We start from the raw sequence: 143,577 nt of genomic DNA, 5'->3' as shown, positions 1-143,577 counted from the left end.
ATTCAAACCCGCATCCTGATCCAAATCGTGTAAATGGTAAATGACATTGCCTGTAATTGACACTATATTCTGTTATACAAATGACACTACGTACGTATAAATGACACTATAACATTGTAAATGACATTATATATAATTGACACTATTCAAAAATATAAATGACACTTTCTGTAGTTGACACTATATGAATGTAAATGACACTATAATATTTTAAATGACATTATATAAGATTGAAAATGACACTATATTTAAAATGTTATAGTGTCATTTGTATAATCGAATAGTGTCATTTACACGATTTGCGTTATGATGCAGGTTAGGATCATGATGCGAGTCAGGGTCTGAGTGCATATCAACCCGATTATATGGTACACCAGATTGTACCCGAATTTTTGTGATGCCGTATAATGCATATTAATCAATAAATTTTAATAAGGAATTTTTATCAATTCCAATTGCGGGTTAATGAATCCCGATTGAATATAATTAATGTACTGGATGCACTGCGAACTTTGGTGCATTAATTGCTCTACCACTAGACCAACATATGCATACCCTCTATCCCATATTTTTATCGTTAAACAAAAATTCAATGTCTCACTATGTGTCTCATTATCAATTTTCTAAAACTTTAATCATTTTTTCTTCAAATTGAATTTATATTTGAAATTATTAATTTTAATTCACTAATTCATTAATTAGAGTTTATAATTATTTTATAATTTTGATTATAATTAATTGATAGGATTAATTATTACATAAATAATATATATAATTTTTTTTTCATGTTTCAATTTTTTATATTAAATGTTAATTAATTAAGATTATTATTTAATAATTATTTTTATTGTTACAATAGATACTTATAAATTAGTGAAATTGATCTTGTGAGACAGAAGATCCGAATCTCGTATCAAAAGCCATCATTCTAAGATATGGCTCTTACATCGTATTCTTCTCGGTACAAAGCACACCATATTCTTCAACAAAGTATAAATATTGAAACTGTAACAATAATAAAATAAAATAAAACAAAAGGACCTTAGAAAACTAATTAAGCAGATATTAAACCATACACCTCCAAGCATCGTTCATCATCCAAATCGTCACACTGTCACACTCGGGAACTTGCACGAGCCATGACCTGCAAAAACAACCCCCCAATTTCAAGCAATCCTTATTCAAAAATATTTTAACATATGATGTTAATTAGTACTATCAATAATAAAAGAGTGTAATTAGGCAAGCTTACTGGGATCGACAGTGGTCTGAACTGCAAGGCCATTGAAGTAACAAGAGGCACCATCACCTCTGAACTTAGCCCAATAAGAGCTGAACGCATAGCTTGCATGAGATACGATCGACACCGGCTCGTAGCATGCACCCCCCGGAGCCAGCTCTTTGCAGGTGTTGTTGCCTTGCAGGCAAGCGAACTCCACGGCTGGCGCCAACTCCATTTCCCTCGTCATCGTCGTCGCCGAAACGCACCATATCTTCCCTTTGTACGGCTGGTTGTTCACCGGCTTCGCCAAATGTCGTGCTCCGCCCTTGTCTCCGGCAGGGCACGCCCCGGACAAATCCATCTGCAACAAATTAATTTTATCACATGTTGGAGTGCGATTTCAAACTATATATACTTTATGTGGCTAAAATCATATCGTTGTATATAGGTAGAATTACCTACTTTGTTTTATGAGTTGGGGGTGACTTTGATAATTGATACACAGTTTAAAGGTGGCTAGCTAGGGTTTGTAGAACACGATACCTGGTGGATCGATAGCCCCCTGCTGTTTAGAAGCCCCCAGTGCCTCTCGGTGCCGGGCCCGGGCTTCTGATTCTCATCGTAGAGAGAGAAAATGAAGGTCGGGATCTCAACTCCCGGCCGAGCCGGCGTCCCAAGAGGTGGCTCGTACGACATCTTGGCTGCGAGATTGCAGAGGTAGGTTGCTGAATTGTAGTCGTTGGCACCGGGTTGATCGATGTCGCCTTCATGAGGCCACCCGGTCTCGGCGATCACGATCCTAACGTCGTGGAAACCGAGTTTCTCCATGGCGAAGTTGACGGAATCAAGCATTTGATCGAGAAGATTTGTGTAGATCAATCCAGTGTGTGGGTCGATGTAAGTCCTATTCCCTTCCTTGAGCAATGCGAAGTCAAGGCTCATGCTGGTCGGGCTTGCCGACCAGGGGAAGAAGGGGTACACGTCGAGGAAGAAGAAGGATCTCGTTCCGTTCAAGAATTTCACCACCGACGTCATCACCTCAGCCACGTCGGCCCGGAATTTCCCGGCCGACGGCGGGAAGCTCGACTCGAGCACGTCCATGGCCACGGGGGTCCCCACTTTGATGTTGTGGATGTTGTGTTCGTTTAGGGATTTCCTGATGTATCGCATCGCGGGCACCAGGTCCACCCACACCTGCTGGTCGTTGTGGCTGAACACCTCGTTCCCCACGAGCACGAACCTGATCTTCGTGCTCGGGTAGTAGGCTAGGACGTTTTTGTGGACCCACTCGTCCGCCTCCGACCGGTTCGAGGCGATGCGGGTGATCTGGTCGTTGGGGACCATGACCGTGACGTGGATGTTGGTGCCCGAGAGAAGCTTTAGGACTTCCGGGTCGGAGTCGTAAAGCTTGACATGTCGGACATTCATGGATTGGAGGAGCTCGATGGAGCGGTAGGGCGACGGGAGGTTGTTTCCGATCCGGCCGTAGTTTATGCCGATCTTGTCCGAGCCTAGTAATGCAGCTGAGGAAAAACATGTAAGTGTTCAAAGAATGGTTAGTATTATTATGGTCCAATGAAATTAATTACCATATGATTGAGAAAAAGAACAAGGTATTTACATGAGAGAGAAACTATATAACATAGTGAGAGAGCGAAAATAGTCGTCTTCATTGTTGATTTTCCTTCTATTGTGTGCGTTTGTGTGTCTATGAAAATGTGATGTGAGTAATATCCTACATATATAGTGGTGAAATTATGCAGAAATTGTTGAACTACCGAATTCAAGAGGAAGCTGGCCAATGGTCTTTGTGCCATGCATGATAAAAGAAAGATGAATACTTTTTGGTTGGAGAATAAGACAATAATAATCTATGATAGGAGAAGAAGATTGTGACTAGTAAATAATTGGATCATTGGGACCAGTTGATTTAGGTTAGGTTGTCATGTTTTAGGGGTTTATTTGTGAGGAAAATAAAAAAGAAAACAAGACACCAAAAAAGTGTGCTACATCATTCGCGATGAAATTCAATATCCCATAATTTTATGTGTGACATTGAATCACATTATTATTTTTATTATATAAATAAGTTTTTTATAAAAACAAAATTTATTATAATATTATATATTATATTTAATTTTTATTTCAAAAAATTAATTTCTTTTAAAAAAATTATGTCATAACTTTGAATATATCATTAGCTAATTAAAGTGAAAGTAAATTATAGCACTACAAAAATTTCGCTATATACGAAAATTTCAATGAATATGTTATCAATATATAGACTTGTTATAGCCAAACGTGTTGTCTATATCCACAAAAAGTTGCGGCCATAGACAACAAATTTTAAAACTTATTTTCTATGATCACTCTTAATTAGACAACGTGTCTTAGTTTTTTTTTTGTTTATTAATGTAATAGACAAGAGGTCCTCCTACACTTAGGGGTGTGCAGCGGGTCGGACCCGGACCGACCCGCCGGGTTTGTAGACCCAAAATTTTTAGAAAAACGGACCGACCCGGACCGAAATTTTCAAGCGGGCCGACCCGGGACCGAACCGAACCCGAGCAACGGGTCCGGTTCGGTCCGGGTCAGACCCGTCTGGGCAGGGGAACACACTGCGATGGGCGCGCGAAGTCAGGGCAGCCGGCAGCAGCCGCGCGGAGTGGCTGTGGTCGCGCGGCGAGGCGTCTGGACTCTGGGCGCGCAGGGGGGAGATCGAGAGTCGGCGTCACTGCGTCTGCGCGTCAGGCGCAGGCTCGCAGCGGTGCTGGGCGTGGTCGGTCTGGTAGGCTGGGCGATGGGGCGTCTGGACTCTGGGCGCGCAGGGGGGAGACCGGGAGTCGGCGTCACTGCGTCTGCGCGTCAGGCGCAGGCTCGCAGCGGTGCTGGGCGTGGTCGGTCCGGTAGGCGGGGCGGCGGGGCGTCTGGACTCTGGGCTCGCAGGGGGGAGACCGGGAGTCGGCATCACCGCGTCAGGCGCAGGCTCGCAGGCCGCAGCGGTGCTGGGCGTGGTCGGTCCGGTAGGGGGGGCGGCGTGGCGGCGGGTGGTTTGAATGGAGTGGATGGGTGGGCGGCGGGGGAGGTTAGGGTTAGATTGAAGAGTGACGAGTCTGAGTCAGACTTCAGTTAGTATTCTTAGGGTTAGATTCATAAGTTAGATTAATATTATATTATTATTATAAATATTAATGATTAAATATAAATATTAAATATTAAATTTTAAATAGCATGGGTCGGTTCCGGGTTCGCCGGGTTTCGATCGGGTTCGACCCGAACCGACCCGGAAAACTTTCGGTCCACAAAATAAGACCTAACCCGGACCAAACACCTATAGTGGGCCGGTTCGGTCCGGACCGAACCCGTCGGTCCGGGCGGGTTCGGCGGGTCTGAGTTGGGTTTGCACACCCCTACCTACACTGTTGTCTTATTCAACGCATCTAGCTAGACAAGTGTTTCAAAAACCTATTGTAATTACATCATTTGACCAAAACAATTATAAACTTTAATTGAATGAAATAAATCATAGTTAATAATTATATAAATTAAATCATAGAATATAAAATTGAAATTGAAAAAAAATATTAAAAAAATTGAAACCAGGACACCAAATATGGTGTAGTGGATCTCAAGTGACATAATCCATGCATATAAAAATAGTCACTATTGATGGAGCTAATTGTTAAAACAGGATCGTAACTTTTAGTGTTTTTTAAAATAAGGGCTATAAATTGCGAAATTTGAAAATGATGACTATAGATTCCATTTTTTTTTTACATTTAAACTCCTATTTCGGACCATGATAGACGCTATAGTCCTCATTTAATGTGTTAAATATGAGTGTAAATGTAAAAAATGAAAGTTATAGTCTATAATCACCATTTTCAAATTTCGTAACATATAGTCCTACATTAATTATGGGTTGATTTCATTTGGTTGAGATTCAAGTTGCACCTTCTATGTATATAATAGGAAAATTAAATTTGTTTATTGGGCATTCTAGAATTTAAATATTTTAAAATCTCTCTATTTTTTTTTTCATAAGTCACATTTTTCATCCTTCATTGATTTTTAATTAAACTTCATTTTGACTAAAGCATATATAAATACTTATGTTTAGTATCTCATCTTTTATATATTTGCAGCACCAATTTAATTTGCTCAATTGACTTTTACTTGGCCAAATAAATAGTTATATTTTTAATAAAAAATAATTTAATTTATCTAAACTTTGCCAATGTTTAAATTTATTGAATAATGTGAGTCCATATATTAAAATAATGAATTACTAAATTGCATTTTAATTTCTCATATTATTTATATTTTATTAATTCTATAATTCAATATTTATCTTGACGATATTTTAGCAAATGTAAAATCTATATAAAAATGAATTTAGAAAAATAAGATCTATATAAAATGGTGCAATTTGAATCTCATAATGATTTTCTATGACACTTTTTTAGTTCATAACATAAACGAGAGTATATATTTTATGAAATTTTTATTAAATAAATTTTGAATCCCAAATCGTTTTCTCATAAAGCTTTACAAATTGAGAATCTTAATTGAATACAGTATATTTTATAATCTTTTATCTAGATTTTAAATTACATGATAATTTTTCATTAAACTTCACATATTGAAAATCTAAATAAAATAATACAATAATTTGAATCCACATCAATTTTTGTCATTATATATCAAGATCTTCTAACATACAAAAACAAAATTGTTTGGAGACTACATGATATAATTTCAAGTATATTGCTCTGGGTGACGTGGGTGCAGAAGAAATGTGTTATTTGTGATAAAATGTCACGCCACCCCCAGCCCCACTAACCGCCGCCGAACCACCGTCTCCGTCCAACAACAGCCAACCAGCACCAGCAGCTCAGCAGCTCGCGCCGGCCATCACCATCTCCGTCGATCGCTCCTCTCCCGTCGCCGCTCCAGTCCCATCACCTCTCCAGATCCACCCCCGCTTTCCTTTGGCGATTTGGCGATCTGAGACAGACCGTTGACGTCGATTGAGGCCGGCTAAAGACGGTGAGCTCTGGACCGGCTGTCAGCGTCTGGAGCCGCCGTTTGACGTCGCCGCGGCAACGCCACCGCCAGATCTGCTCATGCTTCGCCTGAGGTCGACGGATCTAACCTCCGGCAGCCCACTTCTCGACTGCCACTGCTGCCCGGAGTGAACGCCGGTGCTGCTGCTCTGTAGTTGGCGAGGGACGGCAGATCGGCTGCTCCCGTGCAGATAGTGCGACGTGTTCACTAGTCCTGATCTAAGCATGTCATTTCTTGTTTTGCACCGCCATTAATATCACCTCAAAAGCTACCCAGCAGATCGATCGGCGCCGCTCCTCCGCCACCCAACAGATCGGCTCCAAGCAGCAGATCGGCGCCATTCCTCCGCCATCCACCAGATCGGTTATCTCACTGCAGAGCTCGGCCGAGTTCCGACGCCAACCCAAGTTCCGACGCCAATGTAAGCTATCTAGTAATGGTTGAAAGCTCTGTCGTTGTGCCGTCCTTCATCCTTTTCGTAGTCTCTTCTCTACTATGAAAATGGCGTTTTGTTTGGAGTTTGGGATTTGGATTTCACAACACTTTGAATAGAGGCAGTTTACGGATTCCTTGGATATGAATGCTTACTGGAATGGATATTTGCAATAGTGGATTACCTTGAATGTTTTACAACTGACCAGTGGCTGTCGAGTTGAATTAATTGTGGAGTAACTTGAAGTTGCTTGGTTGAGAGTTTTTTTCTATTTCTTTGACCGGAGAGCATGAGTCGTGAGGAGGTTTGGAGGGTGGTGAGGAGAAGGGGGCACGAGAGGACCAGAGCAGAAGGCAATGAGGTGTATCAACGGAGCAATAATTTTCATAGACAGCCGAAGACTTGGAGGACTGGAGCTGGTCGATCCACTGGAGAGGTTAAACCTCCTCCGAGAACACAGAGAGTCACCTTCTTCTTCAACAACATCCCCGAACATTGCAGCTTTGATTTCTTAAGAAGGAAGTTTGGTGCCGTCCGCGTTCCGACTGACATTTTCTGTCCCAATAAGAGAGATAAAAAAGGGAAGCCTTTCGGCTTTGTCCGATTCGAAGGTGTCGAGGATACAGAAGGTTTGCTTCAACAGTTGAATCAACTTTGGATTGGAAGCTACAAAATTAGAGTTTTTAAACCAAGGTTTGAGAGGGTGATAAGGGATGAAGAAAAAAAGGGGTTCGACGCCAAAAGAGATATTGGAAAGAAACCGGACTACTACTTCCATTTTTTGGATTCTGCAAAGAAGAAGCCGGGAGTTTCCTTTAAAGAAGTTCTCACTGGAGTCTCTGAAGGAGAACCCAGCACAAGAGAAAAGCTACAATTCAAAACTTCGAAGGAGGATTCAAAGTGGCTTGAAGGAACATTCACAGGTTTCATCAAAGATGATTTCTCCTGGGATGAAATCAAAGAAGAAATCAACAGCGAATGTGCCGGGAAACTGAAAGTTTCGACGATGGGGGGAAGTTTGGTGCTCATCCGAAGTATTTGCGAACTACCAACACAAGAAGTTCTCACGGAGTTAGATGAATGGAGTGACTTCTGGTTTCTTTGGAAGAGGAAATGGAACTTCGTGGATGTTCATCAGCAGCGATCTATTTGGACTAAATGGATTGGGATCCCGCTTCATGCATGGAACTCTCGTTTCTTTGATTTGGTGACGGCAAAATTTGGGCGGGTTTTGAAAATTCACGAACTCACGAAAGAAAAAGAGAAATTGGACGAAGCTTTGATCCAAATCTCTACAGGTCTCAAATCCATTGAGCAAGTAGTGGAGTGCTGCATTGATGGAGCTAGTTTCACACTTCGCATTGAAGAAATTCAGGATAACCCACTCTCGTCCTTGTTCGGAGAACTGGATTTAGACGAGTCGGAATCGGAATCGGATCCAGGATGGTCGGATGGAGTGGAATCCATGGATCAGGCTATCGCTACCATTGGAATAAGGGATGACATCGGTGTGGAAGATGGAGACGTTTCGGTTCTCCAAGAATTGAACTCTTCGATTCCTTCGCAAGACGTCTCAGTTCTCCAAGAATTGAACTCTCCGATTCCTACGCAACAAACCGTCGCAGATACGTCAGTCGAGGTTACCAATCATGAGGAGACAACGTTGGGAGGCTCGAGACTGCTTTTGAATGCGATTGCTACCGCAGTTTTAAGCCAGTCTTCTTGCAGGGCCGAGCAGGCCACTCTTTGCGAGGTACCTATTTCCTTGCCCACGGTTCCTGCTGAGAGAGAAAAGAGAGAAAAAGAACCCATTCTTTTACAAGGGGGTATTGATGATCTGGAAGATAATAGTGAGAGTCTCGACGTGAATGTTTTTGTAGAAGAAAACAACCATTCTGAGGGAGTGTCTAGGACCGAAAAGGATGATTCTTCGGGCTCCCAAGCAGGGGAAGTTAGGCTGCCTTCCAATAACAAAAGGGCTGATCACCGATGCACAAAAGGAAAAAAAGGTAAAGGGAAAAAGAAGAATAGAGCGAGGGAGAAGGAGAATTGGGGGCGTTTCATCTCTGAAATAGAACCACTAAATGGGAGAGAGGAGGAGGCCGCAGAGGAGGAAGACATTGGGGAGAGACAAAAAGGGTTGCTTTTGACAGAGGAGGGGGGAATTTCAGGTCAGAAAATCTGGGACTTTGGGAAGAAGTTAGGTCTTTCAAGTCAGACTGAAGAAGAGGTGATTGTCCGCCAAATCGAGATGCAAGGTAACTTCCTTTCCTTCAATAATGCTGGGAGTCAGATGAATTGTCCATGAATTTACTGTCATACAACATTAGGGGCTTGGGGAGTATTGCGAAACAGCGAGATGTTATGGAACTTGTAAGAGGGCATAAGATTGATATTTGTTGTTTACAAGAGACAAAAATGGAGAGTTTTAGTGATGTTTTTTGTAATTCTTGGTGGGGGTTTAATAACACAGATAAGGCAATCAGGAACTCTGACGGGAGAGCTGGGGGAATTGCGTGTTTATGGAATAGGGAGGTGTTCGAAGCATCTAGTTCTTGGGATTTACCGGGGGCCTTGGTTGTTAACGGTAGGTACAAGGAGGACGGTCTCTTGTGTTGCATTATCAATGCTTATGCGCCAACTGAATCAAAGGAAAAGAGGATTCTCTGGGATGCAATTGGTTCTATTGTTGAACAGAATGCGGATCGAAGTGTGTGTATTTTGGGAGATTTTAACGCAGTCAGGAGAAGAGAAGAGAGGGTGGGCAGCGGGGAGACGTTTCGAGCGTCGGAGGCGAGGTTTTTTCGAGGATTTTATTAGGGGGAACGATCTGAAGGAAATTCATACACAAGGTCGAAAGTACACTTGGTACAAGCCCAATGGCAAATGCAAGAGCAAGATCGATCGTTTCCTTGTTAACGAAACTTGGATGCTTACTTGGGAAGGAAGTTCTGCACGCGGTCTTCAGCGTTCGATCTCGGATCACTGCCCAATTGTTCTCACTACTAAAACGGAGGATTGGGGACCAAGACCTTTTAGGTTCCTAAATGCTTGGACGAATCACCCGGACTTTGAAGATGTTGTAAAGAAAGTGTGGACGGGGACTGACTGTCAGGGATGGAGCTTTTTCGTGGTTAAGGAGAAATTGAAGAAACTTCGCGAGGCTTTAAAAGTTTGGAACCGTACATCCTTTGGTGAGATTGATTCTAAAATTCACGAATTAAAGAAGGAGTTACAACAGAAAGATGAGCTTGACGAGCAGAATTGTTTAGGCGAAGTGGATGTTATCAGGAGAAATGAGCTCCAAGCTCTCATTTCCCTTCAGATGAAGCATAAGCAGATGACTTTACAACAGAAGGCTAAACTGAAATGGCTTAAGGAGGGAGATGTGAATTCTGGCTTCTTTCATAAGGCGATTAAAGGGAGGCGGTTGAAGAATGACATAGGCGGACTGATCTTTGATAACTCATGGATCTCCAAACCGGAAGAGGTAAAAGCTAGGGTGAGAAATCATTTTGAAACCTTTTTCAAGCGGAAAGATAGACAGATGCCTGTTATTCCCATTGACTTTGTGCGAAGGAAAATCTCTGATGAGGAGAGAAATTGGCTGATTAGAGGTTTTGAACCCGAAGAAGTTAAAGAAGCGGTCTGGAGCTGTTCTGGCGATAAGAGTCCAGGACCTGATGGCTTTAACTTTTCATTCTGGAGATCGGCTTGGCATGTGGTTAAGGAGGATTTCCTCCAGGTCTTGAAGGACTTCCACGCGAACGGTAAAATTCCTAAAGGAGGTAATGCTTCTTTCATCGTTTTAATACCGAAGAAAGAAGGGGCTGATTCGTTGAACGAATTTCGTCCAATCTCGCTCATTACCAGCTTGTATAAAATCATTGCAAAGATCTTGGCGGGGAGACTGACGAAGGTGATGGGGTCGATCATCTCTGATAATCAAAGCGCTTTCGTTAAAGGGCGGTTCATTCTCGATGGTGCGGTCATTTTGAATGAAGTTATTGTTGAGTCAAAAAAGAAGCGACGAAGCCGGATATTCTTTAAGATTGACTTTGCCAAAGCTTTCGACTCAGTTCAATGGGATTTTTTTGGATACTTTGCTGGATAGAATGAACTTCGATGGGATTTGGAGGAAATGGATTCAAGGATGTCTTCAGTCAGCCACGGCAAGTGTCCTTGTTAACGGGTCATCAACGGGAGATTTCAAAATGAAGAGAGGCTTGAGACAGGGTGACCCGATGTCTCCCTTCTTATTCCTCATTGTTGCGGAAGGGTTGAATGCGCTTGTTGAGAGAGCAGTGGAACGACAGTTATTGTTTCCTGTTAAGATTGGTAAGGATGAAGTGCCGATTACACACCTCCAGTACGCGGATGACACCATCTTTATTTTAGAGGCTGATGAGCGTAATGTGGAATCACTGAAAAGTCTGTTGCTTCTCTTTCATTTTGTCTCGGGTCTTGCTGTCAACTTCACGAAGAGCAGCCTGATGACGGTGGGAGTGAATGTGTCAGTCGAGAGGACATGGGCTTCGTTTCTCCATTGCAAGATTGGTTACTTCCCGTGTCTTTACTTGGGAACCAAAATTGGAGGCCGAAACAATGGTGTTAGCGACTGGAAGTTCTTGGTGGATAAAGTCTCAAACAAAATTGAAAGCTGGAGAAAAAGACCTCTCTCGTTGGCTGGGAGGATCACTCTTGTCAAAGCGGTGCTTCAATCTATTCCGGTATATCAACTGGCCTACGCTTTCATTCCCAAGACTGTGCTCAAGAACCTCAATTCCTTGTTCTCCAGATTTCTGTGGGGTGGAGATTCTCAGTCGAGAAGAATCACCTGGTTTAAATGGAGCTCCTTGTGTTCCAATAAGAAAACAGGAGGTCTTGGGTTTCGGGATGTGGAATTGTTTAATCATGTTCTGTTAATTAAATGGCTTTGGAGATTTTTGGTGGATGGGGGAGCTTTGTGGGCGAGAGTGATCAAATCAATCGATTTATGGGGAACTTGTCTGGGGCGAAGAGGGGGATTGCTCGATGGTGGGAAGAAGTGGGCAGTTGGGGTGGTGGGCGAAAATTGTGGAGAAAGGGGGAGGAAGCGACGATAGATGGTTCATTGATCACCTTCAACACAGTCTCGGGGATGGGATGAATACAATGTTCTGGGAGGACGTGTGGGCTGTTAACAAACCTCTCAAGTTCTCTTTCCCGAGATTGTATAACTTGTGCTCGAATAAGAAAGCCCTCGTCGGAGAGAGTGGGTTTTGGGAAGGAGAAGAGTGGGTGTGGTCGGTGAATTGGAGGAGGGATTTGAGGGAAAGAGAGAATGGACAGGTGGAGGAACTTTTGAGACTTGTTGCTGCTTTTGTCCCTTCTACAGGTTTAACTGATGGATGGAGTTGGAGGGCCACTACGGACGGTAAATTCTCAACAAAGTCGGCTTATGATTTGGTGGCGCCTTCCAGTGAGGCGCAACAAACTCAACCGGCTGAGATGGCTATGGTTTGGGAGGCTCCAACATCGCACAAAGCCAAGGTGACAGCGTGGAGATGTCTTAGAAATCGTTTGGCTACCTGTGACAACTTAAGAAGACGACAAATTCAAATTAGCTGGGAAGAGAGAGGATGCAACGCCTGCGTCGCTGGAGAGGAGACAACGGAACATCTGTTTCTTCATTGCCCGAAAGCTGCGGCGGTGTGGGACCAAATCTTCCAATGGATACACATCAAAACGGCAAATCCTAGAGGTACTCTCCATCATTACACTTCCTTCATCTCTGCTGCCAAAAAGAAGAAAGGAAGAAGATTGCTAAATGCGTTATGGGTGGGAACGGTTTGGACACTATGGGAAAAAAGAAACGAGAGTCGTTTTCAAGGAAAGATTTGGGATATTGAGAGACTTGTTTTACAGATCAAGGGTAGACTTTGGAGTTGGAATGAGGTCTATAAAGTTTTGGAGTTGAGAATCCCTTTCACCATGTGGTGCTCAAAGGGTTTCAATCTTTCCTTCTTGTTTTGATTGGCATCCCTGGTGCGCACTGTTGGTGCGCACGGCTTCTCCGACTAAGCAAACTGTCGAACAGTTGGTGCGCACGGCTTCTCCGACTATAAAAGATCGTCTACGACACAATCAGGCCGCTACTATTGGGGATCAGGCTGGCCAACTTCAGGGGACCACGACGGAGTTCAACTCTTTGGTTAAGGAAGCGGTGGATAAAGGTGTGCAAATTTCAGAGTTCCTTATCTCTCAAACTTCTTCTGCTGCTGGTAAAAGTATGGACACCGCTTCTTCACGAAAATGGGGTGATATGGTGGATGATGATTATGATCCTCAGGAGGAGGACGATAATATCTACCTTTTTCAATGAATATTCTCTCTTGGAACATTCGTGGTATGACAGACACGGCACGTAATTTGCTTCACAATTACTGTCATGTTCATCATCCTATTATTCTAGGCATTATTGAGCCTAAGACTAACTTTCTTCATATTCCGACCTCCTTCTGGAACTCTATCAATTTGACTCCTTTCCATCAAAATGATCGCGCACCTCATGCTTCCAACATCTGGATTCTCATCGCCAAAGGGGTTACCTGCTCGTTGATTATGTCCACGGAGCAGATGGTTATTTTTGACATCGTGTCTTCTAGCTATTCTTTCAGAGTGGCTATTGTTCACGGAAGTTGTAATTATATCACTCGCAGGATTCTTTGGGATGATATCTCTTCTTGTATGGTCCCTCAAATGGTGATTCTTGGGGACTTTAATGCTGTGCTTGGAGCTCATGAGCGGCGTGGACGCAGGTTTCCCAGCCGTGTTTCCTGTAGAGATTTTCAGGCTTTCATTGATCGTCATACTCTCATTCAAGCTCCCACCTCTGGGCCTTTTTTTACTTGGACGGACAGGCGTAAATTCCCTATGACTACTGAGTCTGTCCTGGACCGCACTCTTTTCTCTGAGGATTTTGCTGAGCAATGGCATTCTACTGAGAGCCGGGTTTTGCCTCGTCTTGGCTCTGACCATGCTCCTATTTTGTTTAAATGTTCCACTCCTCCTAATACCTCTGGCGCCCGTCCTTTTCGTTTCCTGAACATGTGGAGTTCTCACTCTGATTTTATTCCAATGGTTCAGCGTTCTTGGGCTCCTGTTGTTGATTCGAACTGCCCCATGGTGCGTATGATGCACAAGTTGAAACGTTTGAGGAAAGAGCTCAAAATTTGGAATAAATCCACTTTTGGGAACTTCAACACTTCGCTTGAGGAGCTCTATAATAAGCTCTCTTCTCTTCAGGCACATATCGATAATGTTGGCTATTCTGAGGCGCTGTTTGATCAAGAAGTTGAGCTTGAAGCCTCTATCTCGGTCATGCTCTCTAGGCAAGAGGACCTACTTCGTCAGAAAAGTAGAATTCGATGGCTCCAGGATGGAGATCGAAATACTAAGTTTTATCATAACATGGTGAGAATGAAGCGCGCTAGCCATACTATCAAGCATCTTGAGATTAACGACGTCCTGGTTGAATATCATAACACTTTGGCGTCTCATGTGGAAAACTTTTATAAATCTCTTTTTGCGGCGGATATCAATCCTGGGGGCGATCTTTCGTGGATTTCTAATTATATCACCTGTAGCCTCACTTTGGATCAGAAGTCGGCTTTGGTTATTTGTCCGACTGTGACGGAGATCAAAGCGGTGGTCTTTGCTATGGACAAAGATAGCGCTCCTGGCCCGGATGGCTTTGGAGGCTCTTTCTATCGTTCCGCTTGGGAAATTATTGAGCATGATTTCACTTCCGCCATCAGAAGATTCTTCACTCATCATTACCTCCCTTCGGGTCTCAATTCCAATACTCTGAGCCTTCTTCCCAAGAAAGTTAATGCCAAGGTTATCTCTGATTATCGGCCCATCGTTCTTGGTAATTTCTTTTTCAAAGTTATTGCCAAGATTCTGGCGATCCGACTGAATGCTGCTGCTGCCACCATCGTCTCCTACAATCAATTTGGCTTTATTTCGGGACGTTCTATTCATGAGTGTATCACTCTTGCCTCAGAAGGGGCGAACTGCATGGAGAGGTCTTTACACGGCAAAAACATGGCTCTTAAAGTCGACATTCATAAGGCCTTTGATACGCTTAGATGGGATTTTCTTCTATTCGTGCTTCAACAGTTTGGCTTCCCCAATATTTTCTGCTCTTGGATCAAAACTATTCTCAGCTCGGCTCGCATCTCTATTCGGTTCAATGGTGCTCTCTTTGGCTATTTTGAATGCGGTCGGGGAGTAAGACAAGGAGATCCTTTGTCTCCTATTCTTTTTGCCTTGGCGGAAGATGTTCTTAGCCGTATTTTTCTGGATGCTGGTAAACGGGGTTTAATCGCCGGCATGCGTTTCTCGAGATCTTTGAGTTTCCCTTCTCATCTGCTTTACGCTGACGATGTGCTCCTGTTCTGCCAGGCCTCCAAGCGTAATTGCATTATGATAGACTCGATTATTCAGCTCTATGCCACGGTCTCTGGTCAATATTGCAACAAGCATAAGTCTACTCTTTACTTCGGGAAAGGGGTGTCGCCTGGGCGACGTTCTCGGCTTCAACGGATTTTGGACTTCAACATTGGCTCCATCCCTTTCACATACTTGGGTGTGCCTATTTTCTCCGAGCGAGCTTCTTCTGCTAAACTTCGACCTATCTATGATCGGATTCTTGCACATTTCCCTAGGTGGCAAGGTAGTCAACTCTCTATGGCGGGCAGGCTCTGCTTAGTTTCTTCTGTTATCAACAGTGATGCGGTACATAGCATGCTTGTTTATAAATGGCCGGTGAAACTTCTGCATGCTCTTGACAGAGCTTGTAGATCGTTCATCTGGACTGGGAGTACTATGAAGAAACCCTCCTTTTCCGTGAGTTGGATCAGAGCTCGTGCTCTGAAGGAACATGGCGGCATTGGAGTCAAATCTTTCTCTGACATCAATAATAGTTTCATGTTTCGGCTGGGCTGGTATATTCTGAACATGAACAGCTTCGGCTATCGGCTGCTTCGTCAGAAATATCTCACTCAGACCATGGATTGGGCTTCCCAATGGGCGAGTTCGTCGATTTGGACTGGTGTTAGAAGGACGATTCGGGAGATTGTTTCGGATACCTTCTGCACGATTGGCAATGGAGATACAATTTATTTTTGGAGAGATAATTGGCTCGGGTATCGGCTGATCGACAAACTTCATATTCCGGAGTTCATGACTCCCTATTTCTCTCAGAAGATTTCTGACTTCTACTTTAATAATAAGTGGCACCTCACTTATAGTTTTATACAGTCCTTCCCGCGCATTGCTCTCGACATCATATCTACCCCCATTCCTGGATTGGCGGACGACAGATCCTGGATTCACTCGGGTTTCGGGAACATTACTGCTGCTTCGGCCTTTGCTCACATACGACCTCAGTTCCCTAAGGTCGACTGGGGCTCCTGGATTTGGGCCCCTTTTATCCCCGCTCGGCGATCTCTCTTTGTCTGGCGCACTATTGTTGGCAAACTCCCTACCTTTGATATGAATCGCCTCCTTGGTTTTCAGGGGCCTAACCGGTGCCCTTTATGCTCAGCAGCAGAAGAGACGATGGATCACGTTCTGTTGAACTGCTCCTTCTCGGCTTCTATTTGGGCGGATGTCTTTCGTTGGTTTTTGATTGAGCAAACTTTGCCGTTGGACGTGGGCAGCATGATTCGATTCTCTATCCTCCAGAATAACAGCAAACAAATTGGCAATTTGTGGAAAGTTGGGGTGATCTCTCTCCTCTGGAGTCTCTGGTCTCACCGCAACAACGTCATACACAAAAATTTAGCACCTTCGCGCCACTTGATTCTCAAGCAGGTCCGAGTTTTTCTTTGTGAAGCTGCCAACAATTTCGTCCTTGGCACTATGGCCAACTCGGTTTCTGATCTTCTCATTCTTAAGAATCTTTCCATCGCTGGACAACCCAAGAAGCCTTTCTCCTTTATTTACGTTTCTTGGCACCTTCCCCCGCCGTCTTGGATTAAAGTTAATACTGATGGCTCGGTCCGTGAAGGGAGGATTCATGCGGGGGGCGTCTTTAGGAATGCCTTCAATGACGTTCTTGGTTGTTATCATTTTTCAGGCGGCCACGGGGTTGCGTTTGAAGCAGAGCTTTTAGCTATTATTATTGCTATTGAATCTGCGCATCGCGCTAAATGGGAGAGAGTTTGGTTTGAGTCGGATTCTTCTTACGTGGTTCAGCTTCTTCAGTCGCTCTCTGAGACGGTTCCTTGGAGATTCAAGCCTCGGTGGCAGTTTGCTCTCTCCAAACTCCATACTTTCACGTGGCGCATTTCTCACATTTTTCGTGAGGGAAACAGATCGGCGGATTTTTTGGCTTCTCAAGCTTCGGAGGAGGGTTTTTGGCCTCATGCCATTGCTGGTTTAAATGATTTTGTCAAGGATGATGTTTCTTTTCCCTATTTTACTCGTTTCGCTTGATTTTTTGGTTTTGTTCTCTCGGTCCTGGATTGGTTGTGAGCCGGGAGGCCTAAGGGTAATGGTTCGGCCGGAATCCTTGAGACCTCCTAACTCAGCTCTGTCAACCTTGATCCTTGACGAGTACTCTTTTTCCTCAGCTGTTATGAGGTTTTAACGAGGCTCGGCCCTTAGTCTGCAGCTTTGTGCTTTCAAGGGTTTTTGGTTCTCCGTTGTTGTTTCTTTTCTTTTTAATAAAATCTTATTTCAGCAGAGTGATTGGCATCCATGGTGCCTTGCTTTTTATCTTAATAAAATTTTAATCTTACCGATCAAAAAAAAAATCAAGATCTTCTAACATAGTATATATATTATACACACACACGTACGTAAAGCAAATCATGTTGTGGCCATCAAATTTTGGTACAAACAATACTAATTGAAATTAAAAATTAATTGATAAAATTAAATTTATCAATAAAAAGTATAACTATTTATATGGGAATAAATATCCCTTTTATACTAATTTTCATTTGATTAAGTTTTGTGATAAAATCAACACGGGATTTAAAATTTTAGAAAAAAATAATATAAGTTTTCATTTAATAAAATTTCATAAAAAGTATAATAAAGATTGGAGATATTACATATTTTTTGTGCACTTTGTTCGTCTACTTTTATATAATTTTTAATCTCAAAATTACATCATTTTATATATAAAAGAAAAAATATTAAATTAATAATTGATCAAATTAAAATCCCTCAATAAAAGTAAAACGACATTCCATGAAATTATTATAGATGGGAGATATTACATTTTAGGGTTATTAGCCTGTAAATACACGAACTTTTTATATTTTCTGAAATTTAACATGACTTTTATTTTTAGCCCACAAATACACGAACTTAACATTTTTTCTGATTTTTGACATCGACATGAAAAAACTCTATTTATTGTGGAGATGGAGGCCGGAATACATGACGTGAACTACAAAATATGCACTTGAATAGAGTAATTTGATTCATTATTTGGATTATAGAGTGAATGACATGGTATACCGGCCTTTACGTTAATAGTATTTTAGAATTTTTTCTTGTAGATGTCAAAAATTAGAAAAAATGTTAAGTTCGTGTATTTGTGGGCTAAAAATAAAAGTCATGTTAAATTTCAGAAAATATAAAAAGTTCGTGTATTTACAGGCTAATAACCCTACATTTTATTTCGTGCACTTTATTTGTCCCGTTTTTATGTAATTCTTTTTATAACAAAATTACATTATTTATCTCTTATTGAAAAGAAGTCATATGAATTTTTTATCTTAAAATTACATTATTTTATCTTTTATTGTAAAAATACTAATTAGTAATTCATCACAATATTAAAATTCTCAATAAAAATATAAATATTTTTCGGCCATCGAATTTTGATGAGTTTTGATCTTTCAATTTCCAAACGAGATAATATTCAGACGTCAGAGGTGGTTTGTTAAACTCCAAACAAGATGATTCTCACAACTTAACTATAGTCTTGCAAAGTCTATACAAGATGATGCTCACAAGTTAGTTATGGTCTTTAACCTCTTGACGAGATGATGCTTAAAAGTCAAATATGATATTTCAAGTTCCAAGCGATATCATGTTAAAAGAGATATACTCCCTCCGTCCCGCCCAAGATGCTATACATATTCCTTTTCGGGCCGTCCCAACGAAGATGCTACATTTCTTGGTTTGGCAAAAATAAGGAATTTTAAATAAGTATTTCTCTATTATCTTCTCTATCATACTTTATTACTTTATTACATTCTCTTTCTTACTTTATCACTTTATTACTTTCTCTATCCTACTTTATCACTTTATTACTACAACTCCTTAAACCCCGTGCCGAAAAGTAAATGTAGCGTCTTGGCCGGGACGGAGGGAGTATCTTTTATCCAAAAATAATTAATATTTAATTCATGAAAGTGGTTGAGATTAATACCATTTCAAATATTGTACCACTAATTTAACGAGTGAAAATTTAAAATGTCCACTTCCTTATCTTTTTTTGTAAAAATGCCCTCTCTTATTATACAAAGCATTTCATGCCCTATTCTTTAAGTACCCCTTGATTTGATGGGTTTGCTTGATTTTATGTGAAAGTCTTACACATTTGACCGATTTGACAGCCATCGGTCATAAAAGTCAACGATTTGACAGCTATCGGTCAAGAGTATATGTGTCCAGCCGGTGGCTAGATCATGTGTCCGGCCGGGCGGACACATGTTTTCACTGGCCGGACACTTGATTTTATCGGTCGGACACATGTCTGACCGATAAAATCATGTGTCCGACCGGCTAGATCATGTGTCCAACCGGTGAAAACATGTGTCTGGCCGGGCGGACACATGATCTAGCCGGTCGAACACATGATTTTATCGGTCAGACATGTGTCCGACCGATAAAATCAAGTGTCCGGCCGGTGAAAACATGTGTCCGCCCGGCCGGACACATGATCTAGCCACCGGCTAGACACATATACTCTTGACCGATAGCTGTCAAATCGTTGACTTTTATGACCGATGGCTGTCAAATCGGTCAAATGTGTAAGACTTTCACAAAAAACCAAGCAAACCCATCAACATCAAAGGGTAAATTAGGCACTTCACATATTTAGGGCATAGAATGCTTTCTATGATAAGAGAGAGCATTTTTCAAAAAACACATAAGGGATAGGGCATTTTTGCCCATTAACACTAACTAATTTAATTTGATCAAATCAAATTAATTAAAAAATTAATCTATATATAGATTATTCTATATGTTATAACTATAAAAATAATGTATAGTAATTATAAATAACAACGCAGATTATTTTTTTGATTATTTTCGCGGGTTATACACTAGTTATACAAAAACTCGTAAGACTAACGTGTAGAGTTACGGTACCTATATATCCAAATGTAAAGGAAAAGAAGTTCGTAATAAATTAAATTAAAGGTTTATTAAAAATAATCCACACATTCTCTGATCCTATAATAAAAAGTGTTAATATATAAGAGTACTCACTTTTATATAGTAAAAATAAATTTTACCCACTCAAATAAAAATATAAAAAAATATCCACTTTTTGTGTTAAAGGACTAAATTACCCTTCTATATAAATGGGCAAACCCTAGTCTTCTCTCATTCTCTCATTTCTCTCTCTCTCTCTCTCTCTCTCATTCCTCCCCCCACCAGCTCTCTCTCTCTCTCTCAGAGAGACGATTGAGGCGGCGGATCGACTGGAGCACGGCGGTGGCGGCTGAGGGAGGCCATGGCGACATCGGCGTTGCCGCTGCGCGTTCCTCTCCTCATCTCCAATCTCGGCGTCTCTCTCTCTTTCTTCCTTTGTCTACACGCACCTCCGCCGCCGTTCGCCCCCTCGCCGCGGTCGAGGCTCCGGAGAAGGTCATCGATCTCGGCGGTCAGATCTCGAGCCTCACCATCGCCGCCTCGCTCTTTCTCTTCTCTCTCTCATCTTTCTCTCATCTCTAGTCGGTCTCTGATCCTTCGCGGCTGATCGCCGCCGCTTCCATCACGTTTCTTCTTCTGGTTGCCGAAGCGATTCTCCCAGGCCTTCCACTTCCGGCAAGCAATGAAAAGATATTGCAGTTTGCGTTTTTGAAGATTAGGGTTAATTTTTATTCAAAGAAATTATCACCTCTTGAGAGATTGAGATTCTAAAGGAAGAGAAATTTGAGGAAAAGATGAATTTAATTTGAATGTAATCGAAAAAATATATAAGTAACGAAGAAATTGATGAAAATCGCGTAATTTTGTACAAATGTTCTTGAATTCACAAGCAGGTTTATGAATTCACAACTGAATTATCAGTGTTGGTTGTGAATTCACAATTGAAATAGTGTTGGTTGTGAATTCAAGTTTCATTGGTTGTGAATTCACAATTTGAAATAATGTTAATTGTGAATTCAAGTTTTATTGGTTGTGAATTCACAACTTGAAATAGTGTTGGTTGTGAATTCACGCGAATTCACAACCAACATTTGTTATTCACAACCAATACTTGAATTCAGTTGTGAATTCGAGTTGAATTCACAACCAGTGAACAGTGGGTATTTGTAAAATTTTTATATGTGGTATTTTTTTAAAGTTTTTATATTTGTGGGTAAAATTTATTTTTACTATATAAAAGTGGCTATTTTCAAAATCCACTCTAACAAAAATGTATCCAATTATATCCATGATAACTAATTAAATATTAAAATTAACCCAAAAAAGAACATATTTGAAATAAACAAAATCCAAAAATAAATTCTTGATACTAAGATGTTTCAATCTTGTACTCAGTAATCTTCTTTGTTGAATTCTTATGCAAATCTCCCACCAACAAACAAAGAGAAACTAAAATAAAACTAGGGAGGAAATACGATCGTGAACCCTAATTGTACGTTTGAAATAGGACAGGAAGAAATTGGATTTGGAAATGGGTCTATGTGCCGGGCCTGACTGTGCAAGTCCTTATTCATGAAAATCACCATTTTTCAAATGAAAACGAACTAATCTTGAATTCTACAATGCCCAAATTGTTGAATGATGGATCCAGAATCTCATCAAAACAAGCAACTAACGTTAATAAAAATTGAGGGATGTAATATTATTCATCCTTAAAGCGAAAAAAAGGACCTTCTCTAGTTATCTTTTGTGTAAAATGTGAAAAAAGATAGGAGACATTTAATGATATAAATTTTTGTTATCTCTCATTTTCCCATGATAAATTTATCCATCAAGTAAAAACACATTTATAATAAATATATCCTAATTCAACTTAATCTTATTACATAACTAATACATGTGAGTTAAATATCTACAAGCTTATACAAGCTTAGGAGCCTAGTTAACAAATATATTCAATATATACTTGTTTCTAGGCGGAAGACCAGAGATTTATTCAAACAATGTTATTTGTTACAAATCGCTAAGCCAACACATGATGAACAGCAATCAACATGAATATACTTAATTTCACTTAATCATTTTTCTCTAATCATATAATTCGGTGTGGATCTTTCTTTTTATATCTTTGTCCTAAGTAATTAACAAGGGACTACATATTTTTTGCATTCATTTTCCATCTTTCTTAGGAATCACACTATCCTAATTAAAGGGGTGGATAATATAAAAACTCCTTTTATAAATTATAAATCATTTTCAATCCTTCAATTGTGAATTCTATTATGGATTTATCATTTTAGTTTATTAAATGAATTCATGGTCTTAAATTTGAATTTCATGAACAACGAAAATTTGAATTTTTTGAATTCATCATCTTTCACATTGAATTCATTATGTTTCATAGAAAATTCATTGTACTTTTATAATTTGTAGTTCCTATTATTTCAAAATATATTTGGAACCTATCCCTACCCAATTAATTTATATGCCCTACCTAAAAATATACTATATGAGTTAATCATAGAACCTTTTTTTTGTTTGAGAGAATCATAGAACCTATTTTAATAACTATACACGCGTACAAATAAGAAAATACTACTCCCTCCGTCCCGCTCCAATTGGCTCGTTTTTCTTTTTGGGACGCACTCCAATAGAATCAGTCTAAAATTAGAAATAATTAGGGACTTCTTAATTCTTATTTTATTTTTATTTTATTTTTATTTTTTAAAAATAAAAAGTTACAAAAAATAATTATAAAGTTGACAATACAATAAAATAACTATTTTTCGTAAAATAAAATTCTTTCTTAAAATAAAAAATAAAAGTGGATAATTTTTCTTAAAATAAAATCCTTACCAAAAATAATTATTTTTACTAAAATGAGATAAGGGAAGCAAAGGTAATTAACAAAAATTAGGGATGTACTCAAAATGTTAAAATTCTGTGGACCACACCATTTATCTATCAATAAGTGAGCTTCTTAATCTTAGTATCGAAAATAACTGAGCCTATTAGGCTGGGACGGGGGGAGTATTAATTAGAACATGAGTTGTAGGCTTGTAGCATGACTCGACCGAGAGGTTCGAGCTGGCCCTCAGCAAGCCCACGTACTCAGAGCATGTGCACACGTTCCATTTAAAATATATAAAATATTTGTTTTCTCAAAAAAAGAAATTGTTTTAAAAAATAATTTCAATTAAATATAGCTTGTAGAGTAGCCTATACTCTTCGATATGAGGCTCAAAGTGTATGTTTCCAAATAGTTTTAATTGTAATTTTTAATTTCTAATTTTTTTTATTTTAATTATTATAATTTTTAAGTTATATTATTCTTTTATATTTTAATTATTATATTTTAAAATTTAAATTTAATAAAAAATTTAAAACTTTGATATTTATTTTATTTAAAATTTAAAATTTTTAAAAATAAAATTAAAATCTATAGAGTCCCATTATTTAACGGCCGATTCTAAAGAAGAACTCACCTCTATAGAGTCCCAAATGACTCTCCATTGTAGATGCTTTTAGTCATTCTTATGTAGCTTATTCAATCCCCAATTCATAGTCTCCAAGTTTTCAACTATTTTTCTTGATATTCCACACTTATTAGGTAGCACTTATGATTTTTTTCTTCTTTGATATTCCATACTTATTAGGTAGCACTTTTGAATTACTTCCTCTGTCCCACGAATTTTGATGCATTTGTTTTCGGCACGAGAATTAAAAAATTGTAGATTAATGTTTTACGTGTGTAGGTAATAAAGTAGAAAAGTATGTAGGTATAAAGTGATAAAGTAGGTAATTAAGAATCCTTATTTTTTAGCTAATTGTTATTATATTTAGAAATGCATTAAGATTAATGGGACGACCCAAAAAGAAATATGCATCAAGATTCGTGGGACGGATGGAGTACTTTTTTCTTCATATTCCATACTTATTTATTAGGTAGCAGTACTTATATGAATATTTTTGTTTTGGATATTCCCTACGTATAATTAATTAGGTAGCACTTGTAGACTTGATATTCCCTATCACAAAATCTTCTGTACATCCGGGTCTACGGTACATCCGAGTCGTACTTGGCCCGGATCCTAAGCTGAATATGACCCAGCTGGACTATTCTACCCGAATGTCAAGTGTTAGTGTCATTTCGATATAGTGTTAGTGTCATTTTAATATAGTGTTACTGTGTTAGTGTCATTTTCGAAATAGTGTAATTTGTATAACAAAATAGTGTTAGTAGTGTCATTTGTAAAACAAAATAGTGTTAGTGTCATTTCAAGACCGTGTTAGTATTAGTGTCATTTCATGTTATAGTGTTAGTGTCATTTCAAGAAAAAATGGGTCATGATAGTTCAACTGGGTCAGGATCTGGATTAGGTACAACCCGAATGTAACCAGGGGGCTTAGCTCACCTGGCCACCGGGTCCTCACTTAAGTGATGAGACCCGGGTTCGATCCCCATTGAGAGCGAATTTGGTGATTGGAGAGATAAGGTGGGCTTGGTGATTTTTTGGAGTGTTTGGGTACTAACTGTTAACTTCTAACATTACTTTGTTCGATAAAAAAAAAAAAAAGGTACAACCCGAATGTACGATACACCCGGATATACAGGAGACCACCTCATTCCCTATAATTAACCAGGTGTACAATAACCTATCTAACCTTCTCTTCCGAGTTACTAGACCATCTACAAAAGATGAAATTAATGTTAAAACTATTGTATAACAGTGCATAGTGTTGGGCATGCCCTAACACATTTTCCAGCTCATTAAAATTATTGAATATATATGTTATATACATAAATGTCATTAGATACAAAAGAATCTGCCAACCACGAGTTAGATGGCACAGATAGGAACGCATGCAGAAAGGTAAAATGAGGGGTTGGAAAATGAATAAAGCATCCACATAAATATATAAACTGATCTTAATGTGTTCAATAATGTCTCTGAGACGCGTATATGCTTGTCATCTAATCTATCTTTCTGACTTTTTCTCTTTTTACAAATAAATAAAAAAACTAATGAAAATGAAAGATATATCTATCAAGATTTCCCACAGATGAAGATGTAGATTACCGTCACCGCCTTATATGTATATACTAGAACGTCCATTCGTGCGATGCACGACGAACATCGAAATTGACAATATATTTAAATAAATATAACTAAATATAAAATATATTTTAAAAATAAAATAATTCACGTCAATTATTTAATAAAATCTTAAATTTAAAAATTATATTAACAATTTTGTATAAAGTGTAATAAAAATTATTCAATAACAAAAATTAGCATTTACACATTATTACTATAGAGTTACACGTCATAATAAATATTTTCATATACAAACCTAAATAAAAAGTGATAAAATTTTAATGAGAAGAGAGAAAATAAAATATTTTAAAATTTTCATAACTTATTCACTTTTTATGTGTTTATACAATAGTATTAAATTTAAGATGCATATTGAAAAAAAATCACGAATTAAATTTGACAATATTTGCAAAAGAATTAAATTATGAAAAACTAAAAGAAAAAAAGAATGAAAAAATTCATGGAAGAAGAGAGAGAAAAAGATAGGGAAAAGATGGAGGGAAAAACTCCTCTTTTATATATTATATAGATTATTGGAATCTAGCGATGTATATGTGTTTGTGATTATATATAGTTTATTGCTTTAATTAATTTCGTTAATTATAATTAATAGTGCACAAATTAAAACTCATAAAGTCATAATATATATAGCAATGCGACATTATTAATCGTTTGTTATAAACATATATATACTTATATATCAATTAATAATAGGTGATGATGCTATTATATACTACTATATACAGGGACGGAGCTAGGAATTAAGTTCGGGGGGGCTGAACTTGTACGGGGGTTCGGGGGCGGTAGCTCCCGAGAAATTTTTTTTGGGCATTCTGTATATTTAAGGTATTTATTTTATTAAAATACGAGCATAATACTAATAATAATGAACAATATTTTCATAGATTAATTATATAGTTTCAATATATCACAAAACTTTTTTTGGACATTCCGTATATTTAAGACATTTTTTATTAAAAGACAATCATAATAATAATAATAACAAACAACATGTTCATAGATTATATATTTTCTATATATTACAAATTAGTTTCAATACATTATAATTTTTTTTAGCATTTCATACATATTAGGCATTTTTTATTAAAAGACAAGTATAATAGTAATAATAACAAACAATATTTCATAGATTATATAGTTTTAAATAACAAAATTGTCCTTAAATTAAGTATATATGAGAGAATATAATAACCAAATACTCTTTTATAAAATAAAATTATTTTATAATAGGTATAAACATATATCTATATATATTTTAAAATGAAAATTAAAATTTAATTAAAAAAAAAAAAAAAAACTCAAAATTTGGGAGGGGGCTCTAGCCCCCCCTAGCCCCCCTGGCTCCGTCCCTGACTATATAGTTATATATAGTCATAAAAAAAATGGATCGACATTCACTTATTAATGGGTGATATATGTCACGAATGATATTGATAAACTGTTTCGGAAGTTAATTAATAGATCTTCACCAAATGTTTGTTGCTTACATACATTAATTAATACTACTAGTTAATAACCGGCCTTCAAATATTATAAGGTAAACGACATAAAGGTCGTAACTAGTAACGAAAAGGTAGCCATGCATGTGCGCCACAATAAACAGCAAGCTACCTTTGCATTATTTATTTACAAGGTTGCCTTAATTAATTTAATTTATCCTCTATTTATTTGTTTCCTATATATCTACTATATATTCGCTCTCTTTATATATTATTATTTCTTTGCAACTAATATATGAAGAAGTCAACAACGTAAACACTAAACAGGCCAGGCCGGATGAGGTTTCGTATTTATCTGCTGGACATGCAGATTTAAAGCAAAACAGGTACATATACGGTGTCAAAGAAAAAGACAAAAAAGAAGAAGAAAGAAAATATGATGAGAAAGAATGTCTGCACATAAACTACGGTCAAATTTCGATTTAATCAAATAAAAAATTTGGGCAAAAGCACACGAATTATGTCAATTGAGATCATCTACCTCACTTTTAATGTCCCACTTTTAAATTAGGTTTTAATCATTTTTCTGCTTCAATTTTAATTTCTCTCGTCTCTTAGTATAAGTTTTTGTGTGTGTGTGTGTCTTAGTATAAGTTTTTTTTTTTTTTATTAAGTCTTAGTATAAGTTAAGATAATTAACTTAGGGCTCATTCATCCAATAGACTTTTTATTTTTATTTATTAACTTTTAAATTAATAATTGATTATTAGAGGTAAATAATTCAAAAATGTATATATATATATATATATATATATATATATATATATATATTTATATATATATTTTTTATAATTTCAATTTTAAGTGATAAATGATAATTAAGATTTGTTATATACTAGCAAATATTTATAAATTGTAAAATTAATGGCGGGACAACAAAAATTATGGGACAGAAAATCCCATATGAAATTATAAATATATATTTTTACTTACTTTGTTTTGGTTCACAGGTAATCATCATATCGTGCTGGCAAAAATTAACCAACAAATTACATCGCTTGAATACAGCCTGGATTATGCGTTAGGACAAAGGCATAAAACAACCCATAACTAATCATGGTTGAAATATTTCACACATGCATTTTCTATGAAACACTTTTTTCTAAAATCAGTTCCTACCTGCTACATCAGCAAATCATGATTGTAGTACTACTCTCATGATTTTGCTAGTGTTGAGCTCGAAACCAATGAATTTAATACATCATATCAAAACAAAAGAAGTACTACAAATTAATACGTACAAGTCAATTTGTGACCGGGAAAGAATGAATTGAATACAATTTGCAAACTTGTATAAATAGTAGTAACTCGAAATTAAACAAGATATATCATCTACAGTCCGTGGAGCTAAATGTGTCGAATGGCTTCCCAGGGATGCTCGACTGTGTCTGGCTGTACGATGAATCATGGAACATTCTAGAAGTTCCTTCCTCGTGTTGCCATCTCTCAAGGGCTTGAGGAAGACTCATGTCGAGATCGATGGTATAACTGTCGTCTTCCTCAGGCCTCGAAGGCTTCCACCGCTCGACGAGGGGTCCCAAGACATTGACAGCGTGTCCCATGTCCGGTCTCTGGGACGCCTCACGAGCAGTGCAATGCCCTGCCAATTCGGCCACCTTGCAAATGCTCTCGTAAATCTCATCATCAAGTTCAAGAATTGTGTCTATGGACTTCCGCAGGGCATCATTGTTCACGAGAACCCTGCGGAACCATGTCACTAGATGAGACCTTTCTTCCGGGACGGTCTCATCTAGTGCTTTTTGGCCCGTAATAATCTCCATTAAAACTACTCCGAATGCATATACATCAACCTTGGTCGTAACTCTGCCGGTAGCTGTTAAAGAGGAAAACAGGAACCATTAGGACCTTCAATATTACTCAATTGAATTAATGAGTATGAGCAAAAGTATGATAAACGTACCAGCATATTCAGGAGCAAGATAGCCGAAAGTTCCGGCCAAACGCGTCTCGACTGAATAGTTCCCATCAGGCGCGTTCTTGACGAGACCGAAATCCGCGACTTTGGCCCTCATGTGATCGGATAAAAGTATGTTGGAAGGCTTCAAATCTCTATGAATGAAGCTCTGCTGCGCCAAACTGTGGAGATACTCGACGCCTCTAGCCACGTCCAATGCAATGGTGACCCTCTGTTTCCAATTAAGATGCTGAAAGCCAAGCTCTTTCCACTCAAACAAATGCTGGCTTAGAGTCCCCTGCGGCATGTACTCGTAAACCAGAAGCCTCTCGCTCTCGTTCATGCAGTAACCTAACAATGCAACCAAATGCCTATGCCTGACTTTGGTGAGCACACTGATCTCTGCTTGGAACTCCTTCATCCCCTTGGTCCCCATCGCGCCCGCCTCCATTCGTTTCACCGCAATCTTGGTCCCATCGGGCAATTCGCCTCCGTAGACAACTCCGAATCCCCCTCTTCCCAGCACCTTCTCTTGGTTGAAATTGTCCGTCACTTGCCTTAGAACCTCTATTGAGATCGCCACGTTTCCACCTTCCAAGGTTGGGCCGTTTTCACCACCACTACTACTCATGATGCTATTGCTCTGTGCCTTCCCCTTCTCTGACCTCTCTACGTCTCCCAGCGTACTCTTCCGTGTCTTGACATAGCATTTGTACGACACGAACAACACAACTAGGATGAAAAACACGACTGCTGCTGCTGCCACTCCGCCAATTAGGCCACCCGAAACAGAGCGCTTAGACGAAGGTGGGGGGTTCGTGCTAGGCGCTTCGCCTCCTCCGTTGTCGCTCACATTCTTACCAAGTAACACATTATTATCATACAAAAACTTCACTGACTGAGGGAAAGCCGGAATCTCACCGGATAAATTGTTGTTGGACACATCGAAAGTTTGGAGCTGAGGCAGAGCTGTAAGAACACTAGGAATCATACCGCTTAGGTTATTATCATTCAACACCAAATTCCTCAACGACGTGAGATTCGAAAACGCCGGCGAAATGCTGCCGGAAAACCCCTGCTTCGCCATGTTGACGACCGTGACGGTCTTTCCCTGCGAATCGCAGTTGACAAACCTCCACGATTTGCAAGCGTCGTTGCCCACCCATGACTCCGCCAAAGGCATCGGGTAGCCAAGCGCTGCGGCGGCGTCGAGCAACATGGTCACCTGCGGGTCACAGGGGCCTGGCTCATCCAAGCAGAAGCTGTTGGTAGTTCCGATCGTGGCGACAACTCCGCTCGGAAACACCGGGTAAGGACCCTGCAGCTTGTTGTTCTGCATCGTGATGTTGACGAGCTTCGGCAAGCCCATCAACGACGGCGGCACGACACCGGTGAAGCGGTTGTCACGGAGCTGCACATCGAAGAGGTTGACGCAGTTTGATAAATCAGGAATGGCGCCGGAGAAGGCGTTGGCTTGCAGCCAAACTTGGGAGAGCTGCGTCATGTTGGATAAGACATCAATCCCGCCGGATAAGCCCTGCAGCTGATTGTTGAGCCAGAGATTCTGAATCTCGGAACCGGAGAAGGAGTGCGGGAGGGGTCCGGTGAGGTTGTTGTACGACAGCTGCAGCTTTTGGAAATTGGGCAGCGACGCGAAGATGTCGGGGATGGCGCCGGTGAGGCTAGCGTTGCTGGCGAAGAGGGAGACGAGATTAGTGCTTTCAGTGAGGTAAGGCGGGATCTGCCATGGAGGGAGATTGAAGTTATCGCTGATGCTGAAGGATAGGAGATTTGGGAGGCCTAAGAGGAAATTTTCCGGGACGGCCGAGAAGCGGTTGTCGTCGAGGTAGAGTGACTGGAGGGAGGAGATGTTCTGGAAGGAGGGGAGGGGGCCGGAGAGGGAGTTCTTTTGGAGAGAGAGAGACTGGAGGTTGGAGAGAAGGTTGAGGGTGGAGGGGAGGGAGCCGGAGACGGAGGCGGAGTTGAGGTTGATGGAGGTGACGAAGGAGGAGGTGGAGTCGCAGATGACGTTGGACCAGTCGCAGAAAGGGGTGGAGGAGGACCAGCCGGAGGGGGCGGGTGAGAGGGAGGAGAGGAGGCTGAGCATGACGGAGGAGTCATCGCCGGAGGAGAGGAGGAGGTAGGCTAGGAGGTGGAGTAGGCGGAGGAGGTGGCGGGGGGCCATGCCCATGTGGTGGAAGAATATTGTGAAAGGGAAGAAAGTGATGAGAGGGTTGAGTTTGAAGGAGGTTTCTGCTTTTGTAGGATGTGCTGTTTGTGGGGGCAGGACAGAGCTTGCTCAAACTTGGTATGCCCAATTATCATACTCACCATCTCCTAAAAACATGCATAGTATAGGACGACACGAATTTTAAAAAATCTTATAAAGTTTAGTGTGAGTGAGATCTCACATTAATTGTGATGTTTAGTGAGATAATTATTACTATAAATAAACTATATATGTTTATATGGAACGGTCGAAAAAGGAAAAATATGCATGTTTTTATGGGACGGAAGGAGTATTAAATTTTCAACTATTTGTTTACTATAATCTATTAATCTTCAACTTATAATTTGATTTGTCTAACAAATGTCCCTATTTTTAATTTATTTTAGAGCGTGTTTTCTTTAGTTGATAAATATATCATGAGAGAATGAAGAATAATAAAAATTATTTATCCCTTTAAATTTTCTTTTACTTTTTTCTCATTTTTTATAAAAAAGAATTTTACAATTTCACATCCCTTCTTTTCACTCCCTCCATAATTAAATTGAAATGAGGAATGAAAAAATGGTTTATTATTATTATTATAAACAACTTTGATCTTTTCGCATTTAGGGGTGTGCATTCGGTTATTCGGTTCGGTTTTTGTTAAAATCAAACCCACCAAATTATATTCGATTTTAAAAAAAATTCGAATCGAACCTAATTAACCGAAATTTTTAAAATTAAAACCGAACCGAACCGAACCGAACCAAAAATCGAATTAATCCGAAAAATCGATTTTTTTTATAAAATTATATATATATATAAAAAAAAACTTCTCAAAATTATGTTATACTATATTTTATCATTATCCATCATTCATTTCAAGAAAATATAATTATAATATTATAATCAGGATTAGATAATAAATTAAATATTAGAAAATTATAACTAAAATATTATATATATATATATATATAATATAAATATAATTTGATTTTCAATTTTGTTCGATTTTTAAAAATTCAAACCGAACAGAATCAAAAAATCAAATTCTTATGAACAAGAAATTGAACCGAATTGAAAAATCAAAAAAATCGAATCATATTTTAAAATTTCGATTTAGATCGATATTTGCACACCCCAAGATGCATCTTCCTAGAAGGAAGGGCTAATTTGGATGTACGCATTTTCAAAAAGGGGTTATTGCCAGAAAATACATATACTTTGTCAATTTTCTAGTTTATATCATGACCTTATAATTTGGCCAGAAAATACATCAATTTTCAATTTAATTGCAATTATAACATGACTTTATAGTCTGGCCAGAAAATACACCAAGTTTCAATTTATTCTCAATTATAACATGACCTTATTTAGATTTATTTTCATCATAGATGTATTAATATTTATTGTATTTATATTAAATTGTTATGTATAAAATATTTTTAATTGATTGATTAATTTTTATAAAAATTAAGTTAGATGATCAATTATTTCATAATATATATATATATATGTATTTTAAGCCATCAATATAATATCTTGTTATATATATATATATATATCTACATTTTCAACACACAAATATATATATATATACATATAAATTTGATTTTAATATTCTATTAATATATTATATATATAATAAGTATTTATTTATTTAAATTATGAAATTATAAAATATTAGGACCAATAAAAAAATTACGTACGTATATAATAGAAACTATGTTAAAAAGTAAATAATATTATATATTATTTACATATAGATGTATATTTATAAAATATATATGTATTTATATATAGTATATTGTGAGATGAAAAGAAAATTAAAAATATTTAATGTATTAAACTTGGTATTATTATACTAAATTAATTACAAGGTCATGTTAAAATTGAGAATAAATTGAAACTTGGTGTATTTTCTGGCCAGACTATAAAGTCATGTTATAATTGCAATTAAATTGAAAATTGATGTATTTTCTGGCCAAATTATAAGGTCATGATATAAACCAGAAAATTGACAAAGTATATGTATTTTCTGGCAATAACCCCTTTCAAAAAGGATTGATTTACCTTGTTTTGAATTCCTATTCTTTATTGATAATTAGTAGTATTGTACAAGTGCAATGCACTATATATACATTTATCTATATTATATAGTATTCGTATGTGTCAATTAGCTGAAAATTAATGGATTAATCCAAATAAAACAATAAAATTAAAGGGATAAGCAAAATAATTAAAATTTGAATATTTGATCTGAACCAAATTAAAATTTAAAATTTACTTCAAATTTTTCGAATCTTCGAACCGGATTGGATTTTAGGCGAATCTCTGATTTTTGGATTGGATTGGGTTGAAACTTTTAAAATCCCCCCCGGCAAAAAAATATCTGAAATTCAAAACTTGATTTGTCATTCTGAGCAAAACTCCGAACTTGGTGAAATCCTTTCCCGACGAGCCTTTCTTTATATTTTTCAACTTCACCTTTTGAAATTCTTCTTAACCTTATGCACCCACTTGACTCCAATGGCCTTGTGCCTTTCTGGTAGTGTCACGAGCTCCCACGTATCATTCTTCTTTATTGATTTGATCTCTTCGTCTCTTACGACTCGCCAATTTTCATTATTTGCTGGTTTTTCAAAACTAACAGGTTCATAATAAGCAGATAGGCAGAATAAGGTAAGATCTTTTAACCTTTCCGTATTCTCATATATCTCGTCCAAACTCCTTACGCGTGGTGTGGCTCTTTCATTTAAGAAAGATGGTGGCGAGTCTTCAGTAACTAGTATAGGTGAAGCTGGTGGAGTCACTAGCTCTTGCTGGACTTCTTCGACTTGCTCGACAGGCCTTTCATCTTCGAACTGTGGGATGAAGGTGAAGTCATCACTAGGACTGAAATCCCAGACTCCTTCTTCGTCGAACTCCACGTCTCGACTTATCACTGTTTTCTTGGTATTTGGATTATATAACTTATAGCCTTTAGAGTTAGAGTCGTACCCGATAAATATGAATGCTTCACTTTTATCATGAAGCTTCTTCATTCTCTCATCTGGTACATGCATGTAGGCTTTGCTCCCAAATACCTTTAGGTGGGAAATTCCTGGCTTTCTCCCGCTCCAGGCTTCTTGTGGAGTCATTCCCCACACGCTCCTTGTCGGCGATCGGTTGGACAGGTACACCGCGCACGCCACTGCTTCGGCCCAAAACTCTTTAGGCAGATTCTTTGTCTTTAGCATGCTCCTCGCCATCTCCATGATTGTTCTGTTCTTTATTTCCGCCACTCCGTTCTGTTGGGGGATCTTGGAACTGTCAGTGGCCGCCGAATTCCATTTGCTTCGCAAAACTCCAAGAATTCCTTGGATGTGAATTCTCCCCCTCGATTAGACCTCAAGGCTTTGATTTCTCGTCCGCTCTCCTTCTCGACGGTAGCTTTGAATTTCTTGAATGCTTCAACTTCTGACTTCTGCTTCAAGAAATATACCCACAGTTTTATAGAAAAATCATCAATGAAGAGCAGAAAATAATTATTTTTACCGAGGGAGCTTGGATTTATTGGCCCACACACGTCAGCATGAATCAACTCCAGTGGCTTTTGAGTTCTTGAGCTTGACTCATTTGGGAATGGCTTTCTGAACTGCTTCCTGAGTAGACAACCTTCGCAGAGTTGATCGGGATGTGTGATGGATGGTAGGCCTCTCACCATCTCTTTCTTTGATAGCAACTCCAAACCGCCAATATTTAAGTGCCCAAACCGAAGATGCCACAACCAAGACTTATCTTGGTAACACGCTTTCAGGCATTTTATCGCGTCATTTTGAATATTCAATAAGAACATTCTATTTTTAGACATTGGCACCTTGGCAATAAGATTATTTTTGCCATCTCTTATTGAAAGGTTATAATCTCTCATGTGAATATCATAACCTTTCTCTAAGAGTTGTCCCAAACTTAAGATATTATTTTTCATATTGGGCACATAATAAACGTTGGAAATAAATTCATGATTTCCATTCTTTAAGCGAATTAAAATTTTTCCTTTTCCTTTAACTGGAATTTTAGATTCATCACCAAAGGAGACATTTCCACTTACCGACTCATCAAGCTCCACAAACATGCTTCTCTTTTCGCACATGTGATTGCTAGCACCAGTGTCAAGGTACCATGTGTCATCTTGTCTTCCAACTTCTCCTTTATATGCCAGAAGCACACTCCCAATTTCTTTACTTGTATTTTCAGCATAATTGGCCTTCTCGTCAATCCTTAATTTTTCACTTCTGCACTCGGAAGCATAGTGCCTAAATTTATGGCAATTATAACACTTTATTGAAGATTTATCGTACCTCGACTGTGGGTTGCTCCTCCTTCGACCACTTGTATACTCGATTCTTTCATTGTTGTTGATGAAGCCTCCTCGTCCTCGTCCACGTCCACGTCCACGGCCTTTGCCTCGATCTTGTCCTTGGCCACGCCTTCTCACGAATTGTCCACGACCATTGCTCGGACCTTCTTCTTTATCTTTTGAGCTTACTTGCATTTTTAAAAGTTGCTCTGAAATCTCTTGCTTTTTCTTTTGCTTCTCCTCATATGCTTGCAACAACCCCAATAAGAGATCGATGGTCATCTCCTCCAAATTTTTAGTTTCTTCAATTGTGATTACTATATGCTCAAATATTGGAGTTAGTGAGCGCAATACTTTCTCCATAATTCTTACATCCTCCAACTTTTCACCATTTCTTTTCATTTGATTAGACACCACCAAGACTCTTGAAAAATAATCTGAAATCGATTCGGACTCTTTCATATGCAAAGACTCAAACTCTCTTCTTAAAGTTTGAAGTCGTACCTTTTTTACTTGCTCCGCTCTTTTGCACGTGTTCTGGAGCTTCTCCCACGCTTCTTTGGCGGTATTCGCATTCGAGATCTTCTGAAAATCGTCGTCCCCCAGCGCTTGATAAATGAGACAGAGAGCCTTTTTGTCTCTCTTTCTCGCATCTCGCAATCTATCCTTTTGTTGTTGGGATAGTGCGGCCTCGTCCTGCGGCTCTTCGTAGCCGTTCTCCACGATCTCCCAAACGTCGTGGGCTCCCAATAGCGCCTTCATCTTGATGCTCCAATTGTCGAAGTTGCTTTTGTTGAGCATGGGGACTTGAAACGATTGTAGGTTGGCCATTCCACAGGTAGGATTTTATGGCTCGGATACCACTTTGTTGGAATATAAGTATATATAATGGAGAATTTATTTAATTGGTAGGAGGAAATTACCACTTTGTTGGAATATAAGTATATAATGGAGAATTTATTTAATTGGTAGGAGGAAATTTGGAGAAATTGGTTGTGGACGTGTGTGTGATTAGGAATTTGAGTGAGAGGATTGTAGTTTACTAACACAATCTTTCTTCAATTCACTTCCTTACTTTCTTCACTTACATGGTTACATATTTATAGTGGTAAGTAGTAGTAGCTAGATAATTCCTACATTATTTAGAATTCTCTCAACTATTACATTCTCTAGAACTCTCTATACACTCTAGATTTCTCTAAATCTAGCTAGCTATATCTTCTTAATTCTAACTTTATTCTCAATCATTATAGAATGCTCTTCTTTTTCTATCTCATCCTCAACTATTCTAGAATACTTTTTAGAAAATATCTATACAAATCAAGTTTATATTCCAACATTAATCGCCAAAGTCAAAGTATTATATGGCCACACACCTAATCTAAGCCACAACTCTCTAATGGGCCGAAAATAAAACTAATTAAATTTTTAGCCCAAAATAATAAGTTTATTACTTCTCGTCTCTTTGGGGCTCCTTCAATATTTAGCATATATAAAAAACTTTATTCTTCTACTTTCTTACACTCGACTCCATCAACATCGAACTCTTCAATTCCTGCACCAAAAATCACCTAATTGTATATATCAAATTTAATTAAAGCATAAAATAATCCAAGAATGTGAACAACTAAAATACATACATCATCGTGTTACATGAGTGTCTATTCAACTCCATCGATCCAAAACCTCTCGTTCAGAAACTCTCTATAACTTTTCTCAAATTATTGTAGCTAGACCCACCATCTTTGACAGCTTCCATGGCCATGCCTCTCAATATCCTTGCATTTTTTCTGATCTCTTTACCTCTTTCTCCCTCACCCATCACAACATCCAAACATTTCCCTAATTCTTCTCTTTTTATGACAACTTCTCCATTCGTCCTCGCTCTAACCCCATTTCTCCACACCTCTTCCACGAGCTTAGCATTCGTGGTCTGGTCAGAAAAATGTGGGCACCCGATCAACGGGACTCCACAGACCAGACCTTCCAGAGTTGAATTCCATCCACAATGCGTCACGAAACAACCTATGGACTTATGACTCAACACTTCCGTTTGCAAACACCATGCTACTATCATACCATCACAATTTTTCATTTCATCTTCAACCATCTTCTTCACCTCCTCCTCTTCATTATCTGATGATCTAACAACCCACAAAAATGGTCTTTTGCTCTGCACAAGTCCATGCAATATCTCAATCTTTTGCTCTTTATTCATCACCACCAAACTACCAAATGCAATGTACACAACCGATTTCTCCGGCTTCGAGTCTAGCCACCGAAGATAACTCTCCTCACTCAAGTCGCCACCAAATGAGTTGTTCGTCGAGATCAACGGCCCGATCGCGATGACATTTAGCTTGCTTTCCAACTCTTTGATCGCCTCTTGCTCTAGTTCTTGAAAGGTGTTTAGAAGAACAAGTGATTTTGGAAGGGTTTCGAGTTCTTGCATGTGCTCTATCAGCATAGGTCCCATGAAAGAATTCGTGGGGTTTTCAGGCAACACAAATGTTGGCAAATCACACGAAGAGAAAGTAGGCAAATCTTGTATGCTCACAGAAACTGATGACTCTCCATGGCCGCCGAAGAATCGACTATAGATGACGAAGGCGGCGGCGCACTGTATCACGAGAAAAGCGGATGGGACGTGCATGTCACGCGCCACCGCTGAAGCCCAAGGCATGAGGAGGCTGTAGACTAGGCAGGTCACCGGCCTGCCGTCGTTGAACGACTTCTGGAGGATCTTGGTGAGATTTTCGGAGCCACAGCGCCTCATGTTTGTCATGTAGGCCGTGGCGTCACCGGCGGGGACGTTCTCCTCGGAGAAGGAGGCGTAGGACAAGCCATGGGGGGCAGGGAGGCGATCTTGCACGCGTTTGAGGCCGGCAGCGGTGGTGGCGAACGTGACGGTGGCGCCGAGGGCGGCGAGGTTCTTAGCTAGCTGGAGAGTAGGGTTGATGTGGCCTTGGACCGGGAAGCATGTGATCAGATAATGATGCTGCTTCATTTGTGGTTCCATTTCTCTTGTTCTTGGATACTAGTTTTTCTCTGCACTATGCTGTATTTGACATTTATATAAATCATCTTTTTTGGTAAAATTTATGTTGCTTTACTAACTTGGCTTGGAATTGGACTACACTAATATTGCCGCCATTTATGACTATAGTCCAAGGGAAATGGACAGATTAAATCATAGAAATTACATCACAAGAGAAATAAAGAAATCTCGCATTGTGTATTTACAGCTTTCTTTCACGGTTATTCTATTGGAGTTTACTTTGCAGCTGATGAAACAACAATTTCTTTCGTTCTTTCGTGTGATGGGGGGGGGGGGGGGTTTCAGCTGATATGCTCTATATCTTAATTTCATTCTATTTTTCTATTTTCATTATCAAAATTTTAATTAATTTTCGTTTTTTTTTGTTTAAAATTACTGCTCCATTGTCCACCAAAATGTAATGTGCTTGGGGACACGTATTTTAATAAATTGTTGGCTGAAGTAGAAATTTTATTAAAAAAAAAAGGAAAAAAGATCCGTCTAGAGGCGAAAACAAAAACAGGCGAAAACACCTGCAAGAAACCACGGGTGACCAAAAAACAAACAAACCAAGACTATGAGAAAATATTTAGAGGGTCTTCCTCGTCCAAAGAATCTTCGTCATCCAACATATCTCCTCATCTTTTAGAAACCATAGCCGACATAGATCGAGATGCGTCGGAAAAAGAATGAATCACAAAAATTTGCAGAATCGCACTTCCAGCCTGAGCATATATTGCACTTTATTCAAGAACTCCATCGGCGACGAAGTGTCAAGAACTGCGCCTACGCGCTGCAAAACTGCACCAGCAGCACGGCCCGTTGCTTCTTGGGTTTTACTCATATCTGAAGACATACCATTCTTGATTATACGCCGGAACCGGTGCTTTATAGAGGAATTAGAAACCCTCCCAGTGTTGGTAACAATTTTAATAAATTGTTGGAGATATATATAACATGAATAAAGGGATTTGCCAAAACTAAATTAATTTAGTTGACAATTAATAAATAATTTTTTGATGGATTTTTAAAAAAAATATTGAGTATGAATGAGATTAAAAATATAACAATATGATGTATGTATACCGAAATGAAAACACCACAATTTTTATGGGACCAAAATAGCAAAAAGACCACAGTTTTTACAGACACAAAGAATATAATTTAGTTTAATTTTAAAATTATTAACCAGAGCTCATTGATTCAATTAGAATTTATAATTATTATTTTTTTAAAACAATTTGTTTAGTTAAAAATGAATTTTTTGAGTTTATTGCTCTCTTCATCCAATTATTTATATCATGTATTCTTTTTTGGACCGTCCATAATTAGAGCTTAATTAAAATTAAAATTGTTAATCAATTCATTTTTTTTTTGAGCCAACAAGAAGACAACTTCATTAAACAAGCGAAACAAAGTTCAACACAGAAGGTAGAACCTCAAAAGAAGAAACATTAATCAAAGAAGAAAGAGCAAACAAAGCTAATTTATCGGCAATGGAGTTTCCTTCTCTTGGCGTCCAACTGAAAGTAACCCTGCGGAACGAGCTTGTCAACTCAAAAATCTCTCTCAGCGTGTCTCCCAGATAAGATAAATCATTCTCATGTCGAGCAAGCTTCCAATAGAGTTGTTGGCAATCAGTTTCAGCAATCACATCCATCACGCCTTTCTCCCTGCAAAGTTTTAAACCTTCAAGCAAAGCTATCGCTTCTCCTTCGATCACAGTAAAAGCCCCTGCAGAAAAACCAAATCTGCATCCCAAGAGAGAACCATCACCCTGCTTCAGAACTGCTCCAACCCCAACGCCTCTCCCCACATTAAACGCCGCATTAGTGGCAACCTTGCAGACACCCTCCTCGTTGCACTCCAGCCGAGTAGAACTCGGCTTCTGTATTAAAGAACAAGTCGGTCTTATCCATTGAGCCCGAGTCGCAATACCAAGACACTCAACATGAGATAAGACTTTGTTTTGGAAAATGAGAAGATTTCTAGCATACCAGCAAACCCAAGCAATCGTCGCAAAAATAGCATGGACTTCATGTTGAGGGCAAGCTCTGATTTTCTCAAACCAATCAACAATCGAGCAATTCTCCCCCTGCTTCAATGGTTGCATACGAAGTGGTGAGACAGCCCAAAGAACACTCACCCAACCACAATCCCTGATAGCATGCATGCTCCATAGACTCCTCACACTCCCCGCATCTCGTGCACAAAATATCCACCTCCAAAGTTCTGGATCTCAATGCCTTTGTAGTAGGTAAAGCATTAGCATTAGAGCACTCCCAGCAGAAATCTCAAAATTATGCTCCTATATTCCTCCCTAAAGCTTCCCTATTTAATTTTAGGATTTCGATTTTATAAATGCATACACCAGATCTCCTATTTTCTACATAAAAACAATAATTATGTGTGGGCCCTACTAATTATAAGCTTAAAATAAATTTAGGGTGGGTGTAAATTTAAGATTGAATTTAGGTAGGTGTAAAAATTTTTGTGGGCCCCATATCCAATTTAGGGGATCTGCTGGATGCATTTTTTATCTCATTTTCAATTGTTTTAGCCTAAATTTAGAGTCAGTGATGCATTTAGGTGATCTGCTGGGATTGCTCTTAGCTAGGCATCTCCATAAAAACATTTTAACTTTAGGAATAACATCCAGATTCCAAATCCAATTCCACAATTCACAAAAGGGGCGCGAAGAAGAAGCCGAGTCACATCCTCATTTCATTATTACTCTCTCTCTCTCTCTCTCTCATTTTAATCAATTCATTATTACTCTCTCTCTCTCTCTCATTTGATTCTTTCCCTTCTAGTAGCTCCCCGCCTCATTTCTCACCACCACCATTACCTCCTTCTCTCCTCCTCCATCGATCATCCGCCGCTCCCTTTCGCTGCTGCTTTTTTTACCTCCTCAAACCCTGCACCGCCTTGACCCCCTACCTCTCCCTCTCGCCGCCATTTGTACCGAAAAGGCATAGATCATAAATAATGAAACGGGGGAAGAATTTTGTAGTTAAGGTATATTATCTTTTTTTATTTCATTTTTTGTAATAAATATTAATTAGAGTTTATGATATAATAATAATAATAATAATAATAATAATAATAATAATGGAGTATTATTTAATAGAAATAGGACCTCCTTTTTTTGTAATATACTCCCTCCGTCCCCCAAATAAGTTCATCTTTTTCCTTTTTGGGACGTCCCCCAAATAAGTTCCTCTTTCTTTCTTTCTATTTTTGGACAACTACCCCACCACTAATAATACTTTATTTATTCTTACTTTTCACTTTTTCACCACTCTCAATACTAATTATCACACTTTTTCACCTTTTCATCACTCCCAATACTAATTATAACATATTTTTCTCCACTATCAATACACTTTACCATTTTTCCTTAAAACCCGTGCCGTCCCCAAAGAGGAACTTATTTTGGGGACGGAGGAGTATAATTTACTTAATAAAAACATGACTTCTTCTATCAAATATTACATTTATTTGCAAAAAGAGAAATTAAAAAAAAAATTGCAAAACAAAACTGAAAAAAAAAAATTATAAAAAAAATTGCAAAAAAAACCGCAAAAGAAAAAAACTAAAAAAAGCAAAATGGAAATAGTGCTTTTAGTGGGTAGGGTGTCTATTCGATTTAAGCTAAAACCAAACCAAATCAAATTTATATTTGATTTTTGAAAAAATATTGAATTGAACCGAATTGCCTGAATAAATTGAACTGAAAAATCAAAATTTTTAGAATAAATATTGAACCGAACCAAATAATCGAAATTATCCAAAAAATCAAAAAATCAAAGAAAGAAAATGAGAGATAACAAAAAAAATAAAATAAAATTGTATTTAATATCAAAATATATATACTCCTATCTTTTTTTTAGAATTACAAGAGGGATCAAATAAGCAATCCGCACGTAGACGAGACTTCTACACCATACAAAGGTAGAAAAATAACCGCATACAGACGGAACTACTACCCACACAACACAAGTGAGAAAACTATCCGCACGCAAGTGTAACCATTACCCACATAAAAGTGAGAAAACAACTCACATAAAGGTGGGAAAACTATCGGCACGCAGACGAATTAAATCTAGTTCGAACTATATCTATTTATGCATATATATATATATATATATATATATATATATATATTATTAAATAAATATAATTCAGTTTTTAGTTATGTTCTGTTTTTAAGGAACTAAATCGATTTGAACTGATTCTTTCGATTATTCGGTTTTAGTTATTTTACAAAAATCTGGTTTTAGTTATTTTACAAAAATCAAATTATTTTGAAAAATCAAATCAAATCAAATCGAAAAATTAAATAAATCGAACTATATTTTAATATGGATCCCTTAGATTATTCGGTTTTAGTTGTTCCACTCACCCCTAGCAGGGAGAGTCGAACTAGAGTCTTTTTGTATAAGCTCATCGGAGGACCGCAGCAAACTGTGTTTTTATGATGAAAATAAATGTTAAATAAGTTTAAATGCCCAGGCTGGTCGGTCTCACGCAAGTAGGAGTACTATTTTCCATTTTCCAAATCCACACATAGGGCATTCGCACCCAAATATGGCGGGAAAAAGAAGAGGGAGATGATTCAGCCAAGGTAGAGATTGAAGGCCGTGGTCGAAGCATTTCAGGATAGGGCTATGGAGAAGATGGGAAGATTGAACACCACAGAAAGTGAAGATGAGGAGAAGCAGAATAATGGAATTTCACTTAAAGAGGATGAGGACACTAAGCAAAGAAGAGGGAGGTGGTTTAATCAAGGCATGACGGATGGCCAAGGAAAATTCCTAAAGCCATCTCAAACAAATACCAGAGTTGGACTGAAAAGGGATGAAAAGGTAGGAATAATTCGGAAGCTGATTTCTCTTCTGTTGTGATCAGTTATATATGATTATGCTTTGAGCAGTCATTGTATGCTAACTTGTTGTATAGGGATTTCTGCAATCAAATATGTGTCACCAGTGTCAGAGAAATGACAAAGGAGAGGTTGTCCGGTGCACTAAATGTAAGACGAAGCGGTATTGTCATCCATGTATGGCGACCTGGTATGCTAATCTTAATCTTCCTTACACAAGCATATGCCAACTAGCCCTAGCCAACCGCGTCATGACAAACCAGAGTTCATATATCATTCATTTTCGGTGTCAAAATTTGCTATTAAGCTCTATGAATATCAAATTGAAAAGCAAAGTGTCGCGTTATTTGCCAGACCATTTGGGGAAGATATACAGTAGAGTGTTTATCTTTGCTAGTAAGACTTATACTTGCATTCTACAATCTTCATTTGCCTTTGTTTCTGATGATAGGTACCCTGGCGTGTCAGCAGACGCTTTTGCAGAGGCTTGTCCTGTTTGTCAACTAAACTGCAATTGCATATCGTGTTTACGAATGGAAGCTCCTGTGGAAGTTTGTTTCTAACTTGCTGTCTGATGTTTTCTTCTTTTGTTCATTCTTTTGTTATGCTTCAAATGCAGTTTCTGCTTGTAGACTGCTATGAAGATTAAGGAGAAGTCCAGCTTCACAATGAGCAGAGACCAGAAGATTCAGCACTCCAAGTACATGATAAAACTTCTCCTGCCATGTATTGAACAGATTAACAAAGAACAAGTGATAGAGAGGGAACTCGAGGCTAAGATTCAAGGTTTCGTTTTTATATCTTTTTCTTCCTTGAAATGCGTCAAAAAATGCTGCAAAATTTTGTGGAATAAATGTTCCGTTTTCGTGAAGTATGTTGGACGCTGGTTATATGAGCACTTACAGATAATATTTATCTGATGCTCTTTTGGAAAACTGGTGAGTTTTGTAAATTATATTGACAGAATATGGTCAAATTTGATATTGCTTTATTACATGAGAGAGAAAGATAATTCTAGCTTGTAGTGGCTTCATACTAGATTTAATTGTACTTTTAACCTTTTATTGGATTTTGCAGGAGTATTGGTTTTAGACACTAAAATCATTGAAGCATCAATGGATGCAGATGAGAGCATTTATTGGTATGTTTGTTAAGAACTTCCAGGCACTATATAACTTTGGATAATTTCTAACGGCTTCAATTTGTACATGAGGATGCAGTAACAACTGTCGGACTTCTGTTGTTGACTACCACAGAAGCTGTCCTCGGTGTGGCTATGACCTTTGCCTTAACTGCTGTCGAGAACTTAGGGATGGGCACTTGCAGGGAGGTGAAAAAGGACCATCTTTTAGATATGTCAATTATGGGTATGATTATCTGCATGGTGGCAAGAAAAATTCAAACAATGTTGGCAATCAGTCTTTGACGATGGAAGATAAGTTGGAGGATAACTTGTACTCTCCATCACAATGGAAATCGAAGGGAAATGGTGTCATATCGTGCCCCCCTGAAACCAAGGGAGGTTGTGGTGAAGAACTTTTGGAATTGAAATGCTTGTTCCCAGATGAATATGTTTCAAAATTGCTTGTGGAAGCGAAAGAAATACTTGATGCAGACAAAATTGAATCTGTGGCCGAATGTCTTGAGAAAAGTTGTTCCTGTTCCAAATTATTGGATGGAGATGAAGCCATGATGAGCCCGAAGATACGGAAAGCGGCCTCTCGAGAAGAATCTAGTGACAATGCTTTATACTGTCCATCAGCTGTAGACATTGAGCATGGGAATCTAAAACATTTCCAGTGGCATTGGTCAAAGGGTGAGCCAGTAATAGTAAGTAATGTGCTTGAAACTACCCTTGGCTTGAGTTGGGAACCTATGGTTTTGTGGCGTGCCTTCCGACAGATTAAAAACCTTAAACGTGGTACATACCTCAATGTGACTGCTATTAATTGCCTCGATTGGCGTGAGGTATGTTTATGTCTGCTGCTGCAATTTAAAACATTTGGAACAATGTGAGCTGTTTGATATTAATGCAGTGTTTTGGTTTATAAACTATTACATTGACCAATATATGCCAGTTCCCTAGTCTAACTTGATTTTATTTCAGTTTCAGCATGCTATATAATTGCCAGATGAACCTTATCTATCTGTTTGGTATTCCCCAGCATTGCTTCTGAATGAGATGTAAACTTAATTTTCACGTGCTTTCTTCTGAGTTTTCTTCTTTATTATTGCTGACTTGTAGGTGGATGTGAATGCTCACCAATTTTTCAAAGGGTATTCAAATGCGTATTCTATTGCACAATTTGACAGAAATGGGTGGCCTCAAATACTAAAATTGAAAGACTGCCCTCCATCCACTTCATTTGAGCAGCTGGTTCCTCGCCATGGCTTTGAGTTTATCAGCTGCTTGCCGTTTAAAGTGTATACACACCCTCAAGATGGACACTTAAATCTTGTAACTAAGCTTCCTCCAGGGTCTATAAAACCTGATATGGGGCCAAAAACCTATATAGCTTATGGATTTAACGAAGAGCTGGGGCGTGGAGATTCTGTAACAAAGCTTCACTACAATATGTCTGATGTGGTTGGTATATGCTCACTTTTCTAATTTCAGTAGCTTGCATATCCAGATTATAGATTTGATCCTAGGCCTGTAGCTTATTCTCCTTTCTCCGTTTTACCTACTTGAGCGATGATATATCTGAGGAAATAGTTTTTTTATGTTTGCCTGCCACTCTTTGGATCATCTTTTCCTACTTGTCATTGACACTAAAGACTTGAATTAGTAAGTCATAAAATGCTATTAAGAGTTACAATGGTAGCAAAACAGATTATATACTTGGTGCTCAAAATAATTTAAATCATGCCAACTGCCAAGAAGTTTGTTATTATGTCATATACTTGATATTTGAATGGAACACCTGATTCCATATTTTGCTAAACTGTGGCCTACACATCTTATTCTATTTTATTCACATTAGGTTAATGTCTTGACACATGTGAAAGGAGTTACGGTTGACCCTTCGGACCTTCAGAGAATTAAAAAAGTCAAATTAAAGCATGCTGCCCAAGATCAAATTGAGATTTCTGGAGTTGTTCAGATGGATATTGGGGAACAAGTGAAAGCCTCAAAAGAGTCTGATCTTTCCAATATGAATATGGCTGACTTCGATGATGCGGAGAGTGGAGCTCTTTGGGACATTTTTAGGCAACAAGACGTTCCTAAGTTAGAGGAGTATCTCAAAAGGCACTTCAACGAGTTCAGGCATATCTATGGTAATCTGCTTCCGGAGGTAATTTCCATCTTCTGTCCTCATTTTATGTGATAAAAAAGTTGAGGTGATAAAAATAGTTATTTAAGTCATAAATGTGCTGATTTAGTTCTGTTTGATCTTACATGAGAAGTTTGATAATTCTAATCATATTTGTGGGGGCAATATAATTAGTTGATGTTACAAAAACGAAAGTCAAGTTTATTGATGCTGACTATAATTTTGGATGGATAAAAGAAGTCAATGCAGAAGATTATTGTCTTGACAATATTCTCTCCTTTCCTATGCACTGAGAAAAAAATATGTTGTAGCACCTTCTGATTGTTTTCAGGATACTGTTGTCTCTACCGTTAGAATGCCACAGTATTGAAGTGTCCCACATTGGATTGGAGATAGTGGCATGAGCCACTTTATATGGTGAGGCAACCCTCTCCCTTATAAGGTCTTTTAAGGGAGGAATGGGCCCAATATCCATTTCTAACATGGTATCAGAGCCAACCCAATCCAATGATGGGCCCCCCCAATATCGTTGTCAACAGATGGCGTTTGGGATAGTCCACGCTGCGCGTGCGGGGGGTGTATTGAAGTGTCCCACATTGGATTGGAGATAGTGGCATGAGCCACTTTATATGGTGAGGCAACCCTCTCCCTTATAAGGCTTTTTAAGGGAGGAATGGACCCAATATCCATTTCTAACATACAGCAGTGGTGATTTTAAATTTTTGTGTACCTTGTTACTGCTATTATACATCTAGTTCTCCACTTTATCCTATCTCTTGCCTTTTTATCCAATATTTCAAGTTTACTGGATGGAGGAATTTGTGCTTTCTGTTGTTTTCTGGCATTCAGTCTTAAGAACATCTGAATGGGATCTAAATCTGTTGTAATTGCTTGTATGAGATTCTTAATTCTGGAATAAGCAAGCCTATTGCAGTGTATTTTCGTGAATTTCATCGTAACTATGTGATCGTTTTTGTTTTACCAGTTGAATACTTTGGAAAATTGTTGCTGCATTGCTTGTCCAATTATGGCACTACAATTATGTTAAAAAGAGCTTGTTAATTATTGAGGTAGTAAGGTGAAACAATTGCATGTATATTACCAATTCCTAGTATTGTATTGTGATGATAGGTTTCTCTGTAAGAATTTAACCTAAGTTTGTTAGCTAAATGGGAAAGCAAAAAAGGCTTCTGCCAATTCATCTTTTATAAGAATCCTGTTAACCTCTACACAAAATTCAATGTGGTTGCCTCTTACTTACAGGTTATCCATCCAATTCATGACCAAACCATTTACTTGACTTTGGAGCACAAAAAACGACTTAAGGAGGAATATGGTTTGCCTTTTCTCTTTTTAATTATTTGCCTCTGTGTGTTAAATCACCTTAAAGTGGGGTTTTCTTGATGTGTTTTATTTGTGTGATTAATAGGAATTGAACCATGGACATTTGTTCAGAGGTTAGGCGATGCAGTCATTATACCAGCAGGCTGCCCTCATCAAGTTCGAAATTTGAAGGTACTGTAGTTATCTTCGGTGTATTATTTCTTCTGTTGTTTCTGTTTGGATGGTAGTTGAGAAGTCATTAAATCTGCCTCACTCATAAGAAGATAGTTGCAGGTCACAGAGTTTTTATAGGGCGGCTGAACTCATTGATGGAACCCGAGTGAGGAGTTCTCTACCTAGGATTTCATATAATATTTTAGATATTTCATACATATGAAATCACATAACCACCATAGAATAAATACAACAAAATCAAGGTAAAGCGGAATAGTCAAGTCCTAGCATGCTCTTAGAGATTGTTTACATAGCTTGATGTAGTATATGGTATTTGAATAACTTTAGCAGCTACCAATTCAACCTATAAATTTTCTAGCTTATTCCCTCGTATAGCTTGAATGTTGAATGGACAACAAACTGACAAGCCCAATGGCTGGAAGACGACGAGCATATAATCACAAGGATGGAAGAACTCAAAAAAGACGAGCACAAAATCACATGAATGAAAGAACTAAAAAAAGCCTAGCACTATGTGGTGTGGTGGTGAATTTTGCTTCCTCTTGGTGTACTGATTTATGTGCTCCTCTCCTATTCCCTATTTATATGTGATGATGGGCTAAGCATAGAGATTCCTAGGAGGATTAGGATTAGGATTAGATAAACTTGAATTTTCTTAAGTTAAATTTAACTTAAAATAAAGTCTATCAATATTAATTCATGTAATTAACGAATCAATATTGCACTATCTATCAATATGATTCATTTTTATTTAATTATTACTCGTGTTATAGTGCATCTCCATTAATTAATTTATTATCCAAGAGTATAATTGCTCTAAATAATTATTGTACCTTAAATTAATTACAGTTGGCCGGGTTTCTAGTACAATAAACTTTATGAACACCTCAAGGGGACCTCATCAACTCTACGCATTGAGGTACAATTTTATATAATAATATAATAGCACTTCTCGATACTAAATTATCACTGCATAAAATATCGAGAATATTGGATTACAATAATTCTCACCAAAGCAGTACATAATAGTACTAATAAAGCTCGTATGCACAATTTTATTAGTATAAATTAAGAAATAGTAACAATTTTTCGATATCTTGTTTTTAATACTAGCAGCCATTTAGAATTTATCTCATTGTGAATTCAGTTTCAATGCTAGAACTACACAAGTATCTATAATTATTTAAGATAAATTAAATTCACAACTTACATACTTTAGTCATTACCAATACATTGTCCAGATTTATTTAGATTGTGAACTTACTTTATTCATTGTGCTCTTTTGTGATCATCGATCACCACATGATTTTAAATATAGAATCCTGAACACAATGCAATATAATTTCATTATAGGGTGGCTGAACACACATGAATTAAATAAGCTTTTTACAAGTATGCAAGCATCTATAGTTGCTTTGCAATATACAAACCCTAACAATATGTCAGGGGTGGATCCAAGATTTCATTATAGGCTGAACTCATTGAATTACAGATGTTGCAAGTACTTGTATGGGCGACCCTGAGTCAAATTTTTTTGGGTAGTCCTTACCGTTTGTTTTTTTTTTTTTTTGGGTGTCAAGTAAAATTTTAATGTCTTAAGATTAGAACTTAAGTCACTTAATATAATAAATAATTGTTTTCTTTCTATTGATTCAATAACAGATACATTGAAAGCACAAAAAGAGCTACCTGTATGCGTTTTTTTTCTAATTGTTTCATCTTCAATATCATAAACATTATTTTATTTTTACTTGGGGGAGTTGGGGAAGGGGAGCAGTGGGGTTTGAACCCGGGACCTCACTATTCACACACAGAAGGTCGCACCGCCTGGTATCCCCTTGGGGACATATCATAAACATTATTAATAGTTCATAATTTTACTTTAATTATAGGATTGGCTCAAACCTTAAAAATAAATTAAGAAAGCATAAGGGAATAAAAATAACACAAATTTAACAATCTAATGTAACAAACCACTATAAAATACTAAGCAATTAGCATGGATTCTACGATTTTTAAAACAATGTATTATGTTATGTCTCTCATAATATTTCTTATATACATATACTATTTATATTTTTTTTAACTCAAAATTTGGGACGGGGCTTCAGCTCCCCTGGATCCGCCACTGCAATATGTGCAATTCGAGAAATTGTAGCTGTTTCAATTATCTTTGCTGTTGTATGCACATGTTCAGTTGATGAAGCAGCGGAGTGTTGAAAGTATGATTTCTGTATTAATTTTTGTTGCCTTGCTTCTACTTGTCATTACATTTTTTACTCATTTACAGATTATCAAAAACTTGTCCATTGAGCCCTCAAAAAAAAAAAAAAAACTTGTCCATTGAGTTAACAGTTGATATTCTTCCTTCAGTGCAAGACCAGCTTTCATGAATTCTAGCACCTTGCCTCCTAAAACTGCTAGTTTTCAATCTACTTCCTCTTACCTGCTAACCAACCACCACCATCCCGTACACCAATCTGTTTAAATTTTCAGATTAACTTCTCCTATGTTTTGTGATTTTGACTATTGTTCAGTGGCCAGGCATATTGATTGCTGTTGGTAAAAACACGTGTTTTGTTTGGCCAATACTTCTTATTATAATTTCTTGTTATTATCGTAGCTCCCATATGTTTCTTTTCTTTTTCCTTTATTTTTTATGATGTTGTCTAGGTTGGAGATTGGCTATATTGTCGCACATCTTGACTCTGGTGTTCGTAAAACTCGTTAAACTTTAGTTTTAGAGTCAGTTGAAACACTAGTTGTGTTTGTACACTTTTAATCTTACAACATTTAGACTATGTTATGATGCTTTCTTATATAAATATAATGTCGTACATAGGATTATCCAGTGTATTTCTTTCCTGAAATGAGTTATGTTTCATGTTTTTATCATCTGCAGAACTGCACTAAAGTCGCACTTCATTTTGTATCACCTGAAAATATTCTTTCGTGCTTCCAACTGACTGAAGAGTTTCGTCTGCTGCCCTTGAATCATAGGGCTAAGGAAGACAAGCTTGAGGTTTGATCTTTCTTTTATTTCTAGAATTTGTTTTACCTACCTGTTTCGGGTTATCCCATTTGGGATGTCACTACGTGCAAACTATAATTTGTATACACATACTTCTGCTGCATGATAAATTTATGAAGCAATAGCATCTCGCACTCTTGGTAAATTCACTGTGCGAGTATGTCGTGATCAGAGTTGTTTTTCTGTGTATAGTATTTGATTTTCAAGATATTGATTTGAATTTAATCTTCATCTGATGACTTCTTTCATTGACATCTCCTTGGGCAGGTGAGGAAAATGTCGATTCATGCAATGAGGAGAGCTGTGAATGATGCAAAGGGGGTCGAGCCATCACAGCCCAGAAAGGGAGTCAAGTTGGGTAAACGTTGGTGTCCCAAACAAAAGTGGTAATAGTTTCTTCCTTCACCATGTTTATCTTTTCTATTTCAATTTCAAAGAATTTTTGGACCCGCTTAGAAGCGATTCTTGGAAGAGGCTTTGCTTTGTTTCTAGTGTAGTCCAATCACAGTTAGAAGTTAAGTAGTTTAGTCCTGTCCGGTCACTAAATTTTAAGAAAAAAGTTTTCAAGAAGCTCAGGTGGCTTCCCCTTGCAAACTTGAGCCATAGTTCTTCGTCAGGATTTGTTGCCGCCGTCACCGGGGTTCTGAAATTTCGGCGATGCCACGTCTCACATCTCTCTTCCCTCTCTATACTCGAAACAGATTCACACGTCCAAATAAAACAGAAATCGAGCCCTAGCCTCTCCCGTCACAGCCTTCTCCTTTGTCCTCTCTAAAAACCGCCGCCGCCTCTAGAATCGGCGAGGCGTTCCTTGCTTGCCTCTTTGCTCCTTTTTCACTACTTGAACTAGCAATCACCTCGTAATTCCATCACACTTCTCCACAAAATTTAAGCAAATCCAAGGAATTGGTGATTAAAGTTAGAGAAGTTTTTTTTTTTTTTTTTTTTCCTCCAATTTCTTATCCCCAAATTCGAGCAGATGATTGAAACTTTCCAATTTTACTACTGAATAGGAAATTGAGCTCTCGGAAAGTGAATTTAAGGTGCCATTGATAAGGAGAGAGCTAGCTGCCCGAGAAAAGGAAGTGAAAATGGGGGATAAGAAGGTTGAAGAAACTGATGGAGAAGTTGAACTTCATGAGTTCTTAAGGGTTCTTCTTCTCTGTCTTCTCTCCATAATTTGCAGGACGCATACCATTTTCCTCCATGGTCTATGCTAATGAAGATGATATACGAAGTGACGTTGTTTAGAATTAGGTGTTGTTTTTTTTTTCAACATTCACGTATACAAGCTATGCTGGATATCTGGCAGTCCACGTCAATTTCCGAGAGCCCAAAAATTTTAATAGGACACAAAAAAATATTTTTTTGGTAGGTTGGGTATCATTTTGGTATTATCGTTAAGTTGGGATATTTTTGAGAATTCGCTAAAACGATGAGATTGACAGTGTCATTTACCTTTTTATAGAAATCACTAAAAGTTAATTTTTTTTAAGAGAAAACGAAAATTAAGAATATTTTATGAAAATTGCTGAAAACTAGTAATACAAAACACTATTTTTTTGAGTAAAATTTTGAAGTAGCCAAAATGAAGCATAAAACACAATTTATGGCCGCACATTGAAAAAACACAAAATTTGGCCATTTTTATTGATTTGGACGTAGGATCAGGCACGCGGGTCGCGTGCCGGGTCAGGTTAGGAATAGTGCCATAAGTGCCAAGATTTTACTTTGGTTTTATTTTAGATTTCTGTTGGCATTTATGGCACTATTAGTGCCATAAATGCCAATGGAAATCCAAAATAAAACCAAGTAAAATAATCATTTTGGGCACTTATAGCACTAATAGTGCCATAAGTGTCATACGTGCAGCACAAATACAGAAACAACATCATTTAAACCATAAATGGATAATCTAAACCCTAAATGGATCATCTAAACCTCAAATGGATAATTTAAACCCTAAATGAAATATCTAAACCCTAGGGGGAAGTGTGCACTTATGGCACTTATGGTACTATTAGTGCCATAAGTGCCATACGTGCAGCACACACATCAGATCAGATCTGCCATGGCTGAAATCAAAGGAGGCGGAGATCAAATCTGCCGATGGAGGAGGCGGCGCAACGATCAGATCAGATCCACCGCCGCCGCGCGCTGGAGAGAGAGAGGGAGATGAGAAAGAGAGAGGAGAGAGCGGCAGCCGCTGGAGAGAGAGAGAGTGAGGATCTCCTCCACCACTGCCGCGAGAGCTCCGACGAATTCTCCAAGCTTGGCGCCGCTGCCGCGCAGCCGCTGGAGAGAGAGAGAGAGAGGGAGATGAGAAAGATAGAGGAGCCGTTGGAGCAGAGAGAAGGAGATGAGAAAGAGAGAGGAGCCGCTGGAGAGAGAGAGAGAGGGAGATGAGAAAGAGAGAGGAGAGAGTGAGAATGGTAGAATAGTCATGACATACAAAAAATGGCCAAAATTTATGTTTTTTCAAATGGTGGACAAAATTTGATGTTGTATGTTGAATAGGGTCATTCGGCCCTATTGTTTCATTTTTTTTTTTTTTTTGAGGAAGTAACACAAAACACTGTTGACCCTTAAAATAGTGTGGACAATTCTAGGTGAAACATTGCCTTTAATGTTTTAGTTATACTTTTTTTCTTAACTCATGTAAACATGAATTCTAGACACCATTGTATTTGGCCTTCTAGCTTCAATTGTGTGGTATAAGCTGGGAGAAAAGTGTAGATTGTTGGAATATTGAGTTGATAGGCAAAAGTTATAGTACATCGAGAAGGCATTTAGTTTGATAAAATGTACTCCCTCCGTTCTATTTGTATTGGCCCTTTTACACTCTCACTGAAGAGGCCAATACAAATGGGACGGAGGGAGTATGATTGAGTATAATTTTATCTTTAAGGGTGTGTTTACTTTGATAAAAAAAAGTATATTTTCCATCATTTTCACATGTTTTCTATGATGGATAATTTTCTCCGGTCAGGCTGTAAAATTTATTCGGGCAGTCTCTTTTCACTCATTTTCTCACAAATGTTGGATAATATTATCCTATTGGGAGGGTGTGAAAATATTTTCCAACATTTCAATTTTTTATCCATCTATTTCTAACAAAGTAAACACATGATAAAAAAGGAGAAAAAGATAATATTATTTCACATTTTCTTATCCATCATTTTCAAATAAAATTTTTACTACCAAAGTAAAAGCACCCTAAGAATATAATTTTTTCCAATCCCATCTTTTCAATGTGATAAGAATCAAACAAATTACCTTAAATGATAGAAATAATCAAAAGTCTTGGGATATTTTAAAATTTCAATCTATCTAAATAAGCAAGATATTAGCTTTATTATTTTTATCTATAAAAGTTAATCCTTTAAAGTACACGTCCACTAATGTAATCATCTTTGTTAGAAATCTAGGGCTTGCCACATCTGGCCTCTACCGGAAGGATGATGGGACCGACGCTACTCGGCCAACTAAGAGAACACACGTCGGTCTCCAACAACTCCTCACCAAGATGAAATGAAGATCAATGAGACTCATGGACACAAACTCCATTGTCTAGGTTGAATCTCTAAATGTATTGCTTTGCAATGCAGTTAGAAAATGTTGTTTGATGAAAGTGGAGTCATTAAGATGACAGAATTTGGCCTTGGGATCAATGGCGGGAATGTTCTTATTACTATAAACTCACAATTTGATATTAGTGGACATGAGAAAACATGCATCTATGAAATACATGAAGCATTTGTTTTATGTAGAAATGATGCGATTATGGAGCTCTAATCATGTCTCCCCAGCCCACAAGGATATGGACCTCCAGTGCTTCTGCAACATATTATATTTATATTTTGCAATGTACCCAGATATCAACACACTAATATTTCCCATTGCATATATAAATAGATCAAGACTGCAAGCGACCTTATTGTTTCTCATGCCAAATTCTCAAATATTTCAGTGTACATCTCACTTAAACCTATGTTACCTAACAAGCAACCTTGTTTTACCATACCACCAGCTCATTTGTTTCTCCACAAATGCTCATTGCAACCGAAACTTGGGTCGTACCATGATCACCCCAGGTCTAGTCTCATCCAAATTATACCTGCACAGAGTTTACTAATTTTTAAATACCACGACATTTTGTTCCACTGTACTATCTTCATTCAAAAATTTCCTGTCGAAAGTTTTGCTCTGAATGTAACAAGGAAATCTCACCCATTTTCACTAAGAAAGTTTCTGATAGCTGATGGGAGTGCAGCTGATCCCCGACTATGATTACCCTTTCCTGCGAGAGATGCAATATAAGACTGTGTTAGATCAGATTCCTTATTTGCTAACCTACATACAGGAAAGAAGTGAGTGCCAATATCTAAAGTTGCAAAGGGTTCTAAGTAGTTTTCAACACCAAGTGCACACAACTCAGAATCAACCTTCTTCCAACGGATTCTCTATTTTCTGGAAAGATATGCACGTACCAGTTATGACTTGTAATAATGTAATCCTCTGCCTAGAAGTTGGGTGCTGTCTCCCAAACTTCTCCATCTCAATCTGACCAGAAGATTGCACAGATGCAGCAACAGACATGCCGGATTCCTTTAGCATTCCTTGCTGTGCTGCTAAACGGTTTTGTGAAACTAGGGATTCGACACTCATTAAACGTTCATGCAACGCTTCAACTGCTTCTGCTGCATGAAGACCATGTAAATCTAATGTCCATAGATCATTTTTACAATTCCTCACATCCAGAATTTCTTTGGCTGCCTCAGCATTGAGCCTCTCAGCAGCAGCCCATTCCTGTTGAGCTTTAAGCGAGAAATGACGTGCGGCTGCATGGTCACCCCTTATGTATGCATCATTAGCGGACTTGGAATGACGAGACGCTGATCTGATCGTATAAGATGGAACAAATAAAATCGCAACAAAAGATTATTGAAAATTCCTGATTGGGAGTGAGCAGTTGATAGTGGAGAACAGGGATCTTTTTTTTTTTTCCAAGTAATAACTTGGGCAAAAATTCACGGGCAGACATTTTATACCGCCACATCAAGAATTCTGCATCAATGGATTTGAATAAACTCGATCAACTTAGAGGCACATAATTCTGGTTTTACACGTCTCAAAGGGTTAATATGAAAGGAAAAATTCAGAAAAAGCATTTTTTTCTTAGCATCTGATGGGTCATTCTGATGGAACTGAGTTAGGACTATATATTAACAAGCTAAGAAAAAAGTATACAACTAAACAAATCGATACTTATCAACTTCAGATGGAAATGGCACGACTGAATCAGAACTCAAAAGACAATAACAAATATAAAGAGCAATGACAATATAGTGCCTGCTCTTTGAACTGAAGAGTATCACAGCAGCACACACTAAACATATGATAAGAAAAGCAAAAGGCCATAATCTTTATTCACAAGCTATGAGACTGTGATCTTAATCAGCATAAATGATGCAATACCTCATCATCCTTATTGCATCCTTGCGGTAAATTAGATAGACATCATCCTCTCCCCACTCAGGCTCGGGTTCAATGGGTAAAGACTTGATGGCCTCCAGTAATTGTAATGAAGATTCCTCATCCATGGGTTGTTTGTGATTGTCATTGGACGAGAAAGAAGCATCTGGGATGTCAAAATTAGTGCAACTTGACCCGACTTTATGTTCAGTGGTGAGCATTGCTTCTAGTAAAGACAAAGCCTCATCAACATTGTTGTTTACACCAGCCAAGACATCCTGAATCAAGCTTTCATCTGCCCAAGGATGAACATCTTTAAGCTTTCCATAAGCCTTAACGGTGCCAACAGACTCAGCTGTACAAGTCTTTTTATTTTTCAAACAAGGAAAATCAATTGAAGGGGCAAGTAGGGATGAAAAGGGCTTGTCTGAAAAAAGGGATTGGTTTTTTGTTAACAAGGTTTGGGGCGCAGGTAGGGGTGATAAGGAGGGATAAGGATTGGAATCATCACCTTGAGCTTGCTGCTTCCTTCTTTGCTCAAGGTCAAAAGCGGTCCAACCAGAGATGCTATGAGCTTTAGCCCTGTGGCCACTACCACTGCTCATCTTTCAGAGCCACAGAGCGCCCAGAATAGGAATAGATTTGAAACAAATGATAAAGGAAGAAAGGGAAGCGTTTCGTGGATTGCTTGTTACCTATTAGGGATCGGTTAGAGGAGATTGACGTATCCTGAGAGAGAGGGCGTGAATTGAAATGATATAATTAGAGTTGGAGGATGATGTGAAGATAGGGGCGGCGGCGAAGTTGAAATCCGACTTGAAATCCATAAAATCCGACGAATCGAAAGCTTAAGTTTTCCTCCGGAGACGCAGGCCGGCGGATGAGAGAGAGAAGATAGAGATTCGCCTTTTTCCTCCTTCCCTTTGTTGAATGGTCGCAGTAAGTATGATTATGATTTATGGGCCCCACTCATACGTAACCCAAAGTTAGTTGTCCGTTTGTACCCCAAATTTCCATTAATTGCAAAATTATACTAATCAAACATTTTTCTAAAGCTGCCTATCTGGTTTTGACAAATAAAATCATCAATTATTTTGAAATTATTTGAAATTATATTTTAACGTGATTTTTGAAATGTAGCGAATTAAATTATTATATTTTTAATTTTAATTTTTGTAATTTTATTATTTAATTTTTTTTTCGATCGTCGTTAAAATCGTTAATTGGTTGTTCGAAGTCGGACTATAACCGTCGATTTTGATTCAAAAAATCGTGAACCGTATAACCTGTCATTCGATTCATTCGATTCGGTTTCAAATTTTTGAAATCGTGAATTGACGGTTTCGGGCCGATTCAAAATAAAAATGAAGCCGCAGACACTTTTACCTTGGACCTCTTCACTTTCATTATATCCTTGTACAATTTTTTGATTTTCATATGTCCTTATACTTTTGTTGTGATGAGTTTAAACCAATTTATTGTGAACGAATAATTAAATTTTGGTGGAATATGAAAATCTAATCTACAAATAATAGGGACTCAGATAGTTCAAGATTTTAAAAAATATTTTTGATAATTTAGATTATAAACTTATAATTGATAGTATGAAAATAATTTGAGAATAGTATTTACCCTCAATTAACTAAATATTTAATAATTTAAATAGATTTAGGTAATTAATGAGTATCAACATACAAGTTTGGGACCAAAATGAATGCTAAATCATTTTTTTTTGGGTTAATTTGTTTTAAATCCATAAACTTTACACAATTTTTTATTTTTCCCAAAACAAATAAAAATGTGTTCTAAATACACAAACTTTCACACATTTTGGAATTTCCCACGAAAGTCAATTCAGATAAAAATTAAATCTGTCTTAGAGTTAGATTTTGATATCGTGTAATATCTTAAAGTTTTAATTTGGTACAATTTATTTCACAATAATTAAAATATCCAAGTTTTATAGTATATAACATCATATATATCTTTTACGTCAACAAAATTTACCGTCACGCTAGATTAAATATTATTTTAATTGACTGTTATGGGAAATTCCAAAAATTATGAAAGTTCATGTATTTAGAACAAACTTTTATTTATTTTGGGAAAAACCAAAAACTGTGTAAAGTTTATGTATTCATGAATTGACTGTTATGGGAAATTCCAAAAATTATCAAAGTTCATGTATTTTGAACATTAATCAATGTCTCTACGCAAACTTTTCTTTTTTTAATATTTTGTTATTTATTCCATTATTCATTATTAATATTTATCAAATGTGCGTGCTGTTATTGTGGTATATATCAAATTATTGTAACAAATTATATTTATATTTCTTTAAAATGAGTTCGGATAATTAGCGAGTAATGGTATATGTGTTTGATACTAGAATGAATAACAAAATCACTTCTTATTTGTGTTTGAATAGCTAAACCATACTAGTATTATCATTTTAGTTCTTCGTCATCATCCACCACGACTACGATTTTAGATGGTTGAACTATACTCAAGTACTCCCTTCGTCCAATAACAAGTGTCAACTTTTTTTTCGCCACGAGAATTTAGATAAGTATGATTAAAGAATAAAAAAATTAAAAAATAGTAGAATCTATTTTTATTTTGCAAGAAAAATATACTCCCTCCGTCCCGCTATTCATGGTACGTTACTTTTCGGCACGGAGATTAAGGAGAAGCAAATTAGAGGAATAAGGAGTGTGGTCCACATCTTTGAGTTTGTGATTAAGGGGATTATTAGCTATTTCGGCCTTTACCTTGTTGGGCTAAAGCCAGGTGATGCCGTTCTCTGCATCCATCTTCAATCACCTTGACCTTGATCCATGTCTCCAAAGAACTCATCCATTTCCAATCATATGAATCTCCGTAATATTTCGACATCTATTTGGTTAAATCCCTCAAATTTTGGCAAAAATACTCTCAGAGAACGGGCGACGAAAGGCGGAAGACGAAGAGAGAGATTGATCTGATTTTGGGTAAGGGTTTACATCATAGGGATTTCTGGAAAGGGGGAAGACGATGGTGGAGGCCAAATTGGTAAGAGACGAATGCAGAGAGGGCGACGGCTTACACCCAAACAAGACGACGAGAGGCGGCAGGCGAAGAGAGATGGAGGTTTCAGGCGAAACCTTCAAGCTCTAGATTTAGGGTTTCTCTGCGGCGGACTTGAAGAATTTTGTAAAATGGAAATGATTTCTCTATCTTACAGATCCGATCGTCTGTTCCAATTTCAAGCATGATTTAGTCAAACACGTTTTAGTTAGACGCGTTTTTAACTAAGTGAGAGTGTGCTGTAATTAGGCTGTCAATTAGTGATTTAATGAACACTAACTACCCCCTTATTATTTCCTAAAATAGAAATGAGCCATTATCGGTGGGGAAGGATGTCAAAAAAGCCCAAAATCGACGGGTCGATCCGAATAGACCGATAAAAAAGGTGGGTTAGGGCTAAATTTTTTTAGCCCGAATGGCCCGAAGCGAAAATAGCCCGAGCCCAATAGGGTTGGCCCAAAAACCGAGTGGGTTGGCCCGATTGACCGAACATTTTCTTAATAATTAATTTTTAAATTTTAATACTTTACTTTTTAATTCAATAATAATATTTTGATGCGTGTAGAATATGTTTCAATTTTTTCGAACGGTTAATAACAAATATCTATGATATAAAAGTCAAAGAAAGATAGTCATCTATAATGCACGGATTCGCCGGAAATCAACCCCGTGCAGTATCCGATTCGCGCGGGGGGCGGGTGCGGGCGCGATTCGCGTGGGATTCGCACGGGATTCGCCACCTGGCGAATCCCCCCAAAAAAACAAAAAAAAAATCGGATTCGCGTGTCGGGTGCGCCAATCTCACGAATCCGGCTGTGGCGAGGGAGATATAGAGGAAGGAGGGGATGTTTCCAGCGAGGGACGGTGGTGCGGTGCTAGATCTGGAAAGGAGGGGAGGCGGCTGGGCGCGCCTCTGTCGAAGCAGGGGCGGCGGCGGTGGCTCCAGGAAAGGACCACAGAGAGGTGAGAGTGACGCCGGGCAGGAGAGAGAGGTGGCTGGCGGCGATTGTCGCCGGAAAAGGGAGGACGCCGCGACTGGGGCGCAGTGAGGAAAGGACAGAGAGGATGGTGAGGAGAGATAAGGGGGAAGAGGGAGAAGTCGATGGAGCAAGAGGGAGATGAGGCGGAGCTTCCGGTCTCCGCCGACGGTGCTGCCGTCCGGTGGCGCGGCGGCAAGAGGCCGAGAGGGAGAGGGCCGAGGGAGGAAGAGAGAAGGAGAGTGAGCAGAGGGAGTCGGGAGGGGGGGCGTGAGTTGTGTGTGTGTGTTGTGGTGTGAGTGAGTTTTTAATTAGGGTAAAAAGGAAAATTGGGCTTGAGCTTGGGCTTGGGCTTCTAATTAATTAATTGCTTTGGGCCTTTAACAAATTTTAATTCTTTAAATGGTCATATATAATAACAATATATATATATATATAAAACACGGACGTATCCTTCACGAATCGCACCCTACCATTTTTGAAAAATCCGTATCCCCGCACTGGAATCGTATCGCTCCCGCACCCGCCCCCCCGCACCTATGCTATCTAGATAGTCATTTATATTAAATCTATATACAATTTATATCGGAAATGAAGTTAAAGTTAGATATTATGTAAACTTACGTTAAAATAACACTAATTTTTGTATCTAAAATAAGGCGAAATGTATTGATTTAAAAAATACGACATATTTTTATTACAAGAATATGATTATTTATAAAAAAAAATTAAACATATAAAAAAATCACAAACTTGCGGACCCGAACGGGCTAGCCCGAAACCGAGTGGGTTAGTGTTAGGGTCGAAAAATTTTAGCCCGAAAAATAAAAAAAATCGACTAGCCCGAATCGAAAATAACCCGAAACCGAATGGGTTGGCCCGAAACCGAGCGGGTTGGCCTGATTGACATCCCTATCGGTGGGACAACCCGAAATGGAATACGTGTCATGAATAGCGGGACGGAGGGAGTAATTTATTTAGAGATGATTAATAGGTAAAAGTGTACTCCCTCCGTCCCACTGTATGTGAAACCTTTTTTTTTACACGGAAATTAAGAAAAATGTATTTTGTTTGTAGGTGAAAAAGTGAAAATGTGTTTAAAGGGTAAAAGTTTTTACTAAAAATGAAAGAGTCTCACTTACAGTGGAACGCCTTAAATAAAAAGAGTCTTAGATACAGTGGGACGAAGAAATGAAGAAATTCGATGGGGTTAGAGCACCAGCAACGCGGGTACTCGAGTGGGTACTCGAGGAGAGGGAGGGCGTCGAGGAGCGCGATGCGGGGGGGAGCTCCTCGAGGAGTTCTCGAGTTATCGGGTAACCTCGAGAAGGCGCGTGCTCTGCACGCGCTAGAAAAAAAAAATAAAAAAATTCAACGGCTTTTTCGACCGTTTTTCATTTTTTTTTCTTCCCCAACGGCTCTTTCGTCCGTTTGCATCCATTTTTCTTTTTTTTTTTATCTTCTTTTCTCTCTATAAATAATACTTCTCTCTCATTCATTCATCACAACTCACTTTCATTCATCACAACTCATTCATTCTTCCTCCTACAATTTTTCTTGCAAAATATCATATTCGTTCTTCCAAAAATGTCGTCACCTGAACATGATTCTTCGCCCGATTCCGACGAAGTCGCTGAAAAGTTCATGGAGTTGGTTGAGTTGCAGAAACAACTGCTTCAATCATACTGCCCCCAACCGGCGCCGGAGCCGACGCGTGCGAAACATCCCCGATCATACGTCCACCGTGATCGTTAAGAGGCCCATGTACGTCTTATGCAAGACTACTTCATCGACAATCCAACGTACGACCCTACTTTTTTTCGGCGTCGATTTCGCATGCAGAAGGAGCTCTTCTTGCGCATCGTCGAGGTTGTTCAAGGTGAAGATATTTACTTCCATATGAGCACTGATGCACTCGGTCGAGATTCTCTTTCTCCTTTGCAGAAATGCACGTCGGCTATCCGCCAATTAGCCACCGGGGTTAGTGCGGATGTGTTCGATGAGTATCTCAAAGTGGCGGTCATACGGGCTTTTGGAGCCCATTACTTGCGCCGTCCAACGGCAACTGACGTGCAACGCCTTTTTCATATGCACGAGGCGAGACATGGTTTTCCCGGGATGCTCGGGAGCTTAGACTGCATGCATTGGGCGTGAAAGAACTGCCTAAAGGCGTGGCACGGCGCATACACACGCGGGGATCAGGAAGAGCCCACCTTGATATTGGAGGCCGTTGCCTTTTTCGATTTGTGGATTTGGCATGCTTTCTTCGGCGTCGCTGGTTCAAACAACGACATCAATGTGCTGAATCAGTCTCCTCTCTTCTCCGACGTGTTAGGAGAAACTGCGGCGCCGGTGGTCTTTCATGCCAACCAGCGCGAATACCGGATGGGCTACTATTTGTGTGACGACATATATTCGGAGTGGCGTTGCTTCGTGAAGAGTCCATCAATGGCAACCAATACGAAGGAGGCAAGGTTCAAGAAGATGCAAGAATCGGCACGGAAGGATGTGGAACGCCCCTTCGGAGTCCTTCAAGCTCGGTGGGGAATCATTCGAAGTCCGGCGCGCAATTGGTACGTAGAGCACCTGAAGGACATCATGTTGTGTTGCATCATTCTCCACAACATGATTGTGGAGCACGAAGGTGAAGCGGCTGCCAACTGGAGAGATGATGACGGGGCGTCTAGCAGTGGTTCGACGGAGAGTGCTGGACAAACACCGGTGTCCTTCGAGGAATATGTGCGAAGGGATAGCCTTCTCCGAGATAGACAACTACATGCTCAGCTTCGATATAATTTGATTGAGCACCTTTGAGCACGTTTCGGACCTCTAGGGCCAGAGTAGTTAATTTTTATGAATTGTTTTTATTTTATTTAAGTTTTATGTAATATTTAGAATTTTATAATTAATGCAATTTAAATTTGAAATAAATTGTGTTATTAAAATTATGCAATAAAATTTAAATGAAAAACATAAAATCAAAACTAATATTATCAAGTAGGCTATCAAGGAACCCCAATGCAGCACTACCTACTCAATAACACAAACACTATCAAGTAAGCTATCAAGGAACTCGATTGCGGATGCTCTTACGAACCACGTAACTAGTAGTATACCTAAAAGCGAAAATTCGCCGACTATGCATTAAAATAAAACGTACAGGAAAGAGAGAGAGAGAAAAAAAGAACAATTCCGTGCATAAAGATTTTGTTGGATGAGTAATTATTAAATTGACATTGGTACATTAGGTAGGTAAAGTAGGTAGCAAAGTGATGAGCGATAAAAATAGAAAAATACATTAATTAGCTAGGTTGTTGCAGCAGAGCCAGAGGAGTGTTTGTTGATGAAATTTTTGATTTCGGAAATGAGCAGCGCAGATTCAGAAAGTTCTGGGAAAATGTAGAATGCGTGGATCATGTTGGGGTAGTTGACCAGATAAGCTTCTTTGCCGGAATTTCTAAGCCAGTGGTAGTACCTGATCTGCCTGTCCTTGAGGGAATCGAAGCCCGCCACCACCACCATGGTCGCCGGAAAATCAATTTTGGATATATCAACGGCGTTGGGCCCGGTAACGTTGATGACCTGGTGGTCGCGGTCAGCTTGAGGCATAAGGGCTTTCCACATGAATTGGGTGCGCTGGTTGGTGACGATCACATCGATCCCTTGCAGCTCCATCTCCGACTTGGAGGCTTCTTCTCCTCCGAAAAAGGGTTGTATGGCCACCACTCCCAACACCTTGATCCGAGCAAACGCTGTCGCTGACTGGGCGGCGCGTAGAGTCACGTGGTGGGCCAGATTCCCACCGGCGCTATCCCCCGCCAGAAAGCAGCGCGACAAGTCCGCCTTCTCCGGCAGAATCCCCCTCTGCTCGTCCAGGAACTTGACGACGTCGTATCCGTCGTCGTACTGAGCCGGATACGGGTGCTCCGGCGCCAGCCGGTAGTTCACCGACACCACCACGGCCGGGAGCGTGCGAGCGAAGCGGCGGCAGACCTCGTCGTAGGCCTTCATATCGGGGGAGAGGTAGACGAAGCCGCCGCCGTGGAAGAAGACAATCACGGGGAGCTTCTGCTGGTCGGAATCGCAAGGGACGAAAAGGCGGAACCAGAGGTCGCGGGAGGGGTCCACGGTGACGTCGGAGGTTATGACGCTCTTGCGGGGTTTGGAGCTGGCGGGCACCCTCAAGCTGCTCAGGGACTCCACCATGCTGAAAAGGCGGCGGTTGACGGTGCCGTTGGAGCAGGTGGAGGCGTCGGTGACGGCATTGAGAAAGAAGAGGCTGATGCGGGTCTTCAGCGGGAGCTGAGGCTGTTTCTGTGCGCCTTTATCCATAACCAAATTACACAACAGATCACTCACTTTAACACAGACTAGTTTTTTCTTTTGAGGCCAAATTATAATCGATTGTATTTGTATTCATAGCTAGGGCAAATTGAGCTGTGTAATTGTAATTGGGTAGCAGCTGTTGCATTTACTGGTAGATAAGTCATTAAATTTGCGCGGGCCCCACAAGACCATACACCTTACTTCTCAATCCCAACGACACCAATTTTTAATTCAACTGTATATCAAAATAGAGGGAAATGATAAATGTAAATGACGTGTATAAGAGCATTACATGATAGCCTACTTTATGATGGGGGACCACATAGTGTAAAGATGCTGCAGTGGGGTTACATGATAACATTAGTTTTGATTTTTTCATTTATCATTTAAGTTTAATTTCATAAATTTAAATTACACAATTTACTTCAAATTTAAATTGCATTAATTTTGAAATCCTAAAAATTACATAAAATTTAATAAAATAAAAACAAATCCTACAAATAACTATTCCGGCCCTAGAGGTCCGAAACGTGCCCAAACATGCTCCATCAAATCATATTGGAACGCGGCGTGCAACTGCCTATTTCGGAGAAGGGCATCTCTTTGGACATATTCCTCGAATGAAACTGGGGTTGCTCGACCACTCTCCGTCGAGTCACTGCTAGACGCCCCATGTCCCGCGTCGTCATCTCTCCAGTTGGTTGCTCCTTCACCTTCATCTCCACAATCATGTTGTGGAGAATGATGCAACACAGCATGATGTCTCGGAGGTGCTCCAAGTACCAATTCCGCGCGGGGCTGCGAATGATTCCCCACCGTGCTTGAAGGACTCCAAAGGCACGTTCGACATCCTTTCGTGCCGATTCCTGCATCTTCTTGAACCTCGCCTCCTTCTGATTTGTCGCCATCGGTGGACTCTTGACTAAACAACGTCACTTTGGATATATGCCGTCGCACAAGTAGTAGCCAATCTGGTAGTAGCGATGGTTCGCCTGAAAGAGCACAGGCGGGGCAGTTCCATCCAACACGTCGGTGAAGAGAGGCGACTGGTTGAGAACGTTGATGTCGTTGTTCGAACCAGCCACACCGAAAAAGGCATGCCAAATCCACAGATCGTGGGATGCAACGACCTCCAATATCAAGTTGGGCTCTCCCTGATCCCCGCGTGTGAAGGCGCTGTACCACGCCTTTGGGCAATTCTTCCACCCCCAATGCATACAATCAAGACTCTCGAGCATCCCGAGAAATCCGTGTCGCGCCTCGTGCATCTGGGTAAGGCGTGTGATGTCCTCCGGCGTTGGACGGCACAGATAATGGGCTCCAAAAGCCCGAATGACCGCCTTGCAGAACTTCTTGAGGCATACACGCCCGATGGAGTCGGCAACTCTGAGATACTCGTCAAAAGTATCCGCACTGACGCCGGTGGCTAACTGGCGGATAGCCGACGTGCATTTCTGCAACGGGGAAAGAGAGTCCCGACCTATTGCATCAGTGGTCATCTGGAAGAAAGTATCTTCACCTTGAACAGCCTCCACGATGCGCAAGAACAGCTCCTTCTGCATTCAAAAACGCCGCCGAAAAAATGTAGGTCCGTACATCGGATTGTCGTTGAAGTAGTCTTGCATAAGACGTAGATGGGCTTCCTCTCTATCACGGTGGACGTAAGATCGGTGACGTTTCACACGTCCTGCCTCCGGCGCCGACTGGGCATAGATGTGAGCAAGCAGTTGTTTCTGCAACTCTATCTCCTCCATGATCGCATGAGCTACACCGTCGGATGAATCAGACGAAGAACCGTGGTCGGATTCCGCCATTGTCGGAAGAAAGAAGATGAAAGCGCTTGAAAGAGGAAGAAGAAGGAAAGAAATTGAAAGAAGAAGGAGAATTGTGGAGTGAAAGTGAGGAAGAAGGAAGAAGGATTTATAAAGAGAAGAAAAAATTAAAAAAAAATTGAAACGGTCAAATTTTTGCACGCAAATCGAGGAGTCGAAGCTGCCACTTTAATTCAAAATTCGAATTTTCAATTTTTTTTATAGAGGCGCGTGTCATCCACCGTTTAAAGGGCTACACGATAGAACGTGTAGCCCTCGTGTAAGCTGCTCCTGCAACGCTTACACGATAGCACACTTACACGAGTAAGGGGCTATCGTGTAAGCGTTGTGGATGCTCTAACACAAATTCGAATAAATGAGTACGCGGTCTCTTCGGCTGCGTTAAAATAAAAACAACTCTAAGAAATATTTTCAGGTTAAAATAAAAACACCTCTTATAAACTAATAAATATTTTCAATTACACAGTAAATTCATACGTATTCTACACATAATTCATACATTTTAGTTAATTCGTATTTTATATGTTAAAAAATATTTATACCGTAACCCTCTTATATATATATATATTTTTTTTCGTTCGTATGACTTTTGTTATAGTAGTAAGTTAGTAACTAATTTTATTTATTTTTAGTATATATTCCACCGTCCTGCTTGATTGAGTTTGTCAATTCACTGATACTCCCTCCATCCCATGAAGCATGACACAGTTCTTTTTTACATGAGAATTAAGAAATTGGTATTTTATCTTTTAAGTGTGGTAGGTGAAAAAGTGAAAAAGTGAATAAATGGTACTCCCTCCGTCCCAATATTAGTTAGTGGAGATAAGTGTGGTCCCCATATAATTAGAGGTATTTTATCTTTTTTTCGCTGTTTAATTTTCGGCTGTTTCATTCATTAATTAACTCTATAATTATGAAGTCATTTTCGGCTGTTTTCATTCATTTTTGCTGTTTCATTTTTCACTTTAAATATGAAGTCACCAATACTCAATAATTTCGGTTGTTCCATTCACTAATTTGAAGTCAACTTTAAATATGAAGTCACCAATATTCAATAATTTCGGCTGTTCCATTCATTAATTTGAAGTCACCAGTATTCACTAATTTCAAGTTTTTAAATTAACTCAAAGCTATGACTAACAAAAAATAATTTAAATAAGGCAAAAATGAACAAAAAGAGGCGGCAGTTTTTTTGGCCTCCAAATCTATAAATCTCCATCATTACACAAATTTGAGTACAAATTTAGTTTTCCCCCAAAAACAAATCTATAAATCTGCCATCATTTGGCAGATTTTCACTAATCAAGTTCTGCTCCAAAAACTCAAAAACTACATACACTATGGTCATCAAAGACCTCTCTACCAAAGATAGGAACAAAATAGTGCAGTTTCTTCTTGCAAATTTGAAGAATGGCAAACCTAGACATGGTGCCATGAAGGAGGCTGCAGCCCTCTTCAACTCCTCCCAACGCACCGTCGCTCGACTTTGGGCGGCTGCCAAGAAACAAAAGGAAAAAGGTGATGAAATATTTTTAACAAGCCACAAACCAGGTGCTGCAAGAAGGAAAAGAGTTAGTGTCGACATAGAGGTAATTCAAAGCCTAGAGCTACACAAAAGATCAACAATTAGACGACTTGCAGTGGGGATAAATCAAAGCGAAAGCACAGTTTGGAGGTGGGTAAACAAGGGGCTGATCAGAGCGCATTCAAGTGCTATTAAGCCGGATCTCACAGCCCCAAATAAGTTGATGCGACTGCATTTTTCATTAGAGGCATTGGAATTTGATCGCATTATGTTGGCATTGAAGTTTAAGGCTATGGACAACACCATTCACATAGATGAAAAGTGGTTCTACATCACAAAGGCAACACATAGATTCTACCTAACACTGGCTGAGGGAGATCCTCACCGAACATGCAAGAGAAAGACTTTCATAAAAAAGGTAATGTTTGTATGTGCCGTATGTAGGCCAATATTTTCAGATTCGGGTGAATGCCTATTTAATGGGAAGATTGGAATCTTTCCATTAATAGAACAAGTTCCTGCCAAGAGAAACAACAAAAACAGACCAGTGGGCACTATGGAAACAAAGCCTATACAGTCCGTGACCAAAGAGGTGATGAAAGGGTGCTTCATAAACCAGGTATGCAAACGACCTCAAATATGTGGATAATGTGGAAGTGCAATGTATTTTTTTGTTAAATGAAATTGAGACTGCTCTTTCATTTTTTTTTTTTTTTTAAAACAGCTTCTACCAGCCATATTTGCAAAGTGGCCAAGATTTGCAAGTAAATTGATCTATATTCAGCAAGATAATGCGAAACCCCATATTCTGGACTCAGATTCTGATTTTAGAGCTGCTGCCACAGCTCATGGATTTGACATAAGAATAGTTCAACAGCCACCAAACAGTCCGGACACAAATGTGAACGACTTGGGATGGTTTAGAGCTATTCAAAGCATACAAACTGAACATGCGTGTTACAATTGTGATGATCTTGTGAAGGCAGTTGAAAATTCTTATGCACAATTGTCTCCTCAAACACTAAACAAGGTGTTTCTAAGTTTGCAATCATGTATGGTGGAGATAATGAAGCAGAAAGGGCATAATGCATACAAAATCCCACACATGGGGAAAGATGCATTAATGAGAGCAAATCAGTTGCCAAGAGATTTGGAAGTGTCAATGCATTTGGTGGAAGAGTGTCTTAACTACTTGAAAGAAAATGCACCAATGCATTTGGTGCAAGAGCTTCTTGACAAGTTGGGATATCCCTTTCCACAGCAAGGGCTTCTAAATGACTTCCTACAACTAGGAATTTAGGAAAAGTAGGTTTATTTTGTTAAAAACAGATGCCATTGATCAGTGGTCTGTTTTAGTTTGAAAGTTATTGACTACATTTTGTAAGGAAAATGCTTTGAGTATTTGGATTGAATGAAAACCATGAATGCGGCCTATTTTGAATGAAAACCATGAATGCGGCCTATTGTTAATGATCAACACCAGATACAACATCACAAATGAAGGCATCGGGCGGCCCCAAACAATCACACACCAGATACAACATCATAAATGAAGGCACCAGGCGGCCCCAAACCATCACACACCAGATACAACATCATAAATGAAGGCACCAGGCGGCCCCAAACCATCACACACCAGATACAACTTCATAAATGATGGCACCAGGCGGCCGTAAACATATGCAATCAAAATCCTAACCTCTAGTTTCAAAGAAATACTCAGAAATTAGGCATATCTATTTTTCATCACAGAATTCTCACATAGCATTCATCATTTCAGCATAATATATACCATCAACAAACAATGCATGCTTAATCCCCACTGCAAGCACATTAAAAATCAGATAACAAACCACAAAAGAAAATTTCTCACCGAATAAGGAAACATTTGCTTCAATATCTGGAATCTTGAAAGTTTCTTCTTCTGCACAGGATGTTCCTTCATCACAGGCTGCTCTGTCATCACAGGCTGCTCTATCGGAACAGGCTGCATCTCCGTCTCCGGGACTTGCGTCCAGCCACTGGAGTCCGCATCATCTAGCAAATCTGCTGGGCCGAACGGTCCAAGGGACCACGGTGACAAAGTGTCAGCCGCAATCAAACCAGAGAAATGGTCATCGGTCTCCGTCAACTCCGACGGAAAAGGATAGGTCACCCGAGGTGGCAGAGAATCTGGAGAGGCGGCGATAACTTCGCCTGCGATTGGGCAGCCATGGATCTGATGCTTTTTCGCAAGAAAAGTCGGATCGAACACCAACCTCTGCCGCATCGACGGAGACTCGGCGGTGGGATGTGCTTGCGGCAACAGGACGCCGCTCGGAGAGGCGACGAGCTCCGGTGAAGCCGGCGAGTCAACGGAGGCGGCAGGGCGAAAGGAGGAGCCCTTGCTGCACAATCTCCGCCGAAACAACGGAGAATCGACGGAGGGAGGTGCGGCCAATAGGACGCCGCTCAGAGAGGCGACGGGCTCCGGAGACGCCTACTCGTCGAACCAAAATGTGTGTTTCTTCATCGCAGCGTATGAAACGAGCCGAAAAGGACAGACACAGGCAATTAATCGGGGAACCAAGGGAGAAACCCCTAGATTCAGAGGGGTAATCGTCGTTCAATCGGCGATTCGACGGTGAGAGAGAGCCGAAGTTTGGCAGCTAGGGTTGGACCGATGAGAGAGAGAGAGACGAAGGGTTACGGCTAGGTTGAAAAGAAATGATGCCAAAAAATAGGTTTAAGTAGGGTATAATTAGGGTTTATTTAGTGAGTTAATTAAGGTCTTTAATTAAGTCTAATTTTTCCTTATTTTAGAAAGTGGCCAACAATAATGGGACAGACCAAAAAGAAAATGTGGCCAACAATATTGGGACGGAGGGAGTAATTTTTTTGTCATTTTTAGAAACAGGTCAAGCTTGGTGGAACAAACCAAAAATGAAACTGTGTCATGCTTCGTGGGACCGAAGGAGTACAAATTAAGAACCTTTTTCACTTAACATTCAAAACCCTTGAAACAATAATGTTGTTTTCTTGAACTATAATGTATATTGAAACTTGTTTATCTCAACAACTAAAATATGTTGCTTCTTTGACGGCAACTTCAGAAGCTACAGAATCGTGTGAAAACAAGGGATAGAAGAAAACGATAATATAAAGAAAAAAAAGAGAGAGAGAGATGTTTAAACAGTGTAGTGCTAGTTCATGGCATCAATGTCCACTCTCTCACCGCCTGCAAAATTAGCAACACCATACATTCTTAGATGATGCAAAACATCTTCAATCCAACCAACCCTAGAAGCTAACCTTGCTATCATTGCACGTCGTTTAAGCTTCTGCTGCCATGATATTAAGTTCTGTAAATCCGCTCTTCTCGGACAATGTTGCTGGCTGTCCATCCAACACCAAACAATCACTTGATTCACATCACTATTTTACTTACCGTTCTTTATTCTAGTATTATGACAATCAACTCACCCTTTTCGACTCTGAGCATATCCAATTGCAAATTTGATGGGGTCAAGAAGCATATACGTCACCGTATTATACAGCCAGATCACCCCTGTCCACCTCCAACCTATGCCTCTAATCCCAGCAAATTTTATTGTTGCAGTGGCAGCTATAACAGTTGCAATCTGATCAAACCGAAATGTTTGGTAAATATCTAAGTTTGAAACTTGTAAAGAGATGCATGAAACTGCAGATTACCAGCTGTGAAATAAGGAAAGCAGTCACAAGCAGGAGACCAGGGCGTTCGAGGAAAGAAAATCCCCTCGAACGAGTCACAAAGATCAAGGCATGGCTGATCGTGCTGACTTGAAGATAAACTGCAGATGCCATCATCTCATTGAGTGGATCGGCTTGTGAGGGATCCGACATGTTGAGGTGGTGCTTGTTCAAGCTTTGTATGTTGAAATGGTTCTGCACGGACAAAGGAGGAGTCTTTAATTTAAAACTAAACTCTTCAACAATAGTGATTTTCGAGAATGGATTTACTGGGAAGAAATCCGTTTCGTAGGTGGCCCAGAAAAATATTGCAGTCATTAGAGCCATGTAACTTCCTAGGGCTAACCCAGGTACAAAGATCTCACTCAGCTTCCAACTCTCTGGAAATGGAGAAGGTTTCACCCTGTCTTTCGATATTGTCATCATAGCACCTGAGATGAAAAGAGCAAATAAAGAGCTGTTTGTTTCGAGTATGCTTCCTAGATCAAGAATATGACTCACCATCGTTGAGGATGGCAATCACGAGCACCATGAATGGAGGAAAGTCAAATTTCCAAAACACGCCAAGCAGTATAAATCCCAGCTGCAACACAACAAATTTCATTCTTTTAATTCATGTTCAGTATTATGTAGATCATATATGTTCAAATAAAGCTCCTTACCACCATGCGTATGCTGATGGAAGCCGCGTAAATCTGGGAAAAGAGATGGAAACTATTAGTCTCTTTCTGCCTGATAACTAAAAGAAACAAGTACGATTACTGGTGTCATCACCGCGTAGTTCTTCATTCTTTGGAAAACGGCACGGCTTGTTGGCACAGCGCTGATGATCGAACTCAAACCAGGCTCGGTCAAAAATATATCAGAAGCACTACATGCAGCGTATGTCGAATCCGCCACAGCAATCTCTATGTCAGCTATTTTGAGGGCAGGGGTATCATTCACGCAGTCACCAGTCATCCCACAGATGTGTTTTCTATCTTGCAATTTCTTCACAATCTTGTATTTGTGCTCTGCAGGTGATCAACTGGAATCAGATTTGAGAGAAAAATGAAGCCAATGATGCATAAGGATGCATACCGGGAAAGATGTCAGCAAAGCCATCGACCTTCTCAATGAGCTCGTTTAGGGGTAGAGACGCATTAGCCTCATCCCTGGAATCACCAAGAAGAGATAATGAAGGATACATATTTGTGCCCATCCCAAGCCTTCTTCCTGTCTCCTTAGCAATCGCCAATTGATCACCTGCAGAAGTTTACCCATATTCTAGTTGTGTTCTTGATCATGATCATGCCATAACTGATATTTTTTGGAGCATGTGTCCCACCTGTTATCATCTTTACACTCACACCAAGTTCAAGAGCTCTCCAAATCGTCTCAGCACTGTCGTTACGAGGAGGATCACAAAGCGGGAGAAGGCCAACGAACTCCCAAGGGCCACCACGGCTGTCTTTAGTGCCAGCAGGAACTTCTTATCGAGCGACTCCAAGGGACCGGAGTCCACGCTCTGCAAACTTGTCAATTATAGTATGCACCCTTTGTTTGATTTCTGATCTGTTGTGTGCTAAGTCGAGAATCTAGAAAGGTTGGGTAAAGAATGTCAGCCCTTGCATAGCAATTGATAAGAGTAAGACGTTGTTACCTGCTCCGGTGCACCTTTGCTAACCCTGTGCATTTTCCCGGCCTTATCTGTGTATGTCAGAGCACTTCTCTTGTCTGTTGGATTGAATGGAAGGAAATGTACCTCTGTGATCCCGGCTCGCGCCTTAAACAGACCAGTTTCAAGCATGGATCTATCATCATCAAGGTAGTAGTGTGTAAAAAGATGATACCTCATTTGGATCTCCCAGCATTGAGACGATTACAGTGTCAATTGCATCTTGCTTCTCCAGCCTCGAAGCTCTTGCAGCCATCAGGAGCACCGCGTCCCTGTCGACTCCCTTGGCAAAGGGCTGCCAGGAAAAGAAGTTAGCACATTATTTGGTGCATTTGATGTTCATGAGAAGTACCTCAATCATGTTCTTGTCCACAGTCAGCTTGTTGAGAGTGAGAGTGCCTGTTTTATCAGTGCAGAGGACATCCATTCTTGCCAGTCCCTCGATTGCAGTCATTCTCTTGGTTATAACACCCTGAGTTACCAAATGGAAACATATTATTCAATATTTTGATATTCAGGCTGTGAAACTTCATACATGTTGAGATAAGCGATGTGATCCAATAGCCATGGTGACAGAGAGAACGCTTGGCATTGCAATAGGGATCACTCCAATGAGCAACACGAGAAAACTATTTATCATAAGGCGATACGGCCTATGCTGGATGGTCACCAACACAATCATACCAATATACACCCCAACTCCAATACACAAGCAGCATAAGTTCACTATTGGGATCAAAACCTGGCCATTGGAGGAAACCAACATTTAGTGTACTCCAATAACGAGCCTAATCATCTTCGTTTGCAATGCACACACACCTTCGGGAAACACTCGAGCTGGTCAGTGTTGTCGACAGGATGAGCAGCTTTGGCAAAGAAAGTGTGCAGTCCAGTTGCTATGACGATGCCCTCAATTTCTCCTTGCTTACTTGTTGAGCCCGAGTATACCCCATCACCGGGATTCTTAGTAACCGGGACAGACTCTCCGGTTAGAGCAGACTGCACACACCCAAAAGCAGTAAATAAGAGGTAGCAAATCAATACAGCAAGAAATATGAGGAGATTTCTTAAGCACCTGGTCTACTGTAAGAGGATCTCCTTCCAAAAGGCGTGCATCAGCCGGAATAATGTCCCCGGTTTTGATACGAATTATATCACCAGGAACCAGAGTCGCGGCTTCTTCTTCGCTCCACTTTCCATCTCGTAGAACCTGGACACGAAATCAGACTTGTTTCCCAAGCTTCAGATGATGGTATAATGAAAAGCATCACCAAACCTTGGCTTTTGGAGCCAATCTAGCCATGAGGGCAGCTGCAGCTTTTCCAGCATTATCTTCCTCGATGAAACAGATCGTGCAGTTGATTATGAGCAACACGATGATGCCAATGAAAACGGGATAATCAGGTGGCTTACCCTGCAGGGAATAACAACAACTTCCAAGATTCAGTTTTTGATTTCTTCATCTCTCTCTGTCCCTAATCTCGAATGAAGAATGCTTTATAAATTTGGGATTATAAATACAAGGGAGTTGAAATGAGAGGTGGGTAAATATTAATACCCCTCCATTTCCAAGAACAATGGCCACCAAAGCTGCTATTACCATCAACCAACATACAGGGTTCGACATAAACCCAAGAAACTTGACAACTTTGTTTTCCTATAAACAATGAGCAAGGATGAGAAGGAGCTAAAATAGTTAAATGAGTATGTCAAGAGGTGTTCTAACATTGATTTTGTTGTATCCAAATATATCCAATCTTTCTTGAACTTGGTTGGTGCTCAACCCTTGTGGTGTGCATTCGAGGCGATTGAAGACTTCTTCGATGGGTATATTCTCCTGTAATATTAATCACTCCACTCCAGTTCAAGCAATGAGTAAAGATTCACAGATATAGAAGAGGATTACTAGAAGTTTTTCCTGGCTACCAAGAATTCTCAAGTCCATTTTCGACTAAATTTATAAAATGCAATTTTGTTTCATGAATAATGTTTGGAAGATCTTACCGGATTAAATTCCCTAGTAACTGGAGGACCTCCTGCTGTGTACATTTTCACCTGCAAAAACTTACTTCACTCTCATAAGTCATAATAAGAATAAATGCTTCAAAATCTTAAGCATAGAAACAGATAAAGCATGAAGTTGAAGTCAAGAGTTGCACCTCCTCAATTCATTGAATTGTGGAGATGTTAGCCATGGTCAGAGTGAAACTACTATAAATTTAATTATTCTTCTTTTGCTAGAGAATCTATTATCTTGAATTATCTAAATTTTTTACAATACTTCATAGATTACAATCCTAGCATGCTCCTACTAATTATTTAATGATGTACATTGGTGTAAGAATTACTTATTTGCAATATCTGAAAACTTATTGTAGAGAAAGTTGGGAATGTTGTACCGAAACTATCACAAGCTGATTTCCTGCAAAAAAAAAAAAAAAAAAAAAAAAACTGATTCCAACTTTGATTTTCGATGAACCGCCAGAGAGAAAAATGTCCCACCAAAATCTACTTTTCTTTTTTCTGAAAACTTGTCTTATTTGAAATTAACATTTGTACTGTATTTATAGATTTGAATTGGCCTATGAGGTGAGCTATTTTTTTTATACTGGATTCAAAATACTTCGGGTCAATTCATAAATAAATACTCCCAAAATGAATTAATCATGATATTGGTTTGGTTTATTCCCAAATTATACGGATCAGTTTAGCTCAACAACGAATTCGTCATTTTATAAAATCTTGGTTTGGCCTCTTCCCAAAATATAGGGATCAGTTTAGCTAAAGACCAATTCGTGATTTAAAAAAATCTTGGTTTGGCTTATTCCCAAAATATAGGATTCCTTTATGCAAAAAGAAACAATAATCTATATCTATAATCTATGACTATAATATATTAAAAACATAATTTTCAATTTGAAACCAATTTCTAATCAATTTGAGAATTGAATCGTAATTTGTAGTTATAATAAAATTAAAGTTTTATTTGTAAATTATACATATTTTTTTCTTTTTCTTTAACTTTTTTATTTTTTTTTGTTTTATTTCTTTTTAAAATTGTAAAATTTAATTAATTATAAAATATTTAATATGCATATCAAATTAAAGGTTACGATAAGAGCTTTAATTTGATATATTTTATGTAAATATTAAATTTAAAAGAGTGGATTTTGAAAATAGCCACTTTTATATAGTAAAAATAAATTTTACCCACTAATATAAAAACTTTAAAAAATACTCACATTTACCATTTTACCCTTACATATACATTTTTTACAAATACCCACGAATTCACAACCGGTGAATTCACAATCAAATAAATTTTGGTTGTGAATTCAAGCTTTAAAACTCGAATTCACAACTAAATAACAAGTATTGGTTGTGAATTCAAGTTTTAAAGTTTGAATTCACAACTTGAAATAGTGTTAGTTGTGAATTCGCGTGAATTCACAACCCACACTATTTCAAGTTGTGAATTCACAACCGATAAAACTTGAATTCACAACCAACATTTTTTCAAGTTTTGAATTCACAACCAATAAAACTTGAATTCACAATTAAAACTATTTCAATTGTGAATTCACAACCAACGCCGATAATTCAGTTGTGAATTCATAAACTTGAGGAAAATTAATAAAAAATAAAAATAAGAGGAAAATTGCATTTCGCAACAACAAATCTGAATTAAATTCTAACACATGATTAAATCTGAACTAAAACTTCCCAAGAATTTTCGATAAATGAAACAAATCTCAAACGAAATCACAGCAAAATCCCCACAAATCACGAACAAGGAAACTGCAAACAAATCGATTTAATCAGAAACAACCATCCTGCAAAATTAGGGTAAAATTCTCCCCATATTTCTTCTGGAACAGCTTGCTTTTGTTGTACTTGAGTTTCACCCAATTGACGCCGACAGTGGCCCCCTCCTTCACTTTCTTCGCCGCCACCTTCGTCTTCTCGAACCCCAGCGCCGCCACAACTTTGGTTTTCTCGAAGCCTGTGGTGGTCACTTCCGCCGCCACCACATCCAGCGGCACGACAATTTTCCCCAGCAATCGGTCGAAGCTGACTCCACAGGTAGCGCCGCGGCGGCCGGAGTAGACCGAAATTTTGAGCTGCGGCCTCTTGGAGGTGGAGAAGAGAGAGGATTTGCCGGTGAGCCTGTCGAAATCGGGTTTGGTGAGTTGGCGGCGGCGTGGTGAAGGACGGAGTTGGCGGTGGTGGCCGTGGGAGCATGCGGCGGCGGCGTGGTGAAGGGAATGATCGAGAGAAAGAGAGAGAAGAGAGAGGGCGTGTGAGTAGAGAGAGAGAAGAGAGAGAGAGAAATGAGAGAATGAAAGAAAATTAGGTTTGCCCATTTATATAGAAGGGTAATTTAGTCCATTCAACAAAAAAGTGGGTAATTTGAGTGGGTAAAATTTATTTTTGTTATAAGAAAGTGGGTACTTTGATATATTAGCACAATTTAAAATGTAAAGAATTTATTTGTTTAAATATTAAAATTTTATAAATTTCTCACTCCTCTCTCATCATTTTTGAATAAATCTATTTTATAATTATTTTATATTATTTTATACTTTTTAACATACTTTTTTTTTTTACTTTTCATAATATCAAATTTTATAATTGTGAATTCTTCTTACTTTTTATTTTTTCAGTATTCAATTCACATATATCAATTTAAAATTAATTTTTTAATTATATTTATAAGTATGATAATTGAATTAGGGTGTGGACCAGGGTCTAAGTGGGGACAACTCTATTCTACGGTATATCCGGTTGTACCCAAAATCACCTCTTATAATATTACACTCCCTTCGTCCCATTACAAATGTCCCCTTACTTGTGGACACTAAGATTAAGAAATGCGTAGAAAGTAGATAAAGTGGGTTGGTGAAAATTATTTAAATATTAGATATAGAGAGAGAATATATTGCCAAAAAAAGAATGGGACATCCCATTATGAAAAGTGAGACATTTGTGATGGGATGGAAAGAGTACTTATTTATTAGTAATATTTTTATGGGTTAATAGCCGAAAAATACACGAACATTCACGAAATTTGCATATTGCACATGACCTTCAAAAATAGGCGCACCAGAATACACCACCTTTTAATTTAGTCGTAAATTGCACACGGTGAAAGTTTCGGCAGCTCTTAAGTTTGACCGGCGATGACGTGGACAATATTTAACATTACATGACATTACTCGTGGCTTTTTTTACATGTTGGCAAGCCACGTGGGCAAAACGACGTCGTTTTGATATTTTGAAGAATTTACTAAAAAAAAAAAATCCTCCCTGCCGCCTCCTTCCTCCACTCAACTGCCACATCCACCCTTCCAGATCTGGAGCCGCCCCCTGCTTCTCCGGCGAGGAACGCCTCTCCGACATCAACCGCGAAGGGAGCAGCGTCGTTCAACCGCTGCCCCCCCATTCCACCTCCACTCAACCGCCACCTCCACCCTTCCAGATCTGGAGCCGCCTCCACTCAAACCCCTCATCTCCAACAATGACGCCGCGTTCATCCTTTCCCCGCCCTCCCTTCACATCCCCGTCCTCTACTTCTCTCTCTAGGCGTCGCCGTCTCCCCGTCCACCCACGACTACACAGCACTGCGCAATGGAGAGATAGGAATAAGGCATCAGTGGTTGCGGTGCTTGGGAATGACAAAATGAGGGCACCACCACTACCTCCGCCGCCAATACCCTAGATCCCCAAATCGCGGCCTCCTGCTCGTCGATTCCCGGCGACCGCATAGCAGGAAGGCCGCCGGCGCCGAGCCCAACCCAAAGCCCCCCTTCTCTCCACACTCCGACTACAACAACGGCTTCTTGCCCCAAATCACTCAACAATCAACAATAATCTTCAGCCCCAAGTTCGAGTAGGACCACCCGGCGGAGGCGGAGGCGGCGGCGGCGGGGGCTGCGGGGTGAAGCAGCAGGTGAGCGGCGGAGGAGACTTGGCAGAACAACGCGAAGCTTTTTCTTTTTTCTTCTTCTTTTTTTTATTTAAAATATTTGACAAAACGACGTCGTTTTAGGTGTTGTAATGTAACAACAAAACGACGTCGTATTCCTACATCGAAAAATCGTCCACGTCAACAAAATCCGACAGCCACGTCACCACCGATCAAGGTGGTAGTAAACGCGGGTGCAATTTGCAACTAAATTAAAAGGTGGTGTATTCTGGGGCTATTTTTTAAGGTCATGTGCAATATGCAAATTTCTTGAAAGTTTGTGTATTTTTCGGCTATTAACCCTATTTTTATTATTTTATTAGATGGTGTTGTATGATGAATAAAAATGGGCTATATATATATGTAAAGAATTATACTTTGTTTAAATATCCAATCTCTATCAATCACCACCATTCATTGAAATCATGATTGCCTTGCGATGGCCTCCCGCCGTTTGCTCTTCTTCTTCCTCCGCCAATGCGTACACACCAGCCTCAACACCTTCTATTGTTGCATTTGTTGATCGCAGTCGCAAGAATTGCAAGAAATTATGCAGATTTAGCAAAAAGGCGAAAGCTGTGTTGCAGCCTGCAGCAGCCCAGCAAGAAGAAGAAGAAGAATTCCAAGTGCTGACGGCCGTCCAGAGCAGTTACAACAATATTGTAATCGTCGACACTCCGAAATCAAGGCTTCTGCTTCTCGACTCCACTCGTACGCGTCTCGGTTTCCACTCTACAGCGTTTAATTAATTTGTTAATAAATGATGAGGAATGCGCATGTTACTTGCAGATAACGTGCATAGCATGCTTAACAAAGAAAGTAAATGGACTGGTTCCTATTGGGTATGTTTAGTTGTGGTTGTAGCGTGTAGGTGATGATGGAGAGACCATTTGTTGAGTTGGTACAAATTGTTGCAGGATGAGTTTGGTGCATTGCCGGCTGTGGTTCCTGCGGGTCCTATTGCAATCTTTGGCTTGGTAATGGGAGTGAGTAGTTTTGTTTGATGTGAAGGTGAAGCATTGAATTGATGGGTTGGTTGGAAATTGTCAGGGTGGAGGAACAGCTGCGCATTTGATGCTTGATTTGTGGCCCTCGTTGCAGCTTGAAGGATGGGAGATTGATCAAATTGTAATAATTAATCCTCTCCACTACAAATGTGAATGACTAGTTGATCCTTATAGTTTGCTGAATTTCTGGCAGTTAATACACAAGTCAAGAGACTATTTTGGACTGTCGGAGCTGGAGAAGCACACTATAGAGGGAGGAGTACTTAATATTCACATCGGTGATGTTTTCACTCCCGAAGCTGCTATTTCTGGAGGATATGCAGGTCTGCACTGCACAATATATATCTATATAGTTAGTTAGTTGTGTTGTGTATAAAAGGTAACTAACTTATGCCTGTTCTGCACACTGCAGGTATCATAGTCGATCTGTTTGCTGAGGGGAAGGTTTTGCCACAGTTGGAACAGGTCATGTCTTCTTCCTTGTCTTTGTTGATGAATCTTTCATGCCAAGATATTTTGATCAGTTGGGGGCCTAGAACATAACTTGGGCATGATATATCCTATGAAACCTTGTAAAATTATTTGATACGTTCTTCATATATCAGGCTGCTACTTGGTTACAACTCTGTGACAAATTGATGCCTGGCGGGCGCTTCATGGTGAACTGTGGTGGTGCATTGCCTGCTGAAGATGATGATGCTTCTTGGAAACTAAATGCAACAATTAGGGCCCTATGTGAAGCTTTTCCTGGACAAGTAGAGTTGCTTTTTATCTTCCACTTGTATTTTTTTGAGGTCTTACATTAGGATATACTATATCTTCCCATATCATCAAGTATAATACTTTCCAGAGTAGACCTAGAATTGTTTGAAGTTGAGTTCCAATTATGATTGTTTTGATGTGTTTGTCAGGTGAATTGGAAGAAGATGGCAAAGAGTGCTGGAGAAAACTATCTGGCTTTGACAGGATCTTTGCCAGATTTGAGTGCCTGGGGTGCTGCTCTCCCTACCCAACTCAGTTCAAGCATCAATCAGTGGGGGACTTGTAATTGAAGTCATGGGTATGAATATGATCATACTCTATTTGTGCTGTTCAATTATTATCACACCTTATATTCCATCAGAAGAAGAAACATAATGTACAAGAGTGAAGAAGAATAAGAGGAGGTAGAGGATAATGATGAGTTGAGTTTGAAAGAAAAAGACATAGCAGGTAACACACAATAAAAATCCACATTCATAATAATCGTAGCATAAAGTCCCTTCCCCTCCCCTGAAGAAGATGTTACAGGTGGGGAGTGTGAGAGCAAGTTATTCATCAGGGCGATCACCATAACCAATACATATATGTATATTGTCTAGTCGTCCCTGGCCTTTATTCAACAACCATAACAACAATACACGACGACGGAGGAGTGTCAGCGGCGGAAGCTCCTGACCGGGCGGGTCACTTCCTCTTCTTCTCCACGAAGCTTGACGAGCGTATAGATGGCGGCCCCTGCAATAGCTCCGAGAGTGGGAGCCACCAGATATATCCATATGGACTTGTAATTGCCTGCGGCCACCGCTGGCCCCAGCGTGCGCACGGGATTCATGGAGCCGCCGCTGGACGGGCCTGCCACCAGAATATTGAGCATGACTGTAGCTCCAACAGCAATTCCCGCCAATTCTCCAACAGCGCGAGTGTCAGTGGCGACGGCGGTGACAACAAAGAGGAGATTGAAGGTGATGAGGAACTCGAGGGCGAAGGCCTGGCCGGTGTTGACGGAGGGGACGGTGACGCCACCGGACATGAAAGGGTGGAAGACGCCCTTGAGAGCGAAGGAAGCGCAGATGGAAGCGGAGACCTGGGCGGCAATGTAGGCCGGCACCTGAACCCAGGGGAAGTGGCGGAGAACCGCGAAGGCTATGGTGAGGGACGGGTTGAGATGCGCCCCGGAGATGTGCCCCGTCGACAGGATCACGATCATCACCGCCAGCCCCGCGCACGCAGCGTTCCCGATCAGGCTCTCCACGCCGTTGTACTTCTGATTCACTATCGGCCCCGCCGTCGCCGCAAATATCAGGATGAATGTGCCCACGAACTCTGCTCCCAGCTGCACAACCACAACCCATCATTCTCACTACACATCAATAATTTCATGCGCACCCTAAGTCAACATTTGCTGCAATATCTTTCAAACACACATTCTTTTAAATACAATTATTGATAGAAAACAAACATCGCGGAAAGGGGGCCAGGGGAAATGCGAAAAGGCCATAGGCACGACGGCCCTCTACGCCCATCTCTATAGGCGTCACATGAATGCAGATACCATAACAGACAACAATATGTATAATTGTCAAAAATAGGTGATTCACTTGTATCACATCACCATATAATCAAATAATACCATGCTGCTCCAACCAAAACCCATCAATCTGCTATTTCACCTCTCTCAATTATTCTTATACGACAATATATAATTATGTGAAATATATTTACCAATTTCATAAAACAAGTCCTACTATCTACGACAACAGCAGAATAAACAAACTTCAAGAAAACTGTGTTATAAATGCTTCTTATGTTACAGGAGTGCGTTTTCTCTTATGAAAAAGGCGGAAAATACTTCATTTTCACCATTTTTTTCATTCTAAGGATAGATAATTTTTTTTCAAGGAAGATGATTTTTTTCCGGCAATCCATTTTCATTCATTTTCACTTCAATTGATGATAATATTGTGGTATTAATGTGATTTTTTTTTCTCATGTTTTTCTATCTTAGAGAACATGGACTAGAAAAGTAAAGACCACTAAAATATGATAAAATATTTTCATTTTTTTTATCTTTCATTTTTCTTATGATAAATTGCAACAAAAAAGAAAACACACCCTAATTGTATACAAATTAATTTTACACGTACGCACGCATCAAATAAAGCCGTATAAAAGATGTTGATTTGAGAGGATTTTGCAATTGTAAGTAATTAAATAATTGAAGCAACTTATGAATTGGTGGGGTAGCTGAGAGGGAGTAGAAGATTAATTTGTATAAAAAGAAGTTGATTTGAGAAGATCTGCAATTCTAAGTAATTAAATAATTGAAGCAAGTTATGAATTGGTGGGGTAGCTGAGAAGGATTGATTTGTTTCACTATGGGTGATGGATGGCTGGTATGAGTAATTCGAATCCGAAATATAGAAATCAATACTTGGATTTAAATGATTTTTTTATATTCAATTTAATTTCGGACGGTATTTAGTTAGTCATATAATCAATTAGGTTAAACTGATATAAAAAAATAAACACGAAGTTTCACTAACCAATAATCAAACATCATTCTTAAATCACAATTCACATCAACAAATCTCAAAATATTACTCCCTTCATCCCAATTCAATAGATCATAAGGCTTGTGCATTAATTTTAAGAAATAAATAATTTATAATAAAACATAAGAGAAAAAGTAATTCTTTTAGGGTGTGTTTACTTTGATGGAAAATGAGAGAAAAAATATATTTTCACCAATTTTTCAACATTTTTACATATTTACTATAATGGAAAATTTTCTTCGCGCAAGATGGAATATTTTCTTAGACAACTCCTTTTCACTCATTTTCTCTTCAATGCTGGATAATATTATCCTATGGTAGGAAGTGTGAAAATATTATCCAACATTTTCTCATCTTTTCATCTTTAATAAATATATGATCAAATAAGAAGAAAAAGATAATATTTTCTTATCCATTATTTTTCAATGAAAATTTTACAACCAAAATAAACGCACTCTTAGAGTATATTCATAAAAAAAGTATGAAAGCGAAAAGAACATGTTCTTTTTTAAGTGAAAAGAAAGACAATTATTTGTGAAACATAATGACATTCGGTGTAAATAATGAATGATATGAAAATATTTATTATGCATTGATTTTTCATTTCAGAAAGCGATATGTTAAAATAAAATGTTCAAATAAAAAAATGTGAGCTATTGAATCAAGTAAAAGAGATTATAATACGGAGTCCCAAAACGCTCAATGACTTTTGTATTCCAAAACTCACAATTCATGTCATAAGTCTCAAAATAAAAAATAGCTTAACATAACAAGAAAAACAATAAAATTCAAGACACAAAATCAAAATTGCAAGAAAAGAAAAATAATTCACTACAAATTTAATAGGTAATTAAATATATAAATTACAATATGATAAATTATTCGAGTATTACAAATATTACGATCCATTAATCGGGTAATAGGTGTAGCCGATGCCTAAAAATTTTACGTCCACTAATCATGTGCATTAACCGACAAATACGACTAATATGACCCCAATGTTTCACCATGTATGTGTTTTGTGCTAATGCCGCTTTGTATAAATTTCAGATGGAAAAGTGGACCCCGCACAACACAAAAAGACGAAAGCAATCACACTAATATGATTGACCAACAGAGAGCTCGAGAGAGAGAGATAGAAATGTGAGTACCTTGCGAGTGAGTGAGATATCAGGCACAGAGAAGTCGGTGAGGCATGTGTGAGGGGCGCCCCAAGTGGGCGCGTCAAGGGGCAGGCACTTGCACCGAGGCATTGACTTCCGATCGTACGACAGTGAGTCCACCCGCAGCGAAGACATCAGAGGCGTCGGTGTCCCCGGCGTCGCCGGTGCAGACACCGTCGGTGTCCCAGCTTCGTAGTCCCCGGTCATTCTCTCTCTCTAGATCTCTTTTTTTTTTTTTTTTTTGAAAAAAGCAGTAAACTGTGCAATAGAAGGTGGATGCGGCTACAGTTACATGCTGTGCAGGATTTTATAAAGTTGGCGCTACACGAGATGCTGAATTCTATCCAGATCGATCGCGATTCCTACTCAGAAGTAATCGAAGACTTTTTTTTTTTTTTTTTTTGAGGATAAAGATGTGCTGTTATATATGGCGGTGGTGAAGTTACATATTTGGTAGGTTTTTATAAAGATGCGGCTACGGAATACGAGAATCTAAGATATCCAGCTTAATCTGCAACCAGCAAATAAGAGATGGATATATGGAATTCAGTAAAAATGTTTTTTTTTTTTCTTCTTTTTTGTTTTGAAGCTAGAAATCTGCAGAATACAAGATTACATGCTCGGAAGGGTTTTATAAAATTGGGATTAAGGAGTGGAAAATCCGGGAGATGGATCCAGGATTAATCGATGATGATGATCAGAAATGATATGAAGGGGAGAGAGAGCTAGAGCTAGAGAGAGAGAGAGGAGTGGTTGAGATGGAGTGAGTGAGGGGAGGGCATATTGCATACAATATAACGAGGTAGAAAGCGAGACGGAGGGTTCGTGGCTTGATTGTTAATGATTTGATTTAAAAAAACAAAACGTCATGAAATAAAAAATAAAAAGTCAATGACCAGCCAAGCTTAATTATTTTATTCTACTTTTTGCATTATTACTTGTTATCTCAACTACGCTCTCAGCTATTGTTTATTCCCAAACCACCTCCCACCCCGTCATCACTTTTGGTCTATGTATGTATTACAAATTAAATAAGTTTCATTTAAATATTTGGCTTCAAAATTTAACAGTTGAATTTGATTTTTTATAGTGTAAATATAAAGATTTTTTCTCTATTCAATTAATAATTACGATTTTAAAATTATGATATACGATTTAATATTCAAAATTTAATTATATGTATATAAGTGAAATCGTTGTTTTTCTTGAAATTATGAGACTAATAAATAAGACAATGTATAGTGTTGAATAAAGCAGTATATATTGTTGAAAATCGATATTAAAAAAATTAATAAAATTTTCGGTCCCTTCAAGATTTGAACTCAAATAAAAATTTCTCCCCTCCAGATAAATATAAGTCATACGATACATTAAATCAGTATTTACAAATCAATATAAGATCTCACCATATATGAGGGATTTCATTAGAACCAACATATCAATCTAAGATCTCACCATATATGAGGGATCTCATTGGAACCATTATTCGAGAATGGTTCCAATGTGATCCCTCATATATGGTGAGATCTTCGATTGATTTGTAGGTGTTGATTTAATGTAACATATGACTGATATTTTACTTGAAGGGGACGGAAAAAATTGTACTTATTTGTTTAATATCGTTATTCAACACTATATATATTGTTTATTTAATTATTCTCACTCTTCACGGAAATAACAATCTCACTAGAACTTATTTTATATAGGGGAGAGTTAGGGTATAAACACTTCTTAATATATGAAATACGAATTAGCTAAAATGTATTAATTCTATGTAAAACATGTATGAATTCGTTGTGTAAATGTATGAATTACGAAAAATAATTTTTGTGCGACCTATAATATTCGAACTCGAACCATGAATTTATCCAACAAGATGATGAATCAATCGTAGATCTTAATGATCTAAGGGTTGAAAATAATTCCTATTTTATGTTCTAAGAGATGATTTTATTTTAACTCACTAAATATTCAAAGAAGAGAGACCAAATCTCAGCCTTTGATCTTATCTAATCTAACACCGTCAACATTTATCCATGCCATGTTCAATAAATTTGATGAACGTTCGATGGAATTACTGATATGTTCAACGGATTTGATGAACGTTCATCAAATCCGTTGAACATGGCGTGAATAAATACTGATTTTTTGGGGGTTGTGGTTTTTGTTGAATATGGCGTGAATAAATGTTGACCGTTAGATTATATAAGATCAACGGATGAGATTTGGTCTCTCTTCTTTGAATATTTAATGATCTTCATAGAACGCGACCCTCTATATATGTGTAGATGAAATTACGTGAGAATCGTATTTTTTTGGAGAACTGAGAACCATTTACAAATACATGAATATCATAACGTGAATAATTAAATATAAGTTATATAACGCATGCATAATTAAAGATCAACTAAGGCTGTTATTCATATATTATATTTAATTATTCACTCTTGTCATTTGTTATTCATAATTTTATATATTACCCATCATTCTCGATTCTCAGAAAAGATAATGGTTATCGAATGGTACTTTAACTATATTGTATATTCTTTTTTCTCCTCTCTAATATTGCTTTCTTTATTCATTCCAAACCTCCATTAATTATAGATAGGACCATATATGTTCAACGAATCATGTCTCGAGTTTTTAAAGTCAAACCAGTAACTTATATATATATTGGGCCGCTCCAATGAGACCCCTAATTTTAGTGAGATCTAGGGCACGATCTGGTGCGCTTATTTTGTCAATCATATGGCTGATATTGTATCTGGAGGGTGATTTTTTTAGCAGGGTTCGAATCCTGGAGGGAGCAGAATATTTTAAATTTTGTTATTCATCAGTATATACTGTGTTGTTCATCAGTATATACGGCCCTGTTCATCAGTATATATGTCTTATTCATTACGAATTTTTTAAATTTTATTTTTCATCAGTATATACATCTTGTTCATTAGATATGTGTTTTGTTCATTAGTATAATATGTCTTATTCATTGTACTCATGTTACACGAAAAATAGGGGGTCTCACTGGAGCGCGCCCCTATATATATATATATATATATATATATATATATATATATGTGTGTGTGTGTGTGTGTGTGTGTGTGTGTGTGTGTGTGGGTGTGCTCCAATGAGATCCATATTTTTCGTAAGACACTGAATACAATAAATAAGACATATATATTGATAAACATGACAGTATATACAGATGAATAACGAAATTTAAAAATTTTATAATAAATAAGAGATATATACTGATGAACAATGCATTATATACTGATGAATAACGATATTTAAAATATTCCGCTCCCTCCAAGATTCGAACCCTGAGAGAAAATTTCGCCCTCTTGGTACAATATCAGTCATAGGATTGATAAAATAAACGCACGAGAACGTGCCTTAGATCTCACTAAAAATATGGGGTCTCACTATATATATATATATATATATATATATATATATATATATATATAGGGGGCCGCTCCAATGAGACTCCCTAATTTTAGTGAGATCTAGGGCACGATCTGGTGCGTTTATTTTGTCAATCATATGGCTGATATTGTATCTGGAGGGTGATTTTTTTTCGCAGGGTTCGAATCCTGGAGGGAGCAGAATATTTTAAATTTTGTTATTCATCAGTATATACTGTGTTGTTCATCAGTATATACGGCCCTGTTCATCAGTATATATGTCTTATTCATTACGAATTTTTTAAATTTTATTTTTCATCAGTATATACATCTTGTTCATTAGATATGTGTTTTGTTCATTAGTATTATATGTCTTATTCATTGTACTCATGTTACACGAAAAATAGGGGGTCTCACTGGAGCGCGCCCCTATATATATATATATATATATATATATATATATGGTTAGGTTCAATGCAGAAGGCCTAAATATAAGAGAGAATAGAGAAATAATCTAATCCGTTGATCTTATCTAATCTAACGGACATGATTTATTCACGCCATGTTCAACAAAAAAATTCGTTGAACATTCATCAAATATATTGAATATATACAATATTTTTTGGGGGTTCTAGGGTTCGACCCCCCATATGTTCAACGAAAAAATTCGTTGAACATGGCGTGAATAAATCATGTCCGTTAGATTAGATAAGATCAACGGATGAGATTACTTTTCTCTTCTCTCTTACATTTAAGCCTTCTTCATTGAACCTTGGCCTATATATATATATAGGGGAGGGCTAAAATAAAAACACTTCTTAAAATATAAAATATAAACAATTTTCAGACCTTAGATCATCAAGATCTACGGTTGATTCGTAGCCCTGTTGCATGAATTCATGGTCTTGAGTTCGAATCCCAAAGGTAGCAAAAATTTATTTTGCACAATTTGTAACCATGTTGGATGAATTCATACGTATTCTACATAAAATTCGTACATTGAAAAACGTTTTTATTTTTATTTTAAGAAGTGTTTTCACGGTAGCCACCAGTAGGATTCGAACTCGGGGCAAATTGTTGTTCATGCGGTACATTGATTTGTTCATCAAAATTATAGATCTGTTCGTTTTTGTTTCACGATTTCTCTATTCTCTAAATATTTAGCATTCTCTATTGAACCCTTCTCTCTCTCTCTCGCTCTCTCTCTCTCGCTCTCTATCTATCTATCTATCTATATATATATATATATATATATATATATATATATATATATATATATATATATATATATATACTCCATCCGTCCCACTAATGAAGACACACTTTCCTTTTTGGGCTGTTCCAATAATAAAGACACATTTTCAAAAAAGGAAATAATTAGGGCATAAGATACACTAATCAATTGCACCTTAATTATGGTATAAATAAGAGACAAAAAAACCCTAACTTTATTTTTGCCTCTCTCACTCTCTCGTCTCTCACTCTCAATCCAGCTCTCCGCCTCTCTCACTCTCTCGTCTCTCTCAATCCAGCTTCTCCGGCAAGCCTCCGAACACCGCCGAGCGCCCCTCGCCTCTCCGACCACTGACGGGGGCAGAGGGCCGAGACCTAGCCCTAGCCTCACCGAACAGCGCGGCGCCCCTCCTCCTCTCTTCTCCTTCTCCGCCGCCGCCTGCTTCTCCTTCTCCAGCCGACGGCGGCTCTGGGGCCGCGCCGCGACCGCCTTCTTTCTTGTTTGCATCTATCTCTGTCCGACTCCTCTCTCTTCCCCTCTCGGTTCTCCCTCGTCTTTCTCGCTCATCTCTTTCTCGACCTCTATGTTTGCCGCTGCCGCCTTCTCCGACCGAACAGCCGCCACCCATTCTCTTCTCTTCTCCGACAGATCTGGTTCTAGTGGCTAGGGTTTGCAGGGCAGCAGAGCTGGGGGCTAGGGGCTAGGGTTTGCAAGCGTTCGATTTTGGGCAAGACCCTCTCCGCCTTGGTTCTGGAATCCTCCATTATCGCCGCCCATCTCCTCGCCCCAATTCTGCCACTGCCTCCCTCCGCCGCCAACGTCCGTGGCTGGCGTCACTGCTATTACAAATTTGATGTTAATTTTGAATCAATTTTTGGTGCTAAATTTTTTGGAATTGTTTGTGGGTTCGATTATCTCTTGGTTTGATTTGCAATTGTTTCTGGGTTCGATTTGCAATTTTGAATCAATTTTTGGTGCTAAATTTTGATTCGACGTTCGTGGTCGACGGCGGCGGCGGCGCTGGTGGTCGGCGGTGGTCGGAGCAGATGAGAGAGAGAGAGAGAGTTGGGGTTTAATAAAGACATTAATCAACTACACTAATAGTGGTGGGCCACAACACTTTAACAACTAATCTACCTTTCCTTAATCTCCGTGCCCAAAAGACCTATGTCTTTATTAATGGGACGGAGGGAGTATATATATATATATGGAAGGGCTAAAATAAGAGCATTTCTTAAGATATAAAATAAGAATCATTTTCAACCCTTAGATCATCAAGATCTACGGTTGATTCGTAATCCTGTTAGATGGATTTATAGTCCTGAGTTCAAATCCCAAAGGTAGCAAAATTTATTTTTCACAATTCATACCTTTATACAGCGAATTCATACGTGTTCTACATACAATTCATACATTAAAAATTGCTCTTATTTCTTATTTTAAGATGTGCTCTCACGGTAGCCCACCCCTATATATATATATATATATATATATATATATATATATGAGAGCGCTCCAATGAGATCCCTTATTTTTAGTGAGATCTTAAACACGATCTCGTGCGTTTATTTCATCAATCCTATGACTGATATTGTATCTAGAGGGCGAATTTTTTTCTCAGAGTTCGAATTTTGGAGGGAGCGAAATATTTTAAATTTAATTATTCATCAGTATATACTGCATTGTTCATCCGTATATACTCCCTTGTTCATCAGTATATATGTCTTATTCATTGAAAAACAAGGGTCTCATTGTCTCACGAAAAATAAGTGTCTCATTGCAGCGCACTCATATATATATATATATATATATATATATATATATATATATATATATAATGTTGAGAATGGTTTCAATTAAAATAATCATATATTATGAAAATGACAAGTTAATATGAATAAGTCAATATATAGTATTGAATAAGTTGATGATAATGTATGAGTAGTTATTCAATTTTTGGTTTGAGCTTTATAGGGAGCAAAAATTTTACTCATTAATTTAATTACGGTTATTTGCATTACAAATAGCCTATTCAATAATATATACTGTATTATTTTATTTATTTTTTTATTTCTCACAAAAATAGTCATTCTCACTGTAACCTACCTATATGCGCGACTTAACTTATTAATTGAGAAAAGAAGGGGGGAGAGGGATTGGAGTCAAACTATTTAGTTTTTAACAGCATGAATTGATTTTCTTATTTAAAAAAAAAAAAGTTTCTCCTACATTTGGTCGTATATATATGTACTTAGGCATATCTTTTATTTTTTCATTAGTTATACATTTATAACGAATTAGTACGTCTTTTTGTGCGATGCAGGGTTACGATATATTTATTTATTTATTAAATTTTAATTTATGTGAAGATATAAAATGTAATACTATCATTATTTATAAATTATATTAACTGGTAACAAAAAATTATATTAATTTATAATTTAAAATAGTGTTAATATATAAGAGTACCCACTTTTATATAGTAAAAATAAATTTTACCCACTCAAATAAAAACATAAAAAATACCCACTTTTTGTGTTAAAGTACTAAATTACCCTTCTATATAAATGGGCAAACCCTAGCCTCATCTCATTCTCTCATTTTTTTTTCTCTCTCTCTTCTCTCTTTCTCTGCACGCTCTCCTCTCCTCTCTCTCTCTCTCTCTCTCTCTCTCTCTCTCTCTTCCTCTCTTCAGCGCACCTCTCTCTCTCCGCAATCGACGTCCACGACCTTCTCCCTCTCTTCAACCTCCTGAAGTTATCTTTGAAGGACGGCGCCTCATCCAGCTGTCGGGAAACGCGCCTCTCGATCTCCTCGCGGCTCCCGGCCTCCACTCCCACAACGCCGGCCACGCGCGCCGCTCTCAACAGGAAGCTGCAGGGGACGAAATCTTTCTCTGGCGGCAGGATTCCGACCAGAGTCTCGATGAAGCACCTCTTCATCAAGCCCCGTCCTTCACCACGCCACCGCCTCAGCGCCGCGCCGCCCCGGATCTGCATCGCCGCCTCGCTTCGGTTAGATTTTGGGGATTGAGAATGATTTAGGGATTCTAGATTTTGAGGATTGTTCTTATTCAATTACTTTAAGAAAGTATGCCATTTAGAAGAGAAATTTGAGGAAAAGTTGAATTCAATTTGAATTTAATCGGAAAAAAAATATAAGTAACGAAGAAATTGATGAAAATAATAATATTAAATTTAAAAAGTATTGTATAATAATAATAATTAAATTTATAGAATGTAAATAAAATAATTTAAGTCAATCTCATTTTGAGCAAATAACGCTAAACCATGCATCAATATAATATAATTAATAGGTGTCATTTAATATAACAATTTTTTGGGCTCTTAAAAGTCCAAATTGCATTATTATTAGAGCTTCATATTTAAATAGCTCAAAATTAATTAAAATTTAGAAAAAATATAAATAATATAAAAAGCAAAATATAACAACAAAGATGTTTATATAAATAAATAAATAATTCGTACATATAATTAAATAAATTATATAATATTTTAAATGTTAATTTTAAGATATATAGCTAATTTTTATTTACAAATCCATATTAAAATTAATACAAATTTTTGCTCCTTAATTGAATTAAAAACTATTTATAATTTAAACATATTTAAATTTAAAATAATATCAATCATGTAAAAAAAATTTAAAAGAAAAAAATGGCACTACTAAGTTTTCGCCAACAAACAAAAACAAAATGAAAAAAAAAAGTATAATGTTCACCATTATAGATAAATTTGGGAGAACAAAAATGATTTTTGACACTTAAAACGATTGTAACTTCTTCATTTCAAATTTATCTTTTATAATTTTTTCATCAATTACAAATTTTCTTGTGATTTTCAATTTAATATCCATATTGAATATTTTTTTTCATGAATTGAAGTTAACGATTTTTTAAAGAGAATTAAAAAAGAAAAAAAAATGTTGGAAAAAAAATGAAAGGGGAGATAAATTTTGAAGGTAAAGGACTCATCTTTTATACTCTATTTATATAGATTCCTTCAATTTTATTTACACAAAAACTTTCATGCGCTCCTTTAGAGCATGAGCGCATGGTGTACTCCACTTTAGCGCTTGGTCTTCAAGCTTTTGGCATCAATCAATATTTATAAATAATAATAAAATCATATTATAAGTGTCATTTAAAATATCATTTTCTTAATAAAAAGATACTAATTTTATATGTAAATGACACTTTCACCCACACTAAATGATATTTTTATTTACGGTAAATGATACTCAACACAATATTGAATTATTTTTAATTTAATTAACAATAAATATATTATTGTGTATTATAAATGACACTTTACTCACAGTAAATGACATTTTATTTATAGTATATGATACTCAATATAATATTATGAGGTGATTTTGGGTACACCCGGGTGTACCGTACAACCGGGTTATACCTTCACTAAAATTTTGATCCATCCCTGATTTGAATCCATATCCTGACCCAACCCATATAAATAATACTATTATGGATACGGGTCAACCCGATTGTACGGTACACCCAGGTGTACCCAAGATTTTGTGTAATATTATTTGTTTCTTAATTTAATGAAACGATACTCCACCGTCCCATTAGTAATGTCCTAATTACTATATTGAGACGTCTCACTAGTAATGTATCATATTCTTTTTAGTAAAAAATTAATCATTTAAAATATTATTAATGGTGGGCCCAACTTACTTTATACACCAGCTTATTAAACAAATCATTAAATATCTACACCAACTTACTTTATACATTAACTATACTTTTCTTAATATATGTGTCCAAAAGTAATAGGACATTACTAATGAGACAAATGAAGTGCTATTTTTTATATAAATAATAACTTTAATAAATGTCACTTTCAATATAGGGGTAATTATCCCTAAATACATTACATTTTCTCATTTTCTGGAATTGCACATCACATTTAAAATCCGCCTCATTTTCTGGAATTGCACATGGTCAGCCAACCACCAACCGGAAAAATGACGCGGATGCTGGAAACGCCACATATACACACCGGAAAAAAATTAATTGATGTGTCAGCCATGTAGGATTTTTTTTTTTTTTTTTTTTTGCGATTAAATTCGAATTTCCAGAATATAGAATTAAGGCATTAATTTCTCGAATCCCCAATTTTTCCCTAAATCCCCTAGTTTTACAATTTCCCCATTCGCAACAAATTGTCGAACGGACAGATCTTTATCGGCTTGCGTCGAACCCGATGGTTGGCCTTCTGACATCGCTGATCGCAACATTCTCTCACAAGATCCCACAAAAACAGCAATTTCCCATCACCCCTGCAGTTCTACCATAATCAACAACACGACAACAATAAATGCATTTAAACCAGCCAAAAAATGATTATATCAACTAAGTTTTCAGCACAGTAGGCCCTAGATAAAGAAAGCAACCCATGCCAAATGCATAATGAATAATTCAAATTGTCGGCTTGTTCGCTTTAATTGAGTTTGTGGAATCTATGCAAATTAGCAGTTGATGTTAGGGGAAAGATCGCAATCTAAGTTAAATCAGCAACGACACGTTCGTCTCCCTGTTTGGTTCGTCCCGTGCGTCAGAGCCTTGGTCGCCGATTCGTCGCGTGCACCGGAGCTTTCATCGCGGGTTCGAGTTGGTGTAATCGCTAGAGCAAGTGTAATCGCCGGAGCTGGAGCCTTTCTTGGTGTTGGTGTAATCGCTGGAGCTAGGACAATGTGGAGCAGATCGCTGGACGGTAAGGCAATTGTGGAGCGGATCGAAATTCAAGTCTGGACCCTAGGGCAATTGTAAAAAGTGGAAAATTGTAAAACTAGGAAATTTGGGGGGAAATTGGAGATTAGAGAAATTAGTGATTTAATTCTATATTCTGAAAATTAGAATTTAATAGCAAAAAAAAATTACATGGCTGCCACATCAATTAAATTTTTTTCCGGCGTGTATATGTGGCGTTTCCGGCATCCACATCATTTTTTCGGTTGGTGGTTGGCTGACCATGTGCAATTTCAGAATAAAAATAAAGGTGATGTATTATGAGGTGAATTTTAAAGGTGATGTGCAATTCCAGAAAATGGGGAAAGATAATGTATTTAGGGGCAATTACCCCTTCAATATATATGTAAATGACACTACTTTTATATCAAAAAGTAATTAAAATGACACTATTTGACTTCGTAAATGATACTTTTTTATATATGTAAATGGCATTTACAAAATATATAAATAACACTATTTAACTATGTATTATAAATAACACTTTTAATAATATCAAATTATAATTTTAATGTATGTAAATGATAATTTGTTCAAAAAATAAATAATTTATTATAAACGACACTTTTAATATGTGTAAATAACATTTTTAATGTATATAAATGATACTTTTGAATATGATTGATAAAATAAAAAATTATTAATTTATATTTAGATTTAATCCAAATAAAATTAAAATTAATAATTACCGAGAGATTTAATCCCTCAATAAAATTTATACTCTGTATTATTTCGAGAAATGATCGGTGTATATTCGAAAATATAATAACTCTCGGTATATTTTTCACAAAATACTCGGTAATTATCGAGTGATTAAAATCCGTCGGTTAATCCCTCCGTAAATGAATATTTTTTTGTAGCGTATTAATTGCTGTCTTTATTCATTCCAAACCTCCATTAATTATAGATATGACCATATATGTTCAACGAATCATGTCTCCAGTTTATAAAGTCAAACCACTAACTTATTTATATATATGATGCCCTTCAACTTATTAATTGTGGGGGGGATTAGAGTCAAACTATTTAGTTTTTAACAGCATGAACTGATTTTTTTTTAAAATAAAAAAGTTTCTCCTACATTTGGTCGTATAAATATTTATTTAGAGATATCATATTTTTTTCATTCGTTATGCATATATAACGAATTCCTTGTTATAAACTAGAGAGAAGCGAGAGAATAAAGTAGAGAATACGAATGAAGTGTATTCAATATGGAGGCTAAAAGCCTCTATTTATACAAGTAGGAAGCTAGGGTTTTAGGGAGATTTCTTGGTCAACACACATAAGATATATCTTATAGATATATTTACAACACTTCCCCTTGATTGACCAATCCCTAAAACAAAAAATGTTGCCTCATTAAAACCTTGCTAGGAAAACCCAATGGGACAAAACCTAGTCGAAGGAAAAAGAGTACAACTGCTTCCCCTGAACTTGAAATAATTGAATATCTTTGAGTCGACGCATGCCGATCTCGTGTACCAACTTTTTGAATGTCGATGTTGGTAATGCCTTGGTGAATAAGTCCGCCAGATTATCACTTGAGCGAATTTGTTGAACGTCGATATCGCCATCCTTTTTGAAGGTCGTGTGTGTAGAAGAGCTTGGGAGAAATATGCTTTGTCCTATCACCTTTTATGTATCCTTCCTTGAGTTGCGCGATGCAAACAACATTGTCTTCATATAAAATAGTTGGTTTGGCCTTTGATGAAGCTAACCCGCACGACTCTTGGATATGACTCGTCACATTTCTCAACCATACACATTCTCGACTTGTTTTGTGGATTGCAATGATTTCAGAATGATTTGAGGATGTTGCAGTCAAGGTTTGCTTCACAGATTCCCATGATGTATCAGTTCCACCACATGTGAAAACGTATCTAGTTTGTGACTTAGCTTCATGTGGATCAGATAAAAATCTTGCATCCGAGTACCCCACTAGAGTATTATCAGATTTTTCTTGATAATATAATTCAAGGTCAATGGTACCCCTTTAGATAATGTAGAATGTGTTTAACACCATTCCAATGTCTCAAAGTGGGTGCAGAACTAAATCTTGCTAGAAGATTAACAGAAAAAGCTATATCCGGTCTAGTATTATTAGCTAAATAAGTTAACGCTCCAATTGCACTTAGATATGGTACTTCAAGACCAAGTATCGTTTCACCATCTTCAATTGGTCGAAATGTATCTTTCTTAGTATCAAGAGATCTAACGACCATTGGTGATGCTAATGGATGTGCATTATCCATGTAAAAGCGTTTTAACACTTTTTCTGTATATGTGGATTGATGGATAAACGTTCCTCCACGGATACATTCCATTTGCAAACCAAGACAAAACTTTGTCTTTCCCAAATCTTTCATCTCAAATTCTTTCTTCAATATTCAGCAGTTTTATTGAGCTCATCAGGAGTCCCAATTAAATTTAAATCATCAAAATAAACTGCTATGATTGCAAATTCACTTTTGGTTTTCTTAATGAAAACACAAGGGCAGATATCTTTATTCTTGTATCCTCTTTCAAAAGATACTCGCTCAGTCTATTGTACCACATACGACTAGACTGTTTCAGCCCATACAACGATTTTTGCAGTTTAATTGAATACATGCTTTTGAGTTTTGACTGCAATCCTTCAGGCATTTGTTAAATCCTTCAGGAATTTTCATATATATGTCATTATGTAATGACCCATATAGATAAGCAGTTACTACATCCATAAGGCGCATATCAAGCCTTTGTGACATAGCCAGACTAATCAAAATCTGAAAGTAATAGCGTTCATTACGGGAGAGTATATTTTCTCATAATCAATTCCTGGTTTTTGAGAGAAAACTTGTGCTACGAGTTTTGCTCTATATCTCGTAACTTCATTTTTCTCGGTTCTCTTTTTAATAACGATCCACCTGTATTCAACATGGATTTTAGATTCCAGAATTAGAGCTATATATTCAAATACTTTCCGGTTATCACAGGAATTTAATTCCCTTTCTATAGCTTCTTTTCACTTTGGTCAATCAAGTCTCTGTTTGCATTCTGCAACAGATTTTAGTTGAGGATCCTCATTTAAAACATGAAGAGCTATATGAAAGGCAAATATATCACCAACAATGATATTTTCTCTCTCTAGTATCTGATGTAAATAATTTATTGAGATCTCATGATTTTCAGATACTTGTAATTCTTTAGGAATTACAACGCTTTCATTGGTTGATTAGTCATTTTCGTCATTGTTTGGTTTCCATCTTGCCCCTTTCTTTTTCTAGGCATAGAATATTTGGAACCAACTGGTCGACCACATTTTTGACGAATTTTAGACTCATTTGCTGCCAAATTTATTTGTCCTTCAAGGACATTAATTTTAGCTGGAGTATTTGCAGCATATATGTGAGATTGTGTCACTTTTCTTGTATCTACAAAAGCATCAGGAATTTGATTTGCAATCTTTTGCAAATGAATGATCTTTTTAATTTCTTGTTCACATTGATTTGTTCTATAATCAAAATGTGATAAGTTTTTCTCATTTCAAGAGAGTTCCTTGTGCTTTTCTGGATGTAGATTTATTCCTTATAATGTTGGAAATGTCATTTCGTCAAAATGACAATCTGCAAAACGTGCAATAAATAAATCACCTGTTAAAGGTTCTATATACCTTATAACCGAGGGTGAATCAAATCCAACATATATCCCAAGTCTTTGTTGGGAACCCATTTTTATTCGTTGTGGGGGTGCTATTGGGACTTGAACCGTGCAACCAAAATTTCGTAATTGAGAAACATCAGGTTCTCGGCCAAAAAAAATTTGCATTGGGAAGTATTCATGATTGGCTTATATCGAACTAATGTTGCAGCATGTAATATGGCATGACCCCAAACAATAGTTGGGAGTTTTGATTTCATAAGTAATGGTCTAGCAATAATTTGAAGACGTTTAATCAACGATTCTGCTAAACCATTTTGAGTATGGACACAAGCTACTGGATGTTTAATCTCAATTTCAATAGCCATACAATAGTTTTCAAAATGCTTGAGACATAAACTCACTAGCATTATCAAGACGAATTCTTTTAATTGAATTGTCTGTGAATTGAGCTCTTAATTTTATGATTTGAGCAAGTAGTCTAGCAAATGTTGCATTTCCAGTAGAAAGCAAGCATACATGTGACCATCTATAAAAGGCATCAATTAATACAATAAAATATCGAAAAGTTCCACAAGGTGGATGTATAGGTCCATAAATGTATCCTTTAATTATTTCTAAGAAAGATGGAGATTCAGTATTATCCTTCGTATATGAAGGTCTAATGACTAACTTGCCTTGCGCACGAGCATCACATGGGAATTCAATTGTAGAAAGAACCTTTTGATTCTTATGTTGTGCCCATATGAATTATTAATTATTCAGCGCATCATAGTTGCTCCAGGATGTCCAAACCTATCATGCTAAATTAAGCTTAAAGCTTTTGAGTCATTGAACTTTGCGTTCATGACATGGTTTGTCTCAATTGCTTTTATGAATGTATAATACATTCCAGAAGGTAATGATGCTAATTTTTCTTTTGTCAGCTTATAGCCTGAAACAAAAGAATTTATGCAAAGATATTCATTTCTACCTTCCACACAATTGTCTCGATGTGGTATCCATTATTACGGACATTCTTGAAACTTAGTAAGTTCATTTTAAACTTACTAGAGTACAGGGCATTTTTAATATCTAATTTAGTATCATTTGGCAAAATGATACACGCTCTTCCGGAGCCTTCAATGATGTTTGATGCACCTGATATTGTGTTAACATTATTCTCATCTAATGTCAAAACTTAAGGAAATACTTCTTCTTTTGAAGAATAATTTGTGTATTGTCACTATCACCAAGACAAATATCATAATATTCCATATGATGTTAGTGTATAGATGTTTATGCCTTGTTAAAAACCTCTCCGCAAAAACCTTAAAGGAAAAATTCGGTAGAGGAAAAGAGTACAAGACATATATATTTACGCATATATTACACTATAGTTGTCTCGTTAAAAACCTTAACTAAGAAAACCTCGTAGAAAAAAAATCTTAGTAAGGAAAAAAGAGTACAACCATTTGGTCTTTAGGGCCATTTGACCTTCACGGTCTAATTTTCAAAAACATGTAATATATGTTTCTATTCAAGAGTATGTAATATTCTTCAGGAATATTACTTGTGCTACTTTAATAGCATCAACTAAAGATCTTGAATGTAATATTATTCAGAACACTACTTGTGCTCAAAGTCTAATTTTCATGAGCATATAATATGAATTGCTCTTCAAAAGCATGTAATATCCTTTAGGAATATTACTTATGCTACTTTAATAGCATCAATTTAAGATCTTGAATGTAATATTCTTCAGGAATAGTACTTGTGTTATTTAAATAACATCAATTAATTTTCAAGATCATTTTGAAAAAAAAAATAGAATGTATATATATAATATATTTCAGAATATAACATGTTAAACCTCGAAATAAAAGTCAAATCTCGAAAATATGAACTGATTATCCAAATTACATATCAAATCTCGAAATAAAAGTCCAATCTCGAAAATATGAACTAATTATCCAAATTACAGGTATGTAACACTAGATTAGTTTTTCTATTAATCTCATTGTGTGGTCGTCAATTCATAATTTGATTTAATATCTAAAATAATCAATCCAAATTCACGTTGGCATCTCGTTTGAAAAAAAAAATGACTTGACTGACTAGTAACTAATGGTTATATATAAATATGTTAATTAAATAGGATCAGAAGTTTTCCACATTAATAATAAAGCTAGCAATTGAAGTTTGATGTATATGATTACTGAAATAATTACGTATTATACTTATACTAACAGTGGCTATGCAGAACGTCTAGACCCTAGTTGAAAGTCGAAGCATTTAAATAACAGCCAGCAGCATGTAAAAGAGATTTAATATAGAACACATAAATTTGGTATAAAATATGCACAAAAAACAATCGCTCAATGACCAATTAAAATTTAAGTAAACTAGCATACAACAACCATGAAAAACTTGCACAAAAATATTCTGATCGAAGTAGAATGTGAAATCAAATAAAGATGGAGGTATTTAATTAACTATACTCTTATATGATTCACATAAAATCGAAACATGTTGATGGCACAAAAAGTAAAGTAGAATGAATTACCTTTCTACAATCGAAGGGAGATGAGAGAATTAGAACTATGGTGCTGATAACGTGTTATAAACTAGAGAGAAGCGAGAGAATAAAGTAGAGAATACGAATGAAGTGTATTCAATATGGAGGCTAAAAGCCTCTATTTATACAAATAGGAAGCTAGGGTTTTAGGGAGATTTCTTGGTCAACACACATAAGATATATCTTATAGATATATTTACAACATTCCTTCAATTTTATATAAATCAGTGTTTATATTAATAGCCTTGTCTTGAGCAGCAGCAAACTCAGGTTTCCAAACGTCCTCAAACACAAACGATTTATGCACATATTATATTTTATCCCAAACACAAATTAACGATACATGTATTGTTGTACTCCCTCCGTTTCATTAGTAGTGTCTCATTTCTTTTGGGCATGGAGATTAAGAAGTGTGTAGAAAGTAGATAAAGTGGGTTGATGGAAATTATTTAAATATTAAGTATAGAGAGAGAGAGAATAATGTCATAAAGGGAATGAGACACTACTAATAGGACGGCCCAAAAAGGAAAATATGACACTACTAATGGGACGGAGGGAGTACATATTTGGGAACCCCCTAAAAATATATATTCCGCCATTAGACCTTAAAAATATCCACTTTAAAATAATAAAAATAAAAATTATCTATTAAAAAAATCTCAAACACAAATGAGTTATGCACATATTTGACTTTTTGCACAAAAGTGATTAAATTTTAAGTTTCTTCATATTATTGGATATTTTTTATTATTAATATAGCAAAGTGGATATTTTTATGTTTGTGGCCCCACATCTTTTTCTTATCTTTTATCCTTTCTAATACCTCTTATTTACAAAAAACAATCTCAACCACTCATTAATTAATTCATACAATGGTGGAACAATTTCTCCACAACATAAAAATCACCACCAAATGTGTGCATGTCTTGGCCTAATGGTAAGAGGTTAATGCCCAAAACCTGAGGTCCTGGGTTCGAGCCCTTCGTGGGGCGGTCTTTGAATTTCTTTATTTACTTATATAATTTATCAAAAAAAAAATCATCACCAAATTTAGTAAAATATGTGTCCATAAAAAATGTCATACTTTTGATGGACGGAGGAAATACTATATTAGAAAAAGTGACACTGAATTAAATAGAATTATCTTGACAATTGGGGTAAACAGAATAAACGAAACTGAATAATCGAAATATTTTCAATTTTTTTATTTTTTGGTTTGGTTCAGTTTTATTTTTCCATAAAAGTTTAATTTTTCGGTTCGTTTGGTTTTTAAAAAATTAAAAAAAAATGAAAATTGAATTATATTTATAATATATATATATATATATATATATATATAACTTTGATATAAATACAATTTAATTTCGCTTTTCTTATTTTAAATTTCTTTTCGGTTTTACAAGTTTTTTGATTTTTTTTCAGATTATTTCAATTTTTGGTTTGATTCAATTTTAATTTTAAAATTTTGATTAATTCGGTTTGGTTTATTCGACTAATTCAATATAATTTAATTTTGTTAGTCAATTATAAATTTAATTTAACTTAATTTAAATTTAATAAAAATCAACTGAAAATCAAATGTACAACGTACTTGACAATGGAAATGAAAAATGAATATTAAAAGAGTCTCATTTGAGGACAAACATAAACATGAGTTTTAATAAAATTATTAAAAATTATTGTAAGTAGAATAAATGTACAATTGTAAGGGATATTGTTAGTACAAAAAAGCAAAATAAAAATATATATTAATTCATTAATTAATAATATAAAATTATAATTTATAATTAAATATAGAAGAGAAAGTATGGAATGAATCAAATGATGATTTAAAAAATAAATTAAAATATTTTTTCGTAAATAAAGTAAATGAGTAAGTATGACTTTTTTTATGCACAAATATTTAAAGCGCGATTAATTGGCGAAAGAGACGTGCTGCAATAAAGCATCTGCCTGGATGTATTTCCCGCCCGCCCCTATGTAACGTCTACTATTATTTTGTATATATTGTTGTGTAATTTTCAACTTATTTCATATTAATAAAATAATTCCCCCGGGACTTCCATCAGTCCATGCCCTATCAATACAATAATTCATTAAACGAATAATCAGCTTCTTCAGCTGCCGACGCTCTCTCTCTCTCTCTCTCTCTCTAGATCTCCCCCCTCTCTCTCTCTAGTCTCTCTCTCTATATATATATATGCGCAGTAGTATGCATGTAACATTCTTGCTGTATAGATGTCCAAAAAGAATTGCATTACATGCATGTCGGTTTTCTTTTGTTGTGCAATTCCTGCCAGTCGGGAATATTAATAATTAGCAGATTATAATAATATCTGGAAACATTCAAATAAATTGTGTTAGAGCAATAACATTTTTAAGCTAGTTAATTAACCTAGGATACATGTTGTCTATCGAATCCATACCATGTGTAGTACTAGTACACTTGGTACATGACATGACATGCATGCCATTGCCGTCAATTAAAAGTAGTGATGCATAGCTTTCTGATTTTTTTTTTTAGGAACATAGCTTTCTGATTTTAATTATTTTAATTTCTATATTGTGGGCTTTTGTTTCTATCATCGAAATTAAAGCAGCATTGGGTTTGTCGACAAAACATGAGGGACCCACTACGACCACATTTTGCGCAAAATTTAACTTACGGGATTCATATATAATCGGGATTAAAAGTCGCATCAACTTAATTGTATCGGACTAACAATCAAATGGTAAGCTATTAGATGAGAAAGACTTGAAGCATGTGTGTGTCTAAATTGAGTTTTACGCTTGAATTTACTTACTATAAATATATTTACATTTGTCCTTTCTCATTCAGATAGGTCGGGCAAATAACCCTATTATATCTATGAAATAGGATTTACTTAAAGATAATAGTCTCCACAATTATTAAAGAAACACCTGCTCCAAAACAACTGTTTAATAAACTATAATTTATTATGTGAAAGAAATGATGAGAATATTAAAGTCAAAGGCAATATATATTATTTGATCAGCATGATATGATTGAAGAATTTAAAATAATTTTTTAGTTTTATGTTATGTAATACTCTCTCCGTCCGCGATATCGTTTCCATATTTGTCATTTCGGTCCTTCTGCGATATCTTTTCCACTTCTATTTATAGAAGTAGGGTCCACAAACTTTCACTCACAACAATAGTGGGACTCAAACTTCACTCACTACAATATCCACTACTATCCACCACTTTTCTTAAAACTCGCGTCGTTCATAATGTGGAAACAATATCGCGAACGAAGGGAGTACTTTTTTATTTTTAAAAATATACATATTTTATTATTTTGGACGGTCTCCTAAAATATACATTTTTTATTTTTGAATAATATTACCCTATTATAACTCTTTTATTTCTTATTCATACTTTTCATATTCAAGGCGAGACTTATTCATCTAACATTTTCTAAAACACGTGTCACCCAAATTGCAGCATATTTCCGGATATTAGTGGGAACATTTTATTGTTCTATGCAGAAAGATTATTTTGTAAATTATTATAACGATGAGTTTATTTTTAACACTTATTTTTCTAAATTTTAAATATTTTTATGATGTCAATTTTATAAAAAATTGAATATTTGATAATTATTTTGTGTTTGAATTATTTTATTTATTTAAATGTGATACATTCTCGTATTTTATTGAAATTGACATAAATATTGGAATCCATCCGAGATAATTGTTCAACTAATTTAAGAATGCGTAATATAATTTTATTTCTATGAATATAATACTCTGCCTAGTAGCTGACTATAATAGCATCGTTTAATTACGATATTTTATTGCTAAAAAATGAATGATCTTATTAGTTATTACTAAGAAATGAATGATCAACTTTTCGTTTCATTGCATTTGGACTCGCTTTCGAAGCATGAGTCCATCCAATTATGGGCAAGAAATAAATTTGTGGCTACGACACCATTATCTTCCCATTATCATTATTTCTAATAAATCATGATGAGACTGAAAGATGAATTTCGTGAATAATAAGATCTATCTACATTCTCAAATAAAACAAAACAAAATAAAATAATCAGTTATTAACTTATTATTAAAATAACCAATCAATGCCATACGAAGATGAGTTGCATCACGAAAAGTGAGACATGTTCAATTAATGTAATCGAATAAAAAATGTAATTATAAACGTACATTAGTGGTTTGATCATTAAAAAGATTATTATAATAATAATTATAATTACTAATTATTAAAAAGTGCAAATTAAGTTAATACTATATTTTAGAGGGGAATCTCTTCACTAAACTTTAGTGGTTATACATGCAAGTTTGAATTAATCTATAGGGCTACATTATAGAATACAATAAATAATACTGCCGAACACCGAGTTGATTGGCTTTACACATGTTGATAGTATATAAATATATTTATTTGAATAAAGAAATATGATAAGACCCCAATTATAATTCGATGCAGCTAGCTAGCCATATGACCAATGATTTATATTATTGTAGTATTGCTGAATCAGAATATCTATGTTAATTAAGGTTCATAATTATAACTTTAAGAATATTACTCTCTCCATCCCACGAAGCATGAGCAACTTCTTTTCGGCACAAATTTTAAGGAATTGTTATTTTGTATGTTAAGTGTGATAGGTGAAAAAGTTAAAAAGGTGAGTAAAGATAAATTTTTTTGCTATATAAAAAAACTGCTCAAGCTTCGCGAGACAACCCAAAAAAGAAAACAGCTCAAGCTAGCTTCGTGGGATTTAAGGTGGAGAAGAGAGCTATTTGAGAGAGAGAGAGAAGGAGTTTCGGAGTTACTTAGCCTTGTTTCTGGTACTAATCTGTGTGCAGGTAACAAGGACGGATGGACATGGAGTGGCGACATCGGGAGAGGCTTTACAACCAAGTCCGCTTATGAAGCTATTAAAGATCAAGCAAACGAGACTACGGAGGCGGTGGAGGAAACTGATATGAGTACGAAGGTGTGGAAGATCCCTATTCCAAACAAAGTCAAGCTTACCGCATGGAGAATTTTGAAGAACAGAATTCCGACGTGTGACAATCTCTTGAGAAGAAATGTGATGTTGTGTGAAGTCGAGGTGGGATGTAACGCCTGTTTTCATCGGCAGGAATCCACGAACCACTTGTTGATCAACTGTCCAAAGACCTCAAAGGTATGGGAAGCAATCTTTCAATGGCTCGGAGTTAGCATGGCGCAGCCATATGACGTGTCCTCGCACTTTCAGTTCTTTACTAGTTTGAGTGGCCGGAAAAGAAATAAGAAGCTCTTGATGGCTCTTTGGTGTTGTACTACTTGGCTTATTTGGAAAATGCGTAATGAGAGTAAATTTGAGAACAAAAGATGGGAGAGTGCAAACCTATTTGGAGAAATCAAAGCTAGAGTGTGGAGTTGGGGTAGAATTTTTGGTTTTGTTAATGATGGAGTTGGGATTCATAGGTGGATGTCGAATGATGAATCCCCGATGATTTTGTAATCTTCTTGGTACTACTGGTGCCTTTTCGTTCTATAATATTTACTTTCCTTATCAAAAAAAAAGCTTCGTGGGACAGAGGGAGTATAATATGTCAATTAAATAGGGCATATATAATCCATGAATGAATGAACGCTTCCTGGAATGAATAACAGGTTCTAGTACTATTAGTTAAATTTTCAGGAAAATTTTACGAAGTTTAGTTAACTAAATTTTGAAAACGTTGATTTTTTTTTTTTTTTTACTTTTTTCCTAACAAAAATTCAAAGAAGGAGTGCGGCCTGAAAATGTCATACTCCCTCCGTCCCAAACGAAATGTCCTGTTTTCCTTTTTGGGATGTCCCAAACGAAATGTCATGTTTCCTTTTTTTGGCAATACACTATCTCTCTATACTTAATATTTAAATAATTTCTACAAACCTACTTTATCTACTTTATACACATTTCTTAATCTCCGTGCCGAAAAGAAATAAGTCATTTCGTTTGGGACGGAGGGAGTACTTTATAAATTTAAACATTTTATGCCCAAATCCAAAACAAAGTTTAAATATATTGTTGAAAAAGAAGTAAATCATTGGATTATATTAATGTGGTGACTTGAATTATTCCAAGTTAAGCGGAAGCAACAAGATCATGTTAGCATATAATCACATGCCAGCCCAAGTTAAATACATGCACTACTTGCACATACTATGTTAAAGTCTGACATTTTGCGAAGATCGGAGAATTCTATTCTGGTTTCTTAAGTTAGCTAGTAATTAAGGTAAAGGCGCAATGAATCATATGAGGACTGAAATTGTCCTAAAAGTAAAAATGATTATATAGCGATCGAGATTAAAGAAGTGGAGATGAAATTAATCGAAGAAAGCGGAGTGGGAGTCTTGATCGTAATGATGAAAAATTCGAGGGTTGAAATTGAAAATCTGGGAGATTTGGAGTGGAGTGTAAAGGAGTGGACTTACAAACAGCAAATCAACACGATTGGACTACGATCGACTATAACAACCAACACATTCAAATTATTTTTTTCTCATCGTCATCGAATTTCATACATATGCACATCATGCATATTCATATTCATATATATTTAATTAGTATAGCTACCAAGAATTTAATTTAATTTGTTCATCAAACGTCTGGTCGATTTATATACTATGATTTTAATTGAGCTTTAATAAAATCTACTTGTCGTCTAGTATAAGAAATCAACCAAGTCTATACCTTAATTAAGCTAGTTTTAATTAATTAACAGCGCTGATGTTAATTAATTCCCATACTATATATATCAAAAGTGAAAGGATGTTTCCTTGTTTTCTTCCTAAACGACCCATAACCATAATTAACTCGAGGCTATATATAGAGAGACTAATAGAGTTGGTGGTGGAGTTAATTAATTCATTATATATTGACTGTAATATTGATTCACAAATCACAATAATGCGATTTTACTTTTAATTTGTGTAGATCATTCATCCAAGTCACTCAAAAGATGTCCCTCAATGAAGCATTTGGGATCCTTTATTTCGATTTTAGTGTCTCACCTCACGTCTCATTATTACTTTTTTATTTTTTTTTCATTTTTTTTCTTTAATGCCAATGTATATTTATACAGTGATTTAGTTTAATTTCATAATTATTAATTAGAGCACATTAATCTAATATGTTTCATCATTATTATTTTATATTATAACAGCATTTAAAATAAAAAACAATTATTTGAATTAATTATCTAAAATTAGATATACTCCATTCGCTCCACAAAAGTGTATTTTTCGTCATCTTGATACGTCCCACAAGAGCACGCATTTTCTATTTTTAGACATTATCTCACCACAAACTCCTTATTTTTAACTATCACTTTATCAGTTTATTAATAATTTTACCACATATGTTCACTACAAGCTCCTTATTACTCACTCCGTCCCAGTATTCATGGCCTAGTTCTTTTGGGCACGGGTATTTAGGAGAGTTAGATTAAGGAGAAAAAGTAGAAGCCATCATGTTTAATGTAATTTTTAATGATTATTAAATCCGAATTAATGAAGTCAAATAAAGTTCTTCAACACAACTGTCGCAGAAATGAAGGCATCTCCGGTCGCCGTCCGGCCGGCGGCAGAGAAATGAAGGCTACCTCCGGCTGCAAGCACACGCACAAAACCGCAACCAACACTCAGAAATGAACTTGAACTAGTAAACACATTTCAAAATGAAACAAAAAAGATCATAAAAATCATATCATTAAAAAACCACATCAGTAAACCATGTGGAAACAGATCTGTAAACCATGTAGATTCAAAAAATTCGACAATCCAGAGATTTTGGCTTTCCCAAAATCCAGAAATTCAACAGATCGAAATTTCAGCCATTCCAAAATCCAAAAATTCAACAAAAATTCGCCGATCCAGAAATTTCGACCTTCCTCTCGATCTCCGCTCCTATGGCTTCAGCTACCGCTGCAAATCCGCCCTTTGTCGTCGAGGAACGGTGCCCTTCGCCTAATCCGGTGGTGGAAGCGGGGTTTGGGGGTGGAGGCGCGGTTGAGGGTGGAGACAGGAAGGCGGAGGCGGCGTGAAGGATGGAGGTGGTAGGTCGGCGAAAATGGAGGAGACGACGCAGAGGAGAAAGTCATTTACGGGGAGAGGAGAGAGGTGTGGACGAAAACCAAAAAATTTGGGGGAGAAGTAATTAGGGTTTCTTACTTTAATTAAAAAATACAATTAAATGTTAATTTTAGTCTAAAAAAGGAAACAGGCCATGAATATTGGGACAGCCCAAAAAGGAAAACAAGCCATGAATAATGAGACGGAGGGAGTATTATATTTTTCTTTTTACTATCATAACATTATAATAAAAGTGGATCTATTTCTCCACTCATAATACATTCATTTAATATTGGATTAAATGCATGTAAAATCAAAAACTTTGGTCGAAATACGTTTTGCTCACGAATTTTAAAAATTTCAATTTTATCAAAAACTTTGTTCATTTTTCTCACCTTTTTCACTTTCCCCCAATTCGAAATCGATGTGACGCTAATGAGGCTCGCCAACAGACGCCACAATTGTTGTCGTCCTATAACTTAAACGCAACATTTGATTCTTATACGAAACTGCGATGTTTTGTACTTATTTATGATTACATCCTTAGAATTTAAAAAAAAAAAAATCAAAACCCTAAACTATCTTTCTTCCTTTTTCATTCTCTAGATTATGCAACCAGAGAAACGTTCTTGCTCTTCTTCATCCTCGCGAGCGTCGACCACTTGTGGTGATGCAAGAGGATGCCGGCAGGAGGAAGAATCTGGTGTTTGTTTGGTTGGAGATCGAATTCGATAGATGCAGCAGGATGAGGCTGCGTCGGAGATTGAGATGGCGGGAGGAAGAAGGGAAATCAGGGCTGGGGTTGCTGTTGGAGGCAAATTGATTCCGGTGAGCGTGGACGGCAATCGGTGGCTTTAGGTGTGATTTTAGAGATTTAGGATTATTTGTGATTTTAGGTGTTAATTGGATTATGTTAAATCCACGTCAGTGTTACGTGTAAAATTAATCTACATCAGTGTCACGTTAATTTTACGATCATTGAAGATGGAAACAGTGGAAGAATTGAACAAATATGAAAAATTTTGTTAAAAAATGAAATTTTTAGTTGGTGGATAAAGCCTATTTTGATCAAAATTTATTATTAAAATTAATATATATAGTCAAAAGTGATACACACTGTGGTGTGACAGGGAGAAATTTTTTTTGAACTAAACAAATATTGGAGTCAATGTTAGATGCATGTTTGAGTAGAAGATACAGGTTCGTCTTCCGCAGTCCCACCATCATATGTATATAACCATAGTCCATCACATGACATGATTATATTTTACCTTTCCAGCCCCTCTCTTAATTTCCACCATTCTTTTTCATTCTAATGCCACTTTTCCAGAACCTTCCCTTCCATTCACCACTTCATTTCCAATCTCCATAATGACAATAGCAACACAGTAACCGATGCTTAAGCTACAGTATCATTCATCATAATGATATATAATAGCCCACTAAAGTTAGATGAGTTGGCCCAATTATACAACCAATTAATAAATAAAAATATAAATATAAATATATATAATTATATTGTGTATTGCTTCTTTCCAGTCGTCTTTTTTTCTTTCTTTCTTTTGACTGGAGTAGAGGGGATGATATGATTTTAACTCTCAATAAAGAGGCTTTCTCCGCTTATATATTCTTTAAAGGGATTTCTCACTTGTCTAGTTGAATTATACTATAAGTTGCAATTTAAATATTGATGCGTGGCTATGCTATTGCATGAACCTATCTTTTCACTATTGCTTTGATATGATGTCTAGGCGTAGATTCATACTTTCCCGCGATTATATTAAGAATAAGATTTGACCATGCACAATTTGTTATTTACCTATCATCAAATAACTGTAGGAAGTTTGTGGAGGACAAGTGTGCTATATCCGTTACTGGATCACAAATTGGGCCTAATTGATGGATGTAATTTTGCAATGTCCTAAGTCCTATCGCAATTAATGAGCTGAATAGATGGGCCTCCAAATAATAACAGATGGGCCTCCACATAATAAGAGTTGGGCTTCCAGTTTAGAAACCTCCGTCAAATATAACACACAAAACGTGCACAGCGTTTAAATGTTCTAATAAACCCCTTTTTCTCATTTTCTTTCTATTTTTCTTCTTCTTCTTCTTCTTCGTTTCAGTTGGCAGTGCAGAGAGCTCTGACAGTGGCGTTCCCTTTTCTCATCCTCCCAGGTGTTCCTATTTTCTCTCCGTTTATAAATTATTAAATCCTCTTCTTATGTTCCTGTTTTTCTTACGTGTTTGCTCTATCTGATCATACTCGTATTTTCCAATCAATTTGGTTAATTTGATTATGCAGCTGCTCTTTGTACCCATGCTGATTGTCAATTTCTACTCAAACTTCTCTTTTATGAAAACGTGTCTGCGTGTGTGATCATTGTTAGCATATAACTTTGAGGCGTGAGCTTAACTCCTGGCCTCTGGCGTAGTTCTAGATCTTCTGTCCGGGAATAATTAACTGGAAAATAGATATATCAGTGCAGCTGGAAACTCTGATTCCATATAATTTCTTTCTTTATTTGTTCAATTTTACTATCATTATTGTTGTTGCATCTTGCACTTCGACCTGACATGCAGTTGATCAAAATTTGGTTGGGTTCCTTTTCCAATTAAGTTTGTTTTGTACATTTCGTAGAGTCTAGGATGTGTTGTTGTGGAATTTCTGCAGAATGCGGGGAGGATATATTTTGATCCCCCGTTCTTCTACCTGTGCTATCTGTGTGTTGCCAATGATTTTTCTGACTTGAAATGTTCCAACATCCATAATTCGCACTTGCCATTTCAAGTTGACAACATATTGCATAGACATGCAGTGCAGAAAGAGTTGCATTTTTCCTGTCAGCCAACATTTCTTCTTTTCTGCTATGGCATATCTAATAGATTTTATGCGGATATGCTTGCAATAGGTCCAAATATATCAATCTGCACTCTGCGACTAACTTGCCTCCCTCTTCGGTAAGGTTAACCTCAAGAAAAGGCAAAAATGTTTTATTTGATCCGATTTGGCACTTATCCTGACTGTTAAATCCCACTTTGATACTTGAGTATTAACTGTTTAGAATTTTATGCTTAAATGAAATAACTCTTCTTGTATTTATTTTTACATGTATTAATTTTACTACTTCCTGAGATGAGTGTTCCTAAAGTGCATAAGTGCTGAAAACCTTTGGAATATGTACATACCAACCTAGCAACTTGAAGTGTATCTACTGATACTCCAATAGCATTCTCATTTGGAACACTTGTTGAATCACATGTATTAGTCCATATATGTGGCTTTCATGCTTATTTGAGCCATCCACATAATGCCATAGAATTATAATTATTGCTAGCAGAGAATAAATTTCCACAACATACATCCAGTATCCTTCTCTTCCCTTTTCACTGCAAGTGAGATTAAGCATGCTTGTGTCTATGTGTTGACTTTTGACGGGTTGTGGATAGGTTGTCTTACTCCTTTGAAACAAATTATATGCAAAATTTATCTGAATACATCTGATATTGCTTTAATTAGGCCCATTTGCTGCTTTTGATTTGAAGAGGATTCTACCATTGGACTTCTTAAATTGCTATGATCCAGGCCTTCTTCGCTATTCTGGAAGGCAACTGGAACCTTATTCTTCCCTCATTTGGAATGTTCTAAAGTCAAGTATGTCTGGTGACCGGACTTTCGTAGATGGGGACGCTTCTTCTGGGTCTGGCGAGGAAGCAAACATGTTAGATGGCCACAATAAACACCATACTGTGATTCCTCATTCAGGGCGGCACAAGAGAAGTCGTAAGGCAACGGGTGATGCTATTGTAGATGCTATGTTGGAGATAGCTGCAGCCTCAAAGATGAGAGCTGCTGCAATCATGAGAAATGAGGAGCGTTTTACCATAAGCAAATGCATAAGAATATTGGACGAGATGCAAGGTGTTGATCAAACAGTATACTTTTATGCTTTGGATTTATTTGAAAATCCCTCAGCAAGAGAAACTTTCATATCTCTTAAAAGCGAGAGGCGATTAGCATGGATGCAAGGGAAGTTTAGAGCATCCACAAGTTCAGCAACCTGAGGAGGTTGATTTTTATTTTCAACTTTTTTCTTTTCTGCACATTTTTGCAATCGGGTATATTCTCTAAATATATGTATACCAACTCTAGCATTGTTTTTCTGAATGTGGCCCCTGTACTTAGCTTGATTTTGTGGTCGAATGTGCTATGGGAAATGCTTTATGGTTTATTCATTTTTCATCACACTTGTAATTTTTGTTGCTTGTAGATATTGTCTTTCTGGTTTATGGCCTGAACTAGCGTTAGTAGCACTGCATTATAGATTGCCATGTTTATGTTTAGCTATCTACTGTTACAGATCTATCATTAGCCTAACATGGAATTGCATGTATTACCAGGTTAGCATTTCTAAAGAGGATCTAGTTTTATGACTAAATACCCATGACTCTTGAACCAAGTCAATTAAGAGTGTTCTTTCGGTTCTTGGACTTTGTCGATCACATAAGGCAATTGAGGGTTTTTTTCTTTTTCCCTTTTTTACCTCTGTTTTGGCATATCATTAATTTTTAACTTCTGCATATATAGAGCAGATGGAGGTGGCATAGATTTGCTTCTCTTGATAAGAAGCCAGATTCAAAGTGTATCCTTTATTGGGGGAACAAAACATTGCACCTGTCTGGTCAGATATCTTGGAGCAGCACTATGTTTTTCTTCACTCTATAGCAGCAAATCATGATATGCACTTATTATTTATATACTTCGTCCGTTCAAATGTATTGTTTGTTTTGAACACCAGTAGTATTAAGTTATAGGTGCTTTTGGTCTAAAATGAGTTATTTATAATAAAATTGAAAAGCTGAAGTAGCTTTTTGAAGATATTTCGGTCAAATCAAAGAAGAGATAATGTAGAGAGTAGTTTTTTTATACTTCCTCCCTCCTAGAAAAATAGTCATAAAAGAGAGTTGCACGAATTTATAAAAATTGTTAAATATATTATGAACAGAGAAAAAATCCCACTTTAAAGGTAATATGAATAATGACATAATATGTTATGAGGTAGTATATCCATTTTATATGAACAGAATATGACTATTTTTTGTGAACACACCAAAAAGAAAAATTATGACCATTTTTACAAAACGGAGGTAACATACTTCGTAATTTATGAGTTATATTAAGAGTGTTTGTTATATGTTGAGTGTCCCAAAATGAAATACTCCGTCTCAATTCAATATGCTACATTTCAATTGATCACTTTCTAAAATGAAAAATCAATACATAATAAATATTCTCGTATAATTCATTATTTACATTAAATATCATTGTAACTTATAAATAATTATCTCTCTTTTCATTAAAAAAAAAAAAATCTTTATTTTTCCTTTTTACTTTATTATAAATATACTCTCAATAAAATTTACATTCTATCTATTGTTTTATTATAAACTATTTCTTCCGTCCCACTTGATTTGACTTGCTTTACTTTTGGGGCCGTTCCATTCGACTTAGTTTGTTTCCTTTTTGAATAATCAATTTTTACTACAACAAATATAAGCTCACACACCTTTACACTCTGTTACACAATAATCTTACTCTTAAATTACTATGCCAAAAAGAACTAGTTTCTTAACATACGTTACTCACTATCAAATTGGGACAGTTTGAGTAATAGAACGTTTGAAATAGGACAGAAGTAGTAGTTTGCAGTTGTTGTCGCTCAAGGGGAGCAAATAATGCTTTAAATAGTGATTTTTGTTCCAATGCCACTATTGCTTTCATTATGTTGAACAGCTGAAGGATGCGGAATCAAACAACATGAATTAATAGCATCACAAATATGGCTCTAAAAAGACAAACATCATAAATAACAAGAGTAGCATAGCCAATCTATTCAGTCTCAAACCCCATTCTCCTGTATCAAGTATAATTTGATTAAATTAGTGATCTACACCATTAAGTTCTGTCTATGAATTCCCTAAGAAACAGGAATACATGCTGTTTGTCCAGTCGAAAGACATCACCGCATCTAACTTTGGGAAAGAAAATGTGCACGAGCAATATGGTATTCCCTCCCAGCAATCCAAGCACCAGTTTGCGACCACGATATCTCATCCCACTCCAGATTATCCTCCAAAACCTGGTCAGTTTGTGAGAGCATTTAACAACAAATACTAATTTTCTCAAAAAATAACAAACAACAAATACTAATTAGCAACATAATAGCATATTGTTATAAAAAGTCGTCCAGCCACGTAAGTGTGTGTTATGTATATACATATATCATAACCAAATATGGCAAGAGATGGCAAGCGTGAACATCACCTATGCAATCTAAAAACCAATCCAACTTAAAAAACAAACAAAATCAAGGATCCCATCTCTGCATTCTATCCAAGGTAGCAAGGATGTGATATTTAAGAAACGGGGTAGAAACATGTGTCCTAAGAAAAAGTAGCATAACATCATGGGAAAGAAACGGCACAAAAAAAGATTACCTCTACATTTTCAAGAGGCAATGGAATTCCAATACTCTGCATACTTTTCTGAGGAAGCGGACGCTTACAACGAGACCAACGGAATATGTCTGCAACAGTGCTTTCACCGTCCACAGCACTTCGCTCACCATTAATGGAATGTGCATTGTTAGTTTGAGGTCTTCCAGTTTCAGATCCGTGTGCATGAGATGCTGTTGCAGTTTTTAATACCTTCTCTCCATTAAAGCAAAGTTCATACCTAAAGATAGCTCCATTAATAAGATGAGATGGTGATGGTGGATAACACTCTGTTCATATTGAAAAACAAATCAACTCATCCCTCAAACTGCTAAACTGAAAAAAGCATGATGACATTGCAAAAGAACAGCCTTGCAAATGCACTATCAAAATATATATGTACTTTCCAACCCAAAGAGTCATTTCTACAATCATGTATAGCATATGAATGACAAAAATACTTGTAAAGTAGTACAATAAAATAGTGTGTGTGTGTGTGTGTGTGTTGGTCTAATGATAGAGTGGTTAATGCCTTAGATTGTCATGCGATCTTTAAAATTATTTGTTCAACAATAAAAAGTAACATGATAAAATTTTGTTGGTCGGGAAAAAGAAAACGAAAAATGTTCATATGCTATGTGTTCAGAACAGAAAGGGCAAATGAATGCGATCAAACTAGAAGGTAGAAAATCAACTTACAATTTAATTCAAATTTAACCCAAATTATTTACCTGCGAGAATGAGTCTCTACATATAGCACTTCTCCCTTCTTTAAGCGTGCAGATGTAAAGAGGGACTTTTTTAGACCTTTGTCAGCAACAGCACTGATGCTGTACTTCATCCTAAATAAACCAGAAAGCAACAATAAGTGGAAAAGTCATAGGAATAAAGACAAGTAGTACAGCAATTGATATACCACCCTTTTTTTAGCCTATTAAATACTTCACCAGGATCGTTGTTGATAATAACCAAAAGAGTGATAACTTCAGAATATTTATGACAAGGATGACAGACAATCGTTACATGAAAAAAATAAAAAAAAATTAGAAAGAAGTGTGGACAAATTTGATAGAGTAACCTTAACTTAATTTTCCCTAGTAGAAAATATTTTCACTGTGCCACAAATCCAGCCATTGCAAAAAGATAATGCTAATTAAATAAGGCTAATAATGGTGGTCATAAAAAACTTCATACACAAAGCCCTAGAAGAGTTCGAACTAAAAGCCACAGCAATGGTACTGCTGAAAAGCACATAACATACCAAGGCTCCATGCAGAGGTTGAACTGAATTGTTACTTCACGCACAAACCTTTGCTGGCGTAATGCATTCTGGAGAAACAGATGGAGATTTTTTTGGGGGGAGGGGGTGTTAGATTAAGCTACTCACGAGGACATAGAAAGTAAGGCATTCCTTACGAATAAAAAAAGAAGTGTGCTTAGACATGGTAAAGTAGATACAGAATCACAATGCAATTACCGAAGCTGCGGCTCTAGTGGTCATTGTGCGCTCCACAGCAACTGGAGCTAAAGTAGGCTCCATAGTTGATGAATGTGTAAGACAAGGTTCAAGATCAATGATCCCACCTCCTTTCTGATACAGAAGCATAGATCAATATATGCAAATAAGTTGATAATAAATAGCTGAGAGAGCAAAAGGCAAACATGAAAATACATAGCTACAACCTTCACGATGCAACACCGCTCAACACGATAACTGCAACCAATCGCAGCACCCCATGCACGCGAACGGACATTATTCCTCAGGGTAGAAATATAACCTGAAGAATTTAATGCAATGGAGTCAATTAACACAAAATTAGAGCCTGTAGAAAGATAGAATACAACGAATTCATGCTCTTCAATTCAACATGACAATATCCTCGTATCAGGATGTAATGCTTTCCCACACAAGATACTGCTTAGCAAAGCAAAAACTCTTCAATTCAATAGAAAAAGTACAGACCAATAAGTGCACAAATATTGTGGCCTGCAATGATATAGCTGAGTCATGTTTTTTGGATACTGAAGTCTAACATGGAAAACGAACTATGTAAAGCACACAGAAAAAGAGGAAAGGCCGAAAGATAGTACTCAATATGTATAGTGTATACTAGTTTAACAAGTTTCACTACTGGATGCCTGTGAATATACTTCAGGTATAAAAACAACAGTTATTACAATACTAATAGACAAAGTTTATGTAAATTGAGATAATGGAAGCATCAAGAGGATGGCAGACTATTCACTAGCCACAAGAGCTATAATGAATAGACTAGGTGGTCATCAAAATATATTAGAGTGTTAAACCAAATCATAGAGAATGAGTTCCTTTGAATAGGTAGATAATGAGATCACAGAATTCCACAAGAAAATCCTTGTCCTATTGCCATCCAAACCAAATAAACTGTCTTATGAGCATGCCCTCTCTCCCTCCCTCTTCTCTAACCTCTAATCATACTCGTACGTATCCCTCACCTCAGTCATACTTATATTAGCCATCCTCCCTCCCTCTCTTCCCCCAACCTGTAATGATACTTTTATTGACCTACTGCGAGTGAAAGTTTTACAACATTGACATACAACACATTTAACTATCAAAAGTTAGGACATAAGGAAACATCTGTCTAAAGAGCATGAACTATTTATTACTGGATATATATTGAACATACAATCTTGTGGTGGCAGCACTCTGATAGTAGCCCTTAACTCCTGAGTAGCAGATGGAGGGGGAGAAGCCGTTGGGCGACAATATCCTGTATGCATAAGAACTAAACAAGAGAGCTTAATGTTAGTCAAAGTCGCAGCATCAAGTAACTCCGGATTATGCAACATAAGGAAGTTGCAAACCCAGCCAAGAAAAGGAAAGGAAAAGAAACGAAAGATATCTTCATATATGTCACTGTGCATACCAGCCACCAAATCAGAGTCCACCGTGTACACATCAGTGCCCCAAAGCTGTCCACCTCTCACCTGCACAGGCAGCATTCAAGACCTCGAAATAATGGTATTTTCTTTGGGTGGGGTGGATCTTTCCAGGTAAAATTTAATATCTTTATAGTCAATACACCAATTAGAGTACAAGATGCAGAATTTAACAGCAGACTTGTATATACTGGAAGAGACAATGATTTTGGAATGCTACTAAACATTCAGTTTGTTAGTCTAAACTTGAAAGATATAGAATATGGGTGGTACCCACAAGTCCTTTAATAATTAATATGAAGCCTCACAAACATTTAAAGCTTGTATCTCATGCATGTAGACAGTTTGTAATGCATGAAGGAATATGAACTAATGATAGGAGATTTAGAAATACAAACATAAAATTTATAGTCTGCTTCTAATTTTGAATATTAAGCTAAAATAAAGTAGTTCTTTACAAGTAATACAACAGTCAAACATATAAGAAAATTGTATAGAGGAAATGAGTTTTTTATGATGGAAATGGGCAAAAGCATGACAAATTAAGAAGGCGTGGATATCTCAGGATGCAAAAGTATGAACTACCAATCGAGATTCAGAAATACAAGTAGAATATATAATGTTCAAACAGAGAGTGGGCCACATAACAAGAGTGCCAGGAAAACATATAATCATCTTACTTGGCGATTAGTAGCTGTAACATGTTCTGCTGGTATGCAAATTTCTAAAGTAGGGCCATTCTGAGCGCCATCACATGCTTTATCAGCTTGCAATGATTCATATTCCTTCCACAATTTTATGAGTTCTTGCATGCACTCACCAATTTTATAAACAACACAGGACACACCAATTTTACCTGCAAATGGACATCATCAATCCAAGATAGGCACTTAGATGCAACAGGAAATTTCATATACAATCATAAAGAGTGCAACGTCGTATATTCGATGGAAGGACCCACCATTAAATATACCAAGTTGAAGTTGCTATCATGCCAAACATAGTAGCTTCCAGAATGACAGATGACTTAGATATAGAACATGGAATCTCACGGAGGGGTTTGTGCAACTAAAAATGAATCTCAACTTACTAACAAAGTATATTAACATAGGTATGTTAAGCAAACTAAAAATAAATGCAGGGGACACGGGGAATTATCAGCACAGTGACTTTTATCATCAATTAACAGCTTATCAACACATAGTTTCCCTAAATTACAAGTATATGATAATAATGGAACAAAGAAGGAAAATAACTCCTTTGTTAAGCATAGCTAAGGACAACAATTGAACTGCTCAAAGTGGAATATGAAGCATACAAATATACATAAGAACGGGCATAAATCTTCCCAGAGAATAAAGCATATATGTAAATTAAAGAAGAGGAAAAACTCTCACTGGATTGCACTTTTAGTTATAGAGGAGTATACAGAGAAAAGGTTCAGGGCATAAACTTATCCATCATTGTAATTCAAAGAAAATCAAGTTAGATAATAATCAATTTCTTGAACATCACAGGCATAAATTCCCATGAATGTTCTGACATTCATCAATAAACTAGCTCTAAAATTCTAATGCAACTAGATCGACTCTTTAGTAACAAAAACATAGTACTTCAAGTGTAATTTAGAAAAAATGAGAGAAAAAAGCAAATATCCAGAGGAAACTTGTGCTATTCAAGAAACCATATATTTGCATACGACCAGAATATTATGTAGGAAACACTGGCTACTCAAGATGCCATATAATCGCTGCATTATAGAATTCATTGAAAGCCTAATTCAAGTAAAATAACCACCGCTGGTGAATGCTTGGTCCTGTTATTCATGAAGTTCTCCTCTAAGAACAACAGAAAAGCAAACCAGAAATCTAAGTGAATTATGCAAAAGAAAGGTTACAATCATCCAGTCCAATTTGAGCATTACCTTGTGACCTGCACAAAGGTTAAAACAAAACAGAGAAAAGTTAGGAACGTCTTCGCAGTAGAAGTCAAGCAAAAACATCCAATAGTACACCACAACATTCAACTGTAGATACAGGAGATGATCAACCAGAGGAACTCATAATATGCAATATGCAAAATGCATGTAATAAAAAAATCACCATGCTATGCAATTACTCATTCTTAATCATACCATGGAAGGTTATGATATGAAGAATTACATGGACTAATCATCACCTGCACAACCAGAGCAGGGATGGCAGGTATGAAAGAGAGATATGAAATTCAAGTTGTCTTATTTTGGGGGGTTAGGGAGCAGTACGAGTCTACAAGTAACCAAATAATGTTTCTGAAATGCAACACGTGAACTTTGGTAAAGAGGGAACGTATATGAAGGCTTTGGACATATTAATTTCATCGCGAATATTTTTGTAGCTGGTTAAATGCGGCTTAATTCTAACCGAGAATTCCCACAAGAGAAAGCGATCAGGAGCGCAAATTCTTTATTTATTTATAGGAAAGGTAACAATGATTTTTTCCTCTTTTTTACCTATGAATATCTTATCTTTTATCTCACTTATCTAACAAACAATGTTCCTACTCATTTCAGTATAGGACGATTTGGCAACAGTCGGGAGCTACTGAATTTTATGATCACATCACCATCAATTCTCTCCCCTCCATTTCAGAAAACCCCGAATCCCGAAAAAGTGCATAAGCATGAAGTACACAAATTTTCAAATTCCATCAGGCTGATTTAGTACAAACATATACATAAATAATTTAAGTTAGGTAGAAGATCAAATCAACTTACCTGAACATATGTTACCACTGAGAAGAAGACAAAGTTTTTTATAAGAGAACGAAAGAGAGTTCAATGAAATTTCTTTGAAAGGAATTGCCAAGCCTATTTACTTTCTTCGGAATAGGGAAATATTTTCATTTGATTAGATCTAGGTTAAGTTTGTCGGTAATAAGCATTAAATGCAAAACAGAAAAGAATTGTTTAACCTTATCAAAGAGTTACTAAAATTGAACACCAATCATTTAGTGCAACTCTGATCCAAAATTCGCACCGCTGCATTGCACCCCTAAATTTTATTCCCCAACCCAAGCATGTTAAAAATAACTCAACTGTATATGTTAGAGTGACTATTGTAGCATATACATAGGGAGTGGTTCAATTGAGTCCAGGTATATATCGTATAAAATAAGAACCAATTTAAGCCCTTAGATCGTGAAGATCTTCAATGAATTCATCACTTTGCTAATTCGTGGTCCAAGGTTTGAGACCCATAGGTGGCCAAAATTCCATTTTTTGAATTCATCATATATTTCATAACAAATTCATAATGTTTCATAGCGAATTTATAGTGTTTCATTGGGACGTATTTTATACAATAAATGGTTTGTATAATAACTCTCTCTCTCTCTTGGCAATTACTTATGTATCTTGTGACAGTTAGATGAGCAATTAACTGCACTCGGAAAAATAAAAAAATCGCCCCTCGTGGAATTCGAATGCGGGTGCTGCATTCATCCATCAAGGTGAGCATCCGCCATAGATCTTGGCAATCCAAGTGTTCTCATTTAGTTCCTTCCTATATGTGTGTATGTGTGTGTATATATATATGGGGAGGGTTGGGCCATAAACCCTTTTAGAATAGGAACTACAAACCATGGATTCACTTTGGAATATGTATGAATTCGATGTGAAAATATATGAATTCAAAAATTAAAAATGTCGCTCCCTATGAGATTCGAACCCTGGACCATGAATTCATCCAAAAAAACGATGAATTCACCAAAGATCTTCATGACCTAAGTGCTAAAAATGGTTTCTAGTATATATTTTGAAATGAGTTTTTATTTTAGCTCAACACTATATATATATGCTACTAAGTGACTCACGTTCTCTCAAAAAAAAAAAAGTGACTCTCGTTAATACCTTGCCCTATTTAATGTCTATATGATCTAAAAGTTTGATGATTGCATAGGTTTATTTCCACAGCATCAACTACTTAACTTGGTTTTAAAAGGTGCAAGGCGCAAACTAGCCTGGAGCCTAGGCGTTGACGCGAGCTTTTCGTAGACGAGGCGCACCTAAAGTATAAAAACTCTAATATATTTAACTGTAATATATTTACAAATTTAAAACACATAAATACTTAATTTAAAACAGACAAATACGCAAAAAACTGAAATATAAATATAATATATAAGAATTTATCACATCTTTATTTTTTGAGCTAATATGAAGTTATTAAAAAGAGTTAATTTTTATACCTTAATATATTAATTAGGGTTAGGAATCGTTTTGCAAAAACAGTTGCGGCTGATGGGCCCCTTTTAATTCTAAAAGTTGTGGCTCTTATTGGCTTTTTGAAACATATATGTATTATAATAACAAATATAGATGGCTGTTACAAGACCGCCTCAAGAAAGACTTCACACCGCCTTTTGGCCTTAAGGCGCTGCCTCAATCATAGTGATAACCGAAGGAGCGCGCCTCTGAGCTTCTACGCCTAGGCGCGCCTTACGTAGGTGTTTGCACCTAGCCCTAACCTTGCGCCTAGGCGCACTTTTAAAACACAGCTCCTTAATTTTATAAGTCTGCTTGTATCCAAATAATGGACAACAGGACAAGAATCAACAATGCAACACAACTCCAGGAGTAATACTTTCACACAATAGTCTATTAAATACTAGGGCCTCTTCCACACAACTCCAACTAACATTGATTGGATTGGCCTCAATTTTGACACATAGTCGCTCCTATCACAACTTAAATTTAATTGAGAAAATCCACGCAATGCTAACTATTCATTTAAACCAAATTTGGACTTCATTTCATTCTCATTTTTACCTTTGAATTCCTTCCCTTATATCATATTTCATTATAAAATAATTGATAATTTAATTTCAGATAAAGAAAGAATTGATCGCCGGAACACATTGATTTTCTATCATATTAGCAAACCCTAGAGTAATTGATAGATGAAAATACATCATGCAAATTTGGTTATGTTTAGTGATTTTTAGCATTTGTTATAAGCATATTGGAAATAGTCAATAAATGAAAAACGTAAGAATAACATCCATTTAGATAGAAAAGAAAAAATATCTTAAAGGGGTCGGGGATGGTTTACAGCAAAAGACTCAATTCAATGCAAAAGGCAAAACAATTCAGTACGTGAAGATGTCCTTAATAACCTGGATTTCATGCATAAAGTGTTAATTGGATTTTAGATTATCAGAACAAACAATTTGAGATGAAAGTGAATGCAAATACAATGCAATTTGGCAATTTTTCTTCTCTCATCCATGGTAGAAGTGCCAAAGGGGGCTATATGATCTTTCTCTTTTCCTCACAACTCCAATATCATATATAGGTAAATAAACACATTAGAATTATTAATTGTCAAACCAATCTGATGAAAAAAAATCCCTTAAAACTAAACATGGTGAATTCTCGAAGGCTTTAAAACCTTTCACCTCCATGCAACAAATGCACTCAGAATTTAAAGCAGTCACAGTGGAAAGGGAAAAATAATAAAATCATACCCTTCATTATCATTGGCACCAGATCTAAAACGTGAATCACGACTCCCAAGTTGAGGACTACCTCTTGGCCGCAGCATTCTTTTTCTCTGCTGAACCCCACAACTGAAAACTTCTCTTTCCCGTTCAGTGCCTCCGTCAACATGCATACTGTCTTCTAGTTCTTTTTCATGATACTTACTGCGTTTATCAGGTCTCTCTGATTCTACATCAACATCCCGTTCCTTCTTCTTCTCTCTTGCCTCCCTGTCAACATTTTTCCAGTTATCATGATCTTTCTTCTTCAGTTCTAAAGTGGAGTTTTCCTGTTCACTAGATTTTCCCGGAATTTCTACGAGCTCCTTCTCATTGTGAGGAGCCTCTTTGTCCGAACCATTCCACAGCTCCTTCTTCACATTATCTTTTTCCTTTTCATTAAATTTTTCCTTTTCTTTCTGAGGCTCTTTCTTTTCAATTCCCCACCTCTCAGACTCTCTTTCCTCCCTTCCCATATCTTTGTTTTCGTTACTGTTATTGCCATGCTGCAATGTGTTCCGGCGATCAATTCTTTCTTTATCTCTTTCCCCCAAATCCCAGTGCTTCACTTCTTTGCGCTTTCTATCTTTGTCTTTGAACTTGTCATCAACTTTTGTATCAACCTTGTTCTCCCCAACTGCTTCACGAGCTTCAGCAAAGTCCTTGTCATCAACATGTAAACTTTCCTTACCAGCATCAGCTGGGCCATGCAAGCTACCTCGCGATGTTTGCCAGGTTTCAGCATTTCCTCCTGGGACATCAGGATATTGTTTCAGACGCTGTTGTTCTTTCACATCTTTCCAATTCAACTGGCTGTTGGATGCACTATAAACATCCTTATCTAGCTTCTCATAGCCCTTAGGCTCAGAGTATGTATCTCTTTCATGTTTTGGTTCTTTATTATCATCACCTCTGCCATCATATTTATCAGATTTGGCAGTCTGCAGCAACTCCCTGGACTCAGACTTCATGTTGCGATTCTCGACCTTATTCTCCTTGATGCTGTCTTTTGCCTCCCTGAACTCAATCCTGCTCTCTGAACCAACATGATCAGAGTGTGAATCATTTGGTGTTGGCACCCTAAATAACATATTAGGAAGCAACGGTGACCTCCGCTCTGCATCACGAGACTCAGTGCTACGCGGTACATTCCTAGGCATGCGACCTTCCTGGCCCATGTCATAGGGAGAATGGTAGTCATGCCTGGATGACACAACAACCTTCCCACCTATACCAGAATATGTTCCCTGGTCATCATGTGGATACTTTAAAACAGAGGGGTGACTGTGATTGACACTACCACCAGTACTGCCAGTGCCATTACCCCCATCTTCATGGGGCCTTCTATTAGGAGTTCCACTCATGTTTCAATCAAAAAAATAACCTACACAAAGAGAAAAAACATAGTTACAGTATTTAACGGCTGACACGTGCATTAAAGAAAATAATCTTCTGGGAGCAGATTAGGAACAGCCTCCAACAAGCCAGTAAATTCAACCATAATTTTTCACAGAAATCCAGCTTTTATGGACTTATAGTGGGCCATTATATACTTGGAGATTACTAGGTTCCCTTCACAATCTTATTTTAACATGTTTACCCAACACCTTTAATTTGGCTTAAACAAGACATTAAACCATGATAGTAGACAAGATCCACTGTGTCGCACCTCAACCCGCTCAAAAGTAAGAACAAAAATCGCACAAGAAGTTGAGAACGTCGACAGCACTTTACCCAGAACAAAAACATGCGTAAGTCGAAAATGAGGTCACGAGTGTCAAACATCGTGAGAAATTACACCCTCGACCAATTACTTTCAAAACCCTCATGTAAAAAAGTATAAAACACAGGGAAAATTATAAAGCCCGAATTTTAGGAAAAGATGCTTCAATTGTAAGAATGTCTAAAAGGAGTGATCAACGCAAGTTTGAGAAAATTAGTGGCAGGGTAAGGCAAAGTCTTCAACCCCTTCCAACGACCAATTATACAAAAAATCAAGTTAGGATCCACTGGAACCACTAATGCGTTTAAAACATTGGAGCAAAAACGGTATGCATATTCCATATTGTGCATTGGAACAATAATAAAAAAGAGCAAATTTAGATGAAACTGACCTTCGTAGCGGCGGTTTGTCGGCGAAGAATGCTTGGCCTCTGCCGAAGGGAGAGGGTTTGTTTGAGGAGCAAGTGCTTTATGTAATAGATGTGAATGGTTTCTTCTGTAATTAAATGAGATTGCACTGTCGTCTATATTCCACAACAAATAAGAGAGAGAAACGAGAGAGGGAGAGAGGGAGGGTCAGTTGTATTGTAGTAGCAAATATTTAATGCAGACAGGTAAGAAATCTCTTGGTACACTTTTCTATATGAATATAGGGCAAACAAATAAATTAAATTAAATAAGTAATATACTAATAATGAATCCCAAAAAAAAATATAGTTGGGAAAAAAAATTAAATAAATAGAATGGGTTGGCAAAAAAAGGAAAGGAAAGGATGTTACAATTTTTTTTCAGATTTGGCAATTATGATATTATTTGAAATAGAGTTAAATTATCACAAACAATATCTTTTTATATGTACTCATATTATTATTTATTATGTATTCCACTATAATTATATTTATTTAATATACGTTATTTATGTTTATAGCATTAAATTAACACGCGATAAAGAAAAATTAAATGAAATAAACTATGAATAACTTAGAATGTTGACTAGAGTTTTCTTTTTCTTTTTTTGGTTGGCTTTAATTTAGGAATCATTTGTGAAAGATGGCATGAACTTTGAAAAATACAAAAAAAAAAAAAATGCTTGAATTTTGAAATCATTCGCAACAAATTTTGAGAAATACTCTTTCCGTCACATAAGAGTGTACACTTTTCTTTCTAGGACTCTTTCTTTCACTAATAAAAGTGGCCCCTTCTTTCACTAATAAAAGTGGCCCCTTCTTTCACTAATAGACGTGGTCTTTAAATTTCTTTATTTAATATTGTTAATTTATTTTAAAAAAATTAGCTCATTCATCCACTAACAACGCACTCACATTTATTAAAATTTGTGCCATCAACAATCATGTACACTCTTTTGGACTCCGTCTGAATTTTGACGTAATATATAAAAATGACATTAACTTTGAAAAAAAAAAAAACAAACTTTGAAATCGTTTATAAAAATGGCCCAGACTTTGAAAAATATAAAAAAAATATCATGAACTTTGAATTCATTACCCAAACTTAGAAAAATACACAAAATGCTTAAATTTTGAAGTCGTTTGTAAAAATTGCATGGACTTTAAAACATACATAAAAATAACATGAGCTTTGAAATCATTTGTAAAAATAAATGAATTTTTTAATATTTTTTGTGAGTTTAGTTTACTGATTATGCATATTTTATACTCATATTTTGAGTATTTTTGTGCTTAGTATTATCTTTTGGATTTAATTACAGAACCAATGAACCTTTTTTATGGTTTCAATAGATTGTGAAGAATAGCTCGATTTTTGGGAAATTTCTGAAGTCATTAAGATGTGAAAAGAAAGAGCTATATTGTGCACAAAACGCCGAATTGCATGGTCATACTGCCGGGGAAATTCGGAGCTAAAGTTTTGTACTCCCTCCGTCCCATTATTAACGGCACGTTTCTTTTCGGCACGGAGATTAAGAAAAGTAGAATTAAGGGAATTAGATGTGTAGTGTTATTTTAATTAAAAACACACACACAGTCACACACACTGCCTCTCTCTCTGCCTCACCGGTACACGGCGGCGCCGCCTCGTCGGCTCTTCCCCCGTCCTATCTCTCCCTTCCCTCTCTCCCTCTCTCCATGGCAGAAACCAAACAAAAATTAAAAATTCTTCCCAAAATTGAATGTTAAATATGGTTAAGAAAGGAGGCTTTGTTACTCCAAAAATCTGCTGCTGCCGCTGCCGCCACCGGCGAGGCCGCTGCCGGCTTCCACCAAAGAAATTCAAACAACCACTATCATTCAAACAACCAACAAAGAAATTAAAGAAATTCACTACATCATTTCCCCCAAATTCAAGAAGTGCTTAAAGAAATTTAAGAAATTTAGTACATCATTTTCCCCTTTCCGTCCTGACCTCTCCCTCCCTCCCGTTTACAGAACTCCGGCGACCAACAGGTTGGTGGTGGCCGCTCCACCCTCTGTAAACCCTAGCCCCCACATCCCGTACTTGTTGTTCAAGAGGGAGGTCGGCGAGAAGGAAGTGGATTAGAGATGAGGAGGTTGTTGCGCCACTGCAACGGTGCGACGGAGGTGGTGCAGATGCAGAGGCGGCGCAGATCTGGAGGAGGCGGAGGTGGAGGTGGAGGAAGCGGGCGTAGATCTGGAGGAGGCGGAGGTGGAGGAGGCGGGCGCAGATCCGGAGGCGGCGCGATGGAGGCGGCGCAGATCCAGCGGAGGTGGAGGCGGCGGCGCAGATCCGGAGGAGGTGGAGAAGGCGGCGCAGTGGAGAGGTGTGACCTAATGAGAAATTTTGGGGGGAGAAGAGAGAGGGACGATACGATAAAGAGAGAGCTAAAGTTTTAATTGACCTTAAATTAAGTTTATTAGTTGTAGTTAATGAGCCCTAATTTTTTCCAAAAAAGGAAACGTGCCATCAATAACGGGACAACCCAAAAAGGAAAACATGCCATTAATAATGGGACGGAGGGAGTATATAGAATAGTTTTTGAGTTAAAATTTAAAATGCTCACATTTCTATAGTTAAATTAAAAATGTTCACTATTATAAAAAAAATTAATTCTATGTCCAAATTATCTAAACTAACCTTGATCTCAACATGTACTCTGTACTTGTACGACAAATCTCTTACATAACTTCATCCTTTGTTTACTTTTCAGCAAAAAAAAACAATGTAAATCAATTGAAAATGATGATATTTTTTATTACTTTAAGAATTCGATACCTCGATTTAGGGTTGGTTAAACGGTTCCGGTTATCCGATTAAAACCGTAACCGAACCAGAAAAATCGATTATCGATTAACTGAAAATCGGTTTTTACCGGTTCGGTTCGGTTCGGTTATCGATTAGTACCTTTATAGTTAACCGGTTAATCGGTTTAATCGGTCGGTTAACCGGTTAAAACCGGATTAACCGGTTTATTTTTAAAATTAATTAATAAGTATATACTTTTAATATTATAATTTGCATATGCATTTTTGCAAATAAAAGTACTCATGATTTAAATTGGTTTTCATTAAATCCAATTATCAAAGAAAATCGAGCAAGGATATTATTGGTGTCCTTAACTCAAGAATTTAGTTTTCGATTATTTATTTATTAAATTTTGGGAAACTCGGCGTGATGAATCAGGAATGTTAGCACACTCACTAAGATTTTAAGTTAGCTTCACAAGACCTATTAAGAATAGAATTTCTTGTAGGCTTTCTGGACCAAGGGGATTAGCGCTGCTTTCCCAAGACAAATTGTATGATTATGTTCTTCAGGCTTTGCCTAACCAGGTGGGCTTACTTTCCAAATGTATAAAGTATGATTGAGTTATTAAGCTCTAAATGTTTCAATGAAATGCAAATTATTTATACAATGAATGCAAATTGTTTATCCAATAAAATGTTTATGTGCACTCTACTCTGTTTAAGGCTTGCCACAACGAATTAATTGAGGTTCCCTTATGGCCTAACACGTTATTTGAGAATTGTGTACACTCGTTAGCTGACTCGGTGGGTTGATCTTCATCGGGCACTAACTAAGAGACATTATAAGGGTGCTTACTGGATGTGTTTCGAAGCATGTAATGTAAGGCCTGCCTGGGTAGCGTCCCGATGTCAATTCAACTTGTCTGAAGTTACGTCCTCAGGCAAGTGTAATGGGATAAATGGATTCAACGGTGGCTAAAAGGTCCGGGATCACATCGAGTAACAGAAATGAAGTGTGACATGTGCGCACAAATGAAAGAAATTATTTTAACATGCTTATAAGTTCTTTCAATTTAAAACCTTCTAAGTTATGGACAATTATGATTGGATAAACTTGTCTTTACGAAAATATGAAATGTTTATGAAAATGCTTGCCCACTGAGTACATTAGTACTTAGCCTAAAAATAATTTCAAATATTTTCAGGTTGGCTGGCCGGTGCTGACGGGACTGAGCTGAGGCTATGGTTCAACTTTCAAATTTTTAGACTTATGCTGTAGCAATAACTCTTATTGTCTTTTGTTTTCTGAACTTAAGACTTTCATGTTAGATTTATAATGACATCTCTGATCGAACTTAAACACATAATTCCTAGTTTTATGCTAATGAATACTGGTTATCGGAAGCATGAAACAAAACTTGTGATCCAAGGGGGCCTAGCCCGATTTATTATCTTATTATTCGAGTTTCAACAAGGTTTTCCCTTGTATTATTTCTATGAATTGGTTGCACCTCGATTGTATTTATTCCTTCAAGAATTGGGGTGTGACACTCCCAGCAGCCTGCAGACGCAGCCGTCTCCCAGCACCAGCACCTCGACTCCGGCGGCTACACCAGCACGACTTCTACTTCTTGAAAGGTAATGTTTTTTTGTTTTTCTTCTTCCTCTTGTGTAACGTGATAATCTTATTCCTCTTGTGTAATTCTTGTCTTATGCATTGTTAATATTGGATTGGTGATTGTAAATTAAATTAATTCTTGTCGGATTCTTCTTCTTCTTGATGATGGTGATTGGGTAGTGCGATTTGGGGGGATTTGGGCATAGCGTTTCCCATTTTTGTTGAATTGAATTTCCACAATTTGGTGATCAAAGTTTGTACAAATTGTCGTTAATTGTTGCCTAGGTTGGGAATTAATTTATTAGAGTTGTTTTTTTTTAATATAAAATTATGTCTTTATAATTTTTTTTTGTTCTAAATAATCATGAGTTGGTGGAGTAGATGAAACCTCATTCTTTATTCCAATAGTCAAGAATTCAAATCCTATTGCTCACATTCTACAATTAAATTTTTTAAAATTAAAAACCGGTTAACCGAATTAACCAGTTTTTCCGAACTGATTGAGAAATTGCGAATTAATCGGTTGGGACCGAACCGGTCCATTAACCGATTCGGTTACCGATTAGGAAAAGGCTTATTATCCGGTTCCAGTTAATCGGTAAACCGGTTCGGTTAAAAATTTAATCGAACCAGATCGGTTACCAGTCCCTACCTCGATTACAACAAAATCTAACAAATAATAGTACAAAATTCTGGCAAGGTATGTAAGATTGTCCGGCCCAATTAAGCTCGACAACCTTCTAACTCGATCGGCAAGCTTGTTTTTTTGTTTAATTGTAGAATCTTTGACCTGAATTATTCATGAGTGCGGTAAGTTTCATGAAATCAATTGTAAATATACGGTTAATTTCATTTAAATATAAATACACGATTAATTAAATATAAAAATAATATTGTCCAGCTAATTGGGGAGAATGACAACCTCCGAAATTTGTTAGCTTAAGTAAATAATAAGTAAGTGGTAACCAAGTATAATTCATTTTGGATTAGATAGGTATTTGATTAATTAATTGATAACCAACAAATTTATTGCATTTAATTATTAATATTTGGTAATACGCGGCTTCAGTTTGTTTATTAGATAGAGCATGAAAGCTGGTATTAGCAATCGTTAAAACAGTAGAATATATCACGAATACGAATACAAACAGTGGTAATTTGGGAGCTTATGAGCAAATCGACAACAAATATAACCTAGTTGAGAAACTTTATGCCAGAGCTGACTTTAAAAATTGTGAAAAGTAGATTAGCGCCGCCAAAAGCAAGACAAAGATAAAGTCAACGCGCTAACCTATCTATCGTCAATGTATCAAGTCAGAGACGAAGTATAAAGAATCATCGCCGTCTAAAGTATGTGACAAAACGCATGACAAAAGCTGCTAGTTAGTTATTATTAGTGTTGTTAGCAAAAAGGAATTGGTTAAGGACATGCAGTGTATGTGAATCATATAGTTTAATGTTTTACCCTCGTTGTATCTCTCTTATAAATAGCAAGCTCGCTCCATTTCTAAGGATTACATTATCTTTAATATATAGAGCAAATTTCATTAGTTGATCAGTGTTCTGCCATTGTTCTTCGAGCATTCTTCGTTTTTCCAAGTAATTTATGTCACTCATGTTTAATTTTATAAGATTTAATATTATTTAGATAAAGATGTTGATACTTATTTCATCAAAACGATTTAAGGACAAAATTAGTAAAACACGAGCTTGTCGCCCATGATACAAGGTTGCTGACCGCCCTGCAAGCTAGAACTCATGGGCGGCAAGCTTGTTTTATTAACTAATTATGTCTGTAATTGATTTATTAGTGGATATACACGGCTCTATTAGATTATATTTCATTATTTGATTATACTTGATTATTAGATACGCAACTAGTATATAATTAAGGGTTAAAGTGTAAATAGGCCCCTGTAGTGTAGGTCTCTATAGCTAGGGGTGAGCATCGGTTCGGTGTAAAACCGCACCAAAAAATGAAAATCGAAAGTCGAACTAATGGTTAAAATTGGAACCGCACCGCACCAATTGGGGGTGCCAAATCGAACGGAAACTGAACCGGCAAAACCGTCGGTTTCGAACCGATACAATTTTTTTTTCCAGATCCCAATTCAGATTTTCATTAACAACCACAAATTCGAAGCTAAACTGGAAACCTAAATTCGAAGATTTGCATTAACAGCCACAAGTCGATCCCAATTTAGATTTTCAAATCTACATTACAAGCAAAGTGGAAACCTAAATTTTCAGCCATTAAATATCCCAAACTTGAAATCAAATCAAAGTATCAAATTGAAACTTATGAAAAATCAAATCGAAGAGTGAGGGGGACCCGGCTGGTGGCTGGGCTGTCGCGAAGGCTAGCCTGGAAGGCTGGAACCCGCGCCGGAAGGGGCTAGCGCGAAGGACTGGAACCCGGCTGGGCTTGCCGCGACTCGTGCCGAAAAGGAGATGCACATCACGCACCTGGGCTATCGGTCACGGACGGCGGGCGTATGACGTCGACGAGTGGATTGCGGAAGGTCAGAGGTTAGGGGGGAGTCGGATGTCTGAGCCTCTGTCTTTGAGAAGTCACGGCGCATTCACTACATTACTTAGGCTTTAGGGAGAGAAATGGGTTTCAGATTTGTGTATTAGGGTTAGGTTTAAAATTAGAAAATTAATATATATTATAAAATATAAATATATAATAAAATATTATTATTTATCGGTTCGGTTCAGTTTAAAACCGCACCAAAAATTGAAAACTATAATCGAACCAAAAATTTTTCGGTTTTCAATTTTTGGAACCGAACCTGAAAACCTGCACCAGTAAAATCGGAACCACACCGCATCCGAAACGGTGCGGTTCAGTTCGATTTTGCGGTGCGGTTCGATTTACCTACCTATAGCGTATTGCTCTCCATAGTCAACATTGGATCAAATAGGCCCCCAAAGTCCGAAAATCATACATTTAAATCCATTTGACTTAACTTCGTCTGACTCTGTTAGTCATTTTTTTTTAATCATAACGTACTGCAGCACTCTTACTATTGCTATCTCTCATACACACACACCTATCCAACTCTAGCACTACATATAGACATGGAGAACTCGAGCAAAACTTTAACCTTCAAAGTGGAAGAGAAAAAACCTAGAGTTGATCTGTCCGACAAAGCCAACGCCTCACGAATACAAGCTCCTCTCTAACATCAACGACCAAGGGGGCCTTCGTTTCCAAACTATGGTGATTCAATTCTATCGGAGAAACCCTTCCAGCAGTTGAGTTGATGAAGAGGGAGATGAGATGGCTGAACGTCCCATTTTTGGAGAGGAATGAGTGGATGTGAGGGGGGTCGATTTTCCAGCAGTTTGGAGTGATCTCGTCGGCGCCGGCGTGGAAGAATTGGTTTGTGACAGGTGGGCCCCACAATTTGAATTAAAAAATAAAAATAAATTTTTTTGACTTACGACGATCCAGAAGTGCACAATGGCGATTCGACAAATGGCGTATGATATTGCTGTTGATTGTTGCAACAAATATCTTCGCATAGGAGAAACGACAGCATTGAGGTGCTTGAAGAAATTATGTAAAGCCGTTGTTCGTATTTTTGGCGGGGTATATTTGAGAAGGCCAATCACCGCCGACGTTCAAAGACTACTTGCAATGCACGAGGCGAAACATGGGTTCCTGGAAATGATGAGGAGCCTAGACTGCATGCACTGGACTTTGAAGAATTGTCCAGTGGCTTGGCATGGCGCTTACACTCGAGGGGATCACGGCGAGTCCACGATTATACTTGAGGCCGTTGCTTTTCAAGATATGTGAACCTGACACGCCTTCTTCGGAGTTGCTGACTCAAACAACGACATCAACGTTCCCAATCAGTCGACGCTATTCAATGATGTCCTTTCGGGCAATGAAGCAACGATGTACTTTGTCGCTAACAATTCCATCACATTAGAGGCTACTACTTAACCGATTTCATCTACCCGGAGTGGCCAGTATTCGTCAAAAGCTTCACATTTCCGAGCGACGAGAAAAAGCGAAGGTTAAAAGTGATGCAAGAAGCTGCAAGAAAAGATATGGAACGATCTTTTGGTGTTCTTCAAGCTCGTTAGGCTATTGTCAAATGTTCGGCTCGTTTATGGAAAAAAGAGCATATAAGCAGTATCATGTTTGCGTGCATCATATTACACAACATGATAATCGAGGATGAAGGAGAGAGTGCAACAGATTGGGAGGTCGACGCCGGCGGTGTGGGATCAAGCAGCGGTCATTAAACAGAGTTCAACACCGGAGCACCGCCGGAATTCGCCGCCTATATGGCCTGAAGCTCAAACATGAAGGACAGTCGTTTTCATGCTCGCCTCCGCAACGATTTGGTCGAACATATACGGGCACGCTTTGGTCCCGTCGAGCCATAGTTTGTAGATTTAATTTTCTCGAAATTATTGTAATGTCTCTTTATTTTCGTTTTTTTATTAATGTCAGTATTTGATTTTTATTTTAATGAAGTTTAGATTGTTAATTTTAATAAAAAATAATATTAAAATTAAATATAAAATCAAAATCAAAATTTAAGAGTTGAGATATTAACTTTTTTATAATGAAAGGTGAGCTAGAACCACGTCTAAAAGCCCATATTAATTTTATACAGTGGATGACCTTAGGAGCTTTCTAAAATAAGCTTAGCCGAACATCCCAATATGCCTTTTGGGCGAACTTGTGTGAAAAGTCGGAAAATGGAACGAGCTCCCAGTTTTGAATTGAGGGACAAAAGCAATAGTCCAACTCTGACCAAACTCAAAATCCCCAAATGGCAGCTATAGATCAGAAATTCGCAGGATAATTCGTCTTCGTCTTCCTCCTTCGGCAATCAAAAATGGATCCGGAGCAGACCTTTATACGGGTGCAGGAGCGCTTTTCTGAGATGCTCACCCCCAAAATCAGAGCTAAGCTGGAATACTTTTTCCTCTTATTGGCCATTACCCTCTTCTGTATCCTCGTTGTTATGCACGCCAATTATGTTCAGCAGGTTTCCTCGCTCTCTCTCTCAAAAAAAAAGAAAAGAAAAGTATAATCGAGAACAATTGTGGCTTGGTGGTGTTAGTTTATCAAATTATTTACTGTTTCCAGAGGGAATTTGGGCTTCATCGTTTCAGTTTCATATTACCTCTTTATTATGATGAAAATTTTACTCTTAATTATTATCGTTGAATGCTGCAGCCTGGTTGTTCCAGTGAGTTCTCTAGTGCCCAAATGTCTGATGCCCAGCTTATTCAGATTAAGGTATGAAGTGATCCTTCTTTTTATCGAAATCAGACTCTTCTCCGAAAGTCTGGCTGCTGCTAACTTTGTGTGACGTGCAAAACTTTCTTGTTCAACTGATTATGACGGCTTCTCAGTTTTGCTTGCTCTCCTGCAGATCACCAGCGCTGGATTGTGGTCGCATAATGAGCCCATCAATGGGGAGATAGACGCCCATAATAAAGAAACTGGCGCTGAAAGTGAAGAACCCACCAATGCAGATGGCGAAGGTTCACCCCATTTGGTCGCAGATTCGTGGTTGAGCTGGATAAGCTCTGATGCAAAGATAGTTAAATCTCGACTACAATTTTGGAAGACTGACAGTGATGTTTTAGAATCCCAAAGAGAAATTTCTATCAGCAGTGAAAGGTTTAAGCCAGCATCTGATGATGTGATAATGAAAGTCAGTAAAGATGTGCCTCACAGTAGGTTTTTCGTTTCACCAAAAGAATCTCTTAGGGCGGCTATATTTCATATTGGTAGAAAGTGGCATGGCCGTTTGTCTTTCTTTCTGAGATTAGCAAGGCGAATTCTTGGAGGTTTATGGGTCAGATTATGATGATATCTTTCTTCTTTTTCCTTTCTATGAATCGATTACCAATGGCTTCTGATATGTCAGGAATCCACACGCACTTTTTGTTATGAGAGATTATTTTATGCTTCAGACATACATTGCAAAGCAGTTTTAATTAACCGGGACCCCATATCCATGCAGGACATTGCTGGTATTAATTTGAATTTTGATATTCCCAAGTGGCTAAAGATCTTACATTTGGATAGGTTCAATTCCTATGCAGGTAGATGCTTTCTCTACTCATCTCTTTTTGGTGACATTTGGTGAACGGTTCCAGTCCATGCAATTTCGAATGATGTGTTTTTTTTATCTTTTGTTTTGTAATCCCATGGATTTCATTATCCTTCTCGACCTATTATATGACCCTAGAAAATCCATGCAGGGAAGTTGTCACTTTCTGAAACCTACTTGTAATCTGTTAAGACTATCCTAAATCCTAGCATGCTTTTGTTTCAAAGCTTTCCTAAAGTTTGGTTAAGGTTGTTACATGAGTTCTTGAGTGTGTTTTGCTTCAGACATTGTTGCCTTGTCGACTTCCTGACATATATGAGCTGGTAACTAGTCCGTCTCAATATGCTGGTCTCAGCCTTTATATTGATAAATTGGAAGAATTCTGGATTCTCGCATTCTCTAATTGCGACAATGACTTAAGGAAGAAATACGACAAGGGAAAAATGAGCCATGGTTTTTGTTTGTTTTGTTTTGTGTTGTTTGAAGTTGGTTTCTTGTGGAGGAAAAAGATTTATATACTTATCAAATCAATTGACTTTTTGTTAGATAACTGGGTTTTGAAATAATAAACTTTCGGTTTTTAGTTTGTTTTATCATTAAATATAGTAAATGTGTTGGAAATTAAACTATATTAAAGGATTAAAGGGATACCTATTTTTTTTTTTTATGAAATTAGCATCTCTTGCCGAAACATATATTGGGTGTGATCATTTTTATTTTTGTTAGAAGGTTATAACAAACTTTATCATCTGAAATATCCGAGTTTTGTTATTTGCCATCCTGGGCTGAAATTGGTGGTTTGGGAAAATAGTAAAAATTTAGTAATTCAGTTGATGATTGACAAAATGAAAAGCGAGGCATGGGTGATTAGATCATAAAGTCCAAAAACATTATTAGGCAAGAACTTTATAATGTAAACAAGTGTTTTAAAAGACAACAGGAAGGGAAAAGAATAAATTAAGTATATAGTATCTAGAAATTTGGGAGAATGAGGAATTATCATCATAAAAAACTGACAAACATGCTTTCATGCTAAACTTCACTTCTTTACTTTGTTGTGATTTTAAATTTAGCTTGATGTTATCAGACCCTACTATTTGGTTGATCAATTTATTTTTTGTGGATATTTAAGAGTATAACAAAACATTCATTCTCATGCAATCTTATTATACTTTATATTAATATCTCAGTGCAGTGGCTAGAGAAGAGAAGCAAGGCATTTGAACCAGCTTATTTGTATACCATGGAAAAGGTGTGTTTTTTATTGGTTCATTTTGATTTTCTTGTTTCCTTTCTGCAGTGAGCTATTCTGTGTTGTCGTGAAGAATATGGGTAAATTACACTCGCCTCTGGAACTTTTCAAGATTTAACTGCCATACAAACTTTGAATCTCAACATCTTACCATACAAGCTTCACGAATGTAACATTCAACCCCATAAAAGCTACCGCCTGTAGTTTTCTCGCTAGAATTTGTGCCATTTTCCGCCCACATGACATTTTTAATGGCATGAAAGTGTCATCAGAATTTCTGTCACATGCACCCATCAGATTGAATGTCATAATTTTTTATTCAAAAATAATAATACAGTCGCATGAATTTCATGAACAGTTGTTCTTTTATATTCAAATTTTCTTCATTTTCCAGAAGAAAAAGTGAGAAAGATGTTAACATAATTAACAAAACTAAATGTCTTGATGAGGCTTTTTTTTGCCCTTACAAGCATCACATATGCTGCTCATGACAAAAACTCTGGCACAAAACCACCAACATTAGCTTTTGGGTGGTAAAGTGTCAAATTTGTGAAGTTTGTATGGCTAAGTGTCAAGAATCAAAGTTATGGCTAAGTGCTAAATCTTGCAAAATTTGGGAGGCAAAATTCTCTCAGCTATTGTTTATGTGGTTCATTCTTGTGTAGGGTTATTTTTTGTTGCCTGAAGAAGCCAGATCAATGCATGGAATCCGTACAATTAATATCAGTATTTCAGCTCGGCATAATTGCTTTGGCAACCGGTAAATATAATGTTTCACTTTCTTGCTTTCTAGATGATAAGACTGCCCATTTAATTGATATACACACACACATATATATATATATATATATATATATATATATATATATATATTGATAAATTACATAAATAAATAAAGAAATTTAAAGACCATGTTACGGAGGACTCGAATTTAAGACCTCAGGTCTTGGGCATTAACCTCCTACCGCTAGGCCAACACACGCACACAAATATTTTGGAAATAATTAAACCATTTAATTTATATTTTCCTTTTGCTTAGTTTGAGCCAAGGTTTCGAAGTCTTTTATCTAGTTTGTATATAGAATAGGTTTTCTTGTGAGAATATTATTGAATTTAGGAAAAAAGGGCCACTGTTTTATACTACTGCTACCCACAGTTTCACTCAGATATTCATTGACACTTTTACTGGGCTAACTATGGAGAGTTTTATGCTTCTATGAGTTAGACATATGTGCATCATTTTCTGCAATGCTCTATTAGCTTTACTCACTTTGTGTGTATATAGGGTATATTTGACTGACATCAAGCTGGAACTCAAAACGGTTAAAAGTTGCATGTTGACCTTTCTACCAAAGTTGTTCACATTTCAATACATGAATTGAAGTAGAAGATAGAAAGTTAACTTGAGATATGTATTCTGCTTCCAATATTTATTTATTTTACTTGAAATGAAATCAAATACTACAGATAATTGTGACATTAGCTCATCAAGACAATTTACTTATTAGGTTTCTAGCTACTAACGTTAAATTGATATGGTTCTTGTTCAGGTGGCAGCAGTTGTTGATAAACAGGGTTGTAGGATATGACACTATTTTGATGAATAGTTTATTGAATTCACCTGGCCAAGGTATCAAGTACCTGTGTGGCCTCAGTTATTTACATTGAATTTCCTCCACAATTTTGAAGTTACATTTATATGTCGCAGGAAGAACTATTACACTCCTGTCCTTTTACTTATTGATCAAAGCCTGAAAATTTACCCTTGGTTTTGCTCTTTCATAAAACCATTCACTGATTATTGTGTAACAGAATGCAATCGCAATTTGAATCTTTTACATCTCTTCTGCCATATAGTTTTTTATTACTATCTCTGAGTTAATGGGTTTGATCAAATCAGTCAACCTATGGTGTAATTTTATCACTATAACCATTAAAACACTTAGTCTATACTTAATGGTTTTGCTATCTTAATCTAGTATGGCATAGCTAGCCTAGAGTGCTATTATATTTGTGTTTCCTTCCATTATAATAAATGTTTTGCAATTGGGCAGGTTACCTTTATAATTACCAAACAAAGGAGTTCTATAACCTTACCTATGCTCACGAGCAGCCTGAAAGTTCTGCAAAGTTCGGAGGTTTAGTATTTTACCACTTCCTAGCTATAGTTTCCAGTTTAATCTGTGCTTATTTCAAAGTTATTCCCATTTGTTCTGTCTGACTGCTGTACATTTTTCTCTATACTTAACGAGAGTCTTGAAAGTGTCTTTATCATCAAATTTAACAGTTCAACCAGTGGGTGCGTAGTTCAGTTTCAGGTTGAATGGTTTATGACTTATTCCATGTGTATGGTCTCATCTCATTCTTCTGAATTGTTATTTGAACTGACTTGGCTTTTGTCTTCACCTGTCTGTATCTATTGCTGGGTGGCCATCGCCACATCAGTTGTTGGTTACTCTCTATATTCTACGGTTGGAAAATGTTTCTATTTATATGGTATAAAAAATAAATGAGGAACATAAGGTGCAATTTTGGCATCTTTTCACTTGGTTATGCATATGCGTCTGCCATTACAGATTGCTTGTGGCTGTAAATTCAGACATATCTAATCTCTGTCTTGTGAAAAATAAATGTCACATGATGGTAAAATATGACATGCTGTTCTTCTGCTGTCTTTTGCAGACTATCTTGTGACCAAGTGCGGCGTATTAATGATGTCACTGTTTGTTTTCTTCACAACCACAATGTCAGTTTCATTTACATTGAGAGAGACGCAAACACGTATGCTGAAGTTTACAGGTTTGTTTTGACAAATGAGCTATTATTTAAATGATTGTCCTTGTCTTTCTATATGCAATGCAAAATTACAATAAAATTAATACATCATTGATTAAGTTTGCATCATTATCATTCTGAAACAGGTAGTAATATTAGATCAGTCAACTTGAGTTTTACATTGTGCTGTCACCACAAAAGTTACATGTTTGAAGAAATAGAGCTACACAACTTATTGTTTTGAAATATATTTTGATCTTGACTTGATATCTATGTTGTCTTTATTTAATTGCGAAATATGTATCCTTATTACAGTCCAGCTCCAGCATCATGCTCGACACAGGCTTCCAACCTTTCAACTGATTTTTGTGCATGTAATTGAATCGCTTGTTTTTGTACCGGTAAGCATGCAATTTCTTTTGGTGATCCTTTACTCCTTGTTTCCCATTTTAAGTGAACTCTTATGCTTTTGCTGACATGTCTCCTTATTTTTCGATCCAGATAATGATTGGAATACTATTTTTTCTATTTGAGTTTTATGATGATCAGCTTTTGGCTTTTATGGTCTTGATTCTTGTCTGGATTTGTGAACTCTTCACGCTTATCAGGTGGTTCCCTTTCCTTTAGCTTCTACCTAACAACTAAATGAAAATGAAAAAAGCAAGAGAAGCAAGTTAAATAATGATGAAAGAATATATAGCCTGATTTGTTTCTGAACAAAAAAATAGCAGTATATTTATAAAACTAAACATTTTGAATGATATATTGACAACAGAACGCCCTATATTGCAATCAGTTTTGCCTTTTTCCTGAGCTTGTCTTTTTCAGCCATGCCTTGGTACAAAAAATTGAGTATTTGAGGGGTAACCTGTGGATAAGATGTCTGATCTAACTAAGGAAAGCCACCCAATGTCACTGTCTACTATCTATATGTCTAGGGTTGTGGTAGACTACCATGTGATCCACAGCTTTAAAGCCCGATGACACGATAAATAGGCCCTGCCTGATAATTTGTGTACCATGTTTGGTATTAATGCAGATGTAAAGTACTTAGACCTTAATTTTAATCTTTGATTCTGTATGTGACCAATTCTTGAGCACTCTTTTTACTGATACAGTTGTTTCTTCTATTGCTTGCAGTGTCCGTACACCAATATCAATGAAGTTCTTTCCTCGCTTCTTTTTGCTCTACTTTTTAGTGTTTCACATATACTTTTTCTCCTATACATATGGTAATATTCTAGTATCTCAGCATCAGATGATCACACTATCCAAGTCATTATTATTCTCTGACATGCCATTGTTGTGCATGCAGGGTTTTCTTATTTAGCTCTCTCAACTTCTGCAGCGTTTATGCAACACCTTGTCCTCTATTTCTGGAATAGATTTGAGGTACACCATGCTTCAATCAGTATATGCTTTTTACATTTATAATGCAGTATCTTGGAAGGTAGAATCGGAGTAGTGAGATTGAGGCAAAATAATGTGAAAATGCTAATATTGATGTATGCAATTCTCAGACTGGAAGATTTGGCAAAGTAGAGAGGCATTAGCTGTGAATTTGATATAACAAGAAAAAGGGTAGGTAGAATAGGGGGAATAAGAAATGGCTGGAACGGAGCAATAGGAATGTATAGGTGTAAGCTTGATGGTGCTGCAATCATCAGCTCATCTACTTGTGCTGTATAAAATTTTCAAGATTTTACAACTCCTATCAGAACCAGTCTCTAAAATCTAGAATTTTTCCAACACAAGGTGCCAACAGTAAAAGACCATTTTCCAGAACTTTAGGGGAAAAAAGTGAAAGCCATTTAGAAAAATATCTTTATACCAAATTGGCCAAAAATAATAGAGGTCTGAGGTTGAAAGAAGTTGATGAACCAAGTAGTGCATTCCAACCATTAGTTTTGGTGTCCTTCCCTCTTATGTTAAGAATCTGCAGAACTAAAGTTAGAAAAATAATCACGAATGAGGGTAAAGGCATGAAAGCCCACCTTTTGGCTTTCTCTTTAGATTTGTTCAGTTTGTGGGTTTGTGAACTGGAGAGCAATTGTATTCAAAAGTAATCTCAATGTTCTCAGATAATGATCATACAAATTAGAGAAACTTTTATATCTAACTTGCACTAGCTGATGAATTGTTTGTGCCCTCTTTAATCAAAGTTGGGTACCCACCTCATGCGGTCTTGTAGAAGTAATAGCATAGAAAAGATTGTTGCTAGATACCAGTGGTAGGGTTTAATTATTCTTCATGTCCTCCCATTAGTTATTGTCGTTGAGAAATTGATTACTGATAGATTATCCTGGCA

The 143,577-nt window shown here is 37.2% G+C and overlaps 14 protein-coding genes and 1 pseudogene across 19 annotated transcripts in view; 5 read left to right on the top strand and 10 right to left on the bottom strand.

Annotated features, from left to right (window-relative positions):
* Nucleotides 1-934: 934 nt before the first annotated feature.
* LOC131004641 (probable glucan endo-1,3-beta-glucosidase A6) lies at nt 935-3,005 on the bottom strand. Its single transcript, XM_057931339.1, has 4 exons — nt 2,844-3,005; nt 1,766-2,745; nt 1,253-1,583; nt 935-1,144 (listed from the first exon to the last, which is right to left on the bottom strand). Exons 1-4 carry the CDS (start codon nt 2,893-2,895, stop codon nt 1,107-1,109), a joined length of 1,401 nt encoding a protein of 466 aa, XP_057787322.1. The 5' UTR covers nt 2,896-3,005; the 3' UTR covers nt 935-1,106.
* Nucleotides 3,006-3,845: 840 nt separating this feature from the next.
* Nucleotides 3,846-4,355, top strand: LOC131004660 (uncharacterized). The gene has a single exon (XM_057931365.1). The coding sequence runs from the start codon at nt 3,846-3,848 to the stop codon at nt 4,353-4,355; it is 510 nt and encodes a 169-aa protein (XP_057787348.1).
* Nucleotides 4,356-27,905: 23,550 nt separating this feature from the next.
* LOC131004624 (receptor-like kinase TMK4) lies at nt 27,906-30,953 on the bottom strand. The gene is made up of 2 exons (XM_057931323.1): nt 28,655-30,953; nt 27,906-28,567 (listed from the first exon to the last, which is right to left on the bottom strand). The coding sequence occupies exons 1-2, from the start codon at nt 30,837-30,839 to the stop codon at nt 28,062-28,064; spliced, it is 2,691 nt and encodes an 896-aa protein (XP_057787306.1). The 5' UTR covers nt 30,840-30,953; the 3' UTR covers nt 27,906-28,061.
* Nucleotides 30,954-36,766: 5,813 nt separating this feature from the next.
* Nucleotides 36,767-38,242, bottom strand: LOC131004623 (UDP-glycosyltransferase 75C1-like). Its single transcript, XM_057931322.1, has one exon. It carries the CDS (start codon nt 38,216-38,218, stop codon nt 36,893-36,895), a length of 1,326 nt encoding a protein of 441 aa, XP_057787305.1. The 5' UTR covers nt 38,219-38,242; the 3' UTR covers nt 36,767-36,892.
* Nucleotides 38,243-39,635: 1,393 nt separating this feature from the next.
* Nucleotides 39,636-40,409, bottom strand: LOC131004659 (uncharacterized). The gene has a single exon (XM_057931364.1). The coding sequence runs from the start codon at nt 40,407-40,409 to the stop codon at nt 39,636-39,638; it is 774 nt and encodes a 257-aa protein (XP_057787347.1).
* Nucleotides 40,410-42,620: 2,211 nt separating this feature from the next.
* LOC131004621 (lysine-specific demethylase JMJ29-like) lies at nt 42,621-54,718 on the top strand. 5 transcript variants are annotated; one of them, XM_057931316.1, is made up of 13 exons: nt 42,621-43,104; nt 43,199-43,311; nt 43,573-43,672; nt 43,754-43,907; nt 44,199-44,262; nt 44,342-45,089; nt 45,367-45,708; nt 46,106-46,417; nt 47,660-47,732; nt 47,826-47,911; nt 50,817-50,936; nt 51,213-51,331; nt 54,366-54,718. In XM_057931316.1, coding segments are annotated over exons 1-13 (2,430 nt in total). In that variant the 5' UTR covers nt 42,621-42,906; the 3' UTR covers nt 54,367-54,718. The 5 variants fall into 5 exon arrangements, with proteins under 5 accessions (XP_057787299.1, XP_057787298.1, XP_057787300.1 ...); XM_057931315.1 differs by lacking the exon at nt 54,366-54,718 and adding an exon at nt 51,959-52,379; XM_057931317.1 differs by lacking the exons at nt 51,213-51,331; nt 54,366-54,718 and adding an exon at nt 48,764-48,833 and having other exon boundaries at nt 42,637-43,104; nt 50,817-50,938.
* A 101-nt stretch (nt 54,719-54,819) lies between these two features.
* LOC131004622 (uncharacterized) lies at nt 54,820-57,386 on the bottom strand. Its single transcript, XM_057931321.1, has 4 exons — nt 56,424-57,386; nt 55,436-55,845; nt 55,176-55,245; nt 54,820-55,062 (listed from the first exon to the last, which is right to left on the bottom strand). Exons 1-4 carry the CDS (start codon nt 57,023-57,025, stop codon nt 54,999-55,001), a joined length of 1,146 nt encoding a protein of 381 aa, XP_057787304.1. The 5' UTR covers nt 57,026-57,386; the 3' UTR covers nt 54,820-54,998.
* A 6,276-nt stretch (nt 57,387-63,662) lies between these two features.
* On the bottom strand, nt 63,663-65,214 carry LOC131004619 (probable carboxylesterase 18). The gene has a single exon (XM_057931314.1). It carries the CDS (start codon nt 64,793-64,795, stop codon nt 63,770-63,772), a length of 1,026 nt encoding a protein of 341 aa, XP_057787297.1. The 5' UTR covers nt 64,796-65,214; the 3' UTR covers nt 63,663-63,769.
* Nucleotides 65,215-67,788: 2,574 nt separating this feature from the next.
* On the bottom strand, nt 67,789-70,997 carry LOC131004618 (uncharacterized). Its single transcript, XM_057931313.1, has 2 exons — nt 70,020-70,997; nt 67,789-68,115 (listed from the first exon to the last, which is right to left on the bottom strand). The coding sequence occupies exons 1-2, from the start codon at nt 70,413-70,415 to the stop codon at nt 68,077-68,079; spliced, it is 435 nt and encodes a 144-aa protein (XP_057787296.1). The 5' UTR covers nt 70,416-70,997; the 3' UTR covers nt 67,789-68,076.
* Nucleotides 70,998-71,297: 300 nt separating this feature from the next.
* LOC131004615 (plasma membrane ATPase 1-like) lies at nt 71,298-75,943 on the bottom strand (annotated as a pseudogene).
* A 3,902-nt stretch (nt 75,944-79,845) lies between these two features.
* On the top strand, nt 79,846-81,688 carry LOC131004616 (uncharacterized). Of its 2 annotated transcripts, none has more exons than XM_057931311.1 (8): nt 79,846-80,190; nt 80,269-80,321; nt 80,397-80,456; nt 80,530-80,607; nt 80,680-80,809; nt 80,899-80,951; nt 81,092-81,241; nt 81,398-81,688. In XM_057931311.1, exons 1-8 carry the CDS (start codon nt 79,905-79,907, stop codon nt 81,536-81,538), a joined length of 951 nt encoding a protein of 316 aa, XP_057787294.1. In that variant the 5' UTR covers nt 79,846-79,904; the 3' UTR covers nt 81,539-81,688. The 2 variants fall into 2 exon arrangements, with proteins under 2 accessions (XP_057787294.1, XP_057787293.1); XM_057931310.1 differs by having other exon boundaries at nt 79,861-80,190; nt 81,092-81,280.
* Nucleotides 81,689-81,699: 11 nt separating this feature from the next.
* Nucleotides 81,700-85,805, bottom strand: LOC131004617 (probable aquaporin NIP5-1). The gene is made up of 2 exons (XM_057931312.1): nt 84,952-85,805; nt 81,700-82,581 (listed from the first exon to the last, which is right to left on the bottom strand). The coding sequence occupies exons 1-2, from the start codon at nt 85,168-85,170 to the stop codon at nt 81,904-81,906; spliced, it is 897 nt and encodes a 298-aa protein (XP_057787295.1). The 5' UTR covers nt 85,171-85,805; the 3' UTR covers nt 81,700-81,903.
* A 25,923-nt stretch (nt 85,806-111,728) lies between these two features.
* LOC131004642 (uncharacterized) lies at nt 111,729-113,934 on the top strand. The gene is made up of 2 exons (XM_057931340.1): nt 111,729-111,869; nt 113,212-113,934. Exon 2 carries the CDS (start codon nt 113,349-113,351, stop codon nt 113,754-113,756), a length of 408 nt encoding a protein of 135 aa, XP_057787323.1. The 5' UTR covers nt 111,729-111,869; nt 113,212-113,348; the 3' UTR covers nt 113,757-113,934.
* Nucleotides 113,935-115,532: 1,598 nt separating this feature from the next.
* Nucleotides 115,533-126,978, bottom strand: LOC131004636 (uncharacterized). The gene is made up of 12 exons (XM_057931335.1): nt 126,740-126,978; nt 124,614-126,009; nt 121,033-121,040; nt 119,789-119,964; nt 119,096-119,156; nt 118,856-118,954; nt 117,870-117,964; nt 117,664-117,777; nt 117,448-117,515; nt 116,918-117,028; nt 116,190-116,427; nt 115,533-115,831 (listed from the first exon to the last, which is right to left on the bottom strand). Exons 2-12 carry the CDS (start codon nt 125,987-125,989, stop codon nt 115,721-115,723), a joined length of 2,457 nt encoding a protein of 818 aa, XP_057787318.1. The 5' UTR covers nt 125,990-126,009; nt 126,740-126,978; the 3' UTR covers nt 115,533-115,720.
* Nucleotides 126,979-135,807: 8,829 nt separating this feature from the next.
* The window catches only part of LOC131004635 (membralin-like protein At1g60995), an 8,486-nt gene continuing 716 nt past the window's right edge, over nt 135,808-143,577 (top strand). Inside the window, exons 1-13 of the mRNA XM_057931334.1 lie at nt 135,808-136,165; nt 136,357-136,419; nt 136,556-136,984; nt 137,153-137,234; nt 138,433-138,494; nt 139,160-139,254; nt 140,045-140,124; nt 140,549-140,632; nt 141,177-141,293; nt 141,585-141,670; nt 141,771-141,877; nt 142,410-142,501; nt 142,585-142,661. Coding sequence (XP_057787317.1) covers nt 136,013-136,165; nt 136,357-136,419; nt 136,556-136,984; nt 137,153-137,234; nt 138,433-138,494; nt 139,160-139,254; nt 140,045-140,124; nt 140,549-140,632; nt 141,177-141,293; nt 141,585-141,670; nt 141,771-141,877; nt 142,410-142,501; nt 142,585-142,661 — 1,527 coding nt within the window. The 5' untranslated portion in view covers nt 135,808-136,012. The remainder of the gene's footprint in view (nt 136,166-136,356; nt 136,420-136,555; nt 136,985-137,152; nt 137,235-138,432; nt 138,495-139,159; nt 139,255-140,044; nt 140,125-140,548; nt 140,633-141,176; nt 141,294-141,584; nt 141,671-141,770; nt 141,878-142,409; nt 142,502-142,584; nt 142,662-143,577) is intronic.

Source organism: Salvia miltiorrhiza, unplaced genomic scaffold, assembly GCF_028751815.1.
Source record: "Salvia miltiorrhiza cultivar Shanhuang (shh) unplaced genomic scaffold, IMPLAD_Smil_shh original_scaffold_447, whole genome shotgun sequence".
NCBI lineage: Eukaryota > Viridiplantae > Streptophyta > Magnoliopsida > Lamiales > Lamiaceae > Salvia > Salvia miltiorrhiza.
Note: the sequence above shows the minus strand (reverse complement) of the source record. Positions and strands in the feature narration are given on the sequence as shown.

Bases quoted from the DNA above. Each gene is read 5' to 3' on its own strand.
- LOC131004618 (XM_057931313.1), bottom strand. From the start codon at position 70,415: ATGCGGCAGAGGTTGGTGTTCGATCCGACTTTTCTTGCGAAAAAGCAT. The intron at 68,116-70,019 runs GTGAGAAATTTT...GTTTCTTGGCAG, and splicing joins AGCAAATGTTTCCTTATTCG to CCGCCCAAAGTCGAGCGACG.
- LOC131004624 (XM_057931323.1), bottom strand. From the start codon at position 30,839: ATGGGCATGGCCCCCCGCCACCTCCTCCGCCTACTCCACCTCCTAGCC. The intron at 28,568-28,654 runs GTACGTTTATCA...CCTCTTTAACAG, and splicing joins TCTTGCTCCTGAATATGCTG to CTACCGGCAGAGTTACGACC.
- LOC131004616 (XM_057931310.1), top strand. From the start codon at position 79,905: ATGATTGCCTTGCGATGGCCTCCCGCCGTTTGCTCTTCTTCTTCCTCC. The intron at 80,191-80,268 runs GTACGCGTCTCG...TGTTACTTGCAG, and splicing joins TCTGCTTCTCGACTCCACTC to ATAACGTGCATAGCATGCTT. The intron at 80,322-80,396 runs GTATGTTTAGTT...AAATTGTTGCAG, and splicing joins AATGGACTGGTTCCTATTGG to GATGAGTTTGGTGCATTGCC.
- LOC131004617 (XM_057931312.1), bottom strand. From the start codon at position 85,170: ATGACCGGGGACTACGAAGCTGGGACACCGACGGTGTCTGCACCGGCG. The intron at 82,582-84,951 runs GTACTCACATTT...GTGGTTGTGCAG, and splicing joins ATATCTCACTCACTCGCAAG to CTGGGAGCAGAGTTCGTGGG.
- LOC131004623 (XM_057931322.1), bottom strand. From the start codon at position 38,218: ATGGAACCACAAATGAAGCAGCATCATTATCTGATCACATGCTTCCCG.
- LOC131004621 (XM_057931315.1), top strand. From the start codon at position 42,907: ATGGAGAAGATGGGAAGATTGAACACCACAGAAAGTGAAGATGAGGAG. The intron at 43,105-43,198 runs GTAGGAATAATT...CTTGTTGTATAG, and splicing joins GACTGAAAAGGGATGAAAAG to GGATTTCTGCAATCAAATAT. The intron at 50,937-51,212 runs GTTTGATCTTTC...CTCCTTGGGCAG, and splicing joins CTAAGGAAGACAAGCTTGAG to GTGAGGAAAATGTCGATTCA.
- LOC131004660 (XM_057931365.1), top strand. From the start codon at position 3,846: ATGGGCGCGCGAAGTCAGGGCAGCCGGCAGCAGCCGCGCGGAGTGGCT.
- LOC131004659 (XM_057931364.1), bottom strand. From the start codon at position 40,409: ATGCATGCTATCAGGGATTGTGGTTGGGTGAGTGTTCTTTGGGCTGTC.
- LOC131004641 (XM_057931339.1), bottom strand. From the start codon at position 2,895: ATGAAGACGACTATTTTCGCTCTCTCACTATGTTATATAGTTTCTCTC. The intron at 2,746-2,843 runs GTAAATACCTTG...GTTTTTCCTCAG, and splicing joins TTATATAGTTTCTCTCTCAT to CTGCATTACTAGGCTCGGAC. The intron at 1,584-1,765 runs GTATCGTGTTCT...AATTTGTTGCAG, and splicing joins GGGGGCTATCGATCCACCAG to ATGGATTTGTCCGGGGCGTG.
- LOC131004619 (XM_057931314.1), bottom strand. From the start codon at position 64,795: ATGGATAAAGGCGCACAGAAACAGCCTCAGCTCCCGCTGAAGACCCGC.
- LOC131004622 (XM_057931321.1), bottom strand. From the start codon at position 57,025: ATGAGCAGTGGTAGTGGCCACAGGGCTAAAGCTCATAGCATCTCTGGT. The intron at 55,846-56,423 runs GTATTGCATCAT...TTATACGATCAG, and splicing joins GATGCAATAAGGATGATGAG to ATCAGCGTCTCGTCATTCCA. The intron at 55,063-55,175 runs GTGAGATTTCCT...AACTCTGTGCAG, and splicing joins AACTTTCTTAGTGAAAATGG to GTATAATTTGGATGAGACTA.
- LOC131004642 (XM_057931340.1), top strand. From the start codon at position 113,349: ATGTCTGGTGACCGGACTTTCGTAGATGGGGACGCTTCTTCTGGGTCT.
- LOC131004636 (XM_057931335.1), bottom strand. From the start codon at position 125,989: ATGAGTGGAACTCCTAATAGAAGGCCCCATGAAGATGGGGGTAATGGC. The intron at 119,157-119,788 runs GTAAGATGATTA...CTGCCTGTGCAG, and splicing joins TTACAGCTACTAATCGCCAA to GTGAGAGGTGGACAGCTTTG. The intron at 117,778-117,869 runs GTTGTAGCTATG...CTTCTGTATCAG, and splicing joins AGCGGTGTTGCATCGTGAAG to AAAGGAGGTGGGATCATTGA.